We start from the raw sequence: 144,179 nt of genomic DNA, 5'->3' as shown, positions 1-144,179 counted from the left end.
AACTAGACGAGGTGGACGAACGAGACGAAGATGAGTAAGAAGAAGAACAAGAAGAAGAAGTTGATGAAGTGGCGAAGTGGACGAAGTGGCCAAAGTGGCTGAAATGGACGAAGTGGAAGAACTGGACGAAGTGGACCAAGTCGACAAAGTGGAAGAAGTGCACGAAACGGACGAAGTGGGCGAAGTGGGCGAAGTAGATGAAGGGGACGAAGTTGACGAAGTGGACGAAGTTGACGAAGTGGAAGAAGTTGAGAAGTTTACGAAGTCAACGAAGTGCAAGAAGTTGACGTAGTCGAGAAAGTGGACGAAATGGACGAAGTGGACGAAGTGCACGAAGTGGCCGAAGTCGACGAAGTGGTCGAAGTGGACGAAGTGGACGAAATGGACGAAGTGCACGAACTAGACGAACTGGACAAAAGAGAAGAACATAAATTAGAAGAAGAACACGAAGAAGAAGTTGAAGAAGTGGCGAAATGGACAAAGTTGACGAAGTGGTCGAAGTGGCCGAAGTTGACGAAGTGGACGAACTGGACAATATGGTCGAACTTGACGAAGTGGACGAAGTGGTCGAAGTGGACGAAGTTTGAAGTTGACGAAGTGGACGAAGTGGCCGAAGTGGCCGACGTGGCCGAAGTGAACGAAGTGGACGAAGTGGAGGAAGTGGATGAAGTGGATGAAGTGGACGAAGTGGACAAAGTTGACGAAGTGGACGAAGTTGACGAAGTGGACGAAGTGGACGAACTAGACAAGGTGGACGAAGGAGACGAAGATGAGCAAGAAGAAGAACAAGAAGAAGTTGATGAAGTGGCGAAGTGGACGAAGTGGCCAAAGTGGCCAAAATGGACGAAGTGGACCAAGTCGACAAAGTGGAAGAAGTGCACGAAACAGACGAAGTGGACGAAGTGGAGGAAGTGGATGAAGTGGACGAAGTTGACGAAGTTGACTAAGTTGTCTAAGTGGAAGAAGTTAAGAAGTTTACGAAGTCGACGAAGTGGACGAAGTTGACAAAGTTCAAGAAGTTGACGAAGTCGAGAAAGTGGACGAAATGGACGATGTGGACGAAGTGCACGAAGTGGCCGAAGTCAACGAAGTCGACGAAGTGGACGAACTGGACGAAGTGCACGAACTGGATGAACTGGACGAAGCGGGCGAAAGAGAAGAACATGAATTAGAAGAAGAACAAGAAGAAGAAGTTGAAGAAGTGGCGAAATGGACGAAGCTGACAAAGTGGTCAAAGTGGCCGAAGTTGACGAAGTGGATGAAGTTTGAAATTGACGAAGTTGATGAAGTGGCCGAAGTGGCCGAAGTGGCCAAAGTGGATGTAGTGGACGAAGTGGACGAAGTTGACAAAGTGGATGAAGTGGACGAACATGACGAGGTGGACGAAGGAGAAGAAGATGAAGAAGAAGAAGAACAAGAAGAAGAAGTTAATGAAGAGACGAAGTGGAGGAAGTGGTCAAAGTGGTCGAAGTCGAAGAAGTGGACGAAGTGGACCTAGTCGACAAAGTGGAAGAAGTTCACGAAGTAGACGAAGTTGCCGAAGTGGGCGAAGTGGACGAAGTTCACAAATTTGACGAAGTGGACGATGTGCACAAAGTGGCCGAAGTGGCCGAAGTGGCCGAAGTGGCCGAAGTGGACGAACTGAACGAAGTGGGCGAAGGGGACGAAGTGGACAAAGTGGAGAAAGTGGACCAGGTGGACAAAGAAGTGCACGAAGTTGACGAAGTGGACCAAATGGAGAAAGTGGCCGACGTGGACGAAGTGGGCGAAGTGGACAAAGTTGAGGAAGTGGACAAAGTTGACGAAGTGGAAGAATTGGACGAAATTGATGAAGTTGAGGAAGTGGACAAAGGTTGACGAAGTGAACGAACTAGACGAAGTTGAGAACTTTACGAAGTGGACGAAGTGGACGAAGAGGACGAAGTGGACAAAGTGGACGAAGTGGACGACCTAGACGAGGTGGACGAAGGAGACGAAGATGAGGAAGAAGAAGAACAAGAAGAAGAAGTTGATGAAGTGGTGAAGTGGACGAAGTGGCCAAAGTGGCCGAAATAGACGAAGTGGAAGAACTGGACGAAGTGGACCAAGTCGACAAAGTGGAAGAAGTGCACGAAACGGACGAAGTGGGCGAAGTGGGTGAAGTAGACGAAGTGGACGAAGTGGAAGAAGTGGATGAAGTTGACGAAGTTGAAGAAGTTGACGAAGTGGACGAAGTGGAAGAAGTTGAGAAGTTTACGAAGTCGACGAAGTTGACAAAGTTCAAGAAGTTGATGAAGTCGAGAGAGTGGAGGAAATGGACGAAGTGGCCGAAGTCGACGAAGTGGTCGAAGTGGACGATCTGGACAAAGTGGACGAAATGGACGAATTGGACGAAAGAGAATAACATGAATTAGAAGAAGAACAAGAAGAAGAAGTTGAAGAAGTGGCGAAATGGACGAAGTTGACGAAGTGGTCGAAGTGGCCGAAGTTAACGAAGTGGATGAAGTTTGATGTTGACAAAGTTGACGAAGTGGTCGAAGTGGCCGAAGTGGCCATAGTGGATGAAGTGGACGAAGTGACGAAGTGGACGAAGTTGACAAAGTGGATGAAGTGGACGAACACGACGAGGTGGACGAAGGAGAAGAAGATGAAGAAGAAGAACAAGAAGAAGAAGTTGATGAAGAGACGAAGTGGAGGAAGTGGCCAAAGTGGCCGAAGTCGAAGAAGTGGACGAAGTGGACCTAGTCGACAAAGTGGAAGAAGTTCACGAAGTAGACGAAGTTGGCGAAGTGGGCGAAGTGGACGAAGTTGACGTAGTTTACGAAATTGACGTAGTTTACGAAGTTTACGAAATTGACGAAATGGACGAAGTGGACGAAGTAGAGAACTTTACGATGTCGACAAAGTGCACGAAGTTCATAAAGTTGACGAAGTGGACAAAGTGGACGATGTGCACAAAGTGGACGAAGTGGACGATGTGCACAAAGTGGACAAAGTGGCCGAAGTGGACGAACTGAACTAAGTGGGCGAAGGGGACGAAGTGGACAAAGTGGACAAAGTGGACCAAGTGGACGAAGAAGTGGACGAAGTGCACGAAGTTGACGAAGTGGGCGAAGTGGAAAAAGTGGACGAAGTGGACGAAGTGGACGAAGAAGTGGACGTAGTGGACGAAGTGGCCGACGCGGACGAAGTGGGCGAAGTGGGCGAAGTGGACGAGGTTGAAGAAGTGGACAAAGTTGAGGAAGTTGAAGAATTGGACGAAATTGATGAAGTTGACGAAGTGGACGAAGGTTGACGAAGTGAACGAACTGGACGAAGTTGAGAACTTTACGAAGTGGATTAAGTGGACGAAGTGGACGAAGAGGACGAAGTGGACGAAGTTGACAAAGTGGACGAAGTGGACGAACTACACGAGGTGGTAGAAAGAGACGAAGATGAGGAAGAAGAAGAACAAGAAGAAGAAGTTGATGAAGTTGCGAAGTGGACGAAGTGGCTAAAGTGGCTTAAATGGACGAAGTGGAAGAACTGGACGAAGTGGATCAAGTCGACAAAGTGGAAGAAGTGCACGAAACAGACGAAGTGGACGGATTGGACGATGTGCACAAAGTGGACGAAGTGTCCGAAGTGGACGAACTGAACGAAGTAGGTTAAGGGGACGAAGTAGACAAAGTGGAGAAAGTGGTCCAAGTCGACGAAGAAGTGGACGAAGTGCACGAAGTTGACGAAGTGGACGAAGTTGAAGAAGTGGACGAAGTGGACAAAGTGGTCGAAATTTACGATGTTGACGAAGTGGACGAAGTGGTAGAACTGGACGAACTGGACAAAGTGGATGAACTGGACAAAGTGGTCAAAGTGGACGAAGTTTGAAGTTGACAAAGTGGACGAAGTGGCCGAAGTGGCCGAAGTGGCCAAAGTGAACGAAGTGGACGAAGTTGAGAAAGTGGACGAAGTGGACGATGGAGAAGAAGATGAAGAAGAAGAAGAACAAGAAGAAGAAGTTGATGAAGTGGCGAAGTGGACGAAGTGGCCAAAATGGCCTAAGTGGAGGAAGTGGAAGAAGTGGACCAAGTGGACGAAGTGGACAAAGTTGACGAAGTGGTCGAAGTGGGTGAAGTTGACGAAGTGGCTGAAGTGGACGAAGTTGACGAAGTGGACGAAGTTGACGAAGTGGATGAAGTGCACGAACTGGACGAGATGGACAAAGGAGAAGAAGATGAAGAAGAAGAAGAACAAGAAGAAGACGTTGATGAAGTGGCGAAGTGGACGAAGTGGCTAAAGTGACCGAAGTGGAAGAAGTGGACGAAGTGGACCTAGTCGACAAAGTGGAAGAAGTTCAAGAAGTTGACGAAGTGGGCGAAGTAGGCGAAGTGGACGAAGTTGACACAGTTGACGAAGATTACGAAGTTAACCAAGTGGACGAAGTTCCCAAAGTTGACGAAGTGGACGAAGTGGACGAAGTGGAGAAAGTGGACGAAGTGGACGATGTCCACAAAGTGGACGATGTGCACAAAGTGGACGAAGTGGCCGAAGTGGCTGAAGTGGCCGAACAGGACGAAGTGAACGAAGTGGGCGAAGAGGACGAAGTGGAGAAAGTGGACCAAGTGCATGAAGAAGTGGACGAAGTTGACGAAGTGGACGAAGTGGAGAAAGTGGATGAAGTGGACGAAGAAGTGGACGAAGTGGCCGACATGGACGAAGTGGGCGAAGTAGGCGAAGTAGACGAAGTTGAGGAAGTGGACAAAGTTGACGAATTGGACGAAATGGAAGAAATTAATGAAGTTGACGAAGTGGACGAAGGTTGACGAAGTGGATGATGTTGACGAAGTTTACGAAGTCGACGAAGTGGACTAAGTGGACAAAGTGGACGAAGAGGACGAAGTGGACGAAGTTGACGAAGTGGACGAAGTTGACAAAGTGGACGAAGTTGACAAAGTGGACGAAGTGGACGAACTAGACGAGGTGGACAAAGGAGAAGAAGATGAATAAGAAGAAGGACAAGAAGAAGAAGTTGATGAAGTGGCGAAGTGGACGAAGTGCCCAAAGTGGCCGAAGTGGGCGAAGTGCAAGAAGTGGACGAAGTGGACCAAGTCGACAAAGTGGAAGAAGTGCACGAGGTGGATGAAGTGGGCGAAGCGGGCGAAATGGAATAAGTAGACTAAGTGGACGAAATGGACGAAGTGGACGAAGTTGAGAAGTTTATGAAGTCGAGAAAGTGGACAAAGTTGACGAAGTTGACAAAGTGCACGAAGTAGACAAAGTGAACGAACTGGACGAAGTGCACGAAGCTGACGAAGTGGCCGAAGTGGACGGAGGGGTCGAAGTGGACGAACTTGACGAAGTGGACGAAAGAGAAGAACATGAAATAGATGAAGAACCTGAAGAAGAAATTGAAGAAGTGGCGAAATGGACGAAGTTGACGAAGTGGTCGAAGTGGCCAAAGTTGACGAAGTGGACGAAGTGGGAAGTTTATGAAGTGGACGAAGTTGACGCAGTTGACGAAGTTTACGAAGTTGACGAAGTGAACGAAGTGGATGAAGTGGAGAACTTTACGAAGTGGACGAAGTTCACAAAGTTGACGAAGTGGACGAAGTTCACAAAGTTGACGAAGTGGACAAAGTGGACGAAGTGAACGAACTGGATGATGTGCACAAAGTGGACGAAATGGCTGAAGTGGCCGAAGTGGCAGAAGTGGCCGAAGTGGCTGAAGTGGACGAAGTGAACGAAGTGGGCGAAGGGGACGAAGCGGACGAAGTGGAGAAATTGGACGAAGAAGTGGACGTAGTGGAGGAAGTGGCCGACGTGGACAAAGTGGGTGAAGTGGGCGAAGTGGACGAAGTTGAGGAAGTGGACAAAGTTGACGAAGTTGACGAATTGGACGAAATTGATGAAGTTGACGAAGTGGACGAAGGTTGACGAAGTGGACTAAGTTGAGAAATTTAGGAAGTCGACGAAGTGGACGAAAACGACGAAGATGACGAAGTAGACAAAGTTGACGAAGAAGAGGAAGTGGACGAAGTTGAAGAAGTGGACAAAGTGGACAAAGTGGCCGAAGTGGCGGAAGTGGAAAAAAGTTGCCGAAGTGGACGAAGTGGTCGAAATAGACTAAGTGGACGAAGTGGCCGAAGTTGAGAAGTTTACGAAGTCGACGAAGTGGACGAAGTTGACGAAATGGCCAAAGTGGACGAAGTGCACGAAATGGACGAAGTGGAGATGCAACGTCATTACATTAGTCAGAGATTGAATGATGAGGTTAATACTAAAGTTAACCCTAAGGAGGAAGGGCAAACCATTGTCACTGAAAGTGACAAGATTCTTGATGAGAAAAACTTAGAGGGAGATGAGGAAAAGATAGAGAGAAAAGAAAAAGAAGAGTTGAGTGAGAAAAATAAAGATGAAGAAAAAGAGAAAGAAGTGGTTGCGAGAGAAGAGAAAAAGAAAATTTGTGTGAAAATAAAGAAGTTGAAAAGAAAAAAAAAAGGGAAGAAAAAAATAAGAGAAAAGAGAAAGAGAAAATTTAGGGAGAGAAAAAGGAAGAAAAAGAAGATGAGAGGGAAAAAAAAAAGAAATCATATGAAAAATCTCATCCTCATCTAAAGAAGAATCATAAGAAGGAAAAGAAATTTAAGTGCTTAATGGAAATCTTCAAGAAATTGGAGATTAAAGTTCCTATGATTGAGACACTGCAACAGGTTCCTGGTTTTATCAAATTCCTGAAGAAGTTCAGTAGAAAGAAGGAAAAGAAGAAAGAACATGAGCTTGGGTCAAGCTAGTGACGTTAAAAGAGCGCTTGTTGGGAGGCAACCCAGTGATTTTAAGAACTTTTCATTTTTGTTTTGGTGATGTAATTTTGAACTTTTGGGTATTTTTGTTTTTGTATAAGTTTGTTACAGGGTTTACATCTACTGATGGATGTTAGGCGGAACAGTATCTACTGAAGGATACTATGTTTGTATACACCTACTGATGGGTGTTGGATGATTTTGGGTCAGGCTCGTGACATTAAGCAAGCGCTACCTGGGAGGCAACCCAGTTGATTGCTTTTATCTGTATTGTTTGTTTTGATTCTGGTTTAGTTCCATAATAGGGTTGTGTATGAGTGATTTGAGAATTTTATTGCAGGGAGCCAGTGAGGGGTAGGTTTAGGACGCATCTAGGTCAAGCCAGGAAGAAGAAGAAAATTTCCCGAAGGTGCCGCTGAGCGGCAAACTACCGCTGAGCGCTAGTGTCGCAGACTGGGCTTAGGCTGCCCCTTAGCGGAACCCGAGCCCATTAGGGTATTTTTATACCCTAAGTTGTGCCTTGGCCTCTCTTTTAATACTTTTCTCTGCACACACACTCCTACATACTCTTTCAAAGGATCTCTCCAATTTTTCCCTCATCCCTCTTGAGAAAATCTCTCTTTCACTCACTTTCTCACTAGTTCCATCTAAGTTTGGGGTTGGAAGAGAGCATCATAGCTTGAAAGCATTCTCCATTCATCTAGCATCTTCACCCAAGTAAGTCAAACATTTTTCATTCTAGGGTTCTTGAGTTTGAATTGGATTGTTAAAGCATGAATTTTTAGGGGTTTTGATCTTTATGCATGATTTGATGATTTAATTGATGTTTGAATCGATTAAACTGAATGATTGTGATCTGGAAAACTGAAAAGTGCATGTGGGTGGAGTTAGGATAAGCCAAAAGGAGTTTTTCAAAATTCTGCAGATTTACAGCTCAGGGGTAACTTGCCGCTGAGCGGCACTCTGACAGACTTGCAGTTTTTGCTGAGTTGCGTTCTAGATAGCTGCACTGGTGGCGCTGAGGGGTGATTTTGACCCTCAGCGGTGTTTTAGCTTCGAAATAATGGTATTGGATGTGTTTTACTAATGATTAACAACATGTTTGTGGTTTTGTATCTGTGTTTGATGTAGGAATGGCACCCTCTTCAGGCAAAAGAATGAAGACCATGGCATCCAAAAGAAAAGAAAAGGAACCAGAACAACCCCATTCTAGTAGGTTCCTATCTCGCAAACATGAAAAACACTTCAAGGTGGTCCAAGATAGGAGACTTCTTATGCACACAGAAAACAAAGACTCCTGGGCAAAATCAAGACGCAGATCAGGAAATAGTTCAAAGGACATCCAGGGTATGACACAAACTTAGCACACAGAAAACAAAGACTCGCAAGGAAACAAACAGAATTTACACAGTCCTCAAGAAATCTGGACAGAGAAAAGAAGTAGACAATTCCAACACAGAATGAATCAGAGAAAGCAGATACTCATGAAATCATCCAAGCAATTCAAGACATGGCAAAATGATCAATCAGCTCAAGAGGTGAATCAAAAGTAAGAAAACCTCACAGATGCACTATTAGTGTTTCTCTCAAGTGTCTAAGGTAAGAAATGTCAACTCAATGCACTCAAGAAAACAAACACAAACAGACTTGGCAAGCCTCTAATATCAATGCGCAAAATATATGCATGTTCAAATCAAAAGGTCTTTTATGGATGTAATGGGGCCAAGGACAAGGGAGGATAAATATGGATGAGAAGCTACAAACCAAAAGAAATAGAGGAGCAATGGGGAACAAGTGTAAACATAGTCAACTCACACCCAAAACCTCTAATTCAATCCTCTTCTTGACTCCATTATTCACAATTTTTTTTTTCTCATTTTTCTCTATATTTTTTTTTCATTTCTCATCTTGTCTCTTTTCTTTTCTTTCTGTTTAGGACACAACTGTAAGAGACAAGATACACAACATATTTACAAAAACAAAACAAGAAGAGGAACCAACTAGCCAATTCATCAGAATCCCCAAGGAGACCACACTTGTTCCCAAGACACTTCCAAAGCTCCAAAATTCCCTAAGGTTAAGGTTATCATGGTTTTTCACTTAAGGGTGATTAATGAGCTTGAAAACAAAGAATAGGGGAAAAGTATAGGCTCAAGGGGGTTATCAAAGGATTAAAACAAGGTAAGCTTAATTGGCCAGAGAGGTTCAAGAACAAAACTGCCTTTATCACTTCCAAACATGCATATCAATCAAGAATTATCAACAAGAGTCAAGCCAAGACATATGCGCAAGCAATCAAAAGACATATCACACACAAGAAAGAACATTAAGTGGCTCAAATCTCACACAGGGTAATTGTCACAATCAATTCAACCTCTCAAAAATCATAATCATCTTCCAAGCAAAGAAAAGCAAGGATTTCAAACAAATAAGTATCAATCAAGTGAAGGAAATGATAAGTCTACAACCCAAACAAAGTCCAGAAATCAAGAGAAACATGTAAAACTGTACACAAAACAAAACAAACACTACCTAGAAAAGAAAAAAAAAATTAACCAAGAAAACAAAAACTAACAAAGAAAAATAAAATTTTCCCCCAATAGACCACACTTAAACTACACAGTGTCCTCAATGTGTCACAAACAATAAGATCAGAAATCAGAACAGTGAACAGATCATGGACAAGTGCAATAAAAGTACGGAAAGGGGGAGAAGAAAGAAAGAAAACTCCCCTGGTCATGGTGGTAGTTGCCAATTTTGGACTATTAGGGAGATGTCTTCCACCACAGGATTCAGCAAACAAGTTTTGAGGAGGAACAACTTCATTAGTACTGCCATATCATCCAAAACGAGATGTTTCTTCTTTCTTCTCCCAGCAAACTGTTCCATCAGTAGCTTTCCTTCCACTGGCAGTTGTTGAGTGTGTGACACCGGAATGGAGATCTCTGGCTTAGTCAAAGAAGTAGCAGTACACTCTCCTTCATTAATCATGATTTCCTTAATGTCAGCACCTGTATTCTTATTTAATTCTGCAGCATGGTCATCAAACTCACAATTAATAACATTTGTTATACGCTTAGAATCTGTCTGTAACACATAATCAATTTCAATACAAATCGGGCAAGAACCAGATTCACAATCACATTCAAAGTTCTTAGAGAACTGTGTCAGATCAAAGTTCAGTCCTAACTCTATAGAGTTATCAGATTGCACAGTTTCTACCTCAAAATCAATATTGATATATGCATCATCAACAGAATCAAAGGTCAGTTCAAGGCTATTATCATTCAAAATTTCATCACGGCAATCATGTCCATTCAAAACAACCTTTAGACCAATGGGTTCAATGGCTGATACTGAATCAAAAATTTTAGAATGGTTAATCAAATCTGTATCAGTATCAGTCATGAATCCTATAGAATCAGTGCGCATCAAATCACAGGCATTTGAATGTATAGGCAAATCATATAAAGTGTTTGGAATCTCAAGTTCAGAATAAACCTGTTTTTGCTCATTGAAAATTTTCTTACCAATCTCCAAGTCATCAGCTGCATCCTCAAGGCTATCATTTAAATCAAGATCAGTGCAAGGATAGTGAACATCAGGTATGTCAATGTGCTCTACAGGGAATAATGAATCCACAACATGAGTGTGCACATGTATATCAATATCAGAATCCAGAACAGGCTTAAATGGTTCAAGTTTTACCAATTCAAAAACATTAAAATTTACTTGAACCTCAGATACATGAGTAGGGATTTCAAGTTTACAGTAAACCTGCTCAGGTTTTTCCTTTACTACCTCACTTGGATTTTTACCCGCCAGCTTGCAGAGCAACTTCTTTGCCTCTGTTGGAGTTCTGTCCATCAAAGATCCACTAGCAGCTACATCCACTAATATCCTTTCATTTCCCAGGAGCCCTTCATAAAAGTAAATCAAGAGCAAATGCTCTGAAATTTGGTGGTTTGGACAGGCTGTGCAAAGCCTGTTAAACCTCTCCCAATAATCTGCCAGGCTTTCTTCTTGAAACTGCTCAATGGTAGTGATCTCCCTCCTAATGCTGACTACCTTTGCTGCTGGAAAGAACTTGTTGAGGAACATCTGTTGTGTTTCCTGCCAACTATCAAAAGGATACTGGTATAGGAACCAGTCTCTTGCTGCACCTTGAAGGGACATTGGAAACACTTTCATCAACATTGTCTCCTTTGAAACACCAGCAGGCCTCATCGACAAACACACCAAACAAAACTCCTTGAGGTGCCTGTATGGATCTTCATGTGCCAACCCATGGAATTTGGGAAGACTCTTGATCAGGTCATATATCCAGTCTTGAGAATCTGTCATCTCCTCTATTGTAGTGCAAAACCTGTCTCAGACCTGGACTTCCACTTCAAACAAAGATTAAACCAAACATATAGAAACATAACATGGGGGAAAACCATTATTTACATAATTTGAAACTTCCAGAAACAACAACTAAATGCACAAAATACAAAAAATGATGAAAATCTAAACACACAAAAATCGATAAAAGAAGTAAACCCAAACAAGACTAACTAAACATCATAAAACACATCACACAACACAACACAACACTAACACAAAAAAAGACCTAAGACTGAACCGTTGGTCCCCGGCAGCGGCGCCATTTTGTTGAGTGGGTCGCACCTCACACAAAAGTTGATTGAAAAATTAATGCAGTATAAACTAGGAAGTGACTCCTAGGTCGTCTCTCAAGGACCAAATGTGGTTCGAGTCTTAAGTCAAACACATAGTGGGGGGGTTTGAAAGTGTTTTCGTGATTACAAATGAACTAAATTAAAACTAGAAATTAAATACAACCAAACATAATTGAAAACACTCAAAGAGAATGAAAACATTAAACTGAATAGTCCTAAAACAAGATGTGTGAACTCGTTAACATGCAAGAAATAAATGACAGAACACACAATGCTCTTAACTTGAAATGTTGAACTAACCAATTAAATGCACATTAGAATGAAGCTTGGAAATTGTAAAACAAAATCACCACCGATTCAATATAAAGAGACCTTTTTAGAGCTAAAGGAAAACAAAAGACAATCATGCAAACCGAGAGCTTCCAAAGAGAGAAAATAAAATTGTGCTTCCTTCCAAGAAAGTAAATCAGCACCCTCAATCAAATAAAGTAAATGCATTCCCAAAGCAATTGAAGCACTGTGCATCCCCACTCACTATGAATCCCATCCATTCCCGTGACCGAGAGTAAAAAATGGAAAATGTGTGTGTGAAAACTAAAGTGCAATATAGAAATAAGAAAGCTTTGACATGAATAAAAAAAACAACGTTCAACATAAGCACTTATAACTTGGACATGAAATTACTAAAGCATAAATTCATTTTTTCGTGAATTAAAAAGCAACGATTGCATTAAGAAAAAAAATGAGCAGCTGATTGTATTCAAAATAAAGAAGACCAAATAATAAAGACACCAAATAATCAACCAACGTTTCTCTCTTTTTCTAAGCAAACTGAAATAATAAAAATTCATTCCTGCTGACGCAACTCATTTAACCGTGGCCCTCCATCCTCTCGGTGGCTCTCCCACTCTGTGCACTACATTTCCTTCAAGCCAAAAATCCAACTTTTCCTAGGTGGCGGCTGGCTCCTCCCACGTCCAGCCCGAGACACACCCTCCCCTCTGTGCTTCTATTAAATGAAAGATAAAAACCATCCCCAAATCCCACGTGTTGCTGCCCTAATGAACCAGGCCCTGGACGTGGCATCAATTGTTGGACCGAGTGCACCCCCTCAACGTGCTGGACCGTGGACGTGTTGTTGGACGTCTGTGCTTGCTCGGCCATGAAGATGCCATAGCTGATGGATGAGCGGCTGTCGTGTGCTTCCAAAGTTGCTGGATGCTCTTTACTCCAAGCACCCCTTCACGTGTATCCGTAAAGTTCTTCCGGGCCCTCTGCTTCTATCCGTGTGAAGCCCCTTTTCTTGGATGCTGGACCAGACCTTGCTCATGCTGCTGCTTCCCTTGGGCCGTGGTGAAGATTGGCTGAAAGCCTCCCTCCATGCGTGATGTGTTGGATGTAACACCTTGCTTTAATCCAAGCACCTCCTCAACGTGGCTGTTCTTGCTGGACGTGGCAGTGTCTAAAGCTGCTGGAAGCGTGAAGCCCGCGTGGACGTGTGTCCCCTGATGTGGACGTGGCAGCATGTGGACGCAGTAGCTGTTTTTGGTCTTCAGCCCGTGAGCCTCCCTTTTTCTTCCAGCACCACTTCTTAGCTTCTCCAACCCATCTCCATGTGCACTTCCATAATTTAAATCCACACCTCCTCACTCATTTTAGTTTAAAGTATATTGATGTGGCATTTTCTTTTGACCTCCAAATATTCCAAATTGTATTTCCAACATTTTCCCTGCAATTAATAATGCAAATAATTTGCTCAAATAATCCAAATTAATTAAAATTAGAATTTTTGGTCAAATTAAGCACAATTAGTAAAAATGGGAAAATACTGGACAATTAAGCACAATTCCCCGATTAATTCTAGCACAATAAACTAAGTGAAGTGAACAAAATATTGACTCATCAACTACTTATGGAGAGAAAGGTTGGAATGATACCTAACTTTGCTCCTCAATTTGGAGAGCAATTGTTGGGGAATGATTGGGGGAAGCTAGCCACATACCCTACACTTGCCAATATAGCTGTGGTGAAAGAATTCTACACTAAAACTGATACTAAAATTGATACTAAAAGCAACCTTTAGACTTAGAAACTAGTTTGAAATCATACTTTTATCCATATTTTCAGAAATAAGAGAGCTGGACAGGTTTATGCTTGATTTCAGTGTTTTTGTGCAGGTTTTAAGGTGAATTTAGTGAAAGAAGTGAAGAAGGAGAGAGATAGAATCAGAAAAGGAATCGAAGAGTGCAAAAAGAAGAAGTCGAAGTCACCGCTCAGCGGCATTTTACCGCTGAGCGGCACTCAAGAGGTTGCGGGAGGTCCGCTGAGGGGCAAAATGGCCGCTGAGGGGAGAAAACGAGACGCGCAATCACCGCTGAGCGGTATTTTACCGCTGAGCGGCACTTTAATGGGCTTGGGCTTGACTTTTTGTAATTTACGAATGGTATTTAAGCTTTAGGGTTTCCTAGGGTTAGGTATCTTTGGCAAAAATGAGGCAAACACTCTCTCTTCCACCCCTTTGAAGGAGGATCTTGGATGCTCAGGCTACCTCTTCACCTTTTTAGGGTTTATTCTTTCATTCTTTCATTGTAATTCATCTAGGTTCACCATGAATATGGTGAACTAAACCTTGTATGTTTGTTGGGGAATCAATGTAATCTCTTGAAGCTCTCATATATGGAATTTATGCTTGCATCTTAATCTAAGATTTATGCTTTCTTTCATCATTAGTTAGGGTTTTTCCTCTTTGCTTAAAGCTTGCATCGTTTAACTCATTCAATTCATGATCATTGGTTTTGTCGATACGGGAACGTACGGGGAAGTCTAGATCCGGGGAATTTCTCCCAATATTATATTGGTTGTCGTTAAGCTCCTGCACTTATGAACTAATCATTAGGAATGCTAGGAATTGTATGAACTCGTGATTAGGGAGAAGCCATCTAGAATGGTACTTTAGAGAGTGGCATTAACAATGATGATTTGAATGTTGAATTCCTAAAATGTATGAGAGTGGATGAGATGAAATTGACCCCCAACAACATATTTATTCATATATTTCATTGAAAGTGTTTATCTTTTGTCTTTGCCATTGATCAAACTTCATGCATACATATTTAATTTTCGTCTTTTGCATATAAACTCCAAATATTTCGTCTTTAAGTCTTAGTTAATCAAGAAACCACACAACTAAACTAGGCCGAGAGTCCTTTGGGAAGAACGATACTTGGTCTTACCAAGTTTATTACTTGAACGATTCGGTCATACTTGCCGATTGACAAACAAGTTTGTGACATCATATTTTGGTGTTCATAAATTTGTCCATCACCTACACCTGCCAATATAGCTGTGGTGAAAGAATTCTACACTAACGCAAGAAAGATTGATGATTATCCAGCTGAGAATTACCTAGGCTATGTCAGAGGCCATGCTATTAGGTATGATCCTAATTCCATCAACAACTTCTTGGATACTGTGTGGGCTGGTGAGTAGTGCCAGTTTGCTCTCTATATGGAAGAAGGCGCTGATTTTGATGATGTGGAGAGAGTTTTATGTGTACCTGGAGGACATTTTCAGAGGAATAGAACTGGCTCTGTGGTTAACATTAGGAGAACTGACTTGACTCCTCTTGCAAAGTACCTGTGAGGTTTTGAGCTCCAGAGTTATTACTTTGAAGTTATTACTTTGGAAGCATGAATAACTTTGCCTAGGTTTTCTATGATTGGATTACTTGCTTGTTTGCATTATATGATCAAGGCCGTTTGTTGGAAACCCTTATATTAGCCAAATTGCATGAAATAAGCCACAAAAGAGAACACTATGTGTTCTATCCTTTGAACCCCTAGCCTTGAACATAAATTTAAAACCCTTGTTGAAAGCTTTACCTTGAGTTAAGTAGAAAATGTTTTGTGGTATTGACAAATGTTTAAGTTTGGGGTTGTTGGAAAATAAAAAGGGAAATTGAAAGCATTGAGCTAAGAGCTAAGAATTAAGTATGTGAAAAGAGAAAGAAAAGAAAAGAAAAGAAAAAGCAAAGCTCAATGCAAAGGAAAGTTGGGAAAAGTAAGAATGATTGTGTTTATATGATTCTCTTAACTCAAGGGTTTTGTGATCTAGAAAAACCAATTTTCTTGTTAGCCCAGCCACATTATAAGCCATTGAAAGTCCTTGTGATGATGCATGCTTGTGAATTTATTTGATTGTGGTTAAATGAAAGGCAAAGTCAATTCACGTGACATTGTGATAGTAGAGTGAATGAGTGATTACCTCTTATACACTTGTGTTTGAGAGAAACACTTTACCTAGTGAGGAAATATTCCATGAGCACATGAACATCCATGCTTAGTTGATTGATCATTCATGAAAAATAGCATTTGTTGGATATTAAGTGATTTTGTGAATACCCAAAGCATGTGCTTGTCTTGTTTGAAATCTTTGTCATGAGTTTAATTGAAGTTTTTACTTATCTTGAAAAGAGGATTTTTGAATGAGTGAACCATTATACAGATTAGTAGAAGATTGAGTTACATTTTGTTTGCTTGAGGACAAGCAAAGTTCTAAGTTTGGGGTTGTGATAACAGTTGAAAAACTGTTATTTTCATGCTTAAATTTGATACTAAAAGCAACCTTTAACACTTAGAAACTAGCTTGAAATCATGCTTTTGGTTATATTTTTAGAAATAAGAGAGCTGGACAGGTTTATGCTTGATTTCAGTGTTTTATGCAGGTTTTAAGGTGAATTTGGTGAAAGAAGTGAAGAAGGATAAAAATGGAATCAGAAAATACATTAAAAAGTGCAAAAGGAGAAACCGCAACCACCGTTCAGCGGCAGTTTACCGCAGAGCGGCTCTCAGAAACCTACGTTGGCTCCGCTGAGGGGTGCAAAGGCCGCTGAGGGGAGGAAACCAAGTCATGCACTTACCATTGAGCGGTAGTTTACCGCTGAGCGGCACTATTTTGGGCTTGGGCCTAATTTTCTGTATTATTACGAACAACATATAAGCTTTAGGTGTTCCTAGGGTTTGTATCTTTGGCTGGGACGAAGCAAACACTCTCTTTTCCACCCCTTTGAAGGAAGATCTTGGATGCTCAGGCTCCCTTTTCACCTTTCTAGGGTTTTATCTTCCATTCTTTCATTATTATTCATCTAGTTTCACCATGAATATGGTGAACTAAACTTTGTATTGTTGTTGGGGAATCAATGTAGTCTTGTGAAACTCTCATATATGGAATTAATGTTTTAACATCTTACTTTAAGATACATGCTCTCTTTCATCATTAGTTAGGGTTTTTCCTCTTTGCTTAATGCTTGCTTTGTTTAACTCATTCATTGCCATGATCATTGATTTTGTCGATATGGGAACGTACGGGGAAGTCTAGATCCGGGGAATTTCTCCCAATAATATATTGGTTGCCTTTAAGCTCCTGCACTTCAGAACTAATTACTAGGAATGCTAGGAATTGTATGAACTCGTAATTAAGGATAGGCCTTCTTGACAAGGTGATTTAGAGAGTGGCATTAACATTGATGAAAAGATTGATGAATTCCTAAAAGTATATGAGAGTGGATAAGATGAAATTGATAATCCCAACAACATACTCATCCATATAATTCATTCCATGTTTGTTTTACTCTTTTTGCCATTGATCACATTCATGCATACATGTTTAATTATTGTCTTTTGCATTAAAAACCTACAATCAATTGTTCACAAGTCTTAAATAATCAACAAATCAGATAACTAACTAGGCCGTCAGTCCTTTGGGAAAACGATACTTGGTCTTACCTAGTTTTATTACTTGATACGATTCGGTCACACTTGCCGATTGTTAAACAAGTTTGTGGCGCCGTTTTCGGTGTTCATAAATTTGTCATCATGGACGAAGTGGACGAAGTTGATGTAGTTGACGAAGTTTACGAAGTTGACGAAGTAGACGAAGTGCACGAAGTGGAGAACTTGACGAAGTGGACAAAGTGGACGAAGTTCACAAAGTTGGCGAAGTGCACAAAGTGGACGAAGTGAACGAAGTGGACGATGTGCACAAAGTGCAGGAAGTGGCCGAAGAGGACGAAGTGATCGAATTGGGCAAAGGGGACGAAGTGGAGAAAGTGGACCTAGTGGACGAAGAAGTGGACGTAGTGGCCGACGTGAACGAAGTGGGCGAAGTAGGCGAAGTGGAGGAAGTTGACGTAATTGACGAATTGGACGAAGTGGACGAAATTGATGAAGCTGACGAAGTGGACGAAGGTTGACGAAGTGAACGAAGTTGACGAAGTTGAGAACTTTATGAAGTCGACGAAGTTGACGAAGTAGACGAAGTGGACGAAGAGGACGAAGAGGACGAAGTGGACGAAGTTGACGAAGTGGATGAAGTTGACGAAGTGGACGAAGTTGACAAAGTGGACGAACTAGACGAGGTGGACGAAGGAGAAGAAGATGAAGAAGAAGAAGAACAAGAAGAAGAAGTTGATGAAGTGGCGAAGTGGACGAAGTGGCCAAAGTGGCCGAAGTGGACGAAGTGGAAGAAGTGGACGAAGTGGACCAAGTCGACAAAGTGGAAGAAGGGCACGAAGTGGATGAAGTGGGTGAAGCGGACGCAGTGGACGAAGTAGACTAAGTGGACGAAGTGGACGATGTGGACGAAGTGGACAAAGTTGACAAAGTTGACGTGGTTGACGAAGTGGACGAAGTTGAGAAGTTTACGAAGTCGACGAAGTGGACGAAGTTCACGAAGTTGACAAAGTTGACGAAGTAGACAAAGGGGACGAAGTGGCCGAAGTCGAGGAAGTGGAGGAAGTGGTCGAAGTGGACGAACTGGACGAAGTGGAAAAAATTGAAGAACATGAAATAGAAGAAGAACATGAAGAAGAAGTTAAAGAAGTGGCAAACGGACGAAGTTGACGAAGTGGTCGAAGTGGCTGAAGTTGACGAAGCGGACGAAGTGGAGAACTTTACGAATTCGACGAAGTTCACAAAGTTGACGAAGTGGACAAAGTGGACGAAGTGGACAATGTGCACAAAGTGGCCGAAGTGGCCGAAGAGGACAAAGTGAACGAAGTAGGCGAAGGGGACGAAGTGGAGAAAGTGGCCCAAGTGGACGAAGAAGTGGACGAAGTTGAAGAAGTGGACGAAGTGGAGAAAGTGGACGAAGAAGTGGACGTAGTGGACGAAGTGGCTGACGTGGACGAAGTGGGTGAAGTGGGCGAAGTGGACGAAGTTGAGGAAGTGGACAAAGTGGACGCCGGTTGACGAAGTGAACAAAGTGGATGAAGTTGAGAAGTTTACAAAGTCCACGAAGTGGACGAAGAGGACGAAGTGGATGATAACAGTTGAAAAACTGTTATTTTCATGCTTAAAATTGATACTAAAAGCAACCTTTAGACTTAGAAACTAGCTTGAAATCATACTTTTATCCATATTTTCAGAAATAAGAGAGCTGGACAGGTTTATGCTTGATTTCAGTGTTTTTGTGCAGGTTTTAAGGTGAATTTAGTGAAAGAAGTGAAGAAGGAGAGAGATAGAATCAGAAAAGGAATCGAAGAGTGCAAAAAGAAGAAGTCGAAGTCACCGCTCAACGGCATTTTACCGCTGATCGGCACTCAAGAGGTTGCGGGAGGTCCGCTGAGGGGCAAAATGGCCGCTGAGGGGAGAAAACGAGACGCGCAATCACCGCTGAGCGGTATTTTACCGCTGAGCGGCACTTTAATGGGCTTGGGCTTGACTTTTTGTAATTTACGAATGGTATTTAAGCTTTAGGGTTTCCTAGGGTTAGATATCTTTGGCAGAAACGAGGCAAACACTCTCTCTTCCACCCCTTTGAAGGAAGATCTTGGATGCTCAGGCTACCTCTTCACCTTTTTAGGGTTTATTCTTTCATACTTTCATTGTAATTCATCTAGGTTCACCATGAATATGGTGAACTAAACTTTGTATGTTTGTTGGGGAATCAATGTAATCTCTTGAAGCTCTCATATATGGAATTTATGCTTGCATCTTAATCTAAGATTTATGCTTTCTTTCATCATTAGTTAGGGTTTTTCCTCTTTGCTCAATGCTTGCATAGTTTAACTCATTCAATGCATGATTATTGGTTTTGTCGATACGGACACGTACGGGGAAGTCTAGATCCGGGGAATTTCTCCCAATATTATATTGGTTGTCGTTAAGCTCCTACACTTATGAACTAATCATTAGGAATGCTAGGAATTGTATGAACTCGTGATTAGGGAGAAGCCATCTAGAATGGTACTTTAGAGAGTGGCATTAACAATGATGATTTGAATGTTGAATTCCTAAAATGTATGAGAGTGGATGAGATGAAATTGACCCCCAACAACATATTCATTCATATATTTCATTGAAAGTGTTTATCTTTTGTCTTTGCCATTGATCAAATTTCATGCATACATGTTTATTTTCGTCTTTTGCATAATATAATCCAAATATTTCGTTTGTAAGTCTTAGTTAATCAAGAAACCACACAACTAAACTAGGCCGTGAGTCCTTTGGGAAGAACGATACTTGGTCTTACCAAGTTTATTACTTGAACGATTCGGTCATACTTGCCGATTGTGAAACAAGTTTGTGACATCATATTTTGGTGCTCATAAATTTGTCCATCAAGTTTTTGGCGCCGCTGCCGGGGACTCGTGGTTTAACTGGTTGATTTGTGTGATTATTGATTATCTTTGACTTTAAATTTGAATTTCTGTTTTTATTTTTTCTGTTTTTATTTTATTTTATTTTATTTTATTTTTCTGTTTTTATTTTATTTTATTTTATTTTTTCTGTTTTCTGTTTTTATCTTCTTATCTTTGATCTTATATCTTCTTTTATATCTTTTTGTGCTAACAATTGTTTTTAGGGTTTTGTGCCTAATGTCTGCAGAATGCAATTTGGTCAAGAATTTAACTATATGGGCACTCAATTCTACCAAAGTAATCTCAACCACTGGTGGGAACCTCACTCAAGCATGGATCAAAGCCAATTTTGGCAAGCTGCTAGACAATTTGAGAACCAACCACAACAACAATGGCAGCGAAAACCCTCTCTATCAGAAAGTTTGGAGGACACCCTTCAACGATTTTTGAAAAATTCCGACTCTACTCAGAAAAGCATTGAAGAATCATGTAAAAGGATGGAGATGCACTTTCGTTACATTAGTCAGAGATTGAATGATGAGGTTAATACTGAAGTTAACCTTAAGGAAGAAGGGCAAACCAATGTCACTGAAAGTGACAAGATTCTTGATGAGAAAAAAATAGAGGGAGATGCGGAAAAGATAGAGAGAAAAGAGAAAGAAGAGTTGAGTGAGAAAAATAAAGATGAAGAAAAAGAGAAAGAAGTGGTTGAGAGAGAAGAGAGAAAGAAGATTTGTGTGAAAATAAAGAAGTTGAAAAGAAAAAGAAAAGGGAAGAAAAAAATAAAAGAAAAGAAAAAGAGAAATTTTAGGGAGAGAAAAAGGAAGAAAAAGAAGATGAGAGGAAAGAAGAAGAAATCATATGAAAAATCCCATCCTCATCTAAAGAAGAATCATGGGAAGGAAAAGAAATTCAAGTGCTTTATGGAAATCTTCAAGAAATTGGAGATTAAAGTTCCTATGATTGAGACATTGCAACAGGTTCCTGGTTTGATCAAATTTCTGAAGAAGTTCAGTAGGAAGAAGAAAAAGAAGAAGGAACTTGAACTTTATTGGGTCAAGCTAATGACGTTAAAAGAGCGCTTGCTGGGAGGCAACCCAGTGATTTACAAACTTTTGATTTGGATTTTGGTTTTGTAACTTTTACTTTGTGGTCATTATTTTTGTAAATATTTTGTTGGATATAGCATCTACTGAAGGATGTTAGGTGGTTAAGTATCTACTGAAGGATACTAGGTTTGTAACACCTACTGATGGGTGTTAGTGAGAAAATTTTGCATCTACTGATGGGTGCTGGTAAGTTTGAAACACCTACTGATGGGTGTTGGTGGATTTTGGGTCAGGCTCGTGACGTTAAACAAGCGCTACCTGGGAGGCAACCCAGTTGATTGATTGTTTCTGTTTGTTTATTTTAGTTAGGATTTGCATAAGCATTTTTAACATTGAATTGCAGGGAACCCATGAGGGGCATGTAGGGAAGACACGTAGGTTAAGAAAAGAAGGAGAGGAGCACATCACGAAAGTGCCGCTGAGCGGTATTTTACCGCTGAGCGGTACTCTCGCAGATTAGGCTTTAGTTCCCCTTAGCGGGACCCGAGCCCATTAGGGTATTTTTAAACCCTAAGCTGCGCAAAGTCTTATACTTTCTGGTTTTTCTCTGCACACACACTCCTACATACCTTTTCCAAGGTTCTCTACAACTTTTCCCTCATCCCTCTTTAGAAAATCTCCCTTCCACTCACTTGCTCACTAGTTTTCCATCTAAGTTTGGGGTTGGGAGAGAGCATCATTGAAGGGGCTAATTTCTTCATTATGGTTTACTAATGCTTAACAATGTATCTTTTGGTTTTGTGAATTATGTTTGATGTAGGGATGGCCTCCTCATCGGGCAAAAAGAATCAAGACTATAAGATCCAAGAAGAAGGAGGATACAGAGGACAACTCAGATTGAGGAGGAGTTGAGATAGCATTTACTGATGAATGCTATCATAACTAGAGCAGGACTTATGCTTTTGTTTGGTTTAAGTTTTCTGAACTTATTTGTTTTTGTTTTTAGATTAGGATTTGATGTACTCTATTGAAAACCTGGTTTGTTATGATGGTTTGCTATTAACTGTGATTGTGTGATAAGTACTGCTTGATGATGCTTATTGATTGATGTTGAGATAGATGTGCACATTAAAAATGCTTATACAGGTGGTTCACAAGCTTTGTGAACAAATGCATGATATTATGATTGTGATTGTGAGATTAAGCAGGATGTGTATGTCAAATGTGAATGAGCTTATATGTGAGGTTTTGAGCTCCAGAGTTTTTGGTATGATTGAATGCTATTACTTTGAAAGCATGAATGATTTTGCCCAGGTTTTCTATGATTGAATCAATTGCTTGTTTTGCATCATGTGATCAAGGCCATTTGTTGGAACCCTTTTTATTGGCCAAATTCATAAAGTTAGCCTACTAAAAGAGAACACGTTGTGTTCTATCCTTTGAACCCTTAGCCTTGAACATACACTGAAAACCTTTGATTGAAAATCTTTACCTTGAGTTAAGTAGAAGATCTTGTATGGTATTGTTAAATGTTCAAGTTTGGGGTTGTTGGGAAAACATGAAAAGAAAAACATTGAGCTAAGAGCTAAAAAAAAAAAAGTAAGAATATGCAAAGAGAAAAGAAAAAGAAGTAAAGCTCAATGCAAATGCAAAGGTAAAAGAAAGTTGGGAATGAATAAGATGATTGTGTTGTTATGATTCTCTTAACTCAAGGATTTTGTGATCCAGAAAAACCAATTTTCTTGTTAGCCCAGCCACATTATAAGCCATTGAAAAGTCCTTGTGATGATGCATGCTTGTGAATGTTTTTGATTGTGGTAAAATGAAAGGCAAAGTTGATTCGTGTGACATTGTGATAATAGAGTGAAGGAGTGAAACACCTCACCTCTTATACACTTGTGTGTTGAGTGAAACACTTTACCTAGTGAGGAAATAGTCCATAAGCACATGAACATCCATGCTTAATTGATTGATCATTCATGAAAAATAGCATTTGTTGGAAATTAAATGACTTTGTGAACACTAAAGCATGTGCACATCTTGATTGAACTCTTGGTCATAAGTTTGAGTGAAGTTGTTATTTATCTTGAAAAAGAGGATTTTTGAATGAGTGAACCATCATATGAATTGGTTGGAGATTGAGTTACATTTTGTTTGCTTGAGGACAAGCAAAGTTCTAAGTTTGGGGTTGTGATAACAGTTGAAAAACTGTTATTTTCATGCTTAAAATTGATACTAAAAGCAACCTTTAGACTTAGAAACTAGCTTGAAATCATACTTTTATCCATATTTTCAGAAATAAGAGAGTTGGACAGGTTTATGCTTGATTTCAGTGTTTTTGTGCAGGTTTTAAGGTGAATTTAGTGAAAGAAGTGAAGAAGGAGAGAGATAGAATCAGAAAAGGAATCGAAGAATGCAAAAAGAAGAAGTCGAAGTCACCGCTCAGCGGCATTTTACCGCTGAGCGGCACTCAAGAGGTTGCGGGAGGTCCGCTGAGGGGCAAAATGGCCGCTGAGGGGAGAAAACGAGACGCGCAATCACCGCTGAGCGGTATTTTACCGCTGAGCGGCACTTTAATGGGCTTGGGCTTGACTTTTTGTAATTTACGAATGGTATTTAAGCTTTAGGGTTTCCTAGGGTTAGATATCTTTGGCAGAAACGAGGCAAACACTCTCTCTTCCACCCCTTTGAAGGAAGATCTTGGATGCTCAGGCTACCGCTTCACCTTTTTAGGGTTTATTCTTTCATACTTTCATTGTAATTCATCTAGGTTCACCATGAATATGGTGAACTAAACTTTGTATGTTTGTTGGGGAATCAATGTAATCTCTTGAAGCTCTCATATATGGAATTTATGCTTGCATCTTAATCTAAGATTTATGCTTTCTTTCATCATTAGTTAGGGTTTTTCCTCTTTGCTCAATGCTTGCATAGTTTAACTCATTCAATGCATGATTATTGGTTTTGTCGATACGGACACGTACGGGGAAGTCTAGATCCGGGGAATTTCTCCCAATATTATATTGGTTGTCGTTAAGCTCCTGCACTTATGAACTAATCATTAGGAATGCTAGGAATTGTATGAACTCGTGATTAGGGAGAAGCCATCTAGAATGGTACTTTAGAGAGTGGCATTAACAATGATGATTTGAATGTTGAATTCCTAAAATGTATGAGAGTGGATGAGATGAAATTGACCCCCAACAACATATTCATTCATATATTTCATTGAAAGTGTTTATCTTTTGTCTTTGCCATTGATCAAATTTCATGCATACATGTTTATTTTCGTCTTTTGCATAATATAATCCAAATATTTCGTTTGTAAGTCTTAGTTAATCAAGAAACCACACAACTAAACTAGGCCGTGAGTCCTTTGGGAAGAACGATACTTGGTCTTACCAAGTTTATTACTTGAACGATTCGGTCATACATGTCGATTGTGAAACAAGTTTGTGACATCATATTTTGGTGCTCATAAATTTGTCCATCAGTGGACGAAGTTGACGAAGTTGATGAAGTTGAAAGTGGACGAAGTTGACAAAGTGGACGAGGTGGACGAAGGAGAAGAAGATGAAAAATAGGAAGAACAAGAAGATGAAGTTGATGAAGTGGCGAAGTGGACGAAGTGGCCAAAGTGGCCGAAGTAGACGAAGTGGTAGAAGTGGACGAAGTGGACCAAGTCGACAAAGTGGAAGAAGTGCACGAAGTGGATGAAGTGGGCAAATTGGACGAAGTAGACTAAGTGGACGAAGGGGACGATGTGGACGAAGTGGACGAGGTTGACAAAGTTGACGTAGTTGACGAAGTTGACGAAGTGGACGAAGTTGAGAAGTTTACGAAGTGGACGAAGTTGATGAAGTAGACAAAGTGGACGAAGTTGACGAAGTGGACGAAGTGCACGAAGTGGACGAAGTGGCCGAAGTGGACGAAGTCGAGGAAGTGGAGGAAGTGGTCGAAGTGGACGAACTGAGTGAAGTGGACAAAATTGAAGAACATAAAATAGAAGAAGAACATGAAGAACAAGTTGAAGAAGTGGCGAAATGGAGGAAGTTGACGAAGTGCTCGAAGTGGCCGACGTTGACGAAGTGGACGAAGTGGACGAAGTGGAGAACTTTACGAATTCGACGAAGTGGCCGAAGTTGCCAAAGTGGTCGAAGTTGCCAAAGTGGCCGAAGTGGCCGAAGAGGCCGAAGTGGACGAAGGGGACGAAGTGGACGAAGTGGAGAAAGTGGACCAAGTGGACCAAGTGGACGAAGAAGTGGACGAAGTGGATGAAGTTGACGAAGTGGACGAAGTGGACGAAGTGGCTGACGTGGACGAAGTGGGTGAAGTAGGCGAAGTGGACGAAGTGGACGAAGTGGAGAAAGTGGACGAAGTGGAGAAAGAAGTGGACGTAGTGGACGAAGTGGCTGACGTGCACGAAGTGGGTGAAGTAGGCGAAGTTGACAAAGTGGACGAAGTTGAGGAAGTGGAAAAGTGGACGCGGGTTGACGAAGGGAACGAAGTGGATGAAGTTGAGAAGTTTATGAAGTCGACGAAGTTGACGAAGTTGATGAAGTTGACAAAGTGGACGAAGTTGACAAAGTGGACGAACTAGACGAGGTGGACGAAGGAGAAGAAGATGAAGAAGAAGAAGAAAAACAAGAAGAAGAAGTTGACGAAGAGGTCGAAGTGGCCGAAGTTGACGAAGTGGACGAAGTTGAAGAAGTGGAGGAAGTTTGAAGTTGACGAAGTGGACGAAGTGGACGACGTGGCCGAAGTGGCCGAAGTGGACGAAGTGGACGAAGTTGACGAAGTGGACGAAGGGGACGAGGTGGACGAAGGAGAAGAAGATGATGAAGAAGAAGAACAAGAAGAAGAAGTTGATGAGGTGGCGAAGTGGACGAAGTGGCCAAACTGGCTGAAGTGGACGAAGTGGAAGAAGTGGATGAAGTGGACCTAGTCGACAAAGTGGAAGAAGTTCACGAAGTGGAGGAAGTGGGCGAAGTGTACGAAGTGGACGAAGTTGATGCAGTTAAGGAAGTTGACGAAGTGGACGAAGTGGACGAAGTGGACGAAGTGGACGAAGTAGCCGAAGTGGTCGAAGTGGTCAAAGTGGACGAAGTGAACGAAATGTGCGAAGGGGACGAAGTGGACAAAGTGGAGAATGTGAACCAAGTGGACGAAGAAGTCGACGAAGTCGACGAAGTTGAAGAAGTGGATGAAGTGGAGGAAGTGGAGAAAGTGGACGAAGGAGTTAACGTAATGGACGAAGTGGCCGACGTGGATGAAGTAGACGAAGTGAGCGAAGTGGGCGAAGTGGGCGAAGTGGACGAAGTTGAGGAAGTGGACAAAGTTGACGAATTGAACGAAGTGGACGAAATTGACGAAGCTGACGAAGTGAACGAAGGTTGACGAAGTGAACGAAGTGGACGAAGTTGAGAAGGTTACGAAGTCGACGAAGTGGACGAAGTTGACGAAGTGGCCGAAGTGGTCGAAGTGGCCGAAGTGGACGATGTAGTCGATGTGGCCGATGTAGTCGATGTGGCCGAAGTGGACGAAGTGGTCCAAGTTGACCAAGTCGACGAAGTGGATGAAGTGGGCGAAGTGGGCGAAGTGGAGGAAGTGGAGGAAATGGACGAAGTGGACGAAGTTGACGAAGTGGACAACGTGGACGAACTGGACGAAGTGGTCAATCTGGACGAAGTTGACGAAGTGGACGAAGTGGACGACGTGGACGAACTGGACGAAGTGGACGAAGTGGTCGATCTGGACGAAGTTTAAAGTTGACGAAGTGGACGAAGTGGCCGAAGTGGCCGAAGGGAACAAAGTGGACGAAGTTGACGAAGTGGACGAAGTGGACGAGGTGGACGAAGTGGATGAGCTAGACGAGGTGGAGGAAGGAAAAGAAGATGAAGAAGAAGAAGAACAACAAGAAGAAGTTGATGAAATGGCGAAGTGCACGAAGTGGAAAAAGTGGCCGAAGTGGATGAAGTGGACGAAGTGGACCAAGTCGACAAAGTGGAAGAAGTGCACCATGTGGATGAAGTGGGCGAAGTGGATGAAGTGGACTAAGTGGACGACGTGGACGAAGTTGAGCAAGTTCATGCAGTGGACGTAGTTGACGAAGTTGACGAAGTGGACGAAGTTGAGAAGTTTACGAAGTCGACGAAGTCGACGAAGTTAACGAAGTTGACGAAGTGGACGAAATTGACATAGTGGACGTAGTGGACGAAGTCGACGAAGTGGACGAAGTGGTCAAAATGGACGAAGTGGACGAAGTGGACGAAGCAGACGAAAGAGAAGAACATGAAATAGAAGAAGAACAAGAACAAGAAGAAGAAGTTGAAGAAGTGGCGAAACGGACGAAGTTGACGCGAAGTGGTCGAAGTGGCCGAAGTTGACCTTGTGGACGAAGTTTGAAGTTGACGAAGTGGACGAACTGGCCGGAGTGGACGAACTGGACGAAGTTGACGAAGTGGACAAAGTTGACGAAGTGGACAAAGTTGACGAAGTGGACGAACTGAACGAACTGGACGAGGTGGACGATGGAGAAGAAGATGAAGAAGAAGAAGAACAAGAAGAAGAAGTTGATGAAGTGGCGAAGTGGACGAAGTGGCCAAAGTGGCCGAAGTGGAAGAAGTGGACGAAGTGGACCTAGTCGGCAAAGTGGAAGAGGTTCACGAAGTGGACGAAGTGGGCGAAGTAGGCGAATTGGACGAAGTTGACGCAGTTGAGGAAGTTGACGAAGTGGTCGAAGTGGTCGAAGTGGACGAAGTGAACGAAATGGGCGAAGGGGACGAAGTGGACGAAGTGGAGAAAGTGGACCAAGTGGACGAAGAAGTGGACGAAGTTGAAGAAGTGGACGAAGTGGAGAAAGTGGACGAAGTTGATAAGTGTGAAAAAGAGTTGTTTTTACACTTATAAATGATATCAATCTTCTAATTATTCATGTTATTACTCAGTGAAATGTTGTAATAGGAAGTAGATTGTTATGTAAATTATTGTACAGGAAAGGATGTATAATTGGAAGTCTGTCAGCCAATTCTCGCATAGCGCAAGCCAAAATTCGCACTGCCAGGAAACGGAAATTCGCATAGCGCACCAATACTTATGCGAATAACATCAATTGAGAGGCAGCAGTTACAAGAAATTCGCATAGCGCACACACACCTGTGCGTTGAGCAAATTAATGAAGTTAAGTGGCTTTAAAAGACGTGACAGAAAGGCAGAAACGATCTTCTGACACACAAAAATAGCCAGAAAAATACTGGAGAATTCAGAAGACGGTCAGGAGACCTTTCAAGACATCAAGACTTCACTTTCTGCAAGGAATTGCTGTAAAGAGTACGTTTGAGATGTCTAGGATAGGCTAAATTTTCTGTTCATTGGAATTGGTTGTATGACGAAACATTAATGTAAATTTTCTATACAATATATGTTTCTGTTCTTGTTCTTTTCTTGACTTGCTTTTGATTATACGGAAGTATTATTCTCTATAAAAGTTCTTTTGTACTGGGAAATATTTTTAGAACCAGAAACGTAAGAAAAGAAACTAAAAGTAACTACGCTAGGAATAGTTATGTGCTTTTGGTCATTCTCAACATCTGAAGTTAATGCAAAATTATCTGATGAATTAATTAAGGAATTAATAATTCAATAGATAATTTTAGAACTTGTTTTAAGGAATTCAACCAAGATACTCTCATGTGAATGCTTGAACAGAGAATATATGTTGTCCAGGATCTTACTGTAATGTTAGTCAAAGACCAATTCCAGTGATCTTTTATCGCATTTTTCAATCTTAATTTTTTTTACGTTGTTAATTTCATACTTAATTCCAAATTGAAATCACAAATATCATAAGTAATTGATCTTGATAAATAATTTTAATTGATTAACGTAACTCAAATTCCCTTGGGAGAACGATACACTTTTACTTATCCACTGTATTACTTGGAACGATTTGGTATACTTGCCAAAAACTTATCAGAAGTGGACGAAGAAGTGGACGTAGTGGACAAAGTTGCCCACGTGAACGAAGTGGACGAAGTTGAGGAAATGCACAAAGTTGACGAAGTTGACGAATTGGACGAAGTGGACGATATTGACGAAGTGGTAGAAGGTTTACGAAGTGAACGAAGTTGACGAAGTTGACGAAGTTGAGAAGTTTACGAAGTGGACGAAGTGGACGAAGTGGCCGAAGTGGAGGAAGTGGACGAAGGGGACGATGTAGACGAAGTGGCCGAAGTGGCCGAAGTGGACGAAGTGGTCCAAGTCGACCAAGTCGACAAAGTGGGCGAAGTGGGCGAAGTGGAGGAAGTTGACGAAGTGGACAAAGTGGTCGCAATTGACGATGTTGACGAAGTTGACATCGTGGACGAATTGGACGAACTGGACGAAGCGGACGAAGTGGATGAAGTTTAAAGTTGACAAAGTGGACGAAGTGTGCGAAGTGGCCGAAGTGGCCGAAGTGGACGAAGTGCATGAAGTGGACGAAGTTGACGAAGTGGACGAAGTTGACGAAGTGGACGAAGTGGACGAACTAGACGAGGTGGACGAAGGAGAAGAAGATGAAGCAGAAGTAGAACAAGAAGAAGAAGTTGATGAAATGGAGAAGTGGACGAAGTGGACGAAGTGGAAGAAGTGGACGAAGTGGACCAAGTCGACAAAGTGGAAGAAGTGCACCATGTGGACGAAGTGGGCGAAGTGGACGAAGTGGACTAAGTGGATGAAGTGGACGAAGTTTAGCAAGTTGACGCAGTGGACGAAGTTGACGAAGTTGAGAAGTTTACGAAGTCGATGAAGTGGATGAAGTTCACGAAGTGGACGAAGTGGACAAAGTGGACGAAATTGACGAAGTGGAGGAAGTGGACGAAGTGGCCAAAGTGGAGGAAGTGGACGAAGTGGCCGAAGTGGACGAAGTGGAGGAAGTGGTCAAAATGGACGAACTGGACGAACTGGAAGAAGTGGACGAAAGAGAACAACATGAAATAGAAGAAGAAGTTGAAGAAGTGGCGAAATGGACGAAGTTGACGAAGTGGTCGAAGTGGCCGAAGTTGACGAAGTGGACGAAGTGGATGAAGTTTGAAGTTGACGAAGTGGACGATGTGGCTGAAGTGGCCGAAGTGGACGAAGTCGACGAAGTAGAAAAACTGGATGAACTAGACGAGGTGGACGGAGAAGAAGAAGATGAAGAAGAAGAAGAACAAGAAGAAGAAGTTGATGAAGTGGGGAAGTGGCCGAAGTGGCCAAAGTTGCCAAAGTGGCCGAAGTGCACGAAGTGGTCAAAGTGGCCGAAGTGCACGAAGTGGCCAAAGTGGCCGAAGTGGAAGAAGTGGACGAAGTGGACGAAGTGGAAGAAGTGGGCGAAGTGGGCGAAGTGGACGAAGTTGACGAAGTTAACGCAGTTGAGGAAGTTGACGAAGTGGACGAAGTGCAAAAGTTTACGAAGTCGACGAAGTGGTTGAAGTGGACAAGTTCATGAAGTTGACGAGGTGGACAAAGTGGACGAAGTGGACAAAATGGACGAAGTGGACGAAGTGCACGAAGTGGACGTAGTGGCCGAAGTAGCCGAAGTGGCCGAAGTGGCCGAAGTGGACGAAGTGAACGAAGTTGGCGAAGGGGATGAAGTGGACGAAGTGGAGAAAGTAGACGAAGAAGTGGATGAAGTTGACGAAGTGGACGAAGTGGAGAAAGTGAACGAAGAAGTGGACGTAGTGGACGAAGTGGCCGACGTGGACGAAGTGGGCGAAGTGGGCGAAATGGACGAAGTTGAGGAAGTGGACAAAGTTGACGAATTGGACGAAGTGGACGAAATTGACGAAGTTGACAAAGTGGACGAAGGTTGACGAAGTGAACGAAGTGGACGAAGTGGACGAAGTGGTCGAAGTGGTCTAAGTGGACGAAGTCGCCGAAGTGGCCGAAGTGTTGAGTACCCTTGATGCAATGTTGACGTCGAATGTTTACACAGTTGACGTCGAATGTTGAGTACCCTTGATGCAAAGACCTGGAGTTTATTCATTGTTCACATCCATTTTATGTGATAAACGACGTCCTATACCCCCTTAAAACACAACATCTAAAATAAATCCAAAGATATTTATTACTTTTTCACTGAATGATGTTTTAACGTCGAATGCCGCATTTCGCTGGATCAAAAAGTACATTTCGATGAAGTAAATTTGGATATATTTTGTTTTTCCCCTCTCATAGAACGTCGAAGGCAGCGGGGTAGTGACGTGAAGGGAATTACAGTATAATGGGAGCATTAATGGTGAGCTCTTAACTTCACATTAATAGAACGTCTTATTCGATAGGGCTTCGACGTTTTTTTCTTCCGCAATAGCAAAAGGTGGCGCTCTTATGATTCTTTTTTCTTTAAAATCAGACATGAAATTTTTTCTTTTTACTTCTTCCTTAATTGATTCAAGTTAGCAGTGTACTGAAACTTGCACTTTTAACTAGTGATCAGTTTTTTATCAATATCATAACAACATAATCTTCTATTCTCAACTAGATTGAGGGTTACTCCACATACAATGCAATCAACATTCACAATTCACAGATCGTTTACTAAAATAAATCTTCATTTCATTTCAATCTAAAACCGAAAGAAATACAGAAACCATAAGTGGCTTAATAGCCATGATTACAAAATAAAAAACAAAAAACATAGAAAAGTAGGCTCTAAAATAATTATCAAGAAGATTACATTGAATCTTCATCATCAGAATCATCAGTATGATTTGGATCAAGAGTAGTGGACTTCCAACAGTTTGCTCATCAATGAAGAACCATCCATTCACAGTCTTTTTCAGCCAAATAGATGACAGACTTGGTATACCAATTTCTTCTGACCTTTTGCACACAATTCTTCTTTCTTCTTCAGATACATCTACTCCTTGGAGTTCTAGCACCTTGCTGATACATACTCCATATGGCAATTTGCGTGCATAATCATCTTCTACAGCGATCATGTGGTGTTTTAGTACCGCAACCCAGTTGGTTGGGATTCTAGTCTTGATAACATTCAACAGAAATACATCTTCTGTTGACATTTTGTCCTCGTTCAATCTTCCAAGCAATGATGACAAATTCTGAACACCGAAAACGGCGCCAAAAACATGTAACCTCGGCAAGTGTGACAGAATCGTATCAAGTAATAAACTTGGTAAGACCAAGTATCGTTCTCCCAAAGGACTCACGGCCTAGTTAGTTATATGACTTCTTGATTATTTAAGACTTGTGAAAATAAACAAATTCTTGAGGTTTCAAATGCAAAAGACAAAAAGTAAACATGTATGCATGAGTTTCGATCAATGGAAAGAAGAACACAAACACTTGGAACGAATTATATCGATGAGTATGTTGTTGGGGTAATCAATTTCATCTTATCCACTCTCATATATTTAGGAATTCATCATTCTTTTCATCAATGTTAATGCCACTCTCTAATTTACCCTAAACCCGATGTCTCGGCGAAGAAAGCCTAATCATAATCACTAGTTTACAATGTCTTGTCTCCCTAGCAATTAATCATGCATTATAGTGAACGGAAGCTTAACGGCAACCAACCATCATATTCCTATGTCTAGGTTTATACTACTGTTGGGAGAGTTTCCCCGGATCTAGATTTTACCTTATGTGTCCATATCAATAAAACCAATAATCATGACATCGAATGAGTTAAACAATGCATGCTTTGAGCAAAGAAGAAAAACCCTAACTAATGATGAAAGAAAGCATGTATCATAAATATGATGTTTAAACACAAAATTCCATATATGAGAGCTTCAAAAGATTTCATTGATTCCCCAACAACAATACAAAGTTTAGTTCACCATATTCATGCTGAAACTAGATGAACAATAATGAAAGAATGGAAGAGATAGAAAAACCCTAGAAAGAGAAGAGGAGAGCCGTCACCATCTCCAATTCTACCCCTAATACGATTCGGTCACACTTGCCGAGGGTTAAACAAGTTTTTGGCGCCGTTTTTCGGTGTTCATAAATTTTTCATCAAGTTTTTGGCGCCTTTGCTAGGGACTCGTGGTTTAACTTGTGGTTTAACAAATTTTTCTAGGGACTTGTTTTCTTGTGTATGCAGGAAGCAATTCGAACTAGAAGCAAGAAAACCTCGGAACCTCTTCTTGAAGTCTTAGACGAGAGTAAATGGAGGAGAAGAATCCGTACATCTAGAGAACTTTTCCCTCCTTCGGAAATTCTTTTACAACCTTCACCAGAAGGTTCTTACCATAACACTGAGGAGATGGAGAATAATAATGTTAGATGAACTCTTGCAGATTACACTAATGTAGTTGGCCCTCAGCATTTCAATAGCATAACAAGATCGAGGGTCAATGTAGCTAATATGAAGGTGAAACCGACATTAATCCAACTGGTTAAGAGTAACCAATTTAATGGGTTGTCTCATGAAAGCCCATATGAGCACCTCAAACTTAGCAATCAAACTTAGCATGTTTCCATTCTCATTGGGAGGCAACGCTAAGCTTTGGTTGAACTCTTTTACAGAAGGGAGCTTTACAGAGTGGGAAGCTGTGGTGACAAAGTTCTTGAACAAATACTTCCCACAATCCAAGGTAAACAAAAGGAAGCAAGAGATATCATCTTTTAGGCAAGGCATGGAGGAATTACTAGGTCATGCATGGGACAGATATAAAAGCCTATTAAGAAAGACTTCCACGCATGGATTTGATGAAGTAGAAGTAGTCTTATTCTTCCTTGGAGGTCTTGGTTCACAAACCAAGTTGATGCTAGACGCCTTAGCTGGAGGCAATATCAAGACAAAAAGAAACAAGAAGAAGATGAATGGAAAAAGAAAGAGAGAGAAGAGAGATATGAGAGACAAAAAGATAAAGAGTTTGAAAAACTACTTCCTTATCCAAAGAATTATTCAAGGAAGGAGAAAGAAAAACAGTTGGAAAGATTCATGGAGTTGTTTAAGAAGCTGGAGATTACTATACCATTCTCTGAACAAAGAAAAGCAAGTACATTGAGAAGGAAACTATCAAAGTACAGGGTAACTACAGTGCAATCATACAGAAATTACCTCTTAAGCTTAAAGATCTAGGAAGCTTCACTATTCCGTGCACCATAGGAGACTTGGAAGTTGGAAGAGCATTGATTGATTTGGGAGCTAGCATTAATTTAATGCCGCTATCCATGTTTAAAACAATTGAGGGTTTGGAACTCAAACCTACCAGAATGGCTCTTCAATTGGCAAATAGGTCTCTTAAATATCCATGTTGAGTGGTTGAAGACGTTTTAGTGAAGGTTGACAAGTTTGTATTCCTAATAGATTTTATTGTAATGGAGATGGAAGGGAATGGAGATGCGCCTCTCATTCTTGGGAGACCTTTTATGTAGACTGCTAGAGTTTTAATTGATGTAGAGAATGGTAAGCTTAAAGTGAGAGTTCATGATGAAGAAGTAAACTTTGACGTATTCAAAGCCATGACATATCCAAATGATGATAAAACATGTTTTCAACTTGACGAACTTGATGAAGTTTGTATGGATCAAGAACGGATGGTGTGTTATGCTTCTCCATTAGAAAAAACTCTTATTGATGCGTGCGAAGATTTAGATGAAGGAGAAGAGAAATTAATTGAAGAATGTATGATGGACTTGGAGACATTGAAGGAGGTTCTAGTGGAGGATATAAAGTTTGAGAAGGAAGAAGAAGTCAAAGAAAAGAAGTTAGAATTAAAAATACTACCATCACATCTGAAGTATGTTTTTCTAGAAGAAGATGGAACAAAGCCAGTTATCATCAATAACTCTTTGTTCCCAAAAGAAGAAGAACAATTGATTGAAATTCTGAAAGCTAACAAAGAAGCGATTGGGTGGTCAATCTCAGATCTTAAAGGTATCAGTCCAACTTATTGTATGCATAAGATCTTTATGGAAGATGATTATAGATCGAGTGCTCAACCACAAAGAAGGTTAAATCCTGTAATGAAGGAGGTGGTTAGAAAAGAAGTGTTGAAACTTTTGGAAGCTGGTATCATCTATCCAATCTCTGACAATGAATGGGTAAGTCCAATACAGGTGGTTCCAAAGAAAGGCGGGATGATAGTAATTCATAATGAGAAGAATGAACTCATTCCTACTCGGACAATTACTGGATGACGAATGTGCATTGATTACAGGAAGCTAAATAAAGCCACTAGAAAGGATCATTTTCCTCTTCCTTTCATGGACCAGATGTTGGAGAGATTAGCAGGTCAAGCTTTTTATTGTTTTCTAGATGGATATTCTGGATACAATCAAATTGTAGTAGATCCAAAAGACCAAGAGAAGACGGCCTTTACTTGTCCTTTTGGTATCTTTGCATACAGAAAGATGCCATTTGGATTATGTAATGCTCCAGCTACATTTCAAAGGTGTATGTAGGCATTTTATGCAGATCTCCTAGAAAAGTGCATTGAAGTCTTCATGGATAATTTTTCAGTCTTTGGAAATTCTTTCCAAAGGTGTTTAGCTAATTTGGATATTGTTCTTAAAAGATGTGTTCAAACAAATCTTGTTCTTAATTGGGAGAAATGTAATTTCGTGGTAACAGAAGGAATTGTGTTGGGACATAAAATTTCTACTAAAGGGATTGAGATGGATAAAGCCAAAGTAGAAGTCATTGAGAAACTGCCTCCACCAACAAATGTAAACGGAATCAAGAGTTTTCTAGGTCATGCTGGATTTTACAGAAGATTCATCAAAGATTTTTCAAAAATTGCTAAACCATTGAGTAATCTTCTTATGAAGGATGCTCCTTTTGTGATGAATGAAGAATGTTTGAAAGCTTTTGACACATTAAAGAGTAAATTAGTGTTAGCTCCAGTAATTATAGCTCCAGATTGGAATAAAAATTTTGAGCTAATGTGTGATGCTAGTGATTATGCAATAGGAGTCGTTCTTGGCCAGCGAAAAGAGCAGATCTTTCATCCAATTTATTACACCAGCAAAGTTCTGAATGATGCACAGTTAAATTATGCTACTACGGCGAAAGAGTTCCTAGCTATAGTGTATGCTTTAGAGAAATTTGGACCTTATCTTATTGGGTCTAAGGTGATTATTTATACAAATCATGCAGCTATCAAATATTTGTTGACAAAGTCAGACTCTAAGCCACGTCTGATTAGATGGGTACTACTCTTGCAAGAATTTGATGTGGAGATCCATGATAAGAAAGGGAGTGAGAACTTGATTGCTGATCATTTGTCACGGCTAGTCAATAAGGAGGTCACTAGCAATGAATCAGAGATCTGGGAATCTTTTTCAGATGAAGCACTCATGTATATTCAGCAGAGGCCATGGTTTGCTGATATGGATAATTTCAAAGTTGCAAGGGTAATGCCAGAAGATCTAAATTGGCAACAAAGAAAGAAATTTTTGCATGATGCCAAGTAGTTTGTCTGGGATGATCCTTATTTGTTCAAAATTGGAGCAGATAATCTTCTGAGGAGATGTGTGACAAATGAAGAAGCATAAGGAATTCTCTGGCATTGTCATCATTCACCTTATGGGGGACATTTTAATGGAGAAAGAATAGCAGCAAAAGTTCTCCAATCAGGGTTTTATTGGCCAACTCTATTTAAAGATGCTCATAATCATGCTAGAAATTGTGATAAGTGTCAAAGAGCAGGGATGATTACTAGACGTCATGAGATCCCATTATAGGGCATTTTAGAGGTTGAGGTTTTTGATTGCTGGGGTATTGACTTTGTGGGACCCTTTCCTCCATCTTTCAACAATGAATACATATTGGTAGCAGTGGATTATGTGAGTAAATAGGTGGAAGCATTAGCTTGTCCTAAAAATGATGCTAGCACTGTAATCAAATTTTTGAAGAAACAGATATTTTCACGTTTTGGAACTCCAAGAGTGCTAATTAGTGATGGGGGATCTCATTTTTGCAATTATCAGCTAGGAAAAGTACTCAAACATTATGGAGTGAGACATAAGGTAGTTGTACCTTATCATCCACAAACCAATGGACAAGCTGAGGTATCTAACAGAGAGATAAAAAGGATCTTGGAAAAAACTGTTACTTCATCAACAAAGGATTGGTCACTAAAACTGGATGATGCTCTTTGGGCTTATAGGACGGCAATGAAGACATCCATGGGATTATCACCTTTTCAATTAGTCTATGGAAAAGCATGTCATTTTCCCGTAGAGTTGGAGCATAAAGCTTTGTGGGCTTTAAAATTCTTGAATTTTGATCCTTATGAAACTCAGAGCACATACAGAAGGCAGATTCTAGAGCTTAAAGAAATGCGGTTACATGCATATGATTCATCTAGGGCTTATAAAGATAAGATTAAGTTTTATCATGACAGGAAGCTGGTGAATAAAGTTTTTAATCCAGGGCAGCAGGTGCTATTATTCAACTCAAGATTGAAGCTATTTCCTGGGAAGTTGAAGAAAAAATGGTCAGGACCATTCGTAGTAAAAGGAGTGCATCCACATGGAGCAATTGAATTACTTGATCCAGCTGCTGATGATCCACATAAAAGTTGGGTGGTGATTGGTCAACTTCTCAAGCCTTATCTAGGAGGAAAAGTGCAACGCTTGTCCACAATGATGCAGTTGGTTGATCCTTGAGATTTTGGGTCAGGCTCGTGACGTTAAACAAGCGCTTACTGGGAGGCAACCTAGTGTTCTGAACTTATTTGCTTATGTTTTTAGAATAGGGTTTGATGTACTCAATTGGAAACTTTGTCTGTTATGATGGTTTGCTTATGATTGTTGTTTGATAAGTAATGCTTGATGATGCTTTGATATTGATTAATGTTGAGATGTGCACATTATATGCTTATACAGGTGATTCACAAGTTTTGTGAACAAATGCATGATATTGTGATTGTGATTATGATGCTAAGCAGGATGTGTATGTGGAATGTGAATGAGCTTATATGTGAGGTTTTGAGCTCCAAAGTTTTTGTGATTGAATGCTATTACTTTGAAAGCATGAATGATTTTGCCCAGGTTTTCTATGATTGAATCACTTGCTTGTTTGCATCATAGGATCAAGGCCATTTGTTGGTAACCCTTTTGTTAGCCAAATGCATGAATTTAGCCCACTAAAAGAGAGCACTATGTGTTCTATCATTTGAACCCGTAGCCTTGAACATGATTTGAAAACCCTTTGTGAAAAGCTTTACCTTGAGTTAAGTAGAAAATATTTTGTGGTATTGATAAATGTTCAAGTTTGGGGTTGTTGGGAAGTTATGAAAGGGAAATTGAAAGCATTGAGCTAAGAGCTAAGAACTAAGTATGTGAAAAGAAAAAGAAAAAGAGAAAGAAAAGAGAAGAAAAAGCAAAGCTCAATGCAAAGGAAAGTTGGGAATAAGTAAGAATGATTGTGTTTATATGATTCTCTTAACTCAAGGGTTTTGTGATCTAGAAAAACCAATTTTCTTGTTAGCCCAGCCACATTATAAGCCATTGAAAAGTCCTTGTGATGATGCATGCTTGTGAATGTATTTGATTATGCTTAAATGAAAGGCAAAGTCAATTCATGTGACTTGTGTGTTTGAGTGAAACACTTTATCTAGAGAGGAAAGATTCCATGAGCACATGAACATCCATGCTTAGTTGATTGATCATTCATGAAAAGGAGCATTTGTTGGATACTAGGTGATTGTGTGAACACTAAAGCATGTGCATGTCTTGATTGAAGTTTTTGTCATCAGCTTAATTGAGTACTTACTTATCTTGAAAAGAGGATTTTTGAATGGAGTGAACCATGGTATTGATTGGTAAAAGATTGAGTTACATCTTGTTTGCTTGAGGACAAGTGATGACAAATTTATGAACACCGAAAATGGCGCCAAAAACGTGTTTAACCCTCGGCAAGTGTACCGAATCGTATCAAGTAATAAACATGGTAAGACCAAGTATCGTTTTCCCAAGAGACTCATGACACTAAACAGTTATGTGATTACTCAACTAATTAAGACTCTAAAGAACATATTTTTGGGATTTTGAATGCAAATGCAATAAAATAAACATGAATTCATGAATGCAATTTGATCAATTGAGGTTAAACACAAGAAAGAATGGATGAAGTCGATGATATTGTTGTTGGGGTTTAGATTTAACCTAATTCACTCTCATGCATATATGAATTCATCTTTCTTTTACATTAATGTTAATGCCACTTTCTAATTTACCTAATTCACCGTATGTGTCCATATCACTAAAATCAATAATCATGACATCGAATGAGTTAAACAATGCATGCTTTGAGCAAAGAGGAAAAACCCTAACAATTAATGAAAGAAAGCATGTATCTTATAAAAGATCTTGAAGAACAAATTCAATATATGAGAGTTTAAGAAGGTTACATCTTTCCCAACAACAATAAGGTTTAGCCCTCCATCGTCATGGAAGAACTAGATGAATAATGGAATGAAAGAATGGAAGAGATAGAAAAAACCGAGAAAGAGAAGCGAAGAGCTGTCACCATCCCCAAATCTACCCCCAAGGGGTGAAAAGTGTGTTTTTGTGCTTAAGCCATCAAAAGATACAAACCCTAGGACGTGCAAGTCCTTAAATAGGGCATAAAAATAACAGAAAACAAGTCCAAGCCCATAAAAACAAAAGAAAACCGGTCCAAGCCCACTTAGAATGGCGCTCAGCAGTATTTTACCGCTGAGCGGTAATAGCGCATGATCCATTTTGCCCCCAGCTGCTGTTTTTGCCCCTCAGCAGTGATTTTGGCACCTGAAAAGTGGCGCTCAATGGAACTTTTTCTGTATTCTGGTTGACTTTTCAGCATTCTGGTTGACTGGTTTACTTTTCTGGTTGACTGGTTGACTTTTTTGCATTCCAATCATTCGGTACTTCAAATCTTCTTTCAAATCATTCCAAAAATCTACAAAATCGAGGAAATTTAGTGATAAAATCATAAAGCATATCCTCAACTCTCTTATTCACAAAACTAAAACAAAATCATGAGTCCAAGCAAGCTTCTAAGCCAAAAAGGGTGCATTAAGTATCAAAATTACGTATAAAAATAATGGTTTTTGAACCGTTATCAACAAGCAAAGTTCTAAGTTTGGGGTTGTGATAACAGTTGAAAAATTGTTATTTTCATGCTTAAAATTGATACTAAAAGCAACCTTTAACACTTAGAAACTAGCTTGGAATCACGCTTTTGTTTATATTTTTGGAAATAAGAGAGTTGGACAGGTTTATGCTTGATTTCAGTGTTTTATGCAGGTTTTAAGGTGAATTTGATGAAAGAAGTGAAGAAGGATAAAGATGGAATCAGAAAAGAACTCAAAAAGTGCAAAAGAAGAGAAGCCGCAAGTACCGCTCAGCGCCAGTTTACCGTTGAGCGGCACTAATGAACACCCGTTGGCTTTGCTGAGGGGTGAAAGTGCAGCTGAGGGGAAGAATTCAACACACACACTTACTACTAAGCGGTAGTTTACCGCTGAGCGCCATTATTTTGGGCTTAGGCCCACTTCCTAGGGTTTGTATCTTGGGCAGAGTACGAAGCAAACACACACATTTCCACCCCTTGAAGGAAGATCTTGGATGCTAAGGCTACCTACTCATCTTTCTAAGGTTCTATCTTTCACTATTTCATTGTATTTCATCTAGTTTCACCATGAATATGGTGAACTAAACTCTTGTTGTTGTTGGGGAATCAATGTAATCTTTTGAAGCTCTCATATATGGAATTTTGTGTTTAAAAATCATATCTATGATACATGCTTTCTTTCATCATTTGTTAGGGTTTTTCCTCTTTGCTCAAAGCATGCATTGTTTAACTCATTCGATGTCATGATTATTGGTTTTATTGATATGGACACATATGGTAAAATCTAGATCCGAGGAAATTCTCCCAAAAGCAATATCGCCTAGACATAGGGATATGAGGGTTGGTTGCCTTTAAGCTTTTGTGCTTCATAATTACTTATTAGGGATGCTAGGAATTGTATGAACTCATAATTAAGGATAGGCTTTCTTCGCCGAGACATCGGGTTTAAGGTAATTTAGAGAGTGGCATTAACATTGATGAAAAGAATGATGAATTCCTAAAATATATGAGAGTGGATAAGATGAAATTGATTACCCCAACAACATACTCATCCATATAATTTGTTCAGTTTTTTATTTTTCTTTCCCATTGATCATCACATGCATCCATCTTTACTTTTTGTCTTTTGCATTTGAAGCCTATAACCATTTGTTCACAAGTCTTAAATAATTAAGAAATCATATAACTAACTAGGCCGTGAGTCCTTTGGGAGAACGATACTTGGTCTTACCGAGTTTATTACTTGATACAATTCGGTCACACTTGCCGAGGGTTAAACAAGTTTTTGGCGCCGTTTTTCGGTGTTCATAAATTTGTCATCACTAACACTTTGAATTCTCACACCTCGAACATCCTTACCTTCACATTTTCCTTCATTTCTACGCTTGGGAAGACCCACAGGTACAAAACAGGATAAACCACATTGGGTGCACCATCATTTTCCTTCATTTCTACATTGGGTGCACCATCATTACCTTCATTAGCAGTGTTTTTGTCAGATTTCTTTTTAAAACGGGATAAACCACATGTTGGACAATACTTTAGCGAAGCAAACTCCTTTGTGTACAAAACACAATCATTAGGGCAAGCATGTATCTTTTGATATTCAAGACCCATTGGACATAAAAAAATTTTTGCCTCGTAATTACGAATAGGTAGAGTATTATTTTTTGGAAGCATCTCCTTCAACAACTCCAACAACTCGGTGAAACTTTTATCGGTCCATCCATTCCTTGCTTTTAAACTAAACAACTTTAAAGGTGCAGACATACGTGTAAAGTTCGAGCATCCTGGGAACAACGGTTGCTCTGAATCATTTATAAGAGAATCATACAAATTAGCTCTTCCAAAATTATCTTCACCGACATCACGTATCATGTCCTCTAAATGATCATGTATCATGTCCTCTAAATGATCACTCATCCATTCTTCCACATAATTCGTTCCTCGTGATGTGGTAGGTTGGTCCAGTACTTCTCCATGCCAAGTCCAAACGGTATAAGTCCTCATTATGCCGAACATGAATAGATGGTCACACACATTGCCTAAGTCTTGTCGTATTTGATTAAGACAACGAACACAAGGACAAAAGTATGTCCTGTTCATAGACTTAGCATTTTGTTCAACGTATTGCAAGAACTCTGAAACACCCTTATCATATTCTTCATTGATGCGACATTCATTCATCCAGCTTCGATCCATACTATGTTCGTAAAATCATCAGTATAAGTTTTTTAACTTTCACAAGGTTAGGCCCTACCCATTCAAAAAAATTATATTTCATAATTTGCTAAGACACATGCAAAGAAGTCTACGTCATAAATTTGATAAGATTTCGGCAGCATTTCGCATTGGTCTCCGAAATACACGAAATGAGAGTAGTCAACGATGACCACAATCAAATATGCATCCGGAGAACAACACAAATACTGAACCGAAATTTTATCAATCTTATCCATAAACTCCAACACTAGTGGAAAAATGACATTTTATAACGTACAAAAATGACTTTTTATAACGTAGTTACTGGGGATATAGTTCTGGGCGATATAGTAAGTCTGCGCATTTTATAACGTAGCATAAATTTATGTTATAATATGTTGAACACATTACATCGTAGTTTCTGAAGTCTGTCATAATATGCACAGTTTATTATGACAAATTTTCATTTGTGCGTTATAAAAGGTGGGAGGTATAATGATGTAGAAGTTTTTGTACGTTATAATATATGATCTATTATTATGTATATATTTTTATACGTTATAATATGTGATCAACTTATCATAACGTACATTGTTTAGTACGTTATAATATGTTTTTTTTAAAAAAAATTGATTATTGCATTTGACATCCAAGAAAATTATAATAATATCCTGTATTATCATCTCATTCAATCAATTTATAATCAATATAGCTTCAAATAAACAAATTTAATGATACTAACAAAATAGAATTCATTTCAAACATTAAATCATCTAATAATTTAATACCATTTATACATGAAACTATGTATTAAATCCAAATATTACATTAATGTACATACACTATTGAATTGTGGCCAAATTTCTACTAACACTTAAAATAAAAGAAGCCCAGTTCCTTCCAATGTCTTCAATGTCTGCAGCTCCCATTGGAGATGAATCATTAAAGATCTATAAATAAAATAATAGAATTAAAATTGTAATGAAGCACATTATGAAAATACATTTAAACCAGCAACTGATACAACATCTTGTAATATGTAGAGTCTCTTACTTGAAATTTGAAATAGGAACACAACAAAAAAAGGTCAACAACCAGCCACCTGCAAAACAAATGTAAAATTAAAATAAAATTAATTGATATAAATAGTAAAATTATGAGAGTAATTTCCCATTTTTTTTTCCAATAAATAAACTATTTGTTAGTTCACATTAATTCAACTTTATTCTTCATGCCATCCTTGCAAATCTTATTATACATAATGCTCATGTGTTTACTTTTATCATCATAATCAACTATTTTAGTTGAGTAGTATGACTTCAAAATTTGAAATATACGTTTATGAATCGGGGATGAATAGGTCAATATCTAATCAAGAATCAAAATATCACAATGAAGATATAAAAATGAATTACAAGAATTAAAATACATGTTACATGACAAACCAGACGTTTAAGGCATAGAGAGAGGAAAGGCCACTAATATATGTTACAAGGGAGTGAAGATCGCCCACTACACGATAGAATCTTGTTCATAATTAATTAGCTTATCATTTCCAATAATAAGACAAGATTCAAACATCTGGTGGACATGTATATCTAACTTGAGAGAGAAAAACGAAAAAAAGTGCTTGAGATTATTTCATCTTTTAGCTAATTCATTCATTTATAGAAACCCTTTGCATCAAAGATATATACAAAAAAATTAATGATCAGCCTACACATAGGCCAGATAGGTAATACAATGCATAATCTAACCTATTAAACTAGGTTAAAACAATTTTGTCACTGAGATAAAAGTAACTGGATATTTTCCTTGTAATAAGGACTGAGAAAATTAAAACACAGTTCCAAAAAATAATCAGAATTTTTTCAGATTACTCTTTAAGAAAGAACTTAGCAAATAGAAATGTGTTACACACTTCTCAAAAGAACAAACAGATTATTCAACCATATATCATAAAAACTAATTAAAACAAAAGTGTAACAATATCTTTGCAAATGGAGATAAAAAATAGAATCCCATGTAACAGAAAAGGAAAAAAATGTATATAGGAGGAAAAACCCATTGAAGGTAAAATTCATCATAGCTATTTTCAAAATAACCATTCTATACATACCCTCAACGTCAAGGCCAAAGGAGAATAAGTAGATTCAAACTGCTGTTGAATAGCAGCTGTGTGCTTCACAAGTCCATTTTGAAAAGCCTTGCAAAAGTACTCAGTTGAAGGGTGCAGGTTTTCTAACTTGAATCTTTTCTCAGGCCTCAAGACGATGAAGGTGGGTTGTTCAGGGTAGTCTATAGTTGAGGCTCTGTGCCAAAGCCTACAGCCTAGCAATTGAACAAAAATGAGCATTTTAGCAGTAAAAAAATTGATTTGGGAATAACAATTGAAGAACTAAAATTGGCACACAGATTTCTGAAAACATTTCAGTTCAAGAACCTCAGGTAAGCAAGTCTCCAAGGTTTCCAAATTAGAATCGGTCCTAATAAGGCCCAAAATCCTACAAAGAATCCTATACCCATGCTTATGTACAATGCTTCATAGAAATCAGAGTCATCTCCATCCTTTTCTGTTCCTGCTTCTGCCGTTGCTGTTGAATAGTCTCCAGGACAACTTTTGTTGAGTTGTTCACCACAAAGATCAATATTTCCTTCAAAACTAGAGGCTTCAAAGGTCTCCAATAAAAACCAACCTAATTAGGCAGGACAAAACCAAAATTGAAAGAATCAAAGGTTACTCCTTCACTGTTTTAATAGACACCAAAGCAACAGATTCATGTATCCAAAGAAGTGGTTACCTCCACTCATGATTTTGTACAATAAACAAAGAACACGATATATGTCTTCCTAACCCACTACTTACCAAGGTTCTACTCCACACAACTAAAATATTGGAGGTCTTTAAGTTTCTGGTTTCTTCGAAAGATCATCACAGGCAAAATATCATCACAGGCTAACATGTTTAGTTCCTCAACAAAATCAAAAAAATTGAAAAGCGTCCCAACACAGAACAGCAAACCCTAAACCCCACAATTTCTCCCAACATCAACCCTAAAACCCCAAATTTCAATGCCCATTGAAAAATAATCAAACTTTCTCAAATAAGAACGCCACACACAGCAATCGGAACCAAAAATTGAAGGGACCACGTTACCTGCAGCACTCCAAAACGCACCTCACATAGAAAAATAGGAATCGCAATAATCACCAAGATGGAACCGGTACTAAGGTTTTGGCCTACACAAGGATGCCAAAATCGCAATCCTACAACAACAACGACGATACCTGTTAAACCAAAAACCAGTAGGACCAAAGACAAACCCAAAAAGGGAAATCAATCAACGAAAAAATGCAAAATAGTGCACAATTATACCTTCGTACTGCTTCAATGCGAGTGAAAACTAACCACAATAATGCCCCCTTCCTGCCCTAATTTTAAAGACGGAGAAATGCGAGTGAGGAGTGCCGAGAAATGCGAGTGAGAGGGATGAGACGAACGGAAGAGAAGAATGAGAGTGAGAGGCAAAGTAAAATGAAATCTAGGGAAAGGGAAATGTGAAAAATAAGCGAGGAATAGATATTATATCTGATTTTTAAAACTCCACCCCTTTGAAGGAAGATCTTGGATGCTCAGGCTCCCTTTTGACCTTTCTAGGATTTTATCTTCCATTCTTTCATTATTGTTCATCTAGTTTCATCATGAATATGGTGAACTAAACCTTGTATTGTTGTTGGGGAATCAATGTAGTCTTGTGAAACTCTCATATATGGAATTAATGTTTTAACATCTTACTTTAAGATACATGCTTTCTTTCATCATTAGTTAGGGTTTTTCCTCTTTGCTTAATGCTTGCTCTGTTTAACTCATTCATTGCCATGATCATTGATTTTGTCGATATGGGAACGTACAGGGAAATCTAGATCTGGGGAATTTTTCCCAATAGCATATTGGTTGCCTTTAAGCTCCTGCACTTCAGAACTAATTACTAGGAATGCTAGGAATTGTATGAACTCGTAATTAAGGATAGGCCTTCTTGCAAGGTGATTTAGAGAGTGGCATTAACATTGATGAAAAGCTTGATGAATTCCTAAGGTATATGAGAGTGGATAAGATGAAATTGATAACCCCAACAACATACTCATCCATATCATTCATTACGTGTTTGTTTTACTCTTTTTGCCATTGATCAAACTCATGCATACATGTTTAATTATTGTCTTTTGCATTAAAAACCTACAATCAATCGTTCACAAGTCTTAAATAATCAACAAATCAAATAACTAACTAGGTCGTGAGTCCTTTGGGAAAACGATACTTGGTCTTACCTAGTTTTATTACTTGATACGATTCGGTCACACTTGCCGAGTGTTAAACAAGTTTGTGGCGCCGTTTTTCGGTGTTCATAAATTTGTCATCAAGTTTTTTGCGCCGTTGCCGGGGACTCGTGGTTTAACTAGTTTATTTGTTTGATTATTGATTATCTTTGACTTGTTTTTGAATTTTGAATTTTGAAATTTGAATTTCTGTTTTTATTTTCTATTTTTATTTTTCTGTTTTTATTTTATTTTTTTTTTTTTCTGTTTTTATTTCTTATCTTCTTATCTTTCCAATTATATCCTTTGATTTTTTTTATATTATCTATCTTCTCTATCTTTTTGTGCTAACAAATATTTTCTAGAGTTTTGTGCCTAATGTTTGCAGGACGCAATTCAGACAAGAATTTAACTATATGGGCACTCAATTCTACTAAGGGAATTTCAACCATTGGTGGGAACCTCACTCAAGCATGAATCAAAGTCAATTTTGGCAAGCTGCCAAACAATTTAAGTATCGATCACCACAACAATGGCAGCAAAAACCCTCTCTATCGGGAAGAAGGATAACGTTGGAGGAGGCAGTTCAACAGTACATACAGATACCTAATTGTCATCACAAAAGCACTCAAGTTGTCGAAGAGTTTGATAGGCCATGGCCGCCACCACAACAATGGCCGACACCACAACAATGGCAGCAACAACCCTGTCTATCAGAAAGTTTGGATGGTTTGGATGACACCCTTCAATGATTTTTGAAAAATTTCGACTCTATTCAGAAGAGCATTGAAGAATCATGTAAAAGGATGGAGATGCACCTTCGTTACATTGGTCAGAGATTGAATGTTAAGGTTAATACTGAAGTTAACCCTAAGGAGGAAGGGCAAGCCATTGTCACTGAAAGTGACAAGATTCTTGATGAGAAAAAATTAGGGGTAGATGAGGAAAAGATAGAGAGAAAAGAAAAAGAAGAGTTGAGTGAGAAAGATAAAGATGAAGAAAAAGAAAAAGAAGTGGTTGAGAGAAAAGAGAGAAAGAAAATTCGTGTGAAAATAAAGAAGTTGAAAAGAAAAAGAAAAGGGAAGAAAAAAATAAGAGAAAAGAAAAAGAGAAAATTTAGGGAGAGAAAAAGGAAGAAAAAGAAGATGAGAGGAAAGAAGAAGAAATCATACGAAAAATCCCATCCTCATCTAAAGAAGAATCATAGGAAGGAAAAGAAATTTAAGTGCTTTAGGGAAATCTTCAAGAAATTGGAGATTAAAGTTCCTCTGATTGAGACATCGCAACAGGTTCCTGGTTTGATCAAATTTCTGAAGAAGTTCAGTAGAAAGAAGAAAAAGAAGAAAGAACTTGAGTTTTATTGGGTCAAGCTAGTGACGTTAAAAGAGCGCTTGTTGGGAGGCAACCCAGTGATTTAAAAACTTTTAATTTTTATTTTGGTGATGTAATTTTGAACTTTTGGGTATTTTTGTTTTTGTTATAAGTTTGTTACAGGGATTACATCTACTGATGGATGTTAGGCGGAAGAGTATCTACTGAAGGATACTATGTTTCTATACACCTACTGATGGGTGTTGGATGATTTTGGGTCAAGCTCGTGACGTTAAACAAGCGCTACCTGGGAGGCAACCCAGTTGATTGCTTTTATCTGTATTGTTTGTTTTGATTCTGCTTTAGTTGCATGATAGGGTTTTGCATGAGTGATCTGAGAATTTTATTGCAGGGAGCCAGTGAGGGATATGTTTAGGACGCACTTAGGTTAAGCTAGGGAGAAGAAGAACACTTCCCGAAAATGCCGCTGAGCGGCAAACTACCGCTGAGAGGTAGTGTCGCAGACTGGGCTTAGGTTGCCCCTTAGCGGAACCCGAGCCCATTAGGGTATTTTTATACCCTAAGCTGCGCCTTAGTTTCTCTTTTCATACTCTTCTCTACACACACAATCCTACATACTTTTCCAAGGTTTTCTACAACTTTTCCCTCATCCCTTTTGAGAAAATTTCTTTTCCACTCACTTTCTCACTTGTTGTCCATCTAAGTTTGGGGTTGGGAGAGAGCATCATTGATGGGGATGAGTTTTTCAAAGCACTAGAGCAGGATTTGTTTTATCAGTCATTGTTGTTTTTAGAATAGGGTTTGATGTACTCAATTGGGAACTTTGTCTGTTATGATGGTTTGCTTATGATTGTGACTAGTTGATAAGTAATGCCTGATGATGCTTTGATATTGATTGATGTTGAGATGTACACATTACATGCTTATACAGGTGGTTCACAAGCTTTGTGAACAAATGAAAGTTATTGTGATTGTGATATTAAGCAGGATGTGTATGTCAAATGGGAATGAGCGTAGATGTGAGGTTTTGAGCTCTAGAATTTTTGTGATTGAGTGCTATTACGTTGAAAGCATGAATGACTTTGCCCAGGTTTGCTATGATTGAATTACTTGCTTGTTTGCATTATATGATCAAGGTCGTTTGTTGGTAGCCCTTATATTAGCCAAGTTGCATGAAATAAGCCACAAAAGAGAACATTATGTGTTCTATCATTTGAACCCTTAGCCTTGAACATAAATTTAAAACCCTTGTTGAAAGCTTTACCTTGAGTTAAGTAGAAAATATTGTGTGGTATTGACAAATGTTCAAGTTTGGGGTTGTTGGAAAATAGAAAGGGAATTTGAAAGCATTGAGCTAAGAGCTAAGAATTAAGTATGTGAAAAGAGAAAGAAAAAGAGAAAGAAAAGAAAAGAAAAAGCAAAGCTCAATGCAAAGGAAAGGTGGGAAAAGTAAGAATAATTGTGTTAAATGATTCTCTTAACTCAAGGGTTTTGTGATCTAGAAAAACCAATTTTCTTGTTAGCCTAGCCACATTATAAGCCATTGAAAGTCCTTGTGATGATGCATGCTTGTGAATTTATTTGATTGTGGTTAAATGAAAGGCAAAGTCAATTCATGTGACATAGTGAAAGGCAAACACTCTCTTTTCCACCCCTTTGAAGGAAGATCTTAGATGCTCAGGCTCCCTTTTCACCTTTCTAGGGTTTTATCTTCCATTCTTTCATTATTGTTCATCTAGTTTCATCATGAATATGGTGAACTAAACCTTGTATTGTTGTTGAGGAATAAATGTAGTCTTGTGAAATTCTCATATATGGAATTAATGTTTTAACATCTTACTTTAAGATACATGCTTTCTTTCATCATTAGTTAGGGTTTTTCCTCTTTGCTTAATGCTTGCTTTGTTTAACTCATTCATTGCCATGATCATTGATTTTGTCGATATGGGAACGTACGGGGAAATCTAGATCCGGGGAATTTCTCCCAATAGCATATTGGTTGCCTTTAAGCTCCTACACTTCAGAACTAATTACTAGGAATGCTAGGAATTGTATGAACTCGTAATTAAGGATAGGCCTTCTTGCAAGGTGATTTAGAGAGTGGCATTAACATTGATGAAAAGATTGATGAATTCCTAAAGTATATGAGAGTGGATAAGATGAAATTGATAACCCCAACAACATACTCATCCATATCATTCATTACGTGTTTGTTTTACTCTTTTTGCCATTGATCAAACTCATGCATACATGTTTAATTATTGTCTTTTGCATTAAAAACCTACAATCAATCGTTCACAAGTCGTAAATAATCAACAAATCAAATAACTAACTAGGTCGTGAGTCCTTTGGGAAAACGATACTTCGTCTTACCTAGTTTTATTACTTGATACGATTCGGTCACACTTGCCGAGTGTTAAACAAGTTTGTGGCGCCGTTTTTCGGTGTTCATAAATTTTTCATCAGATAGTTACCTGCATAAATTGTTGAAAGGTTTCTTCAAGCTTTGAAGTTCGTTTAGATAATGCAGATATTTGTTGCCATTATGATTGTTGCGGTGGTGGTCTACTAAATTGTCTTGCTTGCCTAGATTGCCCAAATTGACCTTGACCCATACTTGGGTGAGGTTTCCACCCTTGGTTCAAATTACCTTGGCGGAATTGATTGCCCATATAGTTGACATCTTCTTGGGCCTCTACTGGAAAAGCACATTGACCATTGATATGATCACCACCACATAACTCACAGAGTTTCTTTGAACCTGTGAAACATTCTGCAGCTCCTTTGGCAATTGAGAGAGTTTCTTCGTGAAATTCTCCAATTGTTGAGTAATAATCTTATTATGTGCAAGTAGAGCATCATGAGATTGTAACTATAGGACTCCCTTCTGCTGAGATTGAGCTCCTCTTTCATTATGCATCTCATTGCTAGGGAGACAAGACATTGTAAACTAGTGATTAGGAGTAAGCTTTCTTCACCGAGACATCGGGTTTAAGGTAAATTAGAAAGTGGAATTAACATTAATGAAGAAAGATGAATTCATGAATACATGAGAGTGGATAGGATAAATCGGAAACCCCAACAACATCATCATTCCATATTTTACATCAATCTATTTTGCTTCTTTCAATCCAATTGATCAAAAAACTTGCATTCATGTTTATTTTCCGTAATTCAAACACAATGATTTTGTTTTCAAGTCTAATTTAATCAAGAAATCACATAACTGTCTAGGCCGTGAGTCCTTTGGGAAACGATACTTGGTCTTACCATTTTATTATTACTTGATACGATTCGGTACACTTGTCGAGTGTTAACAACCTTCAAGGAAAAAAATGACTATTGTGGCTTAATCAAAGCAATGCATGGGCGTCTTTCTCAACAAGCTCTTGTATCTATCCCATGCTTAACCTAAAGTATCCTCCATGCCCTGCCTGAAAGAGGAAATTTTGTGCTTACCTTTGTTGATTTTCAACTGTGGGAAGTATTTGTTCAAGAACTTTGCAACCACATCTTCCCATTCAGTAAAGCTATCTTCCGGGAAAGAATTCAACCATAACTTAGCATTGCCTCCTAATGAGAAAGGAAACAAACTAAGCTTTATAGCGTCATCCGACACTCCATTAATCTTTACAGTGTTGCAAATCTCATTGAAAGTGGTCAGATGCTCATATGGACTTTCGTGAGACAGTCCATTAAATTGGTTGCTCTTCACCAATTGTATCAACGCAGGCTTTACCTCTATGTTTGCAGCATTGACCATCGACCTTGCAATGATATTAAAATAATGAGGGCCAACAACTGTTGTGTAATTTGCCAGAGTGTGTCTGCCATTATTTTTATACTTAATTTTGATATTAAAAACACCCTTTTTTACTTAGAAGCTTGCTTGAACTCATGTTTTTGCTTTAGTTTTGTGAATAAGAGAGTTGAGGTTATACTTGATGATTCTATCACTAAATTCCCTTGATTTTGTAGGCTAATTGAATAATTTGAAATAAGAGTTAAAGTACCAAATAGTTGGAATGCAAAAGTCAACCAAAATGTAGAAAAGTCATCCAGATTGAAGAAAAGTCAACCAGTGCATAAAAGTCAACTAGAGTGTAGAAAAGTAGCGCTGAGCGCCAGTTTCGTGGACTTGGACCCGTTTTTTGTTATTTTTCTAATATATTTTGAGCTTGGACTCGTTTTCTACTATTTTTCTGGTCGATTTAAGGACTTGGACGTCCTAGGGATTGGATCTTTTGATGGCTTGAGCACAGAAACACACTTTTCACCCCTTGGGGGCAGATTTAGGGATGCGGGAGTCTCCTCTTCTCTTTCTAGGGTTTTTCTATCTCTTCCACCCTTTCATTCCATTGTTCATCTAGTTTCACCATGTCTATGGTGAACTAAACCTCCATTATTGTTGGGGATTGATGTGACCTTTGTAAACTCTCATGTATTGAATTGATTCTTGATTATATATGCTTAACTTCATTAATTGATAGGGTTTTTCCTCTACACTCTATGCATGTTTTGTATAACTCATTCAATTGCATGATCATTGATTTTGTTGATATGGACACATACGGGGAAATCTAGATCTAGGGAATCTCTCCCAAAAGCAGTATTGCCTAGACATAGGGATATGAGGGTTGGTTGCCTTTAAGCTTCTGTGCGAATGTAATGCATTATTAATTGGTAGGGAGACAATACATTTTGAACTGGTAATTAGGATTAGGCTTTCTTCACCGAGACATCGGGTTTAAGGTAAATTAGAAAGTGGCATTAACATTAATGAAGAAGATGAATTCATATATGCACGAGAGTAAACTAGGTGAAATTTAAAACCCAATAACAATACCATCAACTTCATTCATTCATTCTTGTGTTTAGCCTCAATTGATCAAATTGCATTCATGTTTATTTTTATTGCATTTGCATTCAAAAACCCCAAAATTTTTTAGTTGGGTAATCATGTAACTGTTTAGTGTCGCGAGTCTCTTGGGAAACGATACTTGGTCTTACCATTTATTTTTACTTGATACGATTCGGTACACTTGCCAAAGTGTTAACAAGTTTTTTGCGCCGTTGCTGGGGAACAAAAATTTTGTTTATCAAGTTTTTGGCGCCGTTCCGGGGACTCGTGGTATAACTATTCTATTTGTGTGACTCTTAAACGATTAGACTTTTTATCTTTTTATTTTTTTTTTCTTTTTATCTTTCTATATGTTTATCTTTTTCTCTTTTATCTTTTTAGTTTTTTTTTTTATCTTTTTATTTTTATTTTTTTTCTTTTTATTTGTTTATCTTTTTATTCTTATTTTTATCTTTTCATCTTTTTATCTTTCTACCTTTTTATTTTTTTATTTTTTTTATCTTTCTATTTTTCTATTTTTCTATCTTTCTATCTTTTTATCTTTCTATCTCTTCATTTATTTTTCTTTTTAATTTTTTTATCTTTTTATATTTCTATCTTGCTATCTTTCTATCTTTCTATCTTTTTATCTTTCTATCTCTTCATCTTTTTAATTTTTTATCTGTTTGTGCTAATTAGGTGCTCTAGTGCAGTGTTCTTTAGTGTTTTCAAGATAAAATTCAAAAATCTGTACTAGGAGTACACAATCATCAAGAGAAGAAGGACAAAGAAGGTCATAGGGCGCGCCTGCGCGCCCCATTAAGGGCGCTGAGTGCCATCCTTCAAGTGTCATGTTCACCAAGTTCTGTGCATGAAGTGGTTAAAAATATCAAAGAGAATGAAGTTATTGAGATTGAGGCTCCTTATTCAAGGAGGGTAAAGATGGTGAACACGAAGATGTTGCAGATAAGTTGGTGTGATGAAAGCAAAAGGAACACCAACATCATAGATGCAGATTGTGCTTAATGGTGTCAGGCTCGTGACGTTAAACAAGCGCTTATTGAGAGGCAACCCAATTTCTGACTTTTTGTTTTGGATTTGAATTTTCTTTGTAGGAATTATAGCATCTACTGATTGATGTTGGACATCATCTACTCAGGGATGCTAGGAGGAGTCAAATGACAATATCAACTGATGGATGCTGTTATGATGAGGGTGACGAATGATAGCGTTTACTGATGGATCCTATATGATTAAGCGTCTACTGATGGATGCTACTAAAGGCGTCTATTGATGGATGCCGATGAAGATGAGAAAGATTAACATCTACTGATGGATGCTCATGAGAAGGATTCACATCTACTAATGGATGCAGGAAGATTCAGATGAGAGAGCATCTACTGATGGATGCTATTGAGAGCATCTATTCATGGATGCTATTGAGAGCATCTACTGATGGATGCTATGCTACTAGACATCTATTGATGGATGTTACTGACAACATCTATTGATGGATGCCATTGGATAAGGATTTTTATGTTTTTGCTTTATTTTATTTGAATTTTGTTTTATTTTTATTTTTGCTTATGTACTTTGTTTAATGAGTTGTGTGCAATGGTTTGGTATGATGTGATAAATTGTTGTTTGTCATGAGTAATATTCTTGTGTTTGCTCTATTGTTCTATGATGCATGTTGAGCTAATGATTGTTGAGGCTTTTTAAGCATAGATGGTGGTTACTCATATTATTGTTAAAAATAGATGCATAATTTCAATTGTGATTAATATGATGGGCAGAATGTTTATCAAATTGTGGAACTTGAGTTAACTTGTGAGAGATTAGGCTCAAGAGTTTTTGATTGATTGAGTGCTATTGCTTTGGAAGCATGATTGATTTTGCCTAATTTTCTATGATTGAACCACTTACTTGCTTGTTACAAATGATCAAGGCCATGTTTTTCTTCTCCCTTAGAGCCAATGTTTATAGGTGAACCCAATAGAGATCAATGTTTTCTCTAACCTTTGCACCTTGAGCCTAAAATTGAAAAGTGGAAAAACCCTTTTTGAAATCCTTACCTTGAGTTAAGTAGAGTATGTTTTGTGGTAATGGAGAATGGTTTAAGTTTGGGGTGGTGAGAAACAGGAAAGAACTTTGTGAAATTTATCAAAGAGCATTGAGCAAAAGCAAAAGGCAAAAGAAAAAGAAAAGAGAAGAAAAGAAAGAAAAGAAAAGGTTGAGCTCAATGAAAGAAAAGTTGGGAATAAGTTGAAGATTTGGTTTCTCACATAAAAGGAGAAAGAGAGAGTATTGTTAATGTGAATAAATGAATTGTGCACTCTCTTAATTCAAGGAATTTTGCTGTCTAGAAAAACCAATTTTCTTCTTAGCCCAGCCTCAATACAAGCCTTGAAAAGTCCTTGTGATGATAGCTTGCTTGTGAGTGTGTTTGATATGTGGTTAAATGAAAGGGAAAGTTGATTCATGTGACATTGTGATGGTAGAGTGTAAGAGTGACACCTCACTATACACCTTTGAGTTTGAGTGAAATACTTTTGAGTGCTTGAGTGAAACATTGTCTTTGGTGAGGAATTGTTCCATGCACTATATGATAACATTCTTGCTTGGTTGGTTGATTATTCATGAGGTTTGCATCTATTGTGTATGTCTTGATTATGTGAGCACCATAGTTGAAGCTTGATTGGCTAAAGCATCATTATATCTTGACTAATCTTTCTATGGTGAGCATTCATGAGTGATTTACTTGTCCTAAGAGAAAAATGCTTTTTGGTGTGCTAGACCATTGTAGTATGAGTATTTGGTTTAACCCAAGTTACATTTTGCTTGAGGACAAGCAAAGTTTCAAGTTTGGGGTTGTGATAACGGTTGAAAAACCATTATTTTTATACTTAATTTTGATATTAAAAACACCCTTTTTGACTTAGAAGCTTGCTTGAACTCATGTTTTTGCTTTAGTTTTGTGAATAAGAGAGTTGAGGTTATACCTGATGATTTTATCACTGAATTCCCTTGATTGTGTAGGTTAATTGCATGATTTGAAAGAAGAGTTAAAGTACCAAATAGTTGGAATGCAAAAGTCAACTAGAATGTAGAAAAGTCAACCAGAGTGCAGAAAAGTAGGGCTGAGCGCCAGTTTGGGGCTGAGCGCCAGTTAAGTTCCGCAAAGCCACCGTTGAGCGCCAGTTTTGGGCTGAGCGCCAGTTTTGTGGGCTTGGACCGGTTTTCTATTATTTTTCTAATATATTTTGAGCTTGGACTCGTTTTCTGTTATTTTTCTGGTCTATTTAAGGACTTGGACATCTTAGGGATTGGATCTTTTGATGGCTTGAGCACAGAAACACACTTTTCACCCCTTGGGGGCAGATTTGGGGATGCGGTAGTCTCTTCTTCTCTTTCTAGGGTTTTTCTATGTCTTCCATCCTTTCATTCCATTGTTTATCTAGTTTCACCATGTCTATGGTGAACTAAACCTCCATTGTTGTTGGGGATTTATGTAACCTTTGTAAACTCTCATGTATTGAATTGATTCTTGATTATATATGCTTTACTTCATTAATTGTTAGGGTTTTTCCTATACACTCTATGCATGCTTTGTTTAACTCATTCAATTGTATGATCATTGATTTTGTCGATATGAACATTTATCGGGGAAATCTAGATCTGGGGAATCTCTCCCAAAAGTAGTATTGCCTAGACATAGGGATATGAGGGTTGGTTGCCTTTAAGCTTCTGATGACTGTCGCACCCCATACAAATTTAATGTGCATTAAGAATGCAGTATAGACTAGGAAGTGACTCCTAGGTCGTCTCTCAAGGACCAAATGTGGTTCGAGGCGTAGGTCAAACATGTAGTGGGGGGGGGGGGTTTGAAAGTGTTTTTGTGATTAGAAATGAACTAAATTAAAACTAGAAATTAAATACAACCAAACATAATTGAAAACATTGAAATAAATGAACAAAGCATGAAGACCGAACGGTCCTACAGATGACTGAACAGTTCTACATTGAGACCAAACGGCTCTAAAGCAAGTGAGAAAATTGGAAATACTGGAAGATAAAGAAGCCGAACAAAATCGACAACATAGTGAACAGAAACAGTAAACTAAACAGTCCTAAAACAAGATGTGTGAACTAAGTCAAAGGCAAAAGATAATAAATAAACACTTGGCTAAAAATGAAATGCACATTACGGCTTGGAATAAAAATTCAAATAAACAGAGCGTTAACCCATTGAAACACAAAACAACGGGAATAAAAGAAAATATGCGACCCTTGAGCTAAACATTGAAGTGTACATTATATTCATCCACTAACGCATATCCATTACGGGAATCAATGAACTAAAAATGCGTAAATCCTTTTTACAGGCCACCATGTGTGCTCTTCCTATTTCTCCAATTGAAACTCAAAGAAACCTCTCAAATGAAATTAACACTTCATGAATAAAAACGTGACAGCATGTGTCCTAGAATTGAAAACGTCACATTTCTAAAAGAAAAGGAATTGAATCTCCTTGTGCACATTAACAATTAATTATCGCTTCAATTGCTGGACTTAATCGTGAAAAAGAAATCGTTTTTCCATGTGACATTTAAAGAAATTGCGTGTGCAGTAAAAAAAATGTAAAATCAGTGGCTTCTTAAATGATGCATTCAGTTATATCAGAATATAAAAGATACTTCATAGTTCAAGCATAAATAAAGGAAAGAAAAGAGAAATCTGCTGGAGCAACCCGTGTGCACTCTGCCAGCGTGATGAAGATGAGCTTTTCCTAAAGAAATGAATGCAAGCTTCCTACTTGAATGAGGAAAAGAAATCAGTTGTAACCCTCCATCTTCAGTGTCCATGAGCTTCTTTCTTTCTCTCCACGTCAGCCTCTCCTCTCCGCCTGGCGGCTCTCAAAATGAAGGATGAATCCCCTCTTCACGTGCTGGTGGATGCTCCAAGAATGATTTACCCATGGGCCGCTTCCTCCTTTTGGACCAGCTACTGCCTCTACTGGACGTAGCACGCCAAAGTTGCTCCCCCTTTTTCCTTGCTGCACCGCCCTCTTATATTTTCTCTTTAAGTCCCAAAATGTTATCCAACAATTTCCCTACAATTAATATTGCAAATAATTAGCCTCAGATAATTCAAATTAACTAAAATAAGAATTTCTGATTAAATTAAGCACAATTAGCAAAAGTGGGAAAATACTGGACATTCAACCACAATTCCCTAATTAAATCTGGTACAATAAACTAGGTGAAGTCAAGAAAATATCGACTCATCAAAATAGACCACACTTAATCTTTTGCACTCTTGGGCAAAATGAAGACGCAAATCAAGGAATAGTTCAGAGGACATCAGGGCTATAACACAAACTCAACACACATAAAACAAAGACTCACAAGGAAACGAACATAATTACACAGTTCTCAAGGAATCTAGACAAAGAAAAGGAGTAGAAAACATCCAACACAGAATGAATAAGAGAAAGCAAATACTTATGAAATCATCCAAGCAATTCCAAGCATGGAAATTGATCAATCAGCTCAAGAGGTGAATCAAAAGTAACAAAACCTCACAGATGCACTATCAGTGTTTCTCTCAAGTGTCTAGGGTAAACATTTTGAACGCAATGTACTCAAGAAAGCAGGCAACAACAGACTTGGCAAGTCTCTAATATCAACACTCAAAACATATGCATGTTCAAATCAAAAGGTCTTTTATGGATGTAATGGGGCCAAGGACAAGGGAGGATATAATATGGATGAGAAGCTACAAACCAAAAGAAATAGAGGAGCAATGGGGAACAAGTGTAAACACAGTCAAATCGCACCCCAACCTCTAATTCAATCCTCTTCTTGACTCCATTATTCATAATTTTTTTTTATTTTTTCATGTTTCTATATTTTTTTTCATCTTGTCTCTTTTTCTTTTCTCTATTTAGGACTCAACTATAAGAGACAAGATGCACACATATTTACAAAAACAAAACAAGAAGAGGAATCAACTAGCCAATTCATCAGAATCCCAAGGGAGACCGCACTTGTTCCCAAAACACTTCCAAAGCTCCAAAACTCCCTAAAGTTAAGGTAATCATGGTTTTTCACTTAGGGTCATTGTATGAGTAATGAACGGAAACAATAAACCGAACATAATAGACAACATAGTGAACAAAAAAAGTAAACTGAACAATGCAAAAGGTAAATATCCAAACACAATTAAAGCTATTAAAAGGCAACACTTAAATTAAAAAGATTAATGCTCATTGTAGTTATCTATCCCACACATTCATCACGGAAACAACACTAAAAAGAAATGCTTGAATAGGAATAATATAGATTAGCAAGCTACTTAACCTGAACGTATACCAATATCAATAATAACCGAACACACAAAAAAATACTTCTAGGTGCAAGCTTAAAGCTAGTAAAATGAAACCCTTTGGAGCTTTCTCTTTCAGGACGTAACTATGCACACCACTTTCTCCCTAACGTGCTGCTGCCCCAAGATACATCACGGCTTGCACTCCATCCAAATGAAATCACCGTTTCCAGCTCCACGTCACGTACACCTACTCCTATAAATCCACACCTCTCTTTTCTCCAAGTAAAAATGACTTACCTCTTGTATGCACCGTTTCAACAAGAAGAATGAATTCAACGCGTGTTTTCTTCCTTTTTGAATTAGCGTGCATCCTCCATCCAGGCCGTGACACCACTCTTCTCCAGCCAAAAACGAATTAGCGCCTCTACTTTGCTTCACCGTGCCACTCTAAAGAAAGAAAAGGAAATTCGCTTCTCTCCAACGTGCAGCGTGTGCTCCCTCCATTCCCCGTGTGCTCACAAAAAGAAAAGTGAAGAAGCTTCTCGGTGGCGGCTGCTCTCCCTTTCAATTGAGAATCATATCCTCTTTTCTTAGGTGGCAGCTCCAACACGTCCCACCTCTCTCCTCGTGAAGCCCATGCCTTCCAAATTGAATCAACGCTGCTGCACCGCTCTCTTCTATGCTGCTGCTGAAATGAAAAGGGCGAAATAACAAATGCAACCAAATAAAAGAAATTAACGTTGAGCTCTCATTTTCTTTCTCCGTAATAGCTGCTTGAATAAACTTCAATTAAAAGTGCATGAAAACCAAATAAAAAGGCAATGAGTAAATTAGTAAATTGAGATTAGCATCGAGCTCTTTCTTCATCAATTACTTCAGCGCTTTCTTATATTAAGCAAAGCTAAAAATCACCCTTTCATTTCAAAAGAAAAGAAAGAGTGCTTCTAACATTCTCCATGAAAAACGTTCAAAAGCCGAGAGAAACTAGTAACAAGTGGCGGCTGGACACTTAGCACCCCCTATCTTTTAGGTTTTTTTTTTGAATAATAATAATAATAAAAACTAAACCTAAATCACTTTTGGGCCCAACATCATTTTACCAAAATTGGCCCAAAGTGCACAAGTTGGTTCAAAAAGCCTAAACTACTAAATTACAATATCATTAATTGTAAAATGTCTATATGGAGAATCTTAAATTATTTAGCATCCTTCCTAATGTCCCAGAATGTATTTCCAAAATTTTCCCTGCAATCAATAATGAAAATAATAAGCTCAGATAATTCAAATTAATTAAAATAAGAATTTCTGGTCAAATTAAGCACAATTAGGAAAAATGGAGAAATATTGGACATTCAAGCATAATTCCCTAATTAAATCTAGCACAATAAGCTAAGTGAAATCAAGAAAATATTGACTCATCAATGAGCTTCAAAACAAACAAATAGGGAAAAATATAGGCTCAAAAGGGGTTATCAAGGGATTAAAATAAGGTACGCTTATTTGGCTAGAGAGGTTTAAGAACAAAACTGCATTTGTCACTTTCAAACATGCATATCAATCAAGAATTATCAAGAAGATTCAAGCCAAGGCATATGTGTGATAACAGTTGAAAAACTGTTATTTTTATACTTAAAATTGACTTCAATTACAACCTTTATGACTTAGAAATTAGCTTGAACTCATCATTTTGTTGAATTATTGGAAATAACAGAGTTGGACCGGTTTTATGCTTGATTTCCTTATTTTTGCAGGTTTTTAGATGAAATTGATGAAAGAAGTGAAAAGGGATAGAGATGGAATCAGAAAAGGATACAGAAAGTGCAAAAGAAGAGAAACCGCAAGTACCACTCAACGCAAATTACCGCTGAGCGGCACTCGCAAAGAACCATTGGCACCGCTAAGGGGAGCAAATATGCTAAGGGGAAGAAGTGGTCATGCGTTATTACCGTTGGGCGGCACTTTTCTGGGCTTGGGCCTAATTTTTTGTATTTTTTAGAATAATATATAAGCTTTAGGACATTCTAGGGTTTGTATCTTTGGCTGGGACGAAGCAAAAACACACTCTTTCACCCCTTGGAGGAGGATTTTGGATGCTAAGATTCCTTTCTCAACTTTCTAGGGTTCTATCCTTCACTTTTCCATTGTATTTCATCTAGTTTCACAATGACTATGGTGAACTAAAATTTTTTTGTTGTTGGGGAATCAATGTAAATCCTTAGAAACTCTCTTGTATGAAATTTGGTCTTCAAGATCATTTTTATGATACATGCTTTCTTTCATTAATAGTTAGGGTTTTTCCTCTTTGCTCAAAGCATGCATTGTTTAATTCATTTGATGTCATGATTATTGGTTTTGTCGATATCGACACATACGGGGAAATCTAGATCTGGGGAATCTCTCCCAAAAGTATATTACAAACCTAGACATAGGAGTATAATGGTTGGTTGCCTTTAAGCTTCTATGCTTCAGAATTAATTGTTAGGGATGCTAGGAATTGTATGAACTCATAATTAAAGATAGGCTTTCTTCATCGAGAAATCGGGTTTAAAGTGATTTAGAAAGTGACATTAACATTAATGAAAAGAATAATGAATTCCTAAATACAAGAGAGTGGATAGGATGAAATTGATAAACCCCAACAACATATTCATCCATATATTTCAATTCACGTGTTTTGTTTCTTCTTGCCCATTGATCATCACATGCATACATATTTACTTTTGAGTCTTTTTGAAACTTACAACAATTTGTTCACAAGTCTTAATTAATCAATAAATCACATAATTGTCTAGGTCGTGAGTCCTTTAGAAGAACGATACTTGGTCTTACCATGTTTATTACTTGATACGATTCGATTACACTTGCCGAGGGTTAACAAGTTTTTGACTCCGTTTTCGGGGATTGAAGATTTGTTCATCAAGTTTTTGGTGTCGTTGCCGGGGACTCGTGGTTGTGAGATTTTTGATTATTTTTTACTTGTTGTGAATTTTGTTTTTCTGTTTTTATTTTTCTGTTTTCTGTTTTTATTTTTTGTTCTTTGTTTTTATTTTTTTATTTTTGTTGTTATTATTTTATTTTATTTTATTTTAAGTTTTTATTTTTGGGTTTTTATTTTCTGTTTTTATTTTCTATCTTCTTATCTTTTCAATTATATCTTTTGATTATTTCTTCTCTTTTCTATCTTTTTGTGCTAACAAAATTTTTCTATGGTTTTGTTTCCTTATGTATAGAGGGTAATATTCAGACTAGAAACAAAAAGATTTATGAACCTCTTCTTGAAGGCTTGGATGAAAGTAGAAGGAGGAGGAGAATTCGAACTTCAAGAGAACTATTCCCTTCTCTTGAGACACTCTTACAACCTTCACCACCAAGGTTTTACCATAGCACTAAAAATATGGCAGAGGAGAATAATGGTAGACGAACTCTTGTAGATTACACCACTTTTGTTGGCCCTCAAAATTTTAACAGTATAGCAAGGCCGAGGATCAATGTTGCAAACATGGAGGTGAAACCGACATTGATACAGTTGGTGAAAAGCAATCAGTTTAATGGGCTATCACATGAAAGCCCGTATGAACATCTCACCACCTTCAATGAAATTTGTAACACCTTGAAGATAAATGGAGTGCCAGATGAAGCAATCAAGCTTAGCTTGTTTCCTTTCTCATTGGGAAGCAATGCTAAGTTATGGTTAAATTCTTATCCAGAAGGTAGTTTTACAGAATGGGAAGCTGTGGTTGCAAAGTTTTTGAACAAGTAGTTTCCACAATCTAAAGTCAACAAATCGAAGCAAGAGATCTCTTCTTTCAGACAAGGCATGGAGGAGACATTAGGTCAAGCATGGGACATGTACAAAAGCTTTTTGAGAAACACTCCCATGCACGGTTTTGATGAAGCAGCAGTAGTTCTACTTTTCCTTGGAGGTCTTGGTTCACAAACCAAGTTGATATTAGATGCCTCAGCTGAAGGTAATATTAAATGTAAAACTCCAAAGGAAGCAACAAAATTGATAGAGAACATGGCTGCTAATGATAATGAAATGCATAGTGAAAGAGGAGCCTCTGTTCAACCGAAAGGGGTTCTGCAATTGCAGTCGAATGATGCCTTGCTTGCTCAAAATAAGATTATAACTCAACAGTTGGAGAATCTAACAAAGACACTTGCTCAATTACCGAAGGAATTAAAAACTGTTGCTCAAGTTCAACAACAGATGTGTGAACTATGTGGTGGTGACCATATTAATGGTCAATATGCTTTTCCAGTGGAGGCCCAAGAAGATGTAAATTTCATGAACAATCAATTTCCATACCGCCAAGGTAATTTCAACTAAGGATGGAAATCTCACCCAAGTATAGGCCAAGGTCAGGGACAAGTTGCGCAATCAGGACAATTTAATAGACCATAGCAACAACCATCATTATGGCAACAGATATCTACACTCACTGAAAAACATACAAAGTTGGAAGAAGCTCTTAACCAGTTTATGCAGGTAACCATCTCCAATCATAACAGCACTCAAGCAACCCTTAGAAGTTTGGAGATGCAAATCGAATAGTTAACTAAGAAGTTGGAAGAAAGGCCTGATCAGAGTTTTGGGGCTAATACTGAAGTTAACTCTAAAGAAGAGTGTAGAGTTTTAGTGAGTGTAGATGTTGAAAGAGTTGAGTTAGAGAGAAAAGAAGAGAAAGAAAAGAGAGTAGAAGAAAAAGAAAAGAGAGTAGAGAGAAAAGAACAAGAAGAGAGAGAAGAGATAAAAATTGAAGATATTCTTCCTTTTCCCACAAATTATGAGAGATTAGAGAAAGAGAGACAGTTTGGGCATTTTACAAAAATATTCAAACAATTGGAGGGTGATTTACCTTTGAAGGAGATATTGCAACAAATTGCAAATTATACAAAACCCATGGAACAAGTCTCCACAAAGAAAAGACATAGAGAAGAGGAGACAAATGATTACAAAGCGGTCAAGAAGAAGCTACTCCCTCCAAAAGAAAAAGATCTAGGAAGTTTCACCATTCCATGTGTCATAGAAAAGAAAAAGGTAAATAAAGCGCTACTTAATTTAGGGTCAAGCGTTAATTTAATGCCTTATTCTTTACTTGAACAAATGGGTGATCTTGAAGTCAAGCCTATAAAGATGAATTTGTTAATGGCGGATGGCTCTTTAAAGAATCTGTATGGTATAGCAGAGGATGTTATGGTTTGTGTTGGACAACTAAAATTCTTGGTGGACTTTGTGGTGATGGAGATGAAGGATGAAAGGGTTCCTATTATAAAGCTACATATCAAGATGTACTCATGACTAGTCCTCAAGATGCAAAGCCAAGCTTCAAAGGTAAAAATTGTTTCTTGTTTTAGGATAGGGAACAAGATCAAGATAGCAAAGGAAGGACGGTTCATGATGATTCAATGCAAGCACAACCCAAACCTAGTAAACATGTGAGATTCAAAAACAGGTTGTGGGTTGTAAAAGACTATAAGGAAGATAGAGTGATAGAAAGTGAGTCTCCACATTCAAGAAGAATCAAAGAGGTGGACCGGAAGCAACTGATGAGTTGGTGTGATGATAAAAAGATGGACACTAACATTGAAGATGGAACGTGAGCTTTACTGGGTCAAGCTAGTGACGTTAAAAGAGCGCTTTTTTGGGAGGCACCCCAGTAATTTAAGAACATTATTTTATATTGATATTGGTTGTAATTTTTTTTAAATTTTGGACATTACTTTTATGTTGAAACTTTTTGGATTAGCATCTACTGATGGATGCTAGGTGGTTAAGTATCTACTGAAGGATACTTGGTTTATTAACAGGTTTGTTACACCTACTGATGGGTGTTGGTAAGGTAAAATTGCACCTACTGATGGGTGTTGGTGGATTTTGGGTCAGGCTCACGACGTTAAACAAGCGCTACCTGGGAGGCAACCCAGTTAATTTACTTTGTCTTTATTGTTTATTTTGATTTTGCTTTAGTTGCATGGTAGGGACTGAATCTATGAATTATCTGAGAACTTAAATGCATGGAGTGAGTGAGAGGCATGAGTGGAAGGCACCTAGGGTAAGCTAGGAAGAAAGAAAGCATCTCACGCAAGTGCCGCTGAGCGGATATTTCCGTGGAGCGGTAATACTGCATAATGGTTTTTTTCGGGTTGCCCTTAGCGGGACCCGAGCCCATTAGGGTATTTGTATACCCTAGGGTGCGATTTTGGTTTTATTTTCAAATTTATTTCCTCTCACACACTCCTAAACACTTTTCTAAGAGTTCTCTACATCTTTCCCTTCATTCCCCTTTAAAAAATCTCTCTTCCACTAACTTTCTTACTAGTTTTCCAACTAAGTTTGGGGTTTGGAGAGAGCATTGTTGTTGGGGCTGAGTTCTTCATATTTGTAGAGAATTTTCTACTCATCTAGTATCTTCACCCAAGTAAGTCAAGCATTTTTCATTCTAGGGTTCTCGAAAGCATGAATTGGTATGAATTTGGATGTGCAAAGCATGATTCTTTAGGGATTTTGATTTCTATGCATGATTTGATGAATTAATTGATGATTGAACCGATTGAAATGCTTGATTTTGGTCTGGGAGTATGAAAATTGCATGTGGGTGGAGTTAGAAAGTGTAAAAATGCAATTTTTCAAAACCTGCAGAATCTCCGCTCAACGGAAATTTCCCCTGAGCGCGATTCTGCCAGACTTGGTTTTTGGCTTCTTTTTCTTGCTGGTTTGGTGCACTGGTTGCGCTGAGGGGTTCTTTTGACCCTCAGTAGTGGTTTAGCATGGATTTAGGGTGTTGTTTATGGTTTACTAATGATTAACAACATGTTTTGTGGTTTTGTAATTTGTGTTTGATGTAGGGATGACATCTTCTTCAGGCAAAAGATTGAAGACCACAACCTCCAAGGGGAAAGACAAGGAACCTGAACAACCTCATTCTAGTAGGTTCCTATCTCGCAAACATGAGAAGCATTTTAAGATTGTTCAAGATAGGAGACTCCTGATGGAGAGGAAAGCTGAAATGATACCTAACTTTGCTCCTTAGTTTGGAGAGCAACTGATGGGAAGAAACTGGAGGAGATTGGCCACATACCCTGCACCAGCCAATATAGTAGTGGTAAAGGAATTTTACACCAACGCAAGGAGGTTGGGTGACTATCCAGCTAAGGAGTACCTAGGCTATGTTAGAGGCCACGCTATTAGGTATGATCCTAACTTTATCAACAGCTTTTTGGGTACTGAATGGGTTGGAGAGCAGTGCCAGTTCGCTCTTTGTATGGAGGAAGGCACTGATTTTAATGATGTGGAGAGTGTTCTATGTGTACCTGGAGCACACTTCTAGAGGAATAGAAATGGTGCAGTGGTGAATATCAGGAGGACTGATTTGACTCCTCTTGCTAAGTATTGGATGACATTCTCCCATGCCAACATTCAGCCGTGTTCGCATGTTTCAGACATCACTCTCAGCAGGGAACTTCTCCTTTATTGTGCGCTCAGAAATATGAACATTAACAATGGCCAAGTGATTGCCAATGAAATACAAATGTGTGCCAACACAATGAACAACAAGGCACCTTTAGGGCATCCTTCCTTGATTACACATTTGTGCAAGATAGCTGGGGTGGATACTTCTGCTCCACCATTGGAGAGGCCGAGGAAATCCATTGATGAGGCTTATTATAGGCAGTATTGTGGAGGAAAGGAGGCAGCTCAGCCAATTCCACCAAAACGTCCTCGTAGAGAAAGAAAACCAGCACAGAGTCAGGCATCTGTAGAGACTTATGAGGCAGAGCCATTCCAGATGAGAGACATGTACATGTCTCTAATAGTTGCATAGATGCAGTCCATCCATAGAGGACAGGTGGCAACTGCTGAGATGATTATTGGGCTATATGATACATTTCTAACACACAGGTGGACTATGGATGATGTTCATAGTGTGGTAGATTGGCTAGAGGAGCAGACCCAGGGCAGCAGAGCTGGAGCAGCTGAAGCTTCAGCTATGGAGGAAGATGAAGATGATGATGATGATGATGCATTTGAGGATGCTGAAGATAATGAAGAGGAGGAAGATACAGATGACAACACATGTTGATGAGAAGCTGAGATAACATCTACTGATGGATGCTATCAGCACTAGAGCAAGATCTTTTCTATCTTTTGTTTTGTAATATTGAATTTATTCGCTTCTGTTTTTAGAATAGGGTTGATGTTCTCAATTTGAACTTTATCTGTTATGATGGTTTGCTTATCACTTTTTGCATGATGAGTAATGCTTGATGTGTTTTGATCTTGATTGATGTTGAGAATGTGCACATTATATGCTTATACAAGTGGTTCACAAGCCTTGTGAACAAATGCAAGATGTTATGATTGTGATTATGATGCTAAGCAAGATGTGTATGTGGAATGTGAATGAGCTTATATGTGAGATTTTGAGCTTCAGAGTTGTGATTGAATGCTATTACTTTGAAAGCATGAATGACTTTGCCCAAGTTTGATATGATTGAATCATTTGCTTGTTTGCATCATATGATCAAGGTCATTTATTGGAAACCCTTTTTGTTAGCCAAATGTATGAATTTAGCCCAATTAAAGAGAACACAATGTGTTCTATCCTTTGAACCCTTAGCCATGAACATAATTTGAAAACCCTTTTGAAAAACTTTACCTTGAGTTAAGATGAAAATATTTTGTGGTATTGATAAATGTTCAAGTTTGGGGTTGTTGGAAAATAGAAAGGGAAAATAAAAAGCATTGAGCCAAAAGTTAAGCATGTGAAAATCAAAAGAAAAAGAAAAGAAAAGCTCAATGCAAAAGAAAGTTGGGAATAATCAAGAATGGTTGTGTTTATGTGATTCTCTTAACTCAAGGGTTTTGTGATCCAGAAAAACCAATTCTTATTCTTAGCCCAACCACATTATAAGCCATTGAAAAATCCTTGTGATGATGTTTGCTTGTAAGTGTTTTTGATTATGGTTAAATGAAAGCAAAGTTAATTCATGTGAATGAGTGAATATCTCCTATACACTTGTGTGTTTGAGTGAAACACTTTATCTAGCAAGGATAGATTACATGAACACATAAAAACATCTTTGCTTAGTTAATTGATCATTCATGAAAATAACATTTGTTGGATAGTATGTGTTTGAGTGAACACTAAAAGCATGTGCACATCTTGATTGAAGTCTTGATGATGAGCTAAATTGAGTATTTACTTGTCTTGAAAGAAGGATTTTTGAATGTGGTGAACCATTGAATGGATTGGTAGAAGATTGAGTTACATCTTATTTGCTTGAGGACAAGCAAAGTTCTAAGTTTGGGGTTGTGATAACAGTTGAAAAACTGTTATTTTTATACTTAAAATTGACAACAATAACAACCTTTATGACTTAGAAATTAGCTTGAACTCATGATTTTGTTGAATTATTGGAAATAACAGAGTTGGACAGGTTTTATGCTTGATTTCCTTGTTTTTGCAGATTTTTAGATGAAATTGATGAAAGAAGTGAAAAGGGATAGAGATGGAATCAGAAAAGGACACAGAAAGTGCAAAAGAAGAGAAACCGCAAGTACCACTCAATGTAAATTACCGATGAGCGGCACTCGCAAAGAACCGTTGGCACCGCTGAGGGGAGAAAAGCCGCTGAGGGTAGAAGTGGTCACGCGTTATTACCACTAAGCGACACTTTTCTGGGCTTGGGCCTAATTTTCTGTATTTTTTAGAATAGTATATAAGCTTTAGGACGTTCTAGGGTTTGTATCTTTGGCTGGGACGAAGCAAAAACGCACTCTTTCACCCCTTGGAGGAGGATTTTGGATGCTAAGGCTCCTTTCTCAACTTTCTAGGGTTCTATCCTTCACTTTTCCATTGTATTTCATCTAGTTTCACCATGAATATGGTGAACTAAACTTATTTTGTTGTTGGGGAATCAATGTAAATCCTTAGAAACTCTCTTGTATGAAATTTGTTCTTCAAGATCCTTTTTATGATACATGCTTTCTTTCATTAATAGTTAGGGTTTTTCCTCTTTGCTCAAAGCATGCATTGTTTAACTCATTCGATGTCATGATTATTGGTTTTGTCGATATGGACACATACGGGGAAATCTAGATCTGGGGAATCTCTCCCAAAAGTATATTACAAACCTAGACATAGGAGTATGATGGTTGGTTGCCTTTAAGCTTCTGTGCTTCAGAATTAATTATTAGTTTTAATAAGTCAATAATAGGTTTTGTATTTATTTACAAGTTTGCCACCGTATTTTATATTATAATTGATTTTTAAAACTACGTTATAATACGTCTTAAACTTATTTACAAGTTTGCCACCGCATTTTATATTATAACTGATTTTCAAAACTACGTTATAATATGTCTTAAACTTATTTACAAGTTTGCCATCGCGTTTCATATTATAACTAATTTACAAAACTACGTTATAATATGTCCTATTATAATGGATAATTTTTATCCGTCATAATAGGTTCATTATAGAAAGGTCTTTTTCTACTAGTGCAACTTACATGTTATTGCAAATTATGAAAAATAATTTTCTCAAACTGTCCAACCGGACAATTCAAAATTTAATACAAACGATTACAAGATTAATCGTTTGTGTTAAATTTCAAACGGGAACTAAGTTTCACTCAATGATTTGATACTTATAATCTAACATGTCAATTATAATAACACAACTAATACATGCATATTCAAAAGCCAATAACACATGCAGACCTTAAATTCAAAAACATGCATACACAAAACCCAATAACATGCATACAAAAAAATTATCAACAAAGAAGCTAAGATTTTTAGCAGATTCCAAATGAAATTGAGGGAAATGGAGGAATGCACGACCTAAAACGTAGGCCAAAAAGAGTCAAAAACGTCGCCCAAGAACATGCAGGAAACAGCACCAAAACGCACCGAAAACGATTTTTAATCAGTTCAAATCAAAGATATTTCATCACAGAGTAATTTAATCGGATTAAAAGTAAACTTAAACAGTCCAAAAGATAGAAAACGCACTTGGAAATGGAATGTCGTAGAGAGAAATCGCGGGGAAGACGATGAACAGTGAGCGTGACTCCTTGCAGGTTCGCCATTTTAGTATAAATAGCACTAGACGTCGAGTACTGGAGGGCCCCGACGTTTATAATATTATAGACGTCGGGGCCATAACTAATTTGACGTCTTTTGGATTTAAATATTCATATGCGCGGGGGGTTTTAGACGTCCGTTGTGGGGGGGCCGGACGTCTATAATATTATAGACGTCGGGGCCCCTCTAACGGACGTTTAAGTGGCTGAAAATATAAACCCTTCAACTACCCTGTTAGCCCTTTAAACGTCCGTTGTGGGGGGGCTGGATGTCTATAATACTATAGACGTCGGGGCCCCTCTAACGGACGTTTAAGTGGCTGAAAAGTATAAACCCTTCAACTACCCTGTCAGCCCTTTAAACGTTCGTTGTGGGGGGGGGGGGGGGGGGGGCCCCCACGTCTATAATACTATAGACGTCGGGGCCCCTCTAACGAACGTTTAAGTGGCTGAAAAATATAAACCCTTAAACTACCCTATCAGCCCTTTAAACGTCCGTTGTGGGGGGGTCGGACGTCTATAATACTATAGACGTCGGGGCCCCTCTAATGGAGGTTTAAGTGGCTGAAAAGTATAAACCCTTCAACTACCCTGTCAGCCCTTTAAACGTCCGTTGTGGGGGGGCCCTGACGTCTATAATATTATAGACATCGGTAGATGAAGGGTTTATATTTTTCAGCCACTTAAAGGTCCATTAGAGGGGCCCCGATGTCTATAATATTATAGACGTCAAGGCCCCCCCACAACGGACGTCTACAATCCCACTTATTTACGGATATGCCACCGGTCAATTATTTACGTTGGTGTTTTCGTGGACGGACGTCTATTGGGTGACGTTAAAGGCTAATTTTGCACTAGTGATCTCCTTAGCACTTTATCCCTGCTTTCCATATTAACTCATTTTCTATCAAAACAAAGGGAATTAGTCATAAAATCATCAAATTCAACCTCAACTCTCTTATTCACACAACTTAATAGAAAATCATGATTCCATGCAAGTTTCTAAGCAGAAAAGGGTGCATTTAGTATTAAAATTACATCATAGATAACGATATTTTCAACCGTTATCAACTACCTCCTAAATTTAAAGATCTAGGGAGTTTCATCATCCCTTGCACCATTGGGAATCATGATATAGGGAAGACTCTAGTTGACTTAGGAGTTAGTATCAATCTAATGCCCTTATCAATGCTCAAGAAGATTGGTGGTCTGGAGGTCAAATCTACAAAAGCAATCTTGCAAATGGAAAACAGGTCCATCCAGCATCCTTATGGTGTAGTAGAAGACATGGTGGTGAAAATTGATAAAATCAAATTTCTGGTGGACTTTGTAGTGATGGAGATGGAGGAAAATGTAGAGGTACTGCTCATCCTTGGAAGGTCATTCATGAAGACAGCTAAAGTTGTCATTCATGTGGATGATGGGGTTATAACGTTGAAAGACCAAGATGAAGAGGTGACTTTCAATGTCTTTGAGTTGGGCAGCCAATACAATTAACAAAGGCTAGTCTTAAAGTTAAAGATGAAGTTCTATTAGTGACTAGTTTACCTGATAAAGTTTCAAGACGGTCAAGAGGAATCATAGTTGTTGCTTTCCAAGGCTGAAGGAAGATGATGGAGATAAGGAAGAAAGACTCATTCACCATGACTCTTTGATGGAAAATAAAGAACCCTACCTTGGAAAACCAGTGAAATTCAAGAACAGGTTATGGGTTATCAAGGATATAAAAGCAAATGGAGTTCTTGAGATTGAGGCTCCTTACTCTAGGAGAGTCAAGTTGGTGATAAGAAAGATGTTGAGATTATGTTAGTCTCATGAAAGGAAGAAGCACATCAACATTGAAAATCAAACTTGAGCTTTATTAGGTCAAACTAGTGACGTTAAAGAAGCGCTTGCTAGGAGGCAATCCAGTTTTCTAAACCTATCTTTTCAATTTATGTTTGTCTTTATGTTATTTAGAATAGGTGTTGATGTACTCAATTTGAGACTTATATATGATGCGATGAGACTTATATATGATGCGATGGTTTGATATTGATTTACATGTGATGAGTATTGCTTGATGATGCTTTGATATTGATTGATGTTGAGATGTTGCACAAGATGCTGATATACAGGTGGTTGTTCACAAACTATTTAAACAGATGCACGATGTTATGATTGTGATTATGATGCTAAGCAGGATGTGTATTTGGTGTATGTGGAACATTGAATTAGCTTATATGTGAGGTTTTGAACTCCAGAGTATTTATTGTGAATGATTGTTATTCTTTTGAAAGCATGAATGATTTTGCCCAGGTTTCTATGATTGAACTACTTGCTTGCTTGTGTCATATGATCAAGTCCATTCTTTAATTCCCCCTTTTCTTAGCCAATGTATGATTTTAGCCCAAATGAAAGAAAGCACGAAGTGTTCTACCCTTTTCGAACCTTAAGCCTTAAACAGATTATAAAAATCCTTTGTGAAAATCTTTACCTTGAGTTAAGTTGAGAATCATGGTGTGGTATTGATAAAGGTTCAAGTTTGGGGTTGATTTGGAGAACTGAAAAAGAAAGTAATGAAAAGCATTGAGCTAAGTATTGAGCAAGTATGAAAAAAGAAAAGAAAATAGAATACAAAGAAAGAAAAGCTCAATGCAAAAAGGGGAAAGTTGGGAATGAGTGAGACATACCACACAAGAAAGAACATAAAGTGGCTCAATTCTCACATAGGGTAATTGTCACAATCAAATCAACCTCTCAAACATCATAATCATCTTCCAAGCAAAGAAAAACAAGAATTTCAAACCATAAGTATCAATCAAGTGAAGTGAAAGACGAGTCTACAACCTAAACAAAATCCAGAAAGTAAGAGAAACATGCAAAACTGTATACAAGACACTACAAGAACAACCTAGAAAAGAAAAAAAAAATTTAACCAAAGAAAACACAAAACTAACAAAGGAAAATCAAAATCTCCAACAATAGACCACACTTAAACTACACAGTGTCCTCAATGTGTCACAAGCATAAGATCAGAAATCAGAATAGTCAACTGATCATTGATAAGTGCAATACAAGTGGGGAAAGGAGGAGAAGGGAAAAGACAACTCCCCTGATCATGGTGGCAGTTGCCAATTTTGGACTATCAGGGAAATGTCTTCCACCTATGGATCCAACAAGGAAGTTTTGGGGAAGAACTGCTTCATCCTCCAAATTTGATCAAGCAGGGAGATGTCCTCCACAGCTGGATCCAAGAAAAAGTTATTGTTGATGAACGGGTTCAGCCGATGCCTATTGATCTTCAAACCGTTGTGTATACTGGCACCTTTGTCTTCCACCGGTGGTGCTTGTTGGTCAATTTCATGTGTACCTTCTGCAACATGGTTAGTACAATGTGGCTCCAAAGAAATGACATGCAGAGGTATAACACCCAATCCCAATTTATCAGACTGAACCTCAATTATACCCTTAGAACATGAATCAAGTTCAAATTTAGAAGCAATATCAACAACACACTCAGATTCATATTCAGTGCATGGAGAATAAAAATTTAGATGTGATAGCAAAAAGTGGTTCTCATCATGCAGAGAGGAAGAATTAAAAACATGCTCATCAACAATATAATCATCAACATACCTATCAACAGCATAATCATGAATAGCACAATAATCAATAAAATAATCAATTTGAGGTATGTTTACCTCCACTTCCCTAAAGATTGCTGCTTATATTTGTCTGGTCCTCAAAGTTTTCATCAGGTGCAAGAGCATGGACATAGAAGGTGGGAAAGTAGATGGCATAGTGAGCACATCACTCTGGTTCCCATCTCCTAGGTCGATGGCACTGACATCATTTTCCTAATTCTGAACAGTCTGAGAATGTAGCCCTGAATCTTGAGACTGTTCCTGAGTGAGCTGCGTGGCCATTTGCCCTATCTGATCATTCAAACTCTGAATCGAGGAAGCTCTTATTTCCTGCTGGAACTCCATGTTCTCTTGTTGAAACTGCATGTTCCCTTGCTGAAACTGAAGGTTTTGCATAGCCATCTGCTCCAACAACTCCTGCAATATAGGCTCAGAAGTAGAAGGCTGAGGAGTTATTTGGGCAGACTCATAAAGCTGCAGCTGCTGTTGTTGTTGGACTGGTGGAGGCATACAAGTGCTATGGAATGGTGGTGGTTCTTGATATTGATGTTGTGGAGTACCATACCATCCCAGGTTAGGATCATTCCATCCAGGATTGTTGTTGTAACCATACTTCATAGGGAAGAATTTGTCCAGATGATGCTCAAGATCTTCCCAACTGGTGATGGATCCTGGAGGAAGACAATATTCCCAATCCTTTGATGCTTGATGAACAAATTTTCAATCCCCGAAAACGGAGTCAAAAACTTGTTAACCCTCGGCAAGTGTAACCGAATCGTATCAAGTAATAAAAAATTGGTAAGACCAAGTATCGTTTCCCAAGAGACTCACGACACTAAACAGTTATGTGATTACTCAACTAATTAAGACTCTAAAGAAAATATTTTGGGGTTTTGAATGCAAATGCAATAAAATAAACATGAATGCAATTTGATCAATTAAGGTTAATCACAAGAAAGAATGGATGAAGTTGATTATATTGTTGTTGGGGTTTAGATTTAACCTAATTTACTCTCATGCATTTATGAATTCATCTTTCTTTTCATTAATGTTAATGCCACTCTCTAAATTGTTAGCAAAAATCAAAGATGAAGTTTTGATGATGAACAAATTTGCTCAAGTCAAGATCCATAAAGACAGATTGAAGATCTATGTATTTTATAAAGCTTTTATAATAATCAAAGTTGATGTAATAGTGCTCAAATATGTATTAGGGTTGATTCTTGTAAGTTATATTTAATTTACTTGCTGTTAAGAATCATCCACAAGTCGTCTTAATCGATTAAACCCAGTTTTAATCGATTAAAACGAGGCTGGCACTGAAAACCCAATTGCCACTGTAATAATCGATTAAAGCTAATAATAATCGATTAGTTAATCGATTATTCCTAAGAATAATCGATTAACACTAGCCGTTGTGGGTTTCAGATTTGAAAACTAGCCGTTGTACTCATTTTAATCGATTAATACTTGTGTTAATCGATTATATGCGTTAGATGGCCCGTTTTCGAAGAATGGAAGAGTATTAGGCTGAGTCTATAAAATAGCTCACTCTTCATCTCAAAAACAACTCTTCCCTTGTGCTAAAGATCCCTGAACTCTTTGAGAACTCTGTTGAAGCTAAGGAAACTCTTGTCTGCAAAGTCCTGAAGTGCTACTGCGGTGACAGAGGAATAGCTTGTTCATCCTTGGTGTATCCGAGGAAGTGCCTGGAAGAGAATCATCCTTCGTGAATCATTCGAAGGAGGTGGTCATCCTTTGTGAAGATTCAAAGGAAGTGTAAGTTCATCTCTTGTGGTTTCAAGAGAGGTGGTATTTCTAAACTCTTACAAATTGTTTTTCTTTGTGATTAATATTTGTAACTGTTTTGTGATAGTGAAAAAGGTTTATCTTGTTTGAGATAAGCGACTGGACGTAGGATCCGAGTGATCTGAACCAGGATAAAATCACCTGTGCAATTTTTCTCTTTCCCTTACTCTGTCATTTATATTTAATTATCTGCTCAGTAAGAAAAATTAAGAGAAAAATAGTAAAAGGCAAAATAATAGTATATAACCAATTCACCCCCCCCTCTTGGTTGGTTCCACGCTAATAATACCGTTGCAACGATTATAACAATTGGTATCAGAGCTTGCTTTGATAGTTATTCAAATGGCAGGATCACACAAACCTTTGCAGAGGGTGCATCAATCAATAGACCCCCACTATTCACAGGTGAGAACTATGCATTCTGGAAGGTAAGAATGCAAATATTTATTGAATCGATTGATTGTGAAATTTGGGATGTTATTGTGTTTGGCTCTTCTGTTCCTACTAACAATACACAGGAACCAAAGCCTCGTGGTCAATGGACCATTGAAGAAAAGAAAAGATTTCAGAATGACGTAAAAGCCCGGAATATCATTGCATCAGCGTTGACTGTTGATGAGTTCTACAGGGTCTCTGTCTGCAAAACTGCTCAAGAAATGTGGGACGTACTCAGAGTGACGCATGAAGGAACATATGATGTAAAGAGGGCAAGGAAGAACTCCTTAATCCAAGAGTATGAAATGTTCCGGATGAAGCAAGGAGAAACAATTTCAGGCGTTCAAAAATGCTTCACCAACATTGTCAATCATCTCATTGGACTGGGTAAGTCATTTGATACCGATGAACTTAACATTAAAATCTTGAAGTCTTTAGACAGGTCGTGGCAACCAAAGGTGACTGCAATCTCGGAGTCACAAAACCTCAACACCATGACTATGGCGGCACTCTTTGGAAAGTTGAGGGAACATGAACTAGATCTTGGAAGACTTGATGAAGAAGAAGCAAAAGCCAAAAACAACAAGAAGAGTTTGGCATTAAAGTCGGAGGTTGAAAGAAGCAAAGGCAAATCAGAAGATGAAGACTCAGACGAAGAGGAAAATTTAAGTCTCGTTATCAAAAGGTTAAACAGGTTCATGAAGTCTAAAGGTAAAGGAAGATTTAGATACGAAAAGAAAGATTATCAAGTATCTTCCTCAAATTACCGATGCTATGGCTGTGGAGAAAAGGGGCATCTAAAAGCAGACTGCCCAAATCAAAAGAAGGGTGAAGACAAAAAGGAGAAAAGATTCTTCAAGAAAAAGAAGGCCTACATTGCCTAGGAAGACGACAATGAGACCATTTCAGATTCAAGCGACTCAGATGAAGAAGCAAACATCTGTTTGATGGCAGATGATGATAATGTCAGCCAAGTAAGTAGTTCACACTATTCTGATAATGATAGTCACATTGATGAAGATGAAATGCATGAAACATATGCTGCATTATTAATTGAATCTGAAAAATTAGATATTTCTCATAAAAAGCTGAAAAAGGATTTTAAAAATTTAAAATCTGAATTTGACAACCTTCTTGAAGAAAATGAAAATTTGAAGATTAATTCTGAAAATCTCTCTAAAGTAAATGATGCTTTGAAAACCGAATTTACAAATTTGTCTGAAGAAAACAGAAGTTTGAAAAATAAATTTTTATATCAAGCAGAAGAAATCAGAAATTTGAAAAGCAAAGTTTTATATTATGAAAAAGAAAAATATATTGCTAATAATGAATGTGAATCTTGCATAAAATTCAAATATTTTTCTGGAAATACAACCACTGAAGATTGTAGTAAAATCTCTGAAAATAAAGCTGCTAAGAAATTTGTTCCTAAAAATAAATATAAAACTCGCAGAGCATGGGTAGAAAAAGGAACGATTAACAGAAACACAAATGCTGTTTCCTGTTTTTACTGCATGAGAAAAGGGCATACCTCAAACAAATGCAGAATTAAACGTTTTGGTGTTTCTAGTGGAAGATATGTTTGGGTTGCTAAGTAATTTGAATCTAACCCAAAAGGACCCATACAAAGAAGTTGGGTACCTAAAATAGCTTGATTGTTCCTTTCTTTTGCAGGTATTACAGAAATCAAGAAAAGTCATGTGGTGTCTCGATAGCGGTTGCTCAAAACACATGACAGGAGACAAGACGAAGTTCACAAATTTTAAAGAAAAGGAACAAGGCTTTGTTACCTATGGTGACAACAACAAAGGCAGAATTCTTGGAAAAGGGGATATAGGAAGCAAAGACACCTTGATGATCAAAGACGTGCTATATGTAGAAGGACTAAAGCATAACTTAATTAGCATCAGTCAACTGTGCGACAAAGGATTCAAGGTAACCTTTGAGAAGAATTCTTGCACTATTTTTAAGAATGATTCTTCTGAAATTGCATTAAAAGGAGTTAGACATAATAATATTTATTTAATTGATCTAGAAAATGCATCAAATAAAAATATTTCATGTTTAGTTGTTAAAGAAGAAAACCCATGGTTATGGCATAGGCGTGCTGCTCATATACATATGCAACAATTAAACAAACTTATATCTAGAGATCTAGTAATTGGTTTACCTAAATTAAAGTTTGTAAAAGATAAATTATGTGATGCATGTCAAAAGGGTAAACAAGTTAAAAATTCCTTTCATTCAAAAAATATTGTTTCTACTCTAAAACCTTTGGAACTTTTACATATGGATTTATTTGGTCCTTCAAGGATAAAAAGTTTTGGTGGAAACTATTATGCTTTGGTTATTGTTGATGATTTTTCAAGATACACTTGGACTTTCTTTCTCACTCTCAAAAGTGAAGCTTTTAAAGAATTTAAAAAGTTTGCTGTTTTAGTTCAAAATGAAAAGGATCTAAGAATAAAAGCTATTAGAAGTGACCATGGTGGTGAATTTCAAAATGAATTATTTGAAAGTTTTTGTGAAGAACATGGTATTTCTCATAAATTTTCCTCACCTAGAACTTCCCAACAAAATGGAGTGGTAGAAAGAAAGAATAGAACCTTAGAGGAACTTGCTCGTACTATGTTAAATGAAAATAATGTTCCTAAACAATTTTGGGCTGATGCTGTGAGTACTGCTTGCTATGTTTTAAATAGAATGATAATTCGACCTATTTTAATTTATGCATTTTTATTTAATTTTTTATTATACTAATATTTTTATATTTTTTTAATTGTGTCGTTTAATTTTTTTTTAGTCAAGTAATATGATAATTATCTGTTAAAGTATAACAAATATGTTAAAGTAATATGATAATATGATAAATTAATATGAAAAGTATAATAATATTAATTAAAGTTTTCATAACAAAATGGTTTCACGTTTTTAACATTTTAAATGATGAGGCAATATTTATTCATGTTAAAATTAGTGGATAGAAATATGTATCGAAAGGGACTTGATTGAAGCAGAGAAGCAGAGGAGAGAGAAGCAGAGCAGCAGAGTAGAGAAGCAGAGGAGAGAGAAAAACAAATTAACGTCCGTTTATGTGGATTTAACGGAAGGGACTTGATTGAAGCAAATTTTACGTACGTTTGGACAAAATTGACACTTTTAAACCAAGTTTGGACGTAATTGAAACTTTTTTAAAAAGATGGACTAACTTGATATGTTGCAGCCAAACTGTGGACAATGCAAGCAATTAAACCTTAATTAAATGTGCAAATTTGATGTGGTTTTAATTTATTTTATTTTATTTATTTTCCCTTTATTTATTATATATGATTGTCTTTATTTATTTTTGTAATTTATTTATATTCGTTATTATTATTATTATTATTGTTGTGCATATCATGAGTGGGACCCTATACCCGGGTTTGAGTGCAACATAGAATTAGAGGGGTTGCGTAGCGGTGTCACGTCTGGACTACGTCAAGTTTGGCTATCGTGAGAATCCCAGCCAGTGTCTGTTCTCTTCACATGCAATTTGACACCTAGTTGCATCTCAACTGTTGTGAACAACGCTGTGAAAAGGACCATAGCTCTGGTGGCCTTGATTTTAGGTTTAGGAAGCCATCCCTGTGAGGTTGCATATATAGTGCTTAGACTTTAAAACATTGTACTTATCTTAAGGGTATGAAAAATGGCTTTTAATTATTATTTGGCATATGCATTTCCATGCATCATATACATTAGCAACATTTCTTTTACTAGTACTAGCGGAAATCACAGAGTTTTTTGATATCGTAAAGGTTGGGACTTAACATGGAATCAAAAACTATGCAACAAACTAATTCTACCCTATTAAGAAGAAGAACACACATTAGAGTCTCTGGTATGAATTTGACAAGGTTGATAAGATTAGGAAAGCAAATGAAGACCATGAAGAGGGAAGCGTTCAGGAAGAGATATGGAAATTTGCTCAGTTTTATGGAAGTGAATGTACAATTACCTGCTATCAGAGCCCTGTCCCAATATTATGATTCTCCACTTAGATGTTTTACGTTTCAAGACTTCTAGTTGGCACCAACTATAGAAGAGTTCGAGCATATCTTAGGCTTACCGCTAGAAGGCACAACTCCATACCAACACTTAGAGCATCATACCTCTATTACTACCATCTCTACTATCATGAAATTACACCCTAGAGAGTTGAGGGACAGGTTGGTAACAAGAAACCAAGTGCAAGGACTCACTTAAGAGTATTTGGAGCAAAACTTACATCATTTGGCTAGCAACGAAGAGTGGGAAACCTTCATGGACGTGTTGGCCCTTACCTTATACGGCGTCATGTTATTTCCTAAGGTTAAGGATTTTGTGGATTATGATGTAATGGATATTTTTGTGGCCAATAGGACGAGACTGGAGAATCCTATCACTGCAGTCCTCGCGGATGTTTATGGGACATTGAGTTTCTGCCATGAAAGGAAGGGACAAAAGATTATATGTTGTTTACCGACATTATATCTATGGTTGGCTTCTCGTGTGTTCAAGGGGACAGTTGATAAAAGCATAAAAGCGGATGAATGGACTCATTTCTTCGCCGGTCTAAATGGAGGGAAGATAAAATGGCGTTCTTCTTGGCTTGGGGGCAGGTACTTCATTCATTATTGTGGCCATTTCCCCAACATTCTACTCATCGGAGCTCGGTACTGTATCAATTACAATCCTATCTTGTTTCAGAGACAATTTGGGCATCTCATGAGAGGAGCACCATTACCCGATCATCTCACTCCATTATTCATTTATTATGAAGATGAATATTTTGTTGAGAAGCTAAGAGAGATCAGAAGAGCATGGGGAAACGTCGTGCGGTTTGAAGACAAGATGAGAAAAGAAAAAAAAATATAGAGAAAAATATAAAAAAATTTGTGAGTAATGGAGTCAAGAAGAGGATTGATTAGAGGTTTTGGGTGTGATTTGACTGTGTTTACACTTGTTCCCCATTGCTCCTCTATTTCTTTTGGTTTGTAGCTTCTCATCCATATGTTATCCTCCCTTGTCCTTGACCCCATTACATCCATAAAAGGCCTTTTAATTTGAACATGCATATGTTTTAAGTGTTGATATTAGAGGCTTGCCGAGTTTATTGTTGTTTGCTTTCTTGAGTGCATTGAGTTGAAATTGTTTACCCTAGAAACTTGAGAGAAACACTAAAAGTGCATCTGTGAGATTTTTTTACTTTTGATTCACCTCTTGCGTTGATTGATGATTTTGCCATGTCTTGAATTCTTTGGATGATTTCATGAGTATCTGCTTTCTCTCATTACCTCTGTGATGGATATTGTCTACTTCTTTCTCTTTTTCCAGAATCATTGAGGATTGTGTAAATCTATTTTGTGTCTTGTGTGTCTTTTCGTTTGTTGTGTCACACTCTTGATGTATTTAGAATGGTTCCTTGTTCTGCGTCTTGATTTTGCCCAAGAGTGCAAAAGACTAAGTGTGGTCTATTTTGAGGAGTCGTTGTTCTTCATTATACACTTAGCATTCTGCACCATATTTTGTTAGTGAATTGTGTTTAATTCTCCATTCTTATCTCATTTTCACTATTTGGGCTAAATTTCAAGACTAATTCTTATTTTAATTAATTTGAATTATTTGGGCTTAATTATTTGAATAATTTTGTGCAGGACAATCATTGTTGAAAGGTTGAGAAAGGATCTGCTGAAGATGACCGAACGGTCTGTGAAGCAGTGTACAGAACGGTAGAGAATTCGCCCAACCGAACGGTCTGCTATAGTTTTGAACGAACGGTCTTCTAAAGGCTTGACCGAATGGTCTTGGAACCCGCATGAGAGTCTTGACAGAACGATCTGACGAAGTGTGCTAGACCGAGTGGTCTGTTGAAGCCTACACCGAACGGCCTGTCAAAGACTGACCAAACAGCTATTGCAAGCCTGAACTAGGTGGCCAAGCACTACAAACCAAATGGTCGGCTACCACCTGAGCACTACACTACCGAACGGTCTACTGAAGTATTGGCCAAACCATTTGTGGAAACCCAGCTCAACTGTTGAATAAACCCACAACGGCTAGTGTTAATCGATTATTATTAGCTTTAATCGATTATTATAGTGGCAATTGAGTTTTCAGTGCCAACCTCGTTTTAATCGATTAAAACTGGGTTTAATCGATTAAGACGGCTTGTGGATGATTCTTAACAGCAAGTAAATTAAATATAAATTACAAGAATCAACCCTAATACATATTTGAGCACTATTACATCAACTTTGATTATTATAAAAGCTTTATAAAATACAGAGATCTTCAATCTGTCTTTATGGATCTTGACTTGAGCAAATCTGTTCATCATCAAAACTTCATCTTTGATTTTTGCTAACATTCTCCCCCTTTTTGATGATGATCAAAAATTCTTCTGAGTTTAAAGTTTTTTAATAATCTGCAACAACCACAACTCATGAAAGGAGAGATTAATAGAAAAATAACGAAATAAAGAGTTTAAACTATCTTCTCCCCCTTTTTGATCATAAGAAAAAAATGGGCTCCCCCTTAATAAAACAAAGTATGCATAGTAAAAGAAATGAACAACAACTTGTTATTGAATTTTTAAATAGAAGATGCTGACAATCAGAAAGATAAACAACAAAACAAACAAAGAGGATCTAGAACTCATCACTTGCATCACTATTAAAGTGCCGCTCTAATCCTGAAATCCTAGTGTCTAGATTCCTGAGATGAGTACATATTTCTTCATGGCGAGTGTTTTGAATGTTCATCATCTCATTTTGGAGGCGAGCCATCCCAGTCATTTGTCTAGAGAGACTCTCTAGACTATATTCCTCATGCACTTGAGATGGGCCAGCAGCATGTGTGGGGTCAGGCATGGGAATATCCGCAGCTCCGTCTTCATTTTCTTGCCCACCAAGGGCATCCTCAGGGTGGATGTAGGAGAGTCCTTGTTTGATAAAACCGATTTGCCTTAGGGAGTTATCTCCAACCTTATGACCCGGAAGAACAGTCTCATAATGTTCATTTGTGACATCGACCCCTTTGTACTCACAAATTTGGGAAACAAGAAGAGGATATGGAAGAGGTGCAACATCTAACCTTTTGGCCTTGAACATTATGGTTTGTATCAGGTGAGGCCAATTCAGTGGAATGCTCTGAAGTATTCCATACATAATGATGAGATCAGTCTCAGAGCATTGAGCATGATTTGACCCTCTAGGGCACAAAAGCCACACAATAAGGTAGTGTAAAAGGCGTTCTTCCATTTTGAGTCCACCAGCAAGGAAGAGACGAGCATTGTGTTGTCGAGGATTGCGGAGAAAGGACTGGTACACCATTATCTTGTTGAATTGAGCAAAGTCATTTGGAACAAGTTGATAATTTTCTAAAACAGGTACTTTTGCTACGTTCGTCCAAATGTCATTGTCCAAGACAATGTCCACACCTTTCACCCTTGTTTGGAAGAACCCATCACGAACCTTTAAATTAAAATAGAAGATGCGAACAAGATCCGGATAGTACCTTCCACGGAGTTCCATTATATGTTGAACTCCTTGTTCAATGATGAGATTGGGAAAGGAGAAGTTGTAGGATGTGTACCAAGCGAGATCAATGAATTTCTGTTTGATGAGCTTCCTTTCCTTCCAAAATTGTGAAAAAGACTGTTGATCTTGCTCATCGGAAAGCCACCCTTCTATGGTAGCATCTCTTCGGCGAACAGTACTTTCCGAAACTTCACTGGTCCTTCTTCTCCTTCTTCTTGAAGGTTCAGCCATGGAGATGGATGGAAAGCAAAGAATTTGGTGAAAGAGAGGAGAAGGCAAGAGGGATAATCTCAAGATTGGTTCAAGAATGGAAAGTGGGGACCAAGTGGAGTTTAAATAGACTCAAAAATGCTCCCCAACGTCTAGATTTTGGGATTTTGCCTGTTAAGAGCCGTTGCTAGTTCAATGAAATCTGCAATATTTTTCGAAAAAAAATAGTCTGGAGCGCATTTAATCGATTAAATTGGAGTTTAATCGATTACGTAATCGATTAATACTTGGATTAATCGATTAATCCATTCGTAAATGTATGGATAACGCTTTTAATCGATTTACACGCAGATTAAACACGTAAAGCAACGAAAAATGCAATATTAAGTCCAAGAATGCCTATTTTAATATTTCTAATATGCCTAGATCTCGTCTAAGCTCAAAAAATCTATCCTTAGGCAATGCTTTGGTGAAAATGTCTGCTAATTGATGCATAGAATCTATGAATTCCATTTCACAATCACCTTTTTGGACATGGTCTCTAATGAAGTGATGCCTAATTTCTATATGCTTGGTTCTAGAATGCATGATAGGATTTTTGGTAAGTTTTATAGCACTTGTGTTATCACACTTAAGCGGAATATGATCTAAATGAATATCATAGTCCTCTAATTGTTGTTTCATCCATAAGATTTGTGCACAACAACTACCCGCAGCAATGTATTCAGCTTCAGTGGTTGATAAGGCTACACAGGCTTGTTTCTTAGAGTGCCAAGAGACTAAGGAACTACCTAAAAAGTGACAGGTTCCACTAGTGCTTTTCCTATCTATCTTACAACCTCCATAATCAGCATCAGAAAATCCTACAAGACTAGGCTCAGCTCCTGATGGATACCATAAACCAAAGGATGTTGTCCCCTTAAGGTATTTAAGAATGCGTTTTACTATAGTAAGATGAGACTCTCTAGGGCTTGACTGATACCTAGCACACACACATACACTTTGCATGATATCAGGTCTACTAGCAGTAAGATATAATAGAGAGCCAATCATACCTCTATATTTGGTCTGACTTACCTCTTTACCTGTCTCATCTTTGTCTAAGTAGCAGGATGTTCCCATGGGAGTTGATGCTTCTTTAGCATTTTCCATCTCAAACTTTTTGAGGATTTCCCTGCAATACTTGGTTTGAGATATAAAGGTTCCTTTCTCCATTTGTTTGATTTGAAGTCCGAGGAAGAAGGTAAGTTCTCCCATCATTGACATCTCAAATTCACCCTGCATGGACTTAGCAAAGTTCTCGCAAAGAGTTGCGTTAGATGAACCAAAAATAATATCATCTACGTATACTTGAACAATTAGAAAATGTTTTTCAATTCGTTTAATAAATAATGTTGAATCAATTTTTCCTCTGTTGAAACCATTTTCTACAAGAAAATTGCTAAGACGTTCATACCAAGATCTAGGTGCTTATTTTAAACCATATAGTGCTTTCTTTAATTTGTAGATGTGATTTGGGTTTTTAAAATCCTCAAAACCAGGTGGTTGTTCAACAAATACATCTTCTTCGATATAACCGTTTAGAAAAGCACTTTTAACATCCATTTGAAATAATTTAAATTTCATTATAGATGCATAAGCAAGAAGTAGGCGTATTGCCTCTAACCTGGCAACTGGAGCGTATGTCTCATCATAATCTATACCTTCTTCTTGACTATATCCTTTTGCTACAAGCCTAGCTTTATTCTTGGTGATGTTTCCTTCTTCATCTAGTTTGTTTCTGAACACCCACTTTGTTCCAATTACTTGATGAATGTCTTTTCTGGGAATTAATTCCCACACTTGATTTCTTTCAAACTGGTTGAGTTCTTCTTGCATTGCGATACACCATTTTTCATCTTGAAGGACTTCTTTAATATTCTTTGGTTCAATCTGTGACACAAAAGCAACATTCATACAATAATTTACAATATTACTTCTTGTGTTTACCCCTTGTGTGATATTGCCAATTATGTTTTCCAAAGATAATCCTCTAGGTTGTCGCCATATTTTATTTAAATCTTCATCTTGAAGATTGTCATGATTCTTCTCTTCATTTGTCTCCTTTGATGAATCTTCACTTGTTCCTGCATCAGATTCTTCTGACTCAAGAGGTTTTGCCTCAAGGTCCACAATTTCATCAAAAGTAACATGTATGGATTCCTCTATTGTGAGCGTTTTCCTATTAAAAATTCTATATGCTTTGCTTGTTAAAGAATAACCAAGAAATATTCCTTCATCAGCTTTTGAATCAAATTTTCCCAAATTTAGTTTTCCATTGTTTAAAACATAGCATTTGAATCCAAAAATTTTTAAATGAGAAACATTTGGTTTTCTATTTTTGAAAAGCTCGTGAATCCAAAGAATTTAAACTTAATAAATAATAATAATAATAATAATATAGTTAATAAAACTTAATAAGATGAATTGAAAGTTTGCACTGTAATCTATTTAATCAATAAATACTCCTCTAACATAATATGTAGCGATAAATGGGTTATTATTTTATTAATTTATCAAATATTTTATTACAGCACCATGTGATAATTATTTTATAATATGATATTTCCTTTTCAAATAAGTACTAATATATTAGGGATCCTTTATTCTTTTTATGAAAAGTATAATAATATTAATTAAAGTAATCATAACAAAATGGTTTCACGTTTTTAACATTTTAAATGATGAGGCAATATTTATTCATGTTAAAATTAGTGGATAGAAATATGTATCCAAAGGGACTTGATTGAAGCAGAGAAGCAGAGGAGAGAGAAGCAGAGCAGAGAAGCAGAGGAGAGAGAAAAAAAAATTAACGTCCGTTTATGTGGATTTAACGGAAGGGACTTGATTGAAGCAAATTTTACATACGTTTGGACAAAATTGACACTTTTAAACCAAGTTTGGACGTAATTGAAACTTTTTTAAAAAGATGGAAATAAGACATGGTCTAGGAAAACTAGATTTTAGGTTCGGGAATCGGTTACGCATAAGGAAGGTGTTAGCACCCTACTGGCCTGCCCAAAGGCAGTATCATTAATTAAATGTATAAAGTTGATGTGGTTTCTCAAAATGTTTAATTTTCCCTAAAAAAAATAATATAAAAAAAACTATTAAGAAAGAAAAAATATTTTTTTGTTTTATGAACCCGACAAGGATTGACCTTGCTCCTATGTATATCTATTTATGATGGACAATCAGGGATCACGTAGTTCTTTATCTAGAAAAAGGTATGTGAGTTTGTTTGAAAATTATTATGGATTATTTTGGATTTTTGAAAAGTGAACTCGATTAAGATTGACATCGTTTTTTTTATTTTGAACAAATTCTTTTATTTTAAAAATTGTGGGAAAAAAAGGAATGAAACCGGCCATATCCCGACGAGTACGTATACAATTTATTTTATGATTTATTATTATTTTTTTATAGGAAAATACGTGATAAGAAATATTTTTTATTTATTTTGAAGTTGTTTATTTATTATTTATTTTTAAATAAAATAAATAAATATCACGTGATGCGGGAGATATAACCAATACCAAAAGAAACGAGAGAATGTATTCTTTTTTATGAAAAACATTGTTGGTGTTTAGTAAAAAAAAGGTTTAATAGGTTCGGAGGTCCCTATATTTGCGGGTTCGTTTTAATTCGGTCCTCCAATTTTGGAAGTGATCAATTGGGTCCCTAATTTGGTCAATTTGATTCAATAATAGCATTTTCGTTAAATGCAGTTAACGACGTTAACTTTTTTAAGCTGAGGCATCCAGGTGGCACCGTTTGAGCTGTATAGGTGGATTTTTGAGCTGCATAGCGTGGCGTATCGCTCTAGGGTGGCTCACGAAGGTGCGATTCCTCCTTTGGTGGCTTTGTCTCAGTCCGGCACCAATCGCGCCAAGCAAAAGGTATAATTCCATTCCCTTGGCTTCAACCCAATTTTTAATTAAAACCCAATTTTAATTTTAAAATCAGCTGCCCTAACACCACGTAAGCACGCACACAATTACGTGTTAGACACCTAACCAGTGATTACTGCCACATCATCAGCCCATTAACTCCGTTTACCTATATTTAACGGAAGGGACTAATTTGACTCACATAATTAGAAGTAAGGATCCATTACAATTAGTTTTATAAAGAGGGACTAAATTGAGATTTCCGAACCAAACTGGGGACAAAATTGGGTATTAAACCATAAACTAACATAAGTTGAAGGTCGAAATGGGTCGGCCTGACCCGAGCCAAAGTGATGGGGAAGTGCATGCCTAGAGAGAAGTATACTAATGACATTTAAAAGAATGAATGGAAAATAAAAGCGGAAAAGAGAAAAGAGAAGGAAACTTATGACTCGTAGACACGCCACTTGAGAGAGGACTCCAAGATAAGTGTTGAGGAAGGACCGCCACTTGATTTGCTCAAGATAAGGTGTGCCAAAATGGACTAAGAGACAGAAAACTATCTCTAAGAGGAATGCAAGACTGCAATTCAACTCACAATTTCATTGATTTCAAAGGTTTCTACAAGGAGAACCCGTAGGTTTACTTATATAGCTTTTGGAAGGAGTTTGGTGAATAGTTTCAAGCAATGTGGGACTTGGAACACTAGTGGAAAAATGACATTTTATAACGTACAAAAATGATCTTTTATAACGTAGTTACTGGCGACATAGTTCTGGGCGATATAATAAGTCTACGCATTTTATAACGTAGCAGAAATTTACGTTATAATATGTTGAACATATTATAACGTAGTTTCTGAAGTACGTCATAATATGCGCAGTTTATTATGACAAATTTTCATTTGTCTGTTATAATAGGATGGAAGGTTTTATAACGTAGAAGTTTTTGTACGTTATAATATGTGATATATTATTACGTATATATTGTTGTACGTTAGAATATGTGATCAACTATTATAACGTACATTGCTTAGTACGTTATAATATATGTTTTTTTTTTCTAAAAAAAAATTGATTGTTATATTTGACATCCAATAAAATTATAATAATATTCCTGTATTCCAATCAATTTATAATCAATATAGCTTCAAATAAACAAATTTAATGAAACTAACAAAATAGAATTCATTTCAAATATTAAATAGTCTAATATTTAATACATCATTTATACATGAAACTAAATATTAAATCCAAATATTACATTAATGTACATACACTATTGAATTGTAGCCAAGTTTCTACTAACACTTAAAAATAAAAGAAGCTCAGTTTCTTCTAATGTCTTCAATGTCTGCAACTTTCATGGAAGATGAATCATTAAAGATCTACAAATAAAATAATAGAATTAAAAAAAATATTCTAATGAATAGTTCAAGTTACATTAGAGATGTCAGACTAAAACCATTTGATACATCTGAATCTGATTATTAAATCTGAATGTAACAAAAAATTTTACTATATCACAAAATTATGTAAGTTTACATGTGAATAAATTTAGACAAAAATATAAGTTAAAATAGATTGACAAAAGGTAAAATAAAAAAAATAAGTACAATTAGATATAAAAACAATCAGATTTTTTTAAATTATTTATTTCCAATCAAAGACTCCTTTCTCTTTTACAAAATGAAAAAAAAATACAAAAAGAAATGAGAATACGAAATTATTTGTCTGGAATAAAATTTCAACCTCATGTCATTTCAAGAAAAGAAAAAAGACAAGTAAATTACACAAATGATGACAAATCCATAAAAATAAAGTAACACAAGATAATGCTCTAAAGAAGTGGATAAGTTTAAAACAAACATTTTTTAACTGGTTGTCACATACTAAAAAATCCATATAATTTGAGGCATTTACTTATCTAAACTGGTACAAATAGATTTATTGATTTCATTAATTACTCAATCCAATGATACCCTTTGGCCAAAACTCATTGACCACTATTTAGGAAATTATATGCAGTTAGCAATTTCAATGACTTCACCCAGAAGTAGATCAAACCAACTATAAAACTACTCATTATTATTAAATTATCTTACATGTGTATGAAGATTCCCAACATGCTAACAACTTAATTCTTATTGTAAATTATCCTACTGAATTAAGTTGAGTATTCTGTAAATATTATTTTTTTAATTCTTATTTTTTTAATTGTGAGTGTTTGAGAAGATATTTGTTGTATTGATTGAATGCCATAATAATGTTTTTGTTTGATCTGTTTGCAGAGAAGACTGAGAAGCTTTGCTACTCATCATTATTCAGCTTGTTGAGGAATTGTTCATTTCCCTTTGTTGTAACTATCTCTCTCCATATATACTATTTGTTCTTCAACATCAATATTTCTCAAGAAAATCCTATAACCTCTCAGTTACCTAATACTGATTACTTTTATGTAGAGCAACAACCGAATCTTGAAACTCATGCTGACAGGTGATTGAAATAACAGAGGTACTTTATATGATCTAGAGGTCCTTGAGGTATTTGTAAAACCAATTGATAACAATATTTTATTGAAATTGAATTCAATTTTTATTATTTTCTCTCTTGTATTTACTCTTACTGCCATTTGGTATTGTATTCATCTGGAAGCACCACGGGAACCAGATAGCTAGGTCCTGCTAAATCATCTTTATTTTACTTGTTCATTAAACAACATTAGTCTTTGACCTTAAGGTGTGTTTATGCTATAAAATTTACAAGCTTGTAATAAGCACTTTCCAATAAGAAAAAGTTAATCTAAAAAATACAATTAGGTATACCAGCAGTTAGGTATAATCAAACATGACTTTAACTGCAAGAATACGATAACATTGCCGCAGGAACAGGCTCAAAAACTTCGGCTATTTCTATGTCAAGCATGTTTGGTTTTTTCTATAAAAGTGTTACCTTAGATCTTAAGCTTTTGAGACGTGTTGTCAAACAAAGAAATTTTGTTGGATCCTTCCAAATGAGAGGCAGTGACGAAGTTGGACAATCCTAAAACAACAATGTAACTTATTTGGATACTATAGAAAATTTGTTTAAGCGTCCTCCAAAATTTTGATGACAATAACTAAGTTAATTCACAAGAATCAACCATTCACTTAGACAAACCAATATGAATAAACATAATTTTGATGAAGTATATTAGAAAGTTGGATAATTCATAATATTCTGATGAATAAATACTCACTTGAATATATTTTTAGCAGGTCTCTGATAGCATGCAAAAAATTATCACTGTCATGTACTCCTCCTTGTTGTTGAACATCAGAGGCACCTTGGATCAGGGCCAAGCAATGACCTTGCAAACCATAAAGGGAAGTTCAAAAGATAAAAGTAGAGGTGTGATGCAAAACTGGACTTTGACTCCTCAAAGGTGAGAGGAGAACACTTGATAGGATTGTGATAAAATAAGTTATGCTTAATTGAAGGAGCCAAATACATTCAACAATTGTGAGTTTACTTTGTTCTCTAAAGTGCACCTACTAACTTTAAAGGAGCCAAATCCCTTAGTGGCAGAGGACAAAAGGGAGAATTTATATAAGAAACTCTACTTAGCGTGACTCTAATAAAACCACATTGCATCTATTTCATGTTAATCACCAATATTTCTTAAGTGCAACCAACAAATCATGAATGATAAGACCTAACATTGTATCGTATGCCTTCACTCTTAGATTGGATTAAACAAATGAAAAATACTTGGGCGTATAATTTCATAAACATTTTAATAGAGTAATTCTATCTGTTTGTATGATTTCATTATACTACTATGAAAGAAGAAACGAGAACAGGAGCAGAAGCTCCTCATGATCAAAGATCACTCAATGACCCCGTTTCCATATGACAACACTTGTTTTCTTTCCACAACTAACTATTCCCCATCCCATCTCACTACTCACTTAAAGGGGGTCTAAGATAACCAATCACACCATGTGTAAGAAAAGAAAATCAGACACTTTAAATTGGAAGTGGTAAATGGGAATTTTGAAATAAGAAATATACCACTACAAGTCAAAGCAATGAAAATAAATAATCATACAAAATTAAAGAATAAGTGCAATGCCAAAATTCTAAGGATACATACCACCCGTCCCTCAATTACAGACAAGTATGCTTAAAGCTCAGACTCAATAACCTTGAGCAACGAAAATGCTCCAAGCATGTGCTTCTTTTCCAATTGGCAGACTATCTTTAAGAACTGATGCCTGGCAAGGAGATTGATGAATCATCAAGGATGAAGGAGAGAAGAGAAGAGAACAGAGTAGCATTGCAGTGATAGGAAAATTTATAATGCAGGGAGATCTGTATCACAACAACTGCAAAAGGAAAACTCCTCAAGCGAGCATTTGAGCAAAAAACCAAGGCCCAAACGGCAACCATAGCAATTCCACTCAAAATGCTAAGAAACCGCTCTCTCACCACACAAAAACCAAAACAAAACCACACAACACTGACATTTTCGTTTTCATATTATACACATCACCTACAAAACATTCTATCAAACGGCTATAACTTCCCAAATCAACTCGGGATCGAAAGAAGGTAACCTCGCCAGAGAACAACCTTCGAAATCCGTCTCGTCTGTTACCATCATTGGACACTCCGTCGAAACCAAGGTCGGCGAGGTCTCACCCTTCCAAATCCCATCCTCCTCCTCTCTCTCGTGCTAATGCCGCTGATTTCCCCACCAATCCAAACACAATCCACACCAATCTAGGACAAATTAGTGAAATTAATAGAAGAAAAACATAACAAATTAGGAAAAAACAAATAGTAGAAGAAATTTCGGCGATTTCGAAGTATGAATCATAAAAGCTACTTGGTCAGACTTCGGAGATTTCGACGAAGAGGCAGCGGAGGCAGAAGCAGTCTCCGAAGGTTCTATAACTACTTGGTCAGCCGTAGAAACAATGCTTTCAGTTCACTGGCCTTCGCCTTTCCCTAACCTAGCTCTCCTTCTCTCTATAGCCTAAACCACAACCACAGTCGCGCGGAGGGAGGAGTATTCTTGGAGCCGAGAAAAGCATGGGCGCGGAGCAGTGTTCTCAGAGTGTTTGGAGGGAGGAATGCCGAGAAATTAAAGATAAGAGGGAACGAGAGGGAACGAGAGGGAACGTGATAGTAGGTTTTGAACGAGAGGAGTCTTCGGAGGTTTAGAGACGCGGAAGAGAGGAACGAGATGAGAGGGAAAGTTGAAATGAAATCAGCGAAATGTGAAAAATTAGAAAGGAGAAGATATTATAACTGACTTTCAAAACTACGTTATAATATGTCTTAAACTTATTTACAAATTTGCCATCGCATTTCAATTTTATAATTGATTTTCAAAACTACGTTATAATATATCTTAAACTTATTTACAAGTTTGCTACCGCGTTTCATATTATAATTGATTTATAAAACTACGTTATAATATGTCCTATTATGATGGATAATTTTTATCCGTTATAATAGGTTCGTTATAAAATGTCATTTTTCCACTAGTGGAAGGCTCCAAGAGTTGGCCAGCAACTACAGCAGCACCCCTAGGTGCTTGGAGTCCCACATTGCCAAATTCTTTCATTCCAAAAGGGTTTATAAGCCACCTAGCTCTCCTAAAGTTCAAAAAATGAAAGCTAGCTATGTTTCCTTGCGCTACAAGCTAAGACGCCTACTTACTCTTCTTTTCTTTTAAGACTAAGCCATGGGAAGTCCCACATTGCTTGTGCTAAAAGGAAAAGAAGGGTTTATAAGCGTTTATTCAACTAGAACTAACGAAAAGAAAACAAAGAGGCAAATACAAGCCTATGAAACCTATTCTACTCTTTTTTTGCTTTTGTCACTTTGAAACTCTTCATTGTTGCCCCATTTATGATCATATCACAAAGGTAGGATAGAGGACTATCTCCTGAAGAATAATTAATATAAGAAATAAAATAAATTGTATTTTTCTTTTAATTGCAAACAATTTGTTTATATTTTTCAAGTTAGTTTTGGACCCAATTTCATTAAGCTTTCCGTTTTATTTACTGCTTTCCGTTTTATTTTGAAATGAAATGAAGATTTATTTTAGTAAACGATCTGTGAATTGTGAATGTTGATTGCATTATATGTGGACTAACCCTCAATCTAGTTGAGAAGATACGATTATGCAGTTTTGATATTGATAAAAAATCTGACCACTTGTTAAAAGTCCAAGTTTCAGTTTTTTTCTTCCGCCAATAGCAAAAGGTGGCACTCTTATGATTCTTTATTCTTTAAAAGCAGACATGAAATATTTTCTTTTTACTTCTTCCTTAATCTATTCAAGTTAGCAGTGTACTGAAACTTGAACTTTTAACAAGGAGATGAAGCCTGCTCTTATTCACTTGGTGTAGAGCAATCAATTCAATGGATTATTACATGAAAATCCATATGAGCATCTGACCACATTTGATGAGATATGCAATACAGTGAAGATTCAGGATGTACCAGATGAAGCTATTAAACTTAGTTTGTTTCCGTTCTCTTTGGGAGGCAATGCTAAGATATGGCTAAATTCTTTCCTTGAGAATAGTTTCACTATGTGGGAAGATGTGGTAGCAAAGTTCCTGAATAAGTACTTCCCTCAGTCAAAGGTAAATAAAGGTAAACAAGAAATATCTTCTTTTCAACAGGGCATGGAGGAGACATTAGGTCAAGCGTGGGATAGATACAAAAGCTTGTTGAGAAAGATGCCCATGCATGGCTTTGATGAAGCCACAATAGTCATTCTTTTCCTTGGAGGCCTTGGTTCACAAACCAAATTGATGTTAGATGCCTCGGTTGGAGGTAATATCAAATGCAAGACTCAAGAGGAAGCATATGAATTGATTGAAAACATGGATACTAATGATAATGAGATGCAGAATGAAAGAGCTCAATTTCAACAGAAAGGAGTTCTTCAGTTAGAATCTCAAGATGCTTTGTTGGCTCAAAACGAGATGATGACTCAACAATTAGAGACCCTGATGAAGAAAATCTCTCAACTACCGAAGGAGTTGCAACGTGTCTCTCAAGCTCAACATCAATTTTGTGAGATATGTGGTGGAGATAATGTGAATGGACAGTGTGCCATGCAAGATAATACCCAGGAAAAAGTAAATTATATGGGTAATCAGCACCACTCAGGTAATTTCAACCAAGGGTGGAAACCTCATCCAAGCATGGGTCAAGGGCAAGCTGAGCAATTAAATAGACCACCACAGCAGCAATGGCAACCACAATCCTCTTTATCTGAAAGGATGACAAAACTGGAAGACACCCTTCAACAATTCATGCAAGTGTCTGTCTATACTCAAAAGAGCACTGAATCTGCCATTAGAAACTTGGAGATACAAGTTGGTCAACTGGCTAAAAAGTTGGAGGATATGTATGACAGGAGTTTTGGGTCTAATATTGTAGTTAACCCTAAGGAGGAGTACAATGCCATCATGACTAGAAGTGGCAAGATGTTAGATGAGAGGAAAGTTGAGAGAAAAGAAAAAGCTATGTTGAGTGAAGTAGAAGAAGAGAATGAAGAGAGAAAAGAAAGGGCAAGAAAAGAGAAAGATGAGGGGAAGGAAAAATAAAAAGAGAGAGAAGAGAGAAAAAAAGAAAAAATATGTGAGAAGCCCATTCCTTATCCAAAGAGCTTTTCAAAGAATGAAAAAGAGAAGCAATATGGACGTTTCATGGAAATTTTCAAGCAATTGGAGATTACTATGCCCTTTGATAACGATTGAAAAACCGTTATTTTTATACTTAATTTTGATAATCAATCAACCCTTTTTGACTTAGAAACTTGCTTTAACTCATATTTTTGCTTTAGTTTTTGTGAATAAGAGAGTTGAAGGTGAATTTAATGGTTTTGTGCTAGATTCCTTTGATTTTGTAGGTTATTAGAATGATTTTAAAGAAGAGTTAAAGTATCGAATGGTTGAAATGCAGAAAAGTCAACCAGAAACAAGAAAAGTAAATTAGTCAACCAAAAAAGTCAACCTGTCAATCAGAAAAGTCAACCAGTCAACCAGAATGCAGAAAAGTCAACCAGAGTGCAGAAAAAGTTGCGCTGAGCGGAAATTGGCACTGAGCGCCAGTTTTGAAGTGCCAAAATCACCGGAGAGGGCTAAAAATGTAGCTGAGCTTCATTCTGAAGAGCCACACTTACTGTTGAGCAGCAAAAGTGCCACTGAGGGTCATTTTTATGGGCTTGGGCTTATTTTAAGTAATTTTTAGAAATTATAAAAGGGGTTTAGTTGACTTAGGGTAGACATCTTTTTGCAGACAGAGGCGAAACTTCACCCCTTGGAGGAGGATTTTGGATGCTAAAGCTCCTTTCTGAACTTTCTAGGGTTCTATCTTTCATTCTTTCATTGTTTTTCATCTAGTTTCACAATGATTATGGTGAACTAAACCTTCATTGTTGTTGGGGAACCGTTGTAATCCTTCGAAAGTCTCATGTTTTGAATTGATTTTTTATAATATATGCTTTCTTCCATTAATTGCTAGGGTTTTTCTTCTATACCCTATGCATGCTTTGTTTAACTCATTCAATTGCATGATCATTGATTTTATTTGTATCACTACAAAAAATATTACTATTACCGACGGATTTTTACCGACGAAAAATATTCGTCGATATATTTTAATTTCTGACGGAATTACCGACGGTGTTTTTAATCTTTTTTACCGACGGTCAAAAGCCTTCGGTAAGTGACATGCACATTACCGACGGATTTACCGAAGGCTTTTGGCCGTCAGTTAGTGACATGCACATTACCGACGGATTTACCGAAGGCTTTTGTCCGTCGATAAAAAGAGCGGGAATTTTCCCGCCCATTATTTCGCTTGATGACATTACCAACAGATTTATCGAAGGCTTCTGACCGTCGGTAAAAAAACAGAAATTTTTCGACACCAGCTTCGCATCTAGTGCCAATATATGTGGCAAACACTCATTTCTCCTCTCATTTCTCTCAATCTCAGTGTAATACTTCTTCCTATCGCTGCTCTCCACTACCACTGCTCTTCATCGCCGCTGCCCTCCACCGTCGCTGCCCTCCACCGTCGCTGCCCTCCACCGTCGCTGCCCTCCACCGCCGCTGCCCTCCACCGTCGTTGCCCTCCACCGCCGCTGCCCTCCACCGCCGCTGCCCTCCACCGCCGCTGCCCTCCACCACCACTGCCCTCCACCACCGCTGCCCTCCACCACCGCTGCCCTCCACCACAGCTGCTCTCCACCATCGCTGCTCTCCACCACCGCTCTCCACCACCGCTGCACTCCACCACCGCTGCTCTCCACCATCGCTGCTCTCCACGACATTTTTGCGATTAGGAACATTTCTCTTACAAATCTGAGAATTGCAGAGAAACTCTCTATGATTCCCTATGATTTTAACTATTGAAAATAAATTGGTTGTTTGATTCTTTGGAAATTAGTTTGTTACTGGCGTGATGCTTTTTTGGTGGCAGAGTTCATGAAAACGAAAAAAAAAATGACAGAGAGGGAGGAAGGAAGAAGAAGAAGATGAACTAGATCGCGGTAATTACCGACGGATTTACCGAAGGCCATAAGCCTTCGGTAATTACCGACGGCTGTACCGAAGGACAAAAGCCTTCGGTAATTACCGACGGCTGAAATATCCGTTGGTAAAGGTTACCGACAACGTTTTTACCGACGGTATTTTGACCGTTGGTAAGCCGTCGGTAAATGACAATTACCGACAGATTTGATACATTACCGATGAACTACGACCGTCGGTAATATCAATTATTCTTGTAGTGTATGGACACATAGATAAATCTAGACATGAAGAAATTCTCCCAAGAGCAATATTACCTAGACATAGGGATAGGAGAATTGGTTGCCTTTAAGCTTTTGTGCGAATGTAATGCATGAATAATTGCTAGGGAGACAAGACATTGTAAACTAGTGATTAGGATTAGGCTTTCTTCACAGAGACATCGGGTTTAAGGTAAATTAGAAAGTGGCATTAACATTAATGAAGAAAGGTGAATTCTTGAATACATGAGAGTGGATAGGAGAACTCGGTAACCCCAACAACATAATCATCCATATATTTCAATCATGTTTTGCTTCTTTTTTCCAATTGATCAATACATGCATTCATATTTACTTTTTAGTATTTGCATTTAAATCTCAAAGAATTGGTTTTTCAAGTCTTATTTAATCAAGAAACCACACAATTGTTTAGGCCGTGAGTCCTTTGCGAAACGATACTAGGTCTTACCATTTTATTTTTACTTGATATGATTCGGTTACACTTGCTGAGGGTTAACACCCTTGACCGAAGCACTACAGCAAATCCCTGCTTATGCGAAGCACATGAAGCAATTCCAGAGTACGCCCAAGCCTTCTACATCTGGCGCTGAAGCGCCCCCAAAAAGGGGCGCCTGGGCAGTGAGCGGAACTTCCTGCGCTTAAGCCTTCTAGAGTACGCCTAAGCCTTCTACATTCGGCGCTCAAGCGCCCCAAAAAGGGGTGCCCGGTCGGTGAGCAACACTTCCTGCGCTTAAGCCTCAAAAAGGGCGCTTCTTTCCTTGTGGTGCTTTTTCTGGACCTTTCTGAGCTCTATCTCCTTAGCACTTTATCCTTGCTTTCCATATTAACTCATTTTCTATCAAAACAAAGGGAATTAGTCATAAAATCATCAAATTCAACCTCAACTCTCTTATCCGCACAACTTAACAGAAAAACATGATTCCAAGCAAGTTTCTAAGCAGAAAAGGGTGCATTTAGTATTAAATTACATCACAGATAACAGTCTTTTCAACCGTTATCACAACCCCAAACTTAGAACTTTGCTTGTCCTCAAGCAAAACAGATTGTAACTCAGCTTTTCAGAACAATCACTACAATTACTCAACCTTTTTCAAAAACCTTTTCTTCCAGACAAGAAATCACTTTGATGAACTCAGCATACAAATGTCAGTTAAGATGTATAGATGCCTAATTCAATTAAAATTAGTGTGATGCTCATGTACTTGAACAGATGATATCCTTAAGAATGATCAATCAACTAAGCAAAGATGCAATCAGAAATTCAGAGAACTATTCCTCACCAAAGCAAGCGTTTCACTCAAGCACTAAAAAGTATATCACTCAAGCACTCAAAAGTGTATCACTCAACTCACAGGGGTATAATGAGGTTTTAGTGTCTTTTTCACTCTACTATCACAATGTCACACAATTTAACTTTGCCTTTCATTTAGCCACAATCAAACATACTCACAAGCAGGTTGGCATCACAAGGACTTTTCATGGTTTGTAACTTGGTTGGGCTAAGAAGGAAATTGGTCTTTCCGGTCAACAAAATCCTTGAGTTAAGAGAGACATTTATGGTTTCATCATTCAAGCACAAACTCTATTTCTTTTTCCCAGCTTTCCCTTGCATTGAGCTTTTCTTTTTTTTTTTCATTTTTTCTTTTCCTTTTTCTTTTGCTTTTCAAGTATTCATTGCTTACCTCAATGCTTTTTATTTTCCTTTTTCCCAGTAACCCCAAACTTGAACCTTTAGCAATACCTCACAAATGTTCTCAACTTAACTCAAGGTATAGATTTTCACAAAGGGTTTTCAACACATGCATAATAAGGCTTAAGGTTCAAAGGATAGAATAAAGTGTTTTGTTTTAAGTGGATAATTTCATGTGAAGGCTAGAAAAATATGGGATAACAAAAGATGGCCTTGATCATGTGAAACCTTCAAGCAAGTAGTTCAATCACAGAAAATTTAGGCAAAATCATTCATGCTACCAAAGTAATAGCAATTATTCACAAAAAACTCTGAAGCCCAAAACTCACACAAGTAAACTCTCAAGTCCCAGAATTCAGAAAAACAACCTGCTCAGTATCTCAATCAAACTTTACCTTAAACACCTGTTTTATACACTACGAGTCATCACTTGTAGATTAGTAAATCATGCATCATCTCAACAACAATCAACACACCAGAGCATCACAAAGCACTACTTATCACAAAATAGAACAGTTCAACCAAAGCAGTGTAATTTATCCACGCAGAGTACAATAACAAAACAAATAATTCAAAAGAAAAGTTTAGAAAGCTAGGTTGCCTCCCAGTAAGCGCTTCTTAACGTCACTAGCTTGACACCATAAAATCATTGTGGATCAACCAACTCCATAACAGTTGAAAACGTTGTACCTCACCACCCAAATAATGCTTGAGACATTGTCCAATAATCATCCAACTTCTTTATGGGTCTGCAGAGCATGGATCTGTCAACTTAACTGCTCCATGTGGAAGGACATTCTTGACCATAAACGGACCAGACCACTTGGACTTCAACTTTCCAAGGAAAAGTTTTAGTCGGGAATTGAACAACAACACTTGTTGTCCTAGATGGAAGACCTTTTTTATCAGCTTCCTTTCATGATAAAATTTCACCCTCTCTTTGTAATTCTTAGAAGAATCATAGGCATGTAGCTGCATTTCCTCAAGCTTAATTAAATTACATCACCAAATAACAAAAATAAAAGTTTTCAAATCACTGGGCTGCTGATAACAGTTGAAAAACTGTTATTTTTATGCTTAAAATTGATACTAAAAGCAACCTTTAACACTTAGAAACTAGCTTGAAATCATGCTTTTGTTCATATTTTTAGAAATAAGAGAGTTGGACAGGTTTATGCTTGATTTCAATGTTTTATGCAGGTTTTAAGGTGAATTTGATGAAAGAAGTGAAGAACGATAGAGATGGAATCAGAAAAGAACTCAAAAAGTGCAAAAGAAGAGAAGCCGTAAGTACCACTCAGCGCTAGTTTACCGCTGAGCGACACTCAGGAACACACGTTGGCTCCGCTGAGGGGTGAAAGTGCAGCTGAGGGGAGATTTGACTTTGCGCTAGTACTGCTGAGCGGCTGTTTACCGCTGAGCGGTGGTATTTTGGGCTTAGGCCTACTTTTCTGTAATATTGTGAATAGTATATATAAGCTTTAGGACTTTCTAGGGTTTGTATCTTTGGCTGGAGACGAAGCAAACACACACCTTTCCACCCCTTGGAGGAAGATCTTGGATGCTAAGCCTACCTACTCATCTTTCTAGGGTTCTATCTTTCATTCTTTCATTATTGGTTGTCTTTAAACTTCTATGCTTCAGAATTAATTATTAGGGATGCTAGGAATTGTATGAACTCGTAATTAAGGATAGGCTTTCTTCGCAAGGTAATTTAGAGAGTGGCATTAACATTGATGAAAAGAATGATGAATTCCTAAAATATATGAGAGTGGATAAGATGAAATTGATTTCCCCAACAACATACTCATCCATATAATTCGTTCCGTGTTTGTGTTCTTCTTTCCCATTGATCAAAACTCATGCATACTTGTTTACTTATTGTCTTTTGCATCCGAAACCTATAACCAATTGCTCACAAGTCTTAAATAATCAAGAAATCATATAACTAACTAGGTCGTGAGTCCTTTGGGAGAACGATACTTGGTCTTACCGAGTTTATTACTTGATACGATTTGGTCGCACTTGCCGAGGGTTAAACAAGTTTTTGGCACCATTTTTCGGTGTTCATAAATTTGTCATCAGCTGCCTCCCAGCAAACGCTTCTTTAACGTCACTAGCTTGACCCAATAAAGCTCAAGTCACTTCTTTCATGTTGATGTTCTTCTTTTTCCTCGCACTCCAACTCATACACATCTTCTTGGTCACCTTTTTGACTCTCCTTGGTTATCTTTAAGCTCTTTAACAACCCACACTGTGCGCTTGAAGCTCACTGGTGCGCCAAGTTTGAGTTGTTTATCCACTGAGTCATGATGAACCATCTTTCCTTTGCCATCTTTTTCTTCTCCTTCCTTACCCTATGACAAGAAATAATTTTTACCTTTGGTAACCAGCTTGGCAACTTTAATGCTAGTCACTAGTGCATCTTTATCTTCAACTTTATGACTAGTCTTCCTCACTTGATTTTGTTGCTCAGTATTGAAGACATTAAAGATCACCTCCTCTTCTTGGTCTTTAAGTGCTATCGTCCCATCATCCACATTGATGATCACCTTAGCCGTTTTCATGAATGGCCTTCCAAGAATAATAGGAGTCTTCACATCTTCGTCCATCTCCATCACTACAAAATCAACCAAAAAACCAAGTTTGTTTATGCGAACCACAACATCTTCCGCCGCACCATAGGGCTTTTTGGTAGATCCATCCGCCAGTTGCAAAGTAACCATTGTAGGCTTCACTTTTAAGACCACCAATCCTCTCAAACACAGAGAAAGGCATCAAAGTAATGCTTGACCCTAAATCAATTAAGGTTTTCCTTATAATCACATTCCCAATGATGCAAGGAATAGTAAAGCTTCCTGGATCTTTAACTTTTGGAGGAAGTGCCTTCTGCAACATAACACTACAATTTCCTTGTACATCCATGGTTTCCTCATCTATATATCTCTTCTTTTTCAGGAATCTCTTCAGAAATTGTGCATACACAGGAACCTGTTGCAATGCTTCAGCCAAAGGAATTTTAATCTCCAATTTCTTGAAGATTTCTTTGAAAAACCCTAATTGCTTCTCCTTTTCTTTTCTGCTACTCTCCTTAGGGTAACGAAGAATCTTTTCAACTTTTTCAATTTTTTTCTCTCCCCCCTTCTTTTCTTTCTTTTTTCTTTCAACCTTACCTATTTTCTCTTTTTTTTCTTCTTCTAACTCAACTCTTTCTTTTCTATCCCCTACTCTCTCATCACTTATGATCACAATCGCTTTACATTCTTCCTTAGGGTTAACCTCAGTATTAGTCCCAAATTGCCTCTCAACTTTATCGTCCAACTTCTTGGCCAGTTGGACCATCTGCATCTCCAAATTCCTTATAGCAGCTTCAATGCTCTTGTGGTTGGAGATAGTGATAACAGTTGAAAAACTATTATTTTCATGCTTAAAATTGATACTAAAAGCAACCTTTAGCACTTAGAAACTAGCTTGGAATCATGCTTTTGTTCATATTTTTAGAAATAAGAGAGCTAGACAGGTTTATGCTTGATTTCAGTGTTTTATGCAGGTTTTAAGGTGAATTTGGTGAAAGAAGTAAAGAAGGATAGAGATGGAATCAGAAAAGACATCAAAAAGTGCAAAAGGAGAAGCCGCAACTACCGCTTAGCGGCAGTTTACCACTGAGCGGCACTAAGAAATTCACGTTGGCTCCGCTGAGGGGTGAAAATGCCGCTGAGGGGAGGAAAACAACTCACGCAATTACCGACCCCAACAACATATTCATCCATATATTTCAATTCACGTGTTTTGTTTCTTCTTGCCCATTGATCATCACATGCATACATATTTACGTTTTAGTCTTTTTGAAACTTACAACAATTTGTTCACAAGTCTTAATTAATCAATAAATCACATAACTGTCTATGCCGTGAGTCCTTTGGGAGAACGATACTTGGTCTTACCAGGTTTATTACTAGATACGATTCAGTTACACTTGTCTAGGGTTAACAAGTTTTTGACTCTGTCACACAAGAAAGAACATAAAGTGGCTCAAATCTCACACAGGGTATTTCTATCACAATCAATTACCCTCTCAAACATCATGATCATATTCCAATCAGAGAAAAACATGGATTTCAAACCAAGTATCAATCAAGTGAAGGAAAGGACACGTCTACAACCTAAACAAAGTCCAGAAATCAAGAGAAACATGCAAAACTGTACACAAGACGCAACAAAAACAACCTAGAAAAGAAAAAAAAATTAACAAAGAAAATAAAAACTAACAAAGAAAAATCAGAATCTCCCCCAATAGCCCACACTTAAACTACACAATGTCCTCAGAGCAATCAATACAATCAAAAGATGAAGGACAAGTGCAATAGAAGTGATGAAAGGAGGAGAAGGGGAAAGAAAAACTCCCCTAAGTTATGGTGGAAGTTGCCAATTTTGGACTAGCAGGGATATGTTTTCCACCACAGGATTCAACAAAGAAGTTTTGAGGAGGAGTTGCTTCATCAGTACTGCCCTATCATCAAAAGCAAGATGTTTCTTCTTTCTTCTCCAAGCAAACTGTTGCATCAGTAGCTCTCCTTCCACTGGCAGTTGTTGAGTGTGACACCGGAATAGAGACCTCTGGCTCGCTCAAAGCAGTAGCAGTACACTCTCCTTGATCAACCATGAATTCCTTAATAACAACACGTGCATTCTCATTTAACTCTGCAGCCTGGTCATCAAACTCACAATTAATAGCATCTGTTATAAGCTTAGAATCTGGTTGTAACACAGAATCAATTTCAGTACAAATGGAGCAAGAACCAGACTCATAATCACATTCAAAATTCTCAGAGAACTGTGTTAGATCAAAGTTCAATCCTAACTCTATATAGTTATCAGATTGTAGAGTTTCTACCTCAAAATCAATATTGACATATGCATCATCAGCAGAATCAATGGTTAGTTCAAGGCTATTATCATTCAAAATTTCATCATGGCAATCATGTCCATTCAAAACAACATTTATACCAATGGGTTCAATGGCTGATACTGAATCAAAAATTTTAGAATGGTCTATCAAATCTGTATCAGTTTCAGTCATAAACCCTATAGAATCAGTGTGCAGCAAATCACAGGCATTTGAATGTATAGGCAAATCAAGTAAAGTGATTGGAATCTCAGGTTTTGAATAAACATGTTTTTGCTCATTGAAAATTTTCTTACCAATCTCCAAGTCATCAACTGCATCCTCAGGGCTATCATATAAATCAGGATCAGTGCAAAGATACTGAACATTAGGTATGTCAATGTGCTATGTAGGGAGTAATGAATCCACAACATGAGTGTGCATAGACATGTCAATATCAGAATCCATAACATGGAGGAAAACCACTATTTAAAGATTTGAAATTTATAAAAACAACTAAATGCACAGAATACCAAAATGATAAAAACCTAAACACACAAAAAGTGCTAAAAGAAGTAAACCTAAACAACACTAACTAAACATCCTAAAACACAACACAACACACTCACAGCACAAGACAAATGTTAACCCTCAGCAAGTCTACCGAATGGTATCAAGTAATAATAAAATGGTAAGACCAAGTATCGTTTCCTAAAGGACTCCCGGCCTAGACAGTTATGTGATTTTTGATTAAATTAGACTTGTAAACGAAATCATTGTGTTTGAATTGCGGAAAATAAACATGAATGCAAGTGTTTGATCAATTGGATTGAAAGAAGCAAAAGAGATTGATGGAAAATATGGAATGATGATGTTGTTGGGGTTTCCGATTTATCCTATCCACTCTCATGTATTCAAGAATTCATCTTTCTTTATTAATGTTAATGCCACTTTCTAATTTACATTAAACCCGATGTCTTGATGAAGAAAGCCTACTCCTAATCACTAGTTTACAATGTCTTGTCTCCCTAACAATTATTCATGCATTACATTCGTACAGAAGCTTAAAGGCAACAATCCTCCTATCCCTATGTCTAGGTTATATTGCTCTTGGGAGAATTTCCTCAGTTCTAGATTTATCTATATGTGTCCATATAAATAACATCAATGATCATACAATTGAATGAGTTAAACAAAGCATGCAAAGAGTATAGAAGAAAAACCCTAACAATTAATGAAGCAAAGCATATAAAATATGGAACCAATTCAATACATGAGAGTTTCAAAGGATTACATCGATTCCCCAACAACAATGAAGGTTTAGTTCACCATACACATGGTGAAACTAGATGAAAAGCAATGAAAGAATGAAAGATAGAACCCTAGAATTTGAAGAAAGGAGCTTCCGCATCCAAAATCCGCCTCCAAGGGGTGAAGAAAGTGTGATTTCGCCTCTTTCTGTCCAAAGATCCCAACCCTAGGTCGGCTAAACCCTTATATACTTTATTAAAATTTACAGAAAATAGGCCCAAGCCTAATTAAATGGCGCTCAGCGGCACTTTCGGCGCTCAACATTAAGTGCGGTTCTTCAGAATGACGCTCAGTTGCAGTTTTGGCTCTCAACGGTGACTGCGGTGCATCAGAACGCCGCTCAGCGATAAAAGTTGCGCTGAGCGGTGAGTACGACTCTTCTTTTGTGCACTTTTACTTCCTGTCCTGAGTCCAACTCCTTACTACTTCAACTTCTTTCATCTAATTCATCTTAATTCCTGTCAAAACAAGGAAAACCAAGCATAAAACTTATCCAACTCTCTTATTTCCAAAACTTAAGGAAAAGCATGATTTCAAGCTAGTTTCTAGGTCATAAAGGTTGTTTTTAATATCAAAATATTAAGTATAAAAATAATGGTTTTTCAATTGTTATCAGAACCCCAAACTTAGAACTTTGCTTGTCCTCAAGCAAACAAGATGTAACTCAGTCTTCCACCAATCCATAAAATGATTCACCACATTCAAAAACTTTCTTTCAAGACAAGTAATTACTCAAATCAGCTCATCAAAAAGAATTCAGTCAAGATGCACACATGCTTTAATTCAATCAAACTCATTATGGTGTTCACATAGTCACATAGTATTCAACAAATGCTACTCTCATGAATGATCAATTAACTAAGCATAGATGTAATCATGTGCTCATGGAATTATTTCTCACTAGATAAAGTGTTTCACTCAATCACACAAGTGTATAGAGGTCACTCAATCATTCTACTATCACAATGTCACATGAATCAACTTTGCCTTTCATTTAACCATAATTAAACACACTAACAAACAAGCATCATCACAAGGACTTTCTATGGCTTATAATGTGGTTGGGCTAACAAGAAAATTGGTTTTCTAGATCACAAAAACCTTGAGTTAAGAGAATCATCATTGAAACACAACCATTCTTACTCCTTCCCAACTTTCTTTTGCACTTAGCTTTTCTTTTTCTTTCTTTTCCTTTTTATTTTTCTTTTCACGTGCTTAGCTATATGCCTTCAATATTCCCCTTTTAGACTTCCCAACAACACCAAACTTGAACCTTTATCAATACCACAAGATATTTTCAACTCAACTCAAGGTAAAGATTTTGAAAAAGGGTTTTCTATCATGTTCATGGCTAAGGGTTCAAGGATAGAACACACTGTGCTCTCTTTTATTGGGCTAAAATCATGCATTTGGCTAAGAAAGGGTTACCAACAAATGGCCTTGATCACATGACACATACAAGCAAGTGATTCAATCATAGAAACCTGGGCAAAGTCATTCATGCTTTCAATGTAATAACATTCAATCACAAAAACTGTAGAGTTCAAAACCTCACATATAGGCTCATTCAACATTCCACATACACATCTTGCTTAGCATCATAATCACAATCACAACATCATGCATTTGTTCACATAGCTTGTGAACAACCACCTGTATATCAGCATATAGTGCACAATCTCAACATCAATCAATATCCAAGCATCATCAAGTAATACTCATCATGCATAAATCACAAGCAAACCATCATAGCAGATAAAGTTTCACACTGAGTACATCACAACCTATTCTAATAACATAAGAAAATAAGTTCAACATTACAAAACAAAAGATAGAAAAAATATTGTTCTAGAGGTGATAGCATCCATTAGTAGATGCTATTTCAACTCCTCATCAACCCATGCTGTCACATGAATCTTCCTCCTCTTCGTCATCTTCAGCATCTTCAAATTCATCATCACCATCCTCATCATCATCCATAGCTGGAGCTTCAACTGCTCCAGCTTCACTAGCCTGAGCTTGCTCCTCTGGCGATTCCACCACATTGTTGAACTCATCCATGGTCCACCGATGTCTTGGGGGTGTATCATACATCCCAATGATCATCTCTGCTGTGGCCACCTACCCTCTGTGGATGAACTGCATCCTACCATCTATAAGAGACATATACATATCTCTCATCTGAAACGGCCTTGGATCATGAGGCTATGCAAGTGCCTATGGTGGTCCTCTTCCTTTACGAGGATGACGTGGTGGTACTGGCTGAGTTGCCTCATCTCCACCACAATACTGCCTATTGTAGGCCTCATCAATCGCCTTCCTAGGCCTCTCAAACGGCGGTGTAGAAATATTCACTCCAGCTAGCTCATAGAGGTGTGTGATCAGAGAAGGATGCCCTAAAGGTGCCTTGTTGTTCATAGTATTGGCACACACCTATATCTCATTGGCTATGACCTGGCCAATGTTAATGCTCATCCCTCTCAACACACATTACAAAAGAAGAGCCTTGTTGACAATAATATCAGAGACATGTGAACATGGTTGGATGTTAGCATGAGAGAACGCCATCTAGTACTTTGCTAAAGGATTCAGATCAACTCTCCTGATATTCACAACAACACCATTTCTATTTCTCTAAAAGTGCCCTCCAGGCACACAAAGCACACTCTCCATATCAACAAAATTTGCTCCTTCTTTCATGTTTAAAGCAAACTAACACTGCTCACCAGCCCATTCAGTATTTAGAAACCTGTTTATAGAATCAGGGTCATACCGAATGGTGTGTCTTCTAACATAGCTCATATAGTCCTCATTGGGATTATCACTCAACCGCCTTGCATTGGTGTAAAACTCTTTCACCACTGCTATGTTAGCTGGTGCAGGATAAGTGGCTAGTCTCCCCCAATTCTTGTTCTCTAATTGCTCTCCAAACTGTGGAGCAAAATCAAGTATCAACCCAACCTTCCTTTCCATCAGTAGCCTTCTATCTTGCACAATATTGAAATGGTGCTCATGCTTGCGGGAAAGGAACTTGCTGGAATAGGAGCGTTCTGGTTCCTTATCCTTCCTCTTCGATCCTATAGTCTTGATTCTTTTGCCCAATGAGGAGGCCAATCCTGCATCAAACACAATTCACAAAACCACAAGACACATTGTTAAGCATTAGTAAACGACAAACAACTCCGTAAAACCATCCTTATCACCGCTGAAGGCACACAAAACCCCTCAGCACAACCTGTGCAGCAAAACCAGCAAGCAAAAAGACTCAAAACACCATTCTACAAAAATCGCACTCAGGGGAAATTTCTGCTGAGCGGCGATTCTGCAGATTTTGCAAAATGCTCCAAAAATGCTTCTAATCTCCACCCATATGCATTCTTCCTAGTTCCATACCCAAATCAAGCAATTTAATCGGTCCAAACAATGATTAATTCATCTAATCATGCATTAAAATCACAATCCCTAAAGGATCGTGCTTAGACAACCATGTTCATACCAATTCATGCTTTCAAAATACCTAGAATGTAAAATTCTTGTACTTACTTGGGTGGAGATGCTAGATGAGTGAAGAATGCTCTAGGAATGTGAAGAAATCAGCCCCTAACAACAATGCTCTCACCAATCCCCAAACTTGAGTGGAAACTTGATGCAAAAGTGGTTTAAAGAGAGATTTTGTGAAGGGGGAAGAAGGAAAAAGTGCAGAGAACTCTTTGGAGAGTGCTTGAGAGTGTGTGGGAAGAAGGAGATCTGAAAGTGGTAGCCAAGACGCACCCTAGGGTATAAAAATGACCTAATGGGCCAAATACTGCTGAGCCCAATTAAAACAAAACAGCCAATCAGCAAAACTGCCACGTTTGCGCTCAACGATAATTATCACTGAGCGGCATTTGTGGCACCAATTCTCCTTCTTTCTTAGCTTGCCCTAGCTGTCCCTTACCAATACCTCTCACTTACTTAATGCATTTAGTCTCTCACATCACTCAAACATTCAATCCCTATAATGCAACTAGAGAAGAATAAAAGAAAACAAACAAAGACAAATTCAATCAACTGGGTTGCCTCCCAAGTAGCGCTTGTTTAACGTCACGAGCCTGACCCAAAATACTCCAACACCCATTAGTAGGTGTAAATCTTACCATCACCCTTCAGTAGGTGTACCTTCTTGATAACAGTTGAAAAACCGTTATTTTTATACTTAATTTTGACCTTAAAGACAACCTTTATGACTTAGAAACTAGCTTGTAATCATGATTTTGCTTATGTTTTGGAAATAAGAGAGTTGGATAGGTTTTATGCTTGGTTTCTCTTGTTTTTGCAGGTTTTAAGATGAATTGAATGGAAGAAGTGAAGTAGCCATAAGTTGGAGTCAGAAAAGGAAGAAAAAGTGCATAAAAGAAGAGCTGCAAGTACCACTCAGTGAAAATTACCGCTCAGCGGCACTCTGAAGTCCCGTAGTCACCGTTGAGGGGCAAAATTGCAGCTCAACGTCAAATAGAAGAACCGCACTTACCGTCGAGCGGTATTTTAATGGGCCTTGGGCCACTTTTCTGTAATCTTTAAGAGTCTATATAAGGTTTTAGTCGACCTAGGGTTAGTATCTTTTGGGAGAATGAAGCAAAATCACACTTTCTTCACCCCTTGGAGGAGGATTTTGGATGCTCAAGCTCCACTCTTCAGATTCTAGGATTCTATCTTTCATTCTTTCATTATTTTTCATCTAGTTTCACCATGATTATGGCGAACTAAACCTTCATTTTGTTGGGGAATCAATGTAATCCTTTGAAATCTCATGTATTGAATTGGTTCTTTAATCCATATGCTTTCTTTCATTAATTGTTAGGGTTTTTCTTCTATACTCTATGCATGCTTTGTTTAACTCATTCAATTGCATGATCATTGATTTTATTTGTATGGACACATAGATAAATCTAGACATGAAGAAATTCTCCCAATAATAATATTGCTTAGACATAGGGATAGGAGGATTGGTTGCCTTTAAGCTTCTGTGCGAATGTAATGCATGAATAATTGCTAGGGAGGCAAGACATTGTAAACTAGGGATTAGGAGTACGCTTTCTTCAACGAGACATCGTGTTTAAGGTAAATTAGAAAGTGACATTAACATTAATGAAGAAAGATGAATTCTTGAATACATGAGAGTGGATAGGATTAATTAAAAACCCCAACAACATCATCATTCCATATATTTCAATCACATTTTGCTTCTTTTGTCCAATTGATCAATACATGCATTCATATTTACTTTTTAGTCTTTGCATTTAAATCTATAAGAATTCGTTCACAAGTCTAATTTAATCATCAAATCACATAACTGTTTAGGCCGTGAGTCCTTTGGGAAACGATACTTGGTCTTACCATTTATTATTACTTGATACGATGTGGTTACACTTGCCGAGGGTTAACACTTCTAAGTATCCTTCAGTAAATACTCACCAACCTAACATCCATCAGTAGATGCTAAACCCAAATATAACAATGTTCCAAAGTTTCAAATTACATCACCAAAATAAATAAATTCAAAGAAATTAATGTTCTCAAATCACTGGGATGCCTCCCAGCAAGCGCTCTTTTAACGTCACTAGCTTGACCCAATAAAGCTCAAGTTCCTTCTTCAATGTTGGTGTTCCTCTTGCTTTCATCACACCAACTCATCAATTGCTTTCGATCCACCTTTTTGACTCTCCTTGAATATGGAGCTTCAATCTCTGTCACTCCATTCTCTTTGAAAACTTTCACAACCCACAACTTGTTCTTGAATCTTACCGGTGTACCAAGTTTGAGTTGTGCATCCATCAAGTCATCATGAACCTTTCTTCCTTTGTCATCTTTTTCTTCTTCCCTAACCTGTGACAAGAAACAATTTTTACCTTTGATGACCGGCTTTGCAGCTTTAGAGCTAGTCATGGGTGCATCCTTACATGCAACTTTATGCCTAGCCTCCTTCTCTTGAATCTGTTGCTCAGCTTTGAAGACATTAAAGATCACCTTTTCTTCTTTGTCTTGAAGCACTATCATCCATCATCCACATTGATGAATACCTTTGCCATTTTCATAAACGGTCTTCCAAGAATAATTGGGATCTTCTCAATCTTCGTCCATCTCTATCACCACAAAATCCACCAGGAATTTAAGTTTATCTATGCAAACCACCACATCTTCCACTACACCATAGGGTTTCTTGGAAGATCCATCCGCCATAAGAAAAGTCACCTTGGTTGGATTGACTTCAAGATCACCAATCCTTTCAAGCATAGATAAGGGCATCAAATTAATGCTTGACCCTAAATCAATTAAGGCCTTCCTTATATTATCCTTCCCAATGACGCAAAGAATAGTAAAACTTCCTGGATCTTTCACTTTCTGAGGAAGTGGTTTCTCAAAAATAGCTCTACATTCTTCCTGTTTATCACTAGTTTCCTCCTCTAGATATCTCTTCTTTGCGAGGATTTGCTTCATGTGCTTTTGATGGACAAATTTGTAAGCACCAAAATATGATGTCACAAACTTGTTTCACAATCGGCAAGTATGACCGAATCGTTCAAGTAATAAACTTGGTAAGACCAAGTATCGTTCTTCCCAAAGGACTCACGGCCTAGTTTAGTTATGTGATTTGTTGATTAGCTAGGACTTACAAACAAAATAATTGGATTTTATATGCAAGACGAAAAACTAAACATGTATGCATGGAGTTTGATCAATGGCAAAGACAAAAGATAAACACTTTCAATGAAATATATGAATGAATATGTTGTTGGGGGTCAATTTCATCTCATCCACTCTCATACATTTTAGGAATTCAACATTCAAATCATCATTGTTAATGCCACTCTCTAAAGTACCATTCTAGATGGCTTCTCCCTAATCAAATAGTTCATACAATTCCTAGCATTCCTAATGATTAGTTCATAAGTGCAGGAGCTTAACGACAACCAATATAACATTGGGAGAAATTCCCCGGATCTAGACTTCCCCGTACGTGTCCGTATCGACAAAACCAATAATCATGCAATAGAATGAGTTAAACAATGCAAGCATTGAGCAAAGAGGAAAAACCCTAACTAATGATGAAAGAAAGCATAAGTCTTAGATTAAGATGCAAGCATAAATTCCATATATGAGAGCTTCAAGAGATTACATTGATTCCCCAACAAACATACAAGGTTTAGTTCACCATATTCATGGTGAACCTAGATGAATTACAATGAAAGAATGAAAGAATAAACCCTAAAAAGGTGAAGAGGTAGCCTGAGCATCCAAGATCCTCCTTCAAAGGGGTGGAAGAGAGAGTGTTTGCCTCGTTTCTGCCAAAGATGTCTAACCCTAGGACGTGCAAGTCCTTATATACTATTCTAGAGTTACAAAAGATTACAAAAGCCCAAGCCCAAAAAGTGCCGCTCAGCAGTAAATACCGCTCAGCGGTGACCTCGCTTCACTTTTCTTCCCCTCAGCGGCCAGTTTGCCCCTCAGCGGACCTCCCGTGACCTCCTGAGTGCCGCTCAGCGGTAAAATGCCGCTGAGCGGTGCCTTCGACTTCTCTTTTTGCACTCTTTGCTTCCTTTTATGATTCCACTTCTCTTCTTCTTTACTTCTTTCACTAAATTCACCTCAAAACCTGCACAAAAACACTCAAATCAAGCATAAACCTGTCCAGCTCTCTTATTTCTGAAAATATAGATAAAAGCATTGATTTCAAGCTAGTTTCTAAGTCTAAAGGTTGCTTTTAATATCAATTTTAAGCATGAAAATAACAGTTTTTCAACTGTTATCACAACCCCAAACTTAGAACTTTGCTTGTCCTCAAGCAAACAAAATGTAACTCCATCTCCAACCAATTCATATGATGGTTCACTCATTCAAAATCCTTTTCTCAAGATAAGTAACAACTTCACTCAAACTTATGACCAAAAGTTCAATCAAGATGTGCACATGTTTTAGTGTTCACAAAGTCATTTAAATTCCAACAAATGCTATTTTTTTCATGAATGATCAATCAATTAAGCATGGATGTTCATGTGTTTATGGAATATTTCCTCACTAGGTAAAGTGTTTCACTCAACACACAAGTGTATAAGAGGTAAAGTGTTTCACTCATTCACTTCACTATCACAATGTCACATGAATCAACTTTGCCTTTCATTTTACCACAATCAAAAACATTCACAAGCATGCATCATCACAAGGACTTTTCAATGGCTTATAATGTGGCTGGGCTAACAAGAAAATTGGTTTTTCTGGATCACAAAATCCTTGAGTTAAGAGAATCATAACAACACAATCATCTTATTCATTCCCAACTTGCCTTTGCATTTGCATTGAGCTTCGCTTTTTCTTTTCTTTTCTCTTTGCATATTCTTACTTTTTAGCTCTTAGCTCAATGCTTTTCATGTTTTCCCAACAACCCCAAACTTGAACTTTTAACAATACCATACAAGATCTTCTACGTAACTCAAGGTAAAGATTTTCAATCAAAGGTTTTCAGTGTATGTTCAAGGCTAAGGGTTCAAAGGATATAACACAAAGTGTTCTCTTTTAGTGGGCTAATTTTATGTATTTGGCCAATAAAAAGGGTTTCAACAACACGACCTTGATCATATGATGCAAAACAAGCAATTTATTCAATCATAGAAAACCTGGGCAAAATCATTCATGCTTTCAAAGTAATAGCATTCAACAATAACAACTCTGGAGCTCAAAACCTCACATATAAGCTCATTCACATTTGACATACACATCCTGCTTAATCTCACAATCACAATCATGATATCATGCATTTGTTCACAAAGCTTGTGAATCACCTGTATAAGCATTTAATATGCACATCATCTCAACATCAATCAATAAGCATCATCAAGCATTACTTATCAAACAATCACAGTTAATAGCAAACCATCATACAAAACCAGGTTTTCAATAGAGTACATCAAACCCTAATCTAAAAAACAAAAACAAAATTACTTACAAGATACTGGGTTGCCTCCCAGTAAGCGCTTGTTTAACGTCCCGAGCCTGACCCAACTTTCAAGGATCAACCAACAACATCATTGTGGAAAAACGTTGCACTTCTCCCCCTAGATAGGGCTTGAGACGTTGACCATTTACCACCCAGCTTTTCTGTGGATCATCAGCAGATGGATCAAATATTTCAATTGCTCCATGTGGATGCACTTCTTTTATCACAAATGGTCCTGTCCATTTTGACTTCAGCTTCCCAGGAAATATCTTCAATCTTGAGTTGAACAATAGTACCTGTTGTCCTGGATTGAAAACTCTATTCACCAACTTCCTGTCATGATAAAATTTAATTTTGTCTTTGTAAGCCTTGGATGAATCATATGCATGTAACCGCATTTCTTCAAGCTCTAAAATCTGCCTTCTGCGTGTGCATTGAGTTTCATAAGGATCAAAATTCAAAAATTTCAAAGCCCATAATGCTCTATGCTCCAATTCAACTGGCAAATGGCATGCTTTCCCATAGACTAATTGAAATGGTGATAATCCCATAGACGTCTTCATTGCTGTTCTATAAGCCCAAAGAGCATCATCCAATTTGAGAGACCAATCCTTCCTTGATGAAGTCACGGTTTTTTCCAGGATTCTTTTTATCTCCCTGTTAGATACCTCAGCTTGTCCATTGGTTTGTGGGTGATAAGGTGCAGCTACCTTATGCTTCACTCCATAGTGTTTGAGTACTTTCTCTAGCTGATAATTGCAAAAATGAGATCCTCCATCACTAATCAACACTCTTGGAGTGCCAAAACGTGAGAATATCTGCCTCTTCAGGAATTTAATTACCGTACTAGCATCATTTTTAGGACAAGCCAATGCTTCCACCCATTTACTCACATAATCCACTGCTACCAGAATATATTCATTGTTGAAAGATGGAGGGAAGGGTCCAACAAAGTCAATACCCCAACAATCAAAAACCTCAACCTCTAAAATACCTTGTAAAGGCATCTCATGACGTTTAGTGATTGTCCCTGCTCTTTGACATTTGTCACAATTCCTAGCATGATTATGAGCATCTTTAAATAAAGTTGGCCAATAGAATCCTGATTGAAGGACTTTTGCTGCTGTTCTTTCTCCATTAAAGTGTCCTCCATAAGGTGAATCATGACAATGCCAGAGAATTCCTTCTGCTTCTTCATTTGTAACACATCTCCTCAGAAGATTATCTGCTCCAATTTTGAACAAATATGGATCGTCCCACACAAACTGCTTGGCATCATGCAGAAATTTCTTTCTCTGTTGCCAAGTTAAATCTTCCGGCATGACTCTTGCAGCTTTGAAATTTGCCATATCAGCAAACCAGGGCCTCTGCTGAATATACATGAGTGATTCATCTGAAAAAGATTCCCAGATTTCAGGCTCCTTGCTAGTGACCTCATTGTTGACTAACCGTGACAAATGATCAGCAATTAAGTTCTCACTTCCTTTCTTATCACGGATTTCTACATCAAATTCTTGCAACAGTAGTACCCATCTGATCAGACGTGGCTTAGAATCTGGTTTTGTCAACAAATATTTAATAGCTGCATGATCTGTATAGACAATCACCTTAGACCCAATAAGATAAGGTCTAAATTTCTCTAAAGCATATACAATGGCAAGAAACTCTTTCTCTGTAGTAGCATAATTCAATTGAGCATCATTCAGCACCTTGCTAGCATAATAAATTGGATGAAACTTTTGTTCTTTCCTTTGGCCGAGGACAACTCCTATTGCATAATCACTTGCATCACACATTAATTCAAAATTTTGATTCCAATCTGGTGCTGCAATTACTGGAGCTGACACTAGCTTCTGCTTCAATATATCAAAAGCTTTCAGGCAATCTTCATTCATCACAAAAGGAGCATCCTTCATCAAGAGATTACTCAATGGTTTAGCAATTTTTGAGAAATCTTTGATAAATCTTCTATAAAACCCAGCATGACCAAGAAAACTTCTAATCCCCTTTACATTTGTTGGTGGAGGTAGTTTCTCAATAACTTCTACTTTAGCTTTGTCTACCTCAATTCCTTTAGCAGAGATTTTGTGCCCCAATACAATTCCTTCAGTTACCATGAAATGACATTTCTCCCAATTCAAAACCAGATTTGTCTGAACACATCTTTTGAGGACAGTGTTCAAATTAGCTAAACATCTTTGGAAGGAGTTTCCAAAAACTGAGAAGTCATCCATGAATACTTCAATGCATTTTTCTAAAAGATCAGCAAAGATTGCCTACATACACCTCTGAAACGTAGCTGGAGCATTACATAATCCAAAAGGCATCTTTCTATATGCAAAGATACCAAAAGGACAAGTAAAAGCCGTCTTCTCCTGGTCTTTTGGATCTACCACGATTTGATTATATCCAGAATATCCATCTAGAAAACAATAGAAAGCCTGCCCTGATAACCTTTCTAGCATCTGATCCATGAAAGGAAGAGGAAAATGATCTTTCCTAGTAGCTTTATTCAGCTTCTTGTAATCAATGCACATACGCCAGCCAGTAACTGTCCGAGTGGGAATAAGTTCATTCTTATCATTATAAATTACTGTCATCCCACCTTTCTTTGGCACCACCTGTACTGGACTCACCCATTCACTGTCAGAGATTGGATAAATGATACCAGCTTCTAGCAGTTTCAACACTTCTTTTCTGACCACCTCCTTCATAACAGGATTTAACCTTCTCTGTGGTTGAGCACTTGGTTTATAGTCTTCTTCCATAAAAATCTTGTGCATGCAATAAGTTGGGCTAATACCTTTGAGATCTGATATTGACCACCCAATTGCTTCTTTGTTGGCTTTCAGAATTTCTATCAACTGCTCTTCTTCTTGTAAAGATAAAGAGTTACTGATAATGACTGGCTTTGTTCCATCCTCTTCTAAAAACACATATTTCAAATGTGATGGCAATCTTTTTAGTTCTGGAAACTGTGCTTTGATTGTTTCTTCCTTATCAATTGTTTCGAATATTGGATCTTCCTCTGGACCCTTTTTCAATGTTTCCAAGTCCATCAAACATTCATCAATCAATTTCTCTTCTTCTTCATCCAAATCTTCACATGAATCAATGAGCGTTTTTTCCAATGGAGAAATGTTACGCACCATTCTCTCTTGAACCATACAAACTTCATCAAGTTCATCAAATTGAAAACATGATTTGTCATCATTTGGATACGTCATGGCTTTGGATACATCAAAAGTGACTTCTTCCTCATCAACTCTCAGTTTAAGCTTACCATTCTCTACATCAATCAAAACTCTAGCAGTCTTCATAAAAGGTCTCCCAAGAATAAGAGGAACGTCACTAGTTCCTTCCATCTCCATCACAATGAAATCTACTGGAAATACAAATTTGTCGACCTTCACTAGAACATCTTCAACCACTCCATATGGATATTTAAGAGACCTGTCCGCCAATTGAAGAGCCATTCTGGTTGGTTTGATTTCCAACCCCTGAATTGTTCTGCACATGGAAAGCGGCATTAGATTAATGCTAGCTCCCAAATCAATCAATGCTCTTCCAACTTTCACATCTCCTATGGTGCATGGAATAGTGAAGCTTCCTGGGTCTTTAAGTTTAGGAGGTAGTTTCTGTATGATTGCACTGCAATTACCCTGTATATTGATAGTTTCCTTCTCAATGTACTTGTGTTTCTTTGTGAGAAGTTCCTTCAAGAATTTTGCATATGCTGGCATTTGTTGCAATGCTTCAGAGAATGGTATAGTGATCTCCAACTTCTTAAACAGTTCCATGAATCTTTCCAACTGCTTTTCTTTCTCCTTCCTTGAATAACCCTTTGGATAAGGAAGTGGCTTTTCATACTCTTTTTCTTTCTGTCTCTCTTCTCTCTCATTTTTTTCTCTCTTCTCATCTTCTTCTTTTTTCTTTTTCTCTCTCTCAACTCTTTCTTTCCACTCACATGTTTCTTTTTCACTCTCACTCTCATTTTCTTTCTCCTTTCTCTCTTTTTTTCTCTCTTCTAACACTCTACCACTTCTAGTCACAACAGTTTTACATTCCTTTCCCAGATTATCATGTTTCATTTCGTCAACTATTCTCTCAACATAGACCTCCATTTTTTTAAATGCAGCATCCACATTATGACAATAAGAAGCATTTGTCTTTAAGAATCTCTGGAAAGTCTCTTCAAGCGTTGTTGATTTCTCAACTGGAGTAGATTGCATCTGCCATTTTTGGTGTTCTTGAACCATTGAAACCTGTTGTACTTCCTGTGGTGTTTGAGAAAGTTTCATGGTCACTTCTTCAAGCTGTTGAGAGATAATTCTATTTTGGATAAGCAAGGCCTCATTTAATTGTAACAACTCCTTCTGACTAGGATCTCCTTTTTCAATATTGAGTTCGTTGTCACTAGTAGCCATATTTTCAATAAGTTCAGTTGCTTCCTCTGGAGTTTTCCAGTTAATATTGCCTCCTGCTGATGCGTTCAGTATCATCTTGGTTTGTGAACCAAGCCCTCCAAGGAAAGTTAGGACTACTTCTTCTTCTTTGAAACCATGCATAGGGGTTTTACGTAACAAGCTTTTATACCTGTCCCATGCATGCCCCAGTGATTCTTCCATGCCCTGCTTGAATGACGAAATCTCTTGCTTGCCTTTGGTCACCTTAGATTGTGGAAAGTACTTGTTTAAAAATTTTGTGACCACTGCTTCCCACTCTGTGAAACTTTCTTCTGGAAAAGAGTTTAACCAAAGCTTAGCATTGCCCCCCAACGAGAAGGGAAACAAGCTAAGTTTGATAGCTTCGTCTGGCACCCCATTAATCTTGACCGTGTTGCAGATCTCATTGAAAGTTGTAAGGTGCTCATATGGGCTTTCGTGAGATAACCCATTAAATTGATTACTCTTCACCAGTTGAATTAATGCTGGCTTGACCTCCATGTTGGCTGCATTGACTCTAGGTCTTGCTATGCTGTTAAAGTGTTGAGGTCCAGCAATATTAGTGTAATCTGCAAGAGTTCTTCTAGCATTATTGTTCTCCATACTTCTTGTGCTGTGAACAGAACCTTGCGGTGATGTTTGTAGGAGAGTTTCTGGAGAAGGGAAAAGTTCTCTGGACGTTCTGATTCTTCTCCTCCTTCTACTCTCTTCTAGACCTTCAAGAAGTGGTTCTGTTGTTTTCTTACTCCTACTTCGAATTGCTTCCTGCATACACAAGAAAACAAAACCCTAGAAAAGATTTGTTAGCACAAAAAGATATAGAAGAAGATATAAATTCAGAAGATAAAAAGATTTAGAAGATAGAATCAAATAAGATAGAATAAAATAAAACCTAATCTAAAAAAATAAAATCTAACATAATCTAAAAGATAGAATAAAATAAAATCTAATCTAAAAAATAAAATCTAACCTAATCTAAAAGATAAAATAAAATAAAATAAAATCTAATCTAACCTAATCAAATAAAATAAAATAAAATACAAACAGAAAAAAATAAAAACAGAAATTCAAAAAGTCAAAGATAATCAATAATCACACAAATTAACCAGTTAAACCACGAGTCCCCGGCAACGGCGCCAAAAACTTGATGGACAAATTTGTAAGCACCAAAATATGATGTCACAAACTTGTTTCACAATCGGCAAGTATGACCGAATCGTTCAAGTAATAAACTTGGTAAGACCAAGTATCGTTCTTCCCAAAGGACTCACGGCCTAGTTTAGTTATGTGATTTGTTGATTAGCTAGGACTTACAAACAAAATAATTGGATTTTATATGCAAGACGAAAAACTAAACATGTATGCATGGAGTTTGATCAATGGCAAAGACAAAAGATAAACACTTTCAATGAAATATATGAATGAATATGTTGTTGGGGGTCAATTTCATCTCATCCACTCTCATACATTTTAGGAATTCAACATTCAAATCATCATTGTTAATGCCACTCTCTAAAGTACCATTCTAGATGGCTTCTCCCTAATCAAATAGTTCATACAATTCCTAGCATTCCTAATGATTAGTTCATAAGTGCAGGAGCTTAACGACAACCAATATAACATTGGGAGAAATTCCCCGGATCTAGACTTCCCCGTACGTGTCCGTATCGACAAAACCAATAATCATGCAATAGAATGAGTTAAACAATGCAAGCATTGAGCAAAGAGGAAAAACCCTAACTAATGATGAAAGAAAGCATAAGTCTTAGATTAAGATGCAAGCATAAATTCCATATATGAGAGCTTCAAGAGATTACATTGATTCCCCAACAAACATACAAGGTTTAGTTCACCATATTCATGGTGAACCTAGATGAATTACAATGAAAGAATGAAAGAATAAACCCTAAAAAGGTGAAGAGGTAGCCTGAGCATCCAAGATCCTCCTTCAAAGGGGTGGAAGAGAGAGTGTTTGCCTCGTTTCTGCCAAAGATGTCTAACCCTAGGACGTGCAAGTCCTTATATACTATTCTAGAGTTACAAAAGATTACAAAAGCCCAAGCCCAAAAAGTGCCGCTCAGCGGTAAATACCGCTCAACGGTGACCTCGCTTCACTTTTCTTCCCCTCAGCGGCCAGTTTGCCCCTCAGCGGACCTCCCGTGACCTCCTGAGTGCCGCTCAGCGGTAAAATGCCGCTGAGCGGTGCCTTCGACTTCTCTTTTTGCACTCTTTGCTTCCTTTTATGATTCCACTTCTCTTCTTCTTTACTTCTTTCACTAAATTCACCTCAAAACCTGCACAAAAACACTCAAATCAAGCATAAACCTGTCTAGCTCTCTTATTTCTGAAAATATAGATAAAAGCATTGATTTCAAGCTAGTTTCTAAGTCTAAAGGTTGCTTTTAATATCAATTTTAAGCATGAAAATAACAGTTTTTCAACTGTTATCAGCTTTGCATAAGCAGGAATTTGTTGTAGTGCTTCAGTCAAATGTATCTTAATCTCCAATTGCTTGAAGATCTCTTTAAAACGCTGATATTGTCTCTCTTTATAAAATTTTTCACTCCCCTTAGGATAAGGAAGAACTCTCTCACTTTTCTCACAATCTTTCACTCCCCTCTTCTTTTCTTTCTCTTTTTTCTCATCCTCACCTTTTCTCTCTTCTTTTTCATCTCTCTTTTCTAACTCAACTCTCTCTTTTTCATCCACCCTCTCATCACATATACTCACAAAAGCTTTACACTCTTCCTTAGGGTTAACCTCAGTATTAGCCCCAAAACTCCTGTCAGGCATATCCTCCAACTTCTTAGCCATTTGGCCAACCTAGATCTCTAGATTTCTAATTGCAGCTTCAGTGCTCTTGTGATTGAAGATAATCACCTGAATAAATTGTTGAAGAGTTTGTTCAAGCTTTGTTGATATCTCATTTAGCGTAGATACCTGTTGCCATAGTGATGGTTGCTGTTGTGGTCTATTAGCTCGTCCTGCTTGTCCAACTTGTCCATTCTGCCGTTGACCCATGCTTAGGTTACGTTTCCACCCTTGGTTGAAGTTCCCTTGGCGGTATTGGAATTGATTTTGAAATTGATTGACCATAAAATTGACATCTTCTAAAGTCTCTACTGGAAAAGCACATTGACCATTGATGTGGTCACCACCACATGATAACGGTTGAAAAACCATTATTTTATACTTAATTTTGATATTAAAAACACCCTTTATGACTTAGAAACTAGCTTGAAATCATGCTTTTGTTTAAGTTTTGGAAATAAGAGAGTTTGATGGGTTTTATGCTTGGTTTTCGTTGTTTTGATAGGAATTAAGATGAATTGGATGAAAGAAGTTGAAGTAGCAAGGAGTTGGAACCCAGAAAAGACAAAAACAGTACCAGACCGAACGGTTGGATGCGGGAGAATCCAAACCGAACGGTTAAGAACCCAGATCGAACGGTTACTGAGACTGACCGAACAGTCAGATAGAGGAGAAGACAAAGACCGAACAGTTCATAACAGAGACCGAATGGTGTTGGAACTAGGTCGAACGGTGTAAGTAAGAAAGACAACTGTCGAACAGTGTAACTGAGGACCGAACGACTGTAGAAAAACATAGGCAAACCGAACGATTTGTGATAGGAGAAGCTGAATGAAGTGGTAGAAGTCATGCCGAACGGTCAACAGTGTAAGACCAATCGGTCAAAAGTGAAGCCGAACGGTCATGCGTGATTTAAGTGCCGCAGCTACCGCTGAGCGCCGCCGACGTGGGCTTGGACCTGTTTGCTGTTATTTTTATGGGCTTGGACCTATTTTTTGTTATTTTTATGTTCTATTTAAGGACTTTCACATCCTAGGGATGGTATCTTTTGATGGCTTGAGCATAGAAACACACTTTTCACCCCCTCGGGGTAGATTTGGAGATGGTGATGGCTCTCCTCTTCTCTTTCTCGGGTTTTTGTATCTCTTTCATTCTCTCATTCTTTCATTGTTCATCTAGTTTCTCCATGATAATGGGGAACTAAACCTTATTTTTTGTTCGGAAATATGTAACCTCTTAAACTCTCATGTATTGAATTGATTCTTGATTATATATGCTTTACTTCATTAATTGTTAGGGTTTTTCTTTTTGCTCTATGCATGCTTTGTTTAACTCATTCAATTCCATGATCATTGATTTGTCGATATGGACACATATGGGGAAATCTAGAACTGGAGAAATTTTCCCGGAAGCAATATTACCTAGACATAGGAATAGGAGGATCGGTTGCCTTTAAGCTTCTGTGCGAATGTAATGCATAATTAATTGCTAGGGAGACAAGACATTGTGAACTAGTAATTAGGAGTAGGCTTTCTTCACCGAGACATCGGGTTTAAGGTAAATTAGAAAGTGGCATCAACATTAATGAAGAAGATGAATTCATATATGCATTCAATGCTTTTCATATTCCCCTTTTTAAAACCACCCAACAACCCCAAACTTGAACATTTATCAATACCACAAAATATCTTCAACTCAACTCAAGGTAAATTTTTTCAAAAAGGGTTTTCTATCATGTTCAAAGCTAAGGGTTCAAAGGGTAGAACACATTGTGCTCTCTTTTATTGGGCTAAAATCATGCATTTGGCTAATAAAGGGTAACAACAAATGGGCTTGATCATATGACACATACAAGCAAGTGATTCAATCATAGAAACCTAGACAAAGTCATTCATGCTTTCATAGTAATAACATTCATTCCCAAAAACTCTAGAGTTCAAAACATCACATATAGGCTCATTCAACATTCCACATACACATCCTGCTTAGCATCATAATCACAATCACAACATCATGCATTTGTTCACATAGCTCATAAACAACCACCTGTATATCAGCATATAGTGCACAATGTCAACATCAATCATTATCCAAGAATCATCACGCAATACTCATCATGCATAAATCACAAGCAAAACCATCATAGCAGATAAAGTTTCAAACTGAGTACATCAAACCCTATTCTAAAAACAGAAGCAAATAAGTTCAACAAAATTTAGAACACTAGGGTGCCTCCCAGTAAGCGCTTGTTTAACGTCACGAGCCTGACCCAAAATCCTGCAGCACCCATCAGTAACTACAAATCTTTTCCTATCAACACCCATCAGTAGGTGTAAACGAACATAGTATCCTTCAGTAGATACTCTTCCTCCTAACATCCTTGAGTAGATGTAAACCCTGTAACCAGTTTATAAAAAAAAAAAAAAACCAAAAGTTCATAATTACATCACCAAACCAAAAATAAAAGTTCTTAAATCACTGGGTTGCCTCCCAGCAAGCGCTCTTCTAACGTCACTAGCTTGACCCAATAAAGTTCAAGGATCAACCAACTTCATCACGGTGGATAACCAGTCTAATTCTGATGACAAATTTATGAACACCGAAAAACGGCGCCAAAAACTTGTTTAACCCTCGACAAGTGTGACCGAATCGTATCAAGTAATAAACTCGGTAAGACCAAGTATCGTTCTCCCAAAGGACTCACGGCCTAGTTAGTTATATGATTTCTTGATTATTTAAGACTTGTGAACAAATTCTTGTGGTTTCAAATGCAAAAGACAATAAGTAAACATGTATGCATGAGTTTTGATCAATGGGAAAGAAGAACCCAAACACGGAACGAATTATATGGATGAGTATGTTGTTGGGGAAATCAATTTCATCTTATCCACTCTCATATATTTTAGGAATTCATCATTCTTTTCATCAATGTTAATGCCACTCTCTAAATCACCTTGCGAAGAAAGCCTATCCTTAATTACGAGTTCATACAATTCCTACCATCCCTAATAATTAATTCTGAAGCGCAAAAGCTTAAAGGAAACCAACCCTCATATCCCTATGTCTAGGCGATATTACTTTTTGGGAGAAATTCCCCGGATCTAGATTTTACCGTATGTGTCCATATCACTAAAATCAATAACCATGACATCGAATGAGTTAAACAATGCATGCTTTGAACAAAGAGGAAAAACCCTAACAAATGATGAAAGAAAGCATGTATCTCAAATAAGATGTTTAAACACAAATTCCATATATGAGACTTTCACAAGATTACATTAATTCCCCAACAACAAGAATAGTTTAGTTCATAGTGAGAGATAGAACCCTAGAAAGATGAGTAGGTAGCCTTATCATTCAAGATCTTCCTCCAAGGGGTGGAAAGATGTGTGTTTCCTTCTTCTCCAGCCAAAGATACAAACCCTAGAAAGTCCTAAAGCTTATATACTATTCGCAATATTACAGAAAAGTGGGCCTAAGCCCAAAATACCACCGCTCAGCGGTACCAGCGTGTAGTCAATTCTCCCCTCAGCTACACTTTCACCCCTCAGCGGAGCCAATGTGATACATCCTAGGAGATGTAGAGAAGATGATCCGTGAGATTGGAGGTGCAAAGAGACTTGGACAGTTTGCTGAAACTAATGGAACAGTAGCATTAGCAGCTGCAGACTTGGAATTTCATGAGCAGATTGGTTAGGAGTTTTGGATGTGAAGCAGCGGATGATTGGTGATTATGGTGAATGGATATGGAGGCTAGCTTGGAGAGGTAATTCACAACTCAGAAGGCTTCCTAGAGTGGAAGGAAGTTGCAATGGAAATCAAGCTAAGAAGTGACTCTTGGAGAAGGAATTTACTATGCATTTCAGCAGAAATTCTTTACTACAATCCAAAAGTGATTTACAAGCTTTTCCTATGAGATTTTATAGATTAATCTCAAGGCTTTAAGCAAGCAATTTTCACGTTGCAGATCTGAACCCATGTGCTACATGTATGGCTTCTAAAACACGTGAAAATTGAGTTTTATGTGAAAAAAACATTTACTAATGCAGCCCCATAGAAGGATAAGTACACCCCTTTTTGTATAGAAATGTCCTTTTTACCCTTCTCCATGTTTTGGCAGATTTGGCATATCTTCTTGTTCTCCAATTTTCCATCCAAAGATAGCAAATAGTACTTGACCTTGAGGAGAATATTTATCTTGGAGCTTTTTGGCCATTCCTCTTGTGATGAGTCCTATGGTGTTAGACCTTCTTGTATCACAATGGGTGTTCTTGAGTGCCGCTCAGTAGTAAACTGGCGCTGAGCGGTACTTGCGACTTCTCTTCTTTTGCACTTTTTTAGTTCTTTTATGATTCCATCTCTATCCTTCTTCACGTCTTTCATCAAATTCACCTTAAAACCTGCATAAAACACTAAAATCAAGCATAAACCTGTCCAACTCTCTTATTTCTAAAAATATGAACAAAAGCATGATTCTAAGCTAGTTTCTAAATGTTAAAGGTTGCTTTTAGTATCAATTTTAAGCATAAAAATAACAGTTTTTCAACTGTTATCACAACCCCAAACTTAGAACTTTGCTTGTCGTCAAGCAAACAAGATGTAACTCAATCTTCTACCAATCAATACAATGGTTCACTCCATTCAAAAATCCTCTTTTCAAGATAAGTAAGTACTCAATTAAGCTCATGACAAAAACTTCAATCAAGACATTCATATGCTTTAGTGTTCACACAATCACCCAATATCCCACTGATGGACAAATTTATGAACACCAAAATGTGATGTCACAAACTTGTTTCACAATCGGCAAGTATGACCGAATCGTTCAAGTAATAAACTTGGTAAGACCAAGTATCGTTCTTCCCAAAGGACTCTCGGCCTAGTTTAGTTATGTGATTTGTTGATTAGCTAGGACTTACAAACGAAATATTTGGATTATATTATGCAAAAGACGAAAATAAACATGTATGCATGAAATTTGATCAATGGCAAAGACAAAAGATAAACACTTTCAATGAAATATATGAATGAATATGTTGTTGGGGGTCAATTTCATCTCATCCACTCTCATACATTTTAGGAATTCAACATTCAAATCATCATTGTTAATGCCACTCTCTAAAGTACCATTCTAGATGGCTTCTCCCTAATCACGAGTTCATACAATTCCTAGCATTCCTAATGATTAGTTCATAAGTGCAGGAGCTTAACGACAACCAATATAATATTGGGAGAAATTCCCCGGATCTAGACTTCCCCGTACGTGTCCGTATCGACAAAACCAATGATCATGCATTGAATGAGTTAAACGATGCAAGCTTTAAGCAAAGAGGAAAAACCCTAACTAATGATGAAAGAAAGCATAAATCTTAGATTAAGATGCAAGCATAAATTCCATATATGAGAGCTTCAAGAGATTACATTGATTCCCCAACAAACATACAAGGTTTAGTTCACCATATTCATGGTGAACCTAGATGAATTACAATGAAAGAATGAAAGAATAAACCCTAAAAAGGTGAAGAGGTAGCCTGAGCATCCAAGATCCTCCTTCAAAGGGGTGGAAGAGAGAGTGTTTGCCTCGTTTCTGCCAAAGATACAAACCCTAGGACGTGCAAGTCCTTAAATAGGGCATAAAAATAACATAAAACAAGTCCAAGCCCATAAAAACAAAAGAAAACCGGTCCAAGCCCACTTAGAATGGCGCTCAGCGGTATTTTACCGCTGAGCGGTAATACCGCATGATCCATTTTGCCCCCAACTGCTGTTTTTGCCCCTCAGCGGTGATTTTTGCACCTGAAAAGTGCCGCTCAGCGGGATTTTACCGCTCAGCGCCACTCGGTCACACGTTTTCTGCGTTCTGGTTGGTTTTTCAGCATTCTGGTTGACTGGTTGACTTTTCTGGTTGACTGGTTGACTTTTCTGGTTTCTGGTTGACTTTTCAGCACTCCAATCATTCGGTATTTCAATTCTTCTTTCAAATCATTCAATTAGCCTACAAAATCAAGGGAATCTTGCATAAAACCATTAAATTCACTTTCAACTCTCTTATTCTCAAAACTAAAGCAAAAATATGATTTCAAGCTAGTTTCTAAGTCTTAAAGGTTGCTTTTGATATCAAATTTAAGCATAAAAATAACGGTTTTTCAACTGTTATCACCCACAAATGCTACTTTTCATGAATGATCAATCATTTAAGCATGGATGTTCATGTGCTCATGGAATCTTTCCTCACTAGATAAAGTGTTTCACTCAAACACACAAGTAAGAGGTAATCACTCATTCACTCTACTATCACAATGTCACAAGAATTGACTTAGCCTTTCATTTAACCATAATCAAATACATTCACAAGCATGCATCATCACAAGGACTTCTCAATGGCTTATAATGTGGCTGGGCTAACAAGAAAATTGGTTTTTCTAGATCACAAAACCCTTGAGTTAAGAGAATCATATGAACACAATCATTCTTACTTATTCCCAACTTTCCTTTGCATTGAGCTTTGCTTTTTCTTCTCTTTTCTTTCTCTTTTTCTTTTTCTTTTCACATACTTAGTTTTTAGCTCTTAGCTCAATGCTTTCAATTTCCCTTTCATAACTTCCCAACAACCCCAAACTTGAACATTTGTCAATACCACAAAATATTTTCTACTTAACTCAAGGTAAGTCTTTTCACAATGGGTTTTCACTTTATGTTCAAGGTTAAGGGTTCAAATGATAGAACACATAGTGCTCTCTTTTGTGGGCTAAAATCATGCATTTGGCTAATAAAAGGGTTACCAACAAATGGCCTTGATCATATGATGCAAACAAGCAATTGATTCAATCATAGAAAACCTGGGCAAAATCATTCATGCTTTCAAAATAATAGCATTCAATCACAAAAACTCTGGAGCTCAAAACCTCATATATAAGCTCATTCACATTCCACATGTACACATCCTGCTTAGCATCATAATCACAATCACAACATCATGCATTTGTTCACAAAGCTTGTGAACCACCTGTATAAGCATATAATGTGCACATCTTAACATCCATCATCATTAAAGCATTATCAAGCATTACTTATCAAATAACAATCATACGCAAACCATCATAGCAAACAAAGTTTCCAATTGAGTACATAAAACCCTATTCTAAAAACAAAAGTAAATAAGTTCAGAAATATAAACCAAACAAAAGCATAGATCCTGCTCTAGTGCTGATAGCATTCATCAGTAAATGTTATCTTAGCTCCTCATCAGTCTGAGCTGTCATCTGTATCCTCCTCTTCTTCCTCATCTTCAGCATCCTCAAATGCGTCATCCTCATCATCATCAGCATCACCTTCATCCATCTCCATAGCTGAAGCTTCAGTTGCTCCAGCTCTATCGCCTTGGGCCTGCTCCTCGGGCCAAGCTACTATATTATGGAACTCCTCCATAGTCCACCTGTGTGCTGGAGGTGTATCATACATTCTAACAATCATCTCAGCAGTGGCCACCTGTCCTTTGTGGATAGACTGTAACTGTGCACCTATAAGAGACATATACATGTCCCTCATTTGGAAAGGCTCTACTTCATGTGTCTCTGCAGATGCCTGACTCTATGCTTGTCCCCTTTCTTTGTGAGTACGGCGTGGTGGAACTGGCTGAGCTGCCTCCTCACCTCCACAATATTGTCTGTAATAGGCCTCATCAATTGCTTTCCTTGGCCTCTCAAATGGTGGAGCTGAAGTATCCACCCCAGCTATTTTGCATAAGTGTGTGATCAAAGAAGGATGTCCTAAGGGTGCTTTGTTGTTTGTTGTGTTAGCACACACCCTTATCTCATTAGCTATTACTTGTCCAATATTGACATTCAAATTCCTAACCGCACAATAAAGGAGGAGTGCCTTGCTAAGAGTGATGTCTGAAACATGGGAACATGGCTGAATGTTGGCATAAGAAAATGCCATCCAATACTTTGCAAGAGGATTCAAGTCAGTCCTCCTAATGTTTACCACAAAACCAGTTCTGTTTCTCTGAAAATGTCCTCCAGGTATGCATAGAACACTCTCCACATCATCAAAATCACTGCCCTCTTTCATACATAGAGCAAACTGGCACTGCTCACCAGCCCATACCGTACCAAAGAAACTGTTGATAGAGTCAAGATCATACCTAATACACTACCAGATTTTTGCTTAATACCGGCGAAATATTACCGAAGGCCTGTAGGCCTTCGGTAAAAGTGTTTTTTCGACGGCCAAAATGATCATTACAGACGGACATAGTGAAATATAGTTACCGAAGGTCAAAAGAGAATTACCGAAGGGTTTGTGGCCTTCGGTAAGAGGCTCGACCTCTTAAATTAAGGTCGTCCCCAATTTTGTTAGACAGAACCCTACCCTTACCTTCTCGTCTTGTTTCCCATTCTTTCCCTCTCTGTTGTGTTTCGCTCCTTGTCGTCCCATTGTGCTTCCCATTCTCTCCCTCTCACTTTTGTTTAACGTTTGTCTCCCTCTCCCTCTCCCTCTCCTTTGCGTCCGGTGGCACTGTAGTGGTGTTCGAGTGTTTCTTCCACCAGTGCGTTGGCGTTGTCGTCAGGTGGGTGGTCCGTTAACATCACGGTGTGTGGGCGTTGCTGTGAGGAGGGTGCTTGTGTTCGTCAAGGGAGGCTGTTGGGAGAGCATTGCGTCGAGGTATGTTCTCTGTGTCTGTCTAAGCCTTATGTTTATTTTAACAATTGGATTGGATGAAGCGATTCTCGTAGATGTGTAGATTAGTTTACTATAGTGAGGAATTTTTTTTTATTATGCTTATATGATGGAACCAGTATGAATAAATTGAAGTTGAAGAGGAACATTTTACATTTCATTGTTTGTGTTTTCTGCCTTAAATAAGCATGTATTGGAGTAATAATTTGCTAATTGTATTATAAGATAAGCATAGGTAGGGTAGTATTCTTCTACCTGATTCCTCTTTGGCAGATGTCGATTAGAACAAAGTTTGTCTTCCAATGTAACTGGTTTTTGATTCAATTATTGACATTGGTTGGCTGGGCTAATGGGTCGTCCTTCCTTCTCTTAATATTTATTTGAAGACTTCAAACTAACCAATGTTGGTCATCCCTCTAGTCACGGTGTTGGCCTGGCTTCCATTATTCCTTATAATTAATATTTTTTTTATGATTGATCCCTGATTATAGATGGACCCAATTCAAAGTGGGCTCATGAGCTAGAGAACTGTGGCCTCTTATTCTGGTTTTGACGTTACATGGTTGAAGTTTGGTATAACTTTGTCCTTGGTTTTGTCTGCAGTCAAACATGTCTGGTGACCTTCCTCATTTGTCACTCTTATTAGTCGGTTCAGTTGTGTGAAGGAGCCTCCTTAGTCTGTATTTTTTCAGATATTTTCATAAGGAAAACCAAGGTTTACTTCATTTATCTTTTGTTTAAAATCTTGGCCTTGTGAGCATGAATATACGTAGGAATTAATTGGCACCAAAGACACCTTTGGTCATTAAATTGTATTCCAATCCGATGAGGGTGAATGAAGCCAAAACAAATTAATGAGATTTGAATCAGAAATTACAAATCTGTAGTAGCCGAGAGTGAATTTGTTCTATTAAAATCCTTCTTCTCTTTTAGTGTGGATTTTTCAGGGTTTTCCTTAATGAGCAGACTTGTTTTCGGCCTTCAGATGCAGAGTTATTACCCTCAGTCATTTTAAATCTATGAAGAACATAATAGCTCATGAAATCAGTAGGTTAATCCAATGGAAACTAAAAAAAGGACCCGCTTAACGTTTTAGTATTGCAACACTTGAATCTGGTTTTGATTTTTAATAATCTGATATATGCAAATGAATTTTTGTTTGGACTGTCTGCCTCATGAGCTTTGAGGTCATGAGTTACTCTTCCTTATTGTATAATTACACAAAAGTTGTAACAGGGAGACTTATGTTCCTTCTTTGATAGCCAACCTATCACATTCAAATTATAACCTTATTTACCGGTTTGGAAGCGGAACAATGATCATGTAACCATAAAGGTTTACCTTTGGCCAAAATAGTTAACATACTGATGTGGAAAGATATTTAAGGTTGTATGCCCTCTATGTGTAGAGTCGTCGTTGCTATCATATGTCGTCCCTTTTAATAAGCTTTCCAGAGTACTAAGTCTTCTCTTGGTATGACTTAGATTCTGAAATGTAATTAGAAATCTTTAAATAAAGAATGAAAATATTTATCAATAAGATCCTGTTGAGTTGATGTTAAAAAGTGAAAAATGGTAGACATAATGTATAAAAAATCAAATAATTAGGTGTGGTTAGAGTAAATAATGAGGAAATGCAGTATAGGTTAAAGAGCAAAAGAGCAAATGACTTAATGTGTGTGAATTGGAAGTTATATGATTAAGTAAATGGTTTGTGGACAAAATATTAGAGGAAAGACCATCTTATCCTTATTTTGTTATTTCTCTTCCACAAATTATTAAAGTGTTTTATGTTTTATAGGATGTGATTAATTAGTTAACAATTGGACCCACTAGGAGCCAAATTGGAGTCCTTTCAAAAAGTAGCTTAACTAGTTTTATTATCATTTGAAATGGTAGAGTACAAGTCTGATTTTGCTGGTGTAGAAATCTCTGCATATGACAGTCAAGTAATATTAGCCACCATGGAATCTCAATATATATATATATATATATATATATATATATATATATATATATATATATATATATATAATATGAAGTGGTAATTGTGTATGATGAAGAAGTAAGTAGCTTTGTCTATAATCTGACCGTCAGTGGACAATAGAATTATATTATATGACAAAAGCAAATGAACATGGCTCATGGACCAAATTATATGACGGACAGAGATAGTGGAAAGACATGTTACTTTGCTATTGTTATATTTTATAAAGAACAATCCAAACTAATCCAAAATAACTTTCTGTCAAAGTTATTCGTTATTTCCCACTGAAATTGCCTTCCATAATGCTCCCACATCTGAAATAAGGAAAGAGTGAGTAGAGGAACTGCCCTCCTTCATCCAAAATACAAAAAATATGCTACTAGTTTTAGGTATTCCATCTATGCTTTTTCATTTCATTGGTCATTTGGTTTACCTAGCATTGTGCAGGGATTTAATATAAAGTCTTCATGTCAATGGCATGTTGATGCTAATGCCTTATATGAAGATTTTGTTTCTAAAACATCACGTTTTGAGTAAAAATGGAAGTGGAGTAGTGATTATGAGTTAAAGGTTGTTTATAGGTACTTTTAGAGTTTAAACACAATTAAAATCATCAAACAAAGTTGTTTTAACATTGAGTTGTGTGTTTAAATCTCTTCCATACGTGTTTTAGTATGAAACCACCAAAGTAGGGACTTTGTGTAGTGGAGATTTTTTTTTTCCAGCTACTGTTTGATTACTTTCTTTGCCAAAAACTTGTCAAAATTCAAAGAAATTGGTTTATTGAATTTCGGTGCAGTATGATAAATTTTTTTGGTGATGTTTTAGTTGGTTATTGCTATTCCTTTTTGGATACTATTAGCTACTGCTTAAACTGTTGTTATGCTTATTAACCCTAAGTACACTTCTATTGGATGTCTTAGGTGAGTTTTTAAAGGAATTGTGGCCAGAAGGGGAGGAAGAGAGTCTACAAAGAAGACTTCATAAGGAAAGGAAAACAAAGGCGAAGGTATGGTCACCTAAACCGAAATTGCATGATTATATGTGGTATGTTCTATTATTTTCATTCTTGTTTCATGAATTTTATCTTGTTCTAAAATGTTGTGAATGTGCAGTTTGAATGTTAAGTTATGTTTATTGGAGTTTTATGATATTGTATACATTGAGTTTTGGCAAACTTTGTTTTCACTTGTTTGAAACTGATTGTCAAATATGTAAGAGGTTTTAGACTTAGAACCTAGAATGCAAACCTGAAAACCTCAAAAGGTCTACTATAAGTGCATTATAATGGTCAAAATCTGCAAACTACACTAAACTATCCTATGAAACAACAAAGAAACTGTCCTAACAAGTTTAGAATGGTAAAACCTAGCTAATATGAAACTCAAACTACAAAAAGAACCTAGAATTCAAAAATTGGCTATAGGAGTTGCCAATTTTCACATATTTGCTTGCTGGACAACCCCTTTGAATTGACATATATATTGATAATAATCCTAATAATTATGAGGAAAAGTGTATTGTAGTATGTATACTAAAGCATTGGTTTTGTATGCTTGTTTTCCTTAGAATAGGCCCATCTTCACTTTTCCTAACATTAATGTTTTTTCCCTACCAATTAGTTTCATTTCTCTGTCACCATTACATATATCTGTTTAATTTGTTGATCAATCACGTATCACCAATGTCAACCAAACAAGTGATTGACTGCCACATGTTGTTACTTTTGGAGTCCCCCACAAACATTATCTTCTTTCCTGTGTCTCTGTCCAACAACTTGTTACCATCAAACCTGTCACCAATAACAACATTTTGGGAGGGAAGAAAAAGAATTGATCTTAAATGGGCTGCACCAACCTCTCATCAATGTTTGAACTCTGATTTCATTTTTTTAAGTGGTGTTGTAGAATTTTGATTCTGGTTTGAAATTGTTAAATCTGTTTCAGTTATTTTCCTTTCATTCCCAAGCTTTGTACAACATCTTTTGGTCATGCTAAGTGTTTTAATTGTAGTTTAGTTTAGTACAGTACACATTCTTGAGTGAATTAAATTGTTGTCCAGTAGCATTGCAAATATTGATTCCTTTCATCTATATTTGATGGTTTTCAAGCTTTGTCCAAGTTTTCCTAGTGATTTCAACCGTGTCTAAAGTAATTCCAACTCATATTCATCACAGAATAGTAGAATTAGTGGTTGAGTTCATCACAATCTGGTTTCAAATTCTGCATTAAAATATAATTCTCGGTTCATATTGTGCAAATTGTTTCTGACCAGATTTTGTATGTCTAAATGTTGGTGCAAGTTTTTTTGAAGTTTTTAAACATGTTTCAAGTTGTACAAACTCAAATTAACCACTAATTTGTCAAAAGCATAATTGAGTTGATTCAAAATTCTGTAAACCAATGCTGTCACAGCTTTTCCCATGCCTTTTGGACCGTGTTTATAGTCTTTGTTTGGTATTAGGTGGTTCAATTGTGCTAGCTGTTTATCAGTAGTTAGATGTAGTGTTTTTAGGCATTCTTTGCGTCTTTATTTGAGCTATCCAGCTTTGAATGCACTGCTTTCTCAATTCTGCAACAGTTTTAGTTAATTTTTGTGCACTTTTAGCAACTGCAACCGTGTTTTGGTGACTCTGCCTATTTCAGAGCAGTTTAAACATTTGTGCAAGTGTTTTTCACCATTTGAAACTTGTTTGAACTGTTGCCTTGGTCCATTTTCATTAAATCTGCAAAATCATAGTTTGACTTCCCATTTTTTCTTTAAATTTGGAACTGAACAAGTCATAGTGTGATTCAGTAGATTTTGGCACAGTTTGGTTGTTTGTATACATATATTTGGTGCATCAAAGTTCATCTTTACTGTTCCTTTGGTCACTTTTGCACCATTTCACCAAATTACATCTTCCTACCGTAGCATTGTTTCAATATAGGAAGTGGACCTATCCTATTTTACTGTGGCAGTTTTCCTTGTTGTTTGACAGTTTGAATCCTTTAAATTTAGGCATATAAAGTTGCTTGAACCATTACTTTTGCCATAGACTCACTGTTGATCAATTTCACTTGACAAACAACCATTTCAAACCACATTTTATGGTACAGATAGCCTTTTGCTTGGAGTTTTCATAATTTAAAAGTTAGATTTCCAATTTGGATTGGCAAAACGGAGGGGATTCTGGTTCCAAACACTTTTGAATGATTATACAAGTGAAAAGAAATCATAAAAACCAAATACACCCCTGTAATGTTGTTTTCAAAAGTCCAAAACCAGAACAAACCCAAAATGTGCTGTTGTTTGTGGCTACCCCCTAATGACTGCTCCAGCTGGCTGGCTGCTATATTGCTGCCAGAATCTTTGGTGACCTCCTAAACTAGACCTAGGTGCAGACTATCAACTAGGAAAATATATGACCTAGGTAAATCTCAAAGTTTGCGTACTTGGCACCTAAAAAAGTAGATGAAATAGCTAAAAATGACTAGTCAAACCTCAAACAAATTCTACTACAATTGCAAACTGCACTAAACTAGGAAAATATACTACAAATAAATTATCCTAACAAGTTAAGAATGGTAGAACCTAGCTAATTAAGAACTCACACTACAAAAAAAACCTTAAACTCTAAATTTGACAACTCAAAAACCTAAAAGATAAAAGAAAGATAAAAATTAATGTTCATATATATGTTGTATGTTGGTGTATATATTGTATGTTCCTGTATATTGTATGTTCATTTATTAGGGTTCAACTTGATTAAGTTAAGTAGTCTTTTAAAGTCCTATGCTACTACACACATTCTCAATGGAATGAGAAGGGTGAAAGTACCTTAAACACTTACAATGTACATAATATGTGCAAGTACTCTAAAAAATAGACAACCACTTAGTATTGTCAGATTATTGACTCCCCCAAATTTAATACACAACCACTTAGGATGTCAAAGACAATTCAATACTAAGGACTTGTCTTTGCATGCCCTTATTGAATGCCTATGACAATAGTGTTCAAATTGCCTTCCATGTTCGGCTTGAGTAGTAATAGGTTTATTACTTATGTCACATGGAGTGTTGCTGTTTTGGCTAAGTTTTGAATTCTTTGCCTTGTCACAGAACATGGCCCATTTTCCCAACCATCGTGGATGGATGTACGACCGTTATTATAATGGAAGGAGAGGTTTGAAGGAATCTTTTGTCATTGGAGTTGAAGAGTTCGTGGAGACGGCCCGACGATATCAATATTATGCCCTTGATGGAGGGATTCGATGTCCATGCATGAAGTGCGAATGTACAAGGATTTTGAAAGATGAAGTCGTCAAAGTTCACCTTTACCAAAAAGGGTTCATGCCTAATTACACGGTTTGGACATTTCATGGTGAAGAAATTCCTTCAACCTCCACTGCAGCTGAAAAACGGCTTGCATCAGGTTCGAATACTATTGTACATACATCTGAGATAGATCAATTTGCCTATATGCAAGAGATGGTCGACAATGCTCTTCGTCACCATGCTGAAGAAGCAGACGATAGTCATGATGAAGAGCCTCCAAATGAAACGACGCAGAGGTTTTACAATTTACTGACAAAGGCAAATCTACCTGTGTTTGAAGGTTCATCTGAGTCAAAATTGTCAATGTGCATTAGACTCATGGCTGGGAAATCTAATTGGAACGTTCCCATTCAAGCAGTGGACTTCTATACAAAATTGATGTTAGATTTGACACCACCAAACAATTTCATGCCGAAGAACTATTACCAAGCCAAAAAATGTGTTTCAAAGTTGGGATTGGATGTGAAGAGGATTGATTGTTGTGTTAATGGATGTATGTTATTCTATGACAATGACAGTGGCAAAAATGATGCATTGTTGGTTGAATGCAAGTTTTGTGGCTCACCTCGATATCAGACAATGCATGCTGGACGGAGGCAAAAAAAACCAATTCCATTAAAGTCCATGTTCTACTTGCCTATAATTCCAAGATTACAAAGATTATTTACTTCAATGCAAACATCAGTACACATGACATGGCATGATGGTAACAAAACTCCGGGATTTTTGCGTCATCCTTCTGATGGTGAAGCTTGGAAGCACTTCAATCATAAACATCCATCCTTTGCTAGTGAACCACGTAACGTCAGACTTGGTCTATGCTCTGATGGGTTTACCCCGTACATTCAGGCGTCTGCATCACCGTATTCATGCTGGCCCGTGATAGTTACCCCATACAATCTACCACCTGAGATGTGTATGACAAAGCCTTACATGTTTTTATCGTGTATAATACCAGGTCCATCTAATCCCAAATCATTGATTGATGTTTACTTGGAGCCTTTGATTGATGATTTGAAGAAGTTATGGAATGGTGTTTGGACGTATGACGTTTCAAGGAGGCAAAATTTCCTTATGAGGGCAGCCTTGATGTGGACTATTAATGACTTTCCAGCGTACGGTATGTTATCTGGTTGGAGCACGCATGGTCGATTAGCTTGTCCACATTGCATGGAACATACAAAGTCATTCCAATTGACTTATGGCCGGAAAAGTAGTTGGTTTGACTGTCATCGACGGTTCTTGCCCATTGATCACCCCTTTAGAAGAAACAAAAAGGCATTTCGCAAAGGGCAAGGTTAAACGGATATGCCCCCGCCGAAGTTGACTGAATCACACATTTGGAGAAGAGTGAAAGACTATCCAAAAGTCAATGAATCTGGTCAGAATAGGATAGAAGGGTTTGGAGAATGCCATAATTGGACTAAAAGAAGCATATTCTGGGAACTTCCCTATTGGAAAGACAACTTGCTAAGACACAACCTCGATGTCATGCACACAGAAAAAAATTTCTTTGACAATGTCTTCAACACAGTTATGAATGTTATAGGTAAAACAAAAGATAATGAGAAAGCAAGAAAAGATTTACCTTTGTATTGTGGACGAAAAGACTTAGAGTTGAAGGCGCAAGGTAACGGCCGATTATTTAAACCAAAAGCAAATTAGACCATGTCAAAAGACGAGGCAAGAATATTGTGTGGATGGATCAAGGAGCTTAGAATGCCAGATGGATATGCTTCTAACTTGTCCAGATGTGCCAATGTTCACAACGGTACTATTCAAGGGTTGAAGAGTCATGATTGTCATGTATTCATGGAGACTTTCATCCCTCTTGCGTTCAGTTGTTTGCCAATGCACGTGTTACATCCACTGATAGAAATCAGTAACTTCTTTAAAGATCTGTGTTGCACGACACTAAAGGAGAATTCCCTAAAAAAGATGGATGAAAATATTCCAATTATTCTCTGCAAATTAGAAAGAATATTCCCTCCTGCATTCTTTGATTCAATGGAGCATATTCCAATTCATCTTCCATATGAAGCTTGGCTTGGGGGACCTGTGCAATACAGGTGGATGTATCCATTTGAAAGGTTTATGGGAGAATCCAAACGTTCAGTTAAAAATAAAGCTAGAGTAGAAGGCTCAATTTGTGCAGCTTACTTGCACAGAGAGACAACGTATTTTTGTTCACATTATTTAAAAAACTTCATGTTGTCCCCCACTCATGTCAGAAATGAAATGCAATGGCAAGTTGAACCACGTGAAGGTGCATTATCAGTTTTCCGACAAACATGCCGTCACACAGGGAAAGAATTCACTCATTGGTTAACTGATGCTGAATTCAACTCTGCTCATGTCCATGTCTTGATCAATTGCAGTGAAGTAAAGTCGTACCTTGAGTATGTCATCATCCATCTCTTATCTTAGTAACTTCTTTAATTGTTATACAATAATGAATTTCATTTGTACCAGCTCATTTATTGTGGCTGAGCAAGTCGTAGAAGGAAATACTTCTGCTAGAATAGACTCAGAGTTTCCCCATTGGTTTAGAAATCAGGTCCGCTCTTTTTCCTACATTTAGAGCACGGTTAATTTGACTCTTGCTTTTATAATTTTGTTAATACCTTTGTAGGTTTTTAATCAGGCATTAACTCCCACGGTTCAAGAGTTAAGACATCTCTCGAATTGGCCAATGAGATGTCTCAAAGAATGGCACACTTACTTCACCAATGGTTACAAATTCCATACACATGAATGGTCTAAAGGAAAGAAAACATCAAATTGTGGTGTGTATGTGAAGGGCCTAACAGAGGGTTCTTATGATGATTTCTACGGCATCATTCATAAAATATATGAGTTAGAGTACAACAGCACTACTTCTCCAAACAGAGTAGTACTTTTTTATTGTCAATGGTTTGATCCTTCTAGAGCTGGTACTAGAGTCGATCCACGCTTTAATATTGTCGAACTCAACCAGAGATTAAGATATGGACCGTTTGATCCTTTCATTCTACCAACTAATGTCAGACAAGTTTATTATGTGCCATATCCACCATTCCGCAATATTGACAAGCGTGGTTGGGCCGTAGCAATACAAACCAAGCCTAGAGGTCGCATTGACTCAAATGAGGTTGAGGAAGATGTTGCCTACCAACTTGACCAAATGTCACAACCACAAGAAGTTATTGAAGTTGAACGTATAACCGCATTGGTCGACCCTGATGGTGATGGAGATGAATTACAAGCAACAATACAAGGTGATGAAGAACAAGAAGAAGAGGAAGAAGAAGAAGAAGAAGAAGAAGAAGAAGATGATGATGATGATGATGACGACGACGAAGAAGAAGACGAAGATGATGATGATAAAGAGGATGATGAAGAAGAAGATGAAGATGAAGATCATGATGACGACGATTGAATGTTGGACATCCATTGTAGCAAATTGAACTGTCATTTCAATAGAGTTATCTAAAATACCATCTTAAAAGTTCTATGCAATTATTTATACATTTACTTTAAAAACCATTCATCCTTCGTTAATCATTTCTATTTTTTCACTTTATTTGTAACCATTTCAATGCAGTAATGACAGGACAAGGTTCAGAACGTCCTGATAAAGGAAAGGGAGTTGGAAGGCCTAGAAAGAGGCAACGGCAGGCACCAAAGTATGTACTTAGGGTGCCTGCTAGACTACCTACCACTGCTGCCGGCAGTACATCATCTGTGGGGCCTCCTCCTACCCCTACAGTACAGCCTCCTACACCTGCAGTAGACCCTACTCCTACACCTTCAGTAGACCCTACTCCTACCCCTGTAGTACACCCTTCTACTACTCCTGCAACAGACCCTCTTCCTCCTCCTGTAATTATAACCCCCACTCCTCCCCCTGTGGTTATAACCCCCACTCCTGTCCCTGACCCTGACCCTACTTCTATACCTTCCTCATCTGTTATACCGCCTTCTGACACTGTCAGACCATCTATTGATCAAGATTCAAGTGGTGATGGTGATGGTGAAGGTCTTGATCCGTCCCTCCATGATCAACCATGGATTGAGCCGTATGGTAAAGGGTAAGTTTTTAATCTCTTGATATAATTTGATGTAAGGTCTTGATCCGCCCCTACTGTAAGAGATGTTTGACTTTTATCCTGCAGGTTTATTCCATCAAGGGTTGCTTCCCAGGCCATCACACGTTCAATTAAGCAACAGTTTCTAAGTCCATGGCCTACTTGGGGAGCAATTCCTGATGACGACAAAAAGCCCTTCTGGCAGCGCTTTCAGGTGAACAATGTATTTAACTAATTGTCCCTCTTATTTTACTATGTTCTGTAATCAATGTTTGTTCTCTTTAATGTTACAGATGAAGGTGCAGTGGAAACCTGAACATGAAAGTCAGATACGCAGAAATTTCCACATGAAAGCATCTCATCGACTGTCAGAGATGTTTAGGGATGCCCGCAATGAAGGACAGCGCCCTTACTGGCTGGGTGAAATAATTTGGAACTCTTTACTGGCTCATTGGAATACAGTAGAGTTTCGCAATAAATGTGCCAAAGCCCAGAGGAACAGAGCATCTGAAAGGGGTGGCACCCTGCATACTGGTGGGTCGATCACCATTCATGAGCATGCCATTCGTATGGTATAATTTCATTACATAACTTTTTCTTTCATATATAAGTTATGTATTTATTTCATACATACACTTGTAATTCTAAATTATGTTACAGGCACAAGCTCTGGGACGGGCGGTCCATGTTGATGAGGTCTTTGCACAGACTCATGTAAGGAAGGGCACTAATCAATTCGTTGATGAAAGATCTCAGAAGACTCATGTAAGCAAATAACACTATTACTATTACTATTACTATTACTAATTTTTCATTTAAGTTATTCTATCATTCCCTAACATTGCTTTTAATGTTTCAACAGGAAGAATTTTCTATGAGACTTTCACAGGTTAGATCTGAACATGAGTCAGCTCCTACACTGGATGATGCCAATAATGCAGAAGATGACATCCGTAGGACACAGTGCTGGATCGACATCGTTGGTGGGAAGAAAAAGGGACGAGTGTACGGTGCAGGACAACTTGCTGCAAACTATACAACATCGAGAGGAGGTACTCTGAAGCACCAACCTTCTTCTTCCACCACTACTCTTGACGAGGTCGTTCTCCGCCTCATGCAGGCACTGCAGCAACGTGACCAGGAAATCACTGATTTGAGAGCAGAGTTTACAAACTTCAAGGCCCTGGTCATGAGAGTGTTGCCTGCTACTTCACAGGATGAATTAGTTATCCCTCCGACCCAGCCACAACCCTCCTCGTCACCCGCTGTCCCTCAGCAGCCCTCATCAGTCCAACCCTCATCAGTCCAACCCACAGCAGTCCAACCCACACCAGTCCAACCATCAATAGAGGAGCAGGATGATGAAGATCATTCTGATGATAACTATGTACATTATTAGTTTCATTTTCTTATTACTTGTTATAGAAACATTTGGATATTAGAACATTTGGAGTTTAGATAATTTCGATGTTAGATGAACTTGGTGACTTTGAATGTTAGAACATCATTAAGATTGATTGTTTTATGTTTTAACTATAAATACATGTTCTATGGATTAATGGATATTCTATAGATTACTGTATTTTCTATGGATATTGATCAATGATTACATCTTTCAGATGCACATTATGTAGGTCTGTATGTGCTTGAAAACTGTTTAGCAGGTCTGTTTGTGATTGAAAACTGTTATGCAAGTATGTTATATGTTGTTGGTTTCGCCACAACAGAATTGTCCCTTTCATTTCCTTCGAATTTACCGAAGGCTTTTGCCCTTCGGTAAATTCCCACGTTCGACACTTACCGAAGGCCTCTGCCCTTCGGAAATTACCGAGGGCTTTTGCCCTTCGGAAATTACCGAAGGCTGCTGCCCTTCGGTAATTACCGAAGGCTACTGCCCTTCGGTAATTACCAAAGGCTTTTGGCCCTCGGTAATTACCGAAGGGCAAAGGCTCTCGGTAAATTTTAGCGACAAGGGATTTACCGAGGGCTCCTTGGCCGTCGATAAGCCTTCGGTAAGTACCTTCTACCGACGGTTTTTGGCTGTTTCCGAGGGCTTCTGACCTTCGGTAATGCCCTTCTTTTTTGTAGTGATAGTGTGGCCTCTGACATAACCTAGGTAATCCTCAGCCGAATAATCACCAATTTTCCTTGCATTGGTGTAAAATTCTTTCACCACAGCTATATTGGCTAGTGATGGGTATGTGGCTAGCTTCCCCCAATTCCTTCCCAACAGTTGCTCTCCAAACTGAGGAGCAAAGTTAGGTATCGTTCCAACTTTCCTCTCCATAAGAAGCCTCCTATCTTGGACCACCTTAAAATGCTTCTCATGTTTGCGAGATAGGAACCTACTAGAGTGGGGCTGTTCTGGTTCCTTTTCTTTCCTTTTGGATGCCATGGTCTTCATTCTTTTGCCAAAAGAGGATGCCATTCCTACATCAAACACAGACTACAAAACCACAAAACATGTTGTTAATCATTAGTAAACCACAAACAACACCCTATTTCCAAGCTAAACCACCGCTGAGGGTCAAAATCACCCCTTAGCGCTACTAGTGCGTCAATCCAGTACACAATTCAGCAAAAATTTCAAATCTGTTAGAGAGCCGCTCAGCGGCAATTTACCCCTGAGCGGTGATTCTGCAGATTTTTGAAAAACATCTTTTGAATTTTCCTAACTCCACCCAAACACAATTTTCATGCTTCCAGATCAAAATCAATCAGTTCAATCGGTTCAAACATTAATTAATTCATCAAATCATGCATAGGAATCAAAACCCCTAAAAATTTCATGCTTCAATAATCAAATTCATGCTCAAGAACCCTAAAATGAAAAATGCTTGACTTACTTGAGTGGAGATGCTAAATGAGTAGAAAATGCTTTCAATTTGTGAAGAACAATGATGCTCTCTCCCAACCCCAAACTTAGATGGAAAACTAGTGAGAAAGTGAGTGGAAATGAGATTTTCTTAAGAGGAATGAAGGGAAAATTGTAGAGAACCTTTGGAAAAGTATGTAGGAGTGTGTGTGCAGAGAAGAATCCGAAAAGAGAGGCCAAGGCGCGACTTAGGGTATAAAAATACCCTAATGGGCTTGGGTTCCGCTAAGGGGCAACCTAAGCCCATCTGCGACACTACAGCTCAGCGGCGCTTTCGTGAAGTGCTCTTCTTCTTCCTAGCTTAACCTAGGTGCCTCCTACTCATGCCCTTCACTTGCTCCCTGCAATTAAATTCTCAGATCACTCATGCATCCAAATCCCTATTATGCAACTAAAGCAGAATCAAAACAAACAATACAGATAAAATCAATCAACTGGGTTGCCT

The 144,179-nt window shown here is 37.8% G+C and overlaps 2 long non-coding RNA genes across 6 annotated transcripts; both read right to left on the bottom strand.

The window, feature by feature from the left end:
• Positions 1–43,288: 43,288 nt before the first annotated feature.
• On the bottom strand, positions 43,289–93,117 carry LOC108346992 (uncharacterized). Of its 5 annotated transcripts, none has more exons than XR_008246101.1 (6): positions 92,731–93,117; positions 92,459–92,624; positions 91,996–92,116; positions 91,099–91,209; positions 90,813–90,902; positions 43,289–43,333 (listed from the first exon to the last, which is right to left on the bottom strand). It is a non-coding gene; the product is annotated as an uncharacterized LOC108346992 (long non-coding RNA). The 5 variants fall into 5 exon arrangements; XR_008246097.1 differs by lacking the exon at positions 43,289–43,333 and adding an exon at positions 89,029–89,248; XR_008246100.1 differs by lacking the exon at positions 43,289–43,333 and adding an exon at positions 89,029–89,248 and having other exon boundaries at positions 92,475–92,624.
• On the bottom strand, positions 57,512–60,215 carry LOC128194763 (uncharacterized). Its single transcript, XR_008246102.1, has 2 exons — positions 59,317–60,215; positions 57,512–57,985 (listed from the first exon to the last, which is right to left on the bottom strand). It is a non-coding gene; the product is annotated as an uncharacterized LOC128194763 (long non-coding RNA).
• Positions 93,118–144,179: the final 51,062 nt, after the last annotated feature.

The sequence above is a fragment of the Vigna angularis genome, chromosome 11 (assembly GCF_016808095.1).
Source record: "Vigna angularis cultivar LongXiaoDou No.4 chromosome 11, ASM1680809v1, whole genome shotgun sequence".
Classification (NCBI taxonomy): domain Eukaryota; kingdom Viridiplantae; phylum Streptophyta; class Magnoliopsida; order Fabales; family Fabaceae; genus Vigna; species Vigna angularis.
Note: the sequence above shows the minus strand (reverse complement) of the source record. Positions and strands in the feature narration are given on the sequence as shown.